The sequence below is a fragment of the Rhinolophus sinicus genome, chromosome 8, assembly GCF_057876585.1.
Source record: "Rhinolophus sinicus isolate RSI-liver-muscle chromosome 8, RSI-T2T, whole genome shotgun sequence".
In the NCBI taxonomy this organism is placed as follows: domain Eukaryota; kingdom Metazoa; phylum Chordata; class Mammalia; order Chiroptera; family Rhinolophidae; genus Rhinolophus; species Rhinolophus sinicus.
The window spans coordinates 33,198,007-33,342,185 of NC_142508.1; the positions used below are offsets into that span (position 1 = coordinate 33,198,007).

General features: G+C 42.4%; 5 protein-coding genes across 19 annotated transcripts; 1 reads left to right on the forward strand and 4 right to left on the reverse strand.

Moving 5' to 3' along the window:
• Positions 1-10,024: 10,024 nt before the first annotated feature.
• On the forward strand, positions 10,025-14,703 carry LOC148757478 (uncharacterized). Its single transcript, XM_088800719.1, has 3 exons — positions 10,025-10,321; positions 13,438-13,617; positions 14,005-14,703. The coding sequence occupies exons 1-3, from the start codon at positions 10,025-10,027 to the stop codon at positions 14,692-14,694; spliced, it is 1,167 nt and encodes a 388-aa protein (XP_088656845.1). The 3' UTR covers positions 14,695-14,703.
• A 7,498-nt stretch (positions 14,704-22,201) lies between these two features.
• Positions 22,202-49,596, reverse strand: ZNF71 (zinc finger protein 71). Of its 9 annotated transcripts, XM_019716877.3 has the most exons (5): positions 37,699-37,776; positions 36,663-36,717; positions 34,625-34,693; positions 31,242-31,368; positions 22,202-24,750 (listed from the first exon to the last, which is right to left on the reverse strand). In XM_019716877.3, exons 3-5 carry the CDS (start codon positions 34,655-34,657, stop codon positions 23,282-23,284), a joined length of 1,629 nt encoding a protein of 542 aa, XP_019572436.2. In that variant the 5' UTR covers positions 34,658-34,693; positions 36,663-36,717; positions 37,699-37,776; the 3' UTR covers positions 22,202-23,281. The 9 variants fall into 9 exon arrangements, with proteins under 9 accessions (XP_019572436.2, XP_088656588.1, XP_019572435.2 ...); XM_088800462.1 differs by lacking the exons at positions 36,663-36,717; positions 37,699-37,776 and adding an exon at positions 49,576-49,596; XM_019716876.3 differs by lacking the exon at positions 36,663-36,717 and having other exon boundaries at positions 37,699-37,835.
• ZNF470 (zinc finger protein 470) lies at positions 45,092-60,561 on the reverse strand. Of its 2 annotated transcripts, none has more exons than XM_088800446.1 (5): positions 60,034-60,561; positions 59,592-59,705; positions 53,040-53,166; positions 52,773-52,868; positions 45,092-49,739 (listed from the first exon to the last, which is right to left on the reverse strand). In XM_088800446.1, exons 1-5 carry the CDS (start codon positions 60,049-60,051, stop codon positions 47,866-47,868), a joined length of 2,229 nt encoding a protein of 742 aa, XP_088656572.1. In that variant the 5' UTR covers positions 60,052-60,561; the 3' UTR covers positions 45,092-47,865. The 2 variants fall into 2 exon arrangements, with proteins under 2 accessions (XP_088656572.1, XP_074171468.1); XM_074315367.2 differs by lacking the exon at positions 60,034-60,561 and adding an exon at positions 58,127-58,214.
• Positions 59,592-91,955, reverse strand: ZFP28 (ZFP28 zinc finger protein). 6 transcript variants are annotated; one of them, XM_074315363.2, is made up of 9 exons: positions 91,420-91,955; positions 90,850-90,941; positions 84,581-84,707; positions 84,312-84,407; positions 81,866-82,026; positions 80,986-81,097; positions 80,493-80,588; positions 60,585-60,970; positions 59,592-59,705 (listed from the first exon to the last, which is right to left on the reverse strand). In XM_074315363.2, exons 1-8 carry the CDS (start codon positions 91,637-91,639, stop codon positions 60,915-60,917), a joined length of 960 nt encoding a protein of 319 aa, XP_074171464.2. In that variant the 5' UTR covers positions 91,640-91,955; the 3' UTR covers positions 59,592-59,705; positions 60,585-60,914. The 6 variants fall into 6 exon arrangements, with proteins under 6 accessions (XP_074171464.2, XP_074171462.2, XP_074171463.2 ...); XM_074315361.2 differs by lacking the exons at positions 59,592-59,705; positions 60,585-60,970 and adding an exon at positions 72,586-76,981; XM_074315364.2 differs by lacking the exons at positions 59,592-59,705; positions 60,585-60,970 and adding an exon at positions 77,394-79,299.
• Positions 91,956-98,202: 6,247 nt separating this feature from the next.
• On the reverse strand, positions 98,203-117,794 carry LOC109437594 (zinc finger protein 471-like). The gene is given in 6 exon segments (XM_019716931.3): positions 98,203-100,317; positions 100,319-100,841; positions 102,472-102,567; positions 104,052-104,178; positions 111,345-111,436; positions 117,569-117,794. Coding segments are annotated over 5 exon segments (1,008 nt in total). The 5' UTR covers positions 111,378-111,436; positions 117,569-117,794; the 3' UTR covers positions 98,203-100,088.
• Between the last annotated feature and the right edge of the window lie 26,385 nt (positions 117,795-144,179).

The following is a 144,179-nucleotide window of genomic DNA, read 5'->3' on the forward strand; positions in this document are numbered from 1 at the left end:
TATATTAAACTCTTTCTTAACATTTCTTTTTTTTCTCTCAAATTTTTACATTAGTTTCAGGTGTACAAAGCAACATAATAGTTAGACATTTAAACCCCTCATAAAGTGCTAACCACCCCCAAGTTCTACCTCTCTGACGTCTTACATAGTTGTTACAATACCATCGACTATCTTCCCTATGTTGCACTTCACATCCCGTGACTACATATACTCATATATTTAGTTATAGTTGACATTCAGTATTATTCTACTTCAACTTCAGATGCATAGCGCATTGGACACAGTCCATGAAGTGATCCCCCTGATAAGTCTAGTGCTCATACGGCACCTTACATGATCTTTACAACATTGTTGGTTATATTCCTCATACTGCATTAACTACCAATTTGTATTTCTTACTACCTTCACCTTTTTCACCCTGCCCCCAACCCCATTCCTATCTATCACCCTGATAGCTCTAATACCTATCTGGCCCCCTACCTTGTTATTACAATATTGTTGACTACATTCCTTATGCTATAACCTACATCACCATGACTACTGTGTAACAACAAATTCATACTGCTTAATCCCTTCCCCTTTCACCCATCCTTAACCCCCCTACCATCTTAAAGAAGTCCTTCTAAGATTCCTTGTAATACTGCTTTGGTGGTGATGAACTCCTTCAGCTTTTTCATGTCTGGGAAGCTCCTTAGCTGTCCTTCAATTCTAAATGATAGCTTTGCTGGGTAGAGTAATCTTGGTTGTATGTCATTGCTTTTCATCACTTTGAATATTTCCTGCCACTCCCTTGTTGCCTGCAAAGTTTCTGTTGAGAAATCAGATGACAATCTTATGGGGGCTCCCTTGTAGGTAACTAACTGCTTTTCTCTTGCTTCTTTAAAGATTCTCTCTTTCTCTTTAACCATTGGCATTTTAATTAAGATGTGTCTTGGTGTTGGCCACTTTGGGTTTATCTTGTTTGGGACTCTCTGAGCTTTCTGGGCTTGTATGTCCATTTTCTTCACCAGGTTAGGGAAGTTTTCTGTCATCATTTCTTCAAATAGGTTTTCATATTTTTACTCTCTCTCTTCTCCTTCTGGTACCCCTACAATGTGAATGTTGGTACGCTTGATATTGTCTCAAAAGCCCCTTGAACTCTCCTCAAATTTTGAATTCTTTTTTCTTTTTGCTGTTTTGATTGGGTGTTTTCTGCTACCTTATCTTCTACATCTCTGGTTGGATCCTCTGCTTCATCTAATCTACTGCTGACTCCTTATAATATATTCTTTGTTTCCATTATTGTATGCTTTATTTCTGACTGGTTCTTTTTCATGGTTTCCATCCCCATTTTCATGCTTCCTGTCTCTCTATTGAAGTTCTCCCTAAGACCATTGAGCATTCTTACAACAAGTGTTTGGAACTCTGCATCTGATAGATTGCTTATCTCCACTTTGTCTAGTTCTTTTTCTAGAGCTATGCTCTGTTCTTTTATTTGGGACGTGTTTCTTTGTCTCCCCACTTTGGCTGCCTCCCTTTATTTGTTCCTATGTATTAGGTAGGGCTGTCTTCCAGTCTTAGTAGAGTGGCCTTATGTAGTAGGTGTGCTGTGGGGTTCAGTGGCGCAGTTTTTCTGGTCACCTGAGCCACACACTCCAGGTGTGTCCCTTATGTGGGTTGTGTGTGCCCTCCTCTTGTAGTTGAGCCTTGGTTGATAATTGCACATCAATGGGAGGGACTTGGGCTCACTGGTTGTGAGGACTGGCCTTGACTACAGTGGAAGAGTTGTGCAGGGGCTGACCCTACAGAGCTGGATCTGCCTCAGCAGGACTCTGGTGTCTGCCCAATCTGCCCCTTGGGTGTGTCATACTTGGACACGGGTGGGTAATGTTCCAGCTCATTTTAAAAAAAGTAAATGTTTTTTTATTGGGGAATATTGGGGAACACTATGTTTTTCCAGGGCCCATCAACTCCAAGTCAAGTCATTGGCCTTCATTCTAGTTGTGGAGGGCACAGCTCAGCTCCAAGTCCAGTTGTCGTTTTCAATCTTAGTTGCAGGGGGGCACAGCCCACCATCCCATGTGGGAATTGAACCGGCATCCTTGTTGTTAAGAGTTTGCACTTTAACTAATTGAGCCATCTGGCCACCCCGCCAGCTCATTTTGAAGCTGGCCACTAAGGGTGCCAGCCCCAGGACTACGCTGGAGGGGATCTGCTGTAGGTCAAGTAGAGCCACAGCCTATGCCCCACCTGGGGCCACCCGGCAGGAGCCACAAAGAAATCCGCAGATGGCTGCTGCTGTGCTTTCTGTGCTTGGAAGCACCTTGAGTGGCCAAGCCGTGAACCAATGCTGGCTGCCATTTGCCGCACTTAGTGTTGCTCAGCCAGAAGTAGTGGACATGCCCAAGCCAGATGCTGCTTGTCTGGGTTCCGTGAACTTTTGAGAGACCCTAGGAGAGTCTGCAGCTCGAGCCAAGGCAGGTGGTCTGCATGAAAAAGCCACAGGAAGCGGCCTGGGTGAGCCCGAAAGTTGGGTGTGGCCAGGTCTCCAACTGACAGGGCATGGCGAACAAACAGCAGAGATTCAGATATGGAGGCCATCTGTGTTCACACGCTGAGAAGGGGGAGGGCTCAACAAAGAAACAATGGATTCTGTCAGCTCCTCCATCCAGGAGAAAGCCACCTCTCCAGCCCCCATCCCAAGCCAGACAACTCAGTTCCCCACCATCTGTCCCTGCTGCCTCTCCAGCCACTGCCCCAGTGCTGAAGCTCAACGTGACTGATTCTGTTGGTGGGTAAGTCTGCACATAAGGAGCGCCTGGGAATGCAGTGGCCCTCAGTCTCACTCAGTCACAATCTCTGCTAGTTTTCACAATCAGAAATTATGGGGACTTCTCTCCCTGGCAGTAGAACCCTGGGCTGGGACCTCTCACTCCTCTGGGGGGTGGGGAGACCCCCACAGGCAAAATATCCCTCCCGATCTTTAATGGTCACATGTGGGTATAGGACCAGCCCATTCTGCACTTCTGATCTTCCTACTAGTCTGAAGGTAGCTTCTTCTATGCATCCTTAGTTGAAAGGCTTCTGTTCAGCTTGATTTTAGGTGATTCTTAATAATGGTTGTTTTGTCCATTAGTTGTAATTTTGATGTGATTGTGAGAGAAGGTAAGCACAGTGTTTATCTACTGTGCCATCTTGGTTGTCCCACTCTTCCTTACCACTTTTTACCAGATGAATCCTAACTTTTAGCCAACCTTCTAAGGACAGATCTGTGGGTGTTGCCAATTTTTCTTCTCTTCTAAGCAAGGTTCCATAAGCCCTGGATTGAGAGGACAATGTCCTTCTTCCCCGATATCCATACAGCTGTCTTCTCTTTGCTAGCTGGAGCTCTGCTCCAATGTCACTTGCTTAGAGAGGTCCTCTCTGACTGCCAAAGCTGAGATAGCCTCTCCTTTCACTCTCTACCTCATTGCCTTTGATCATGCTCAGAAGTTATTAATAGCAGTGGGAGCTCCATGACACGAGGGGCTTTGGTTCACTCACTGCTGGCTCTTCAACACCTGGAACAGTGTCTGGCACAGAGGATGCACTCACATATTTATTGAATGAATGATTCCCTATTCACCCTGAAGCCTCTTGTCTCTTGAGATTCCTGCTTCTCAAAGGATGCAGAAATTCTAGGTGTTCACATATGAGGCATCCACTTTCTTATTTCTTAGGACAGCCTCTCCCCACCACTGAGGGGGAAGAAAAGAAACAACTCAGGCTCCTTCTTGACCGAATTCCCTCTTCCCTCTTTCCACACATCTGTCACATCAACCTCCCTGTGCCATGCTGAATGCAGCAGTGAAAAAAACACCAAGTTCACACCTGTCTCCCTGTCTTGCGGGGGACCCTGCTCTCTGTGCCATTTGTCGTACGGGGCGTCATGCGGGGTCTCTGCTCCCGCTCCCCACATAAGAACGCAGGACACGGTGAGGCCAAAAAGGAACACCCACGGAGCCATAGGTAAGGAAGCCATACTACTATACTCTCACTGGCAGCTGGGTTGGAGACGCAGGAACCAGGAGCAACACAATCCGAAACCCACCGCCCACTTGTCCCTGCCAACCTCACTTGCTAGCTGCAATCCGCCATGCTAACTGTAATCCGCTCTTGCCAGCTTAGCCACCATCTTCTTGCTAGCTCCCATTTTCTGTTAATGTAGCCACAGCAGTTATATTAGTGGCCAATGGCTTACTGGTTATAGCTGACGGCCAACTAGCCACAGCTGATGGCCATCCAGTCACAGTTGATGGTCATTTACTACCTGAGCCAGCACCTTTCCATCTGAGGCCAAGAGCCTGGAAACTGCACTCCTGGCTCTGTCCCCACACTCCCCTTCTCCTCCACTTCTTTCCACCTCTCTGGAAAGCAGATGACCGCCTATAAATAAGCATTCTCTCTATCTAGGCAGCTCTTTACAGAAACTTAGGCAAAAAGAAAATTCTGCCTATGAATTTTCATGCCTTGGAAAATGTTTATTGGGCTAATGAGTATCAATGATGAAGATGGAAAATCTATTGAGACTCCTGGTGGGCTGGTGGGGTGGGGTTAGGGGGAGATGGATGGATATAATTTCCTGCTAATATTTCTCCCTGGTCTTGGGAGACCAACAAGCCCCAGGGAAATTTGTTCTGATCACAGGCCTGGAGGATGGTTGTATTTAAACCTCACATCAATCTTAGGAAGTGATTATAAAATTATTATAATGATGACACATAGTAGAACCTCCTATGTGCCAAGAACTGTTTTAAATGCTTCCGTGTATTATTAGTTCGTGTGTTCTTCACAACAACACTATAAGGAAGATATTGTCCTTATCCCCATTACACAGATTAGGAAACTGAGGTGCAGAGAACATAAGTCACGTTCCCAAGATTCCTTAAGATGGGAATGGCCAAAGCAGAATTTGGATGTGGCAGTCCACCCCTGAAAGCTATCACCTGGTGCTGCCATTTGCGCCTTGTTGGTCAGGACCTAGTCACATGGCAAAACCAGGCTGCAAGGGCAACTGGGAAATGCAGCTGAACTTAGGGGTTCTAGAGCTATGGAAGAAGAGCAGGCAAGTTTGGGGGAACGATGAGCCCTCTTCATATAGCTAAAATCCTCAAACTCAGTAGTGCACAGACACTCCCCATGATGGGCCAGGTAGCAGTTAAGACAGGCTCTTATACATTGGTAGTGGTAACGCCAGTAGGAAGGTCATCAGGGAAGGTGTATTGGTTAGCTGTTGCTAATAACTGATGCTATTTCCGGGTAGGTAGTGTCTCCACCACCCAGCTGGTGTCGAAGGATTGCTTAGTGGAATTGGCATCAGAATCAGAAGATTTAACCTCCAAAATCCTACAACATCAGTGCTGCCATATTCTTCTATTCGTCAACACAAGCCACAAGGACAACACAGATTCAAGGACTGGGAATACAGAGTGCAGCTCCGGAGAGCAGGAGCTGCAAAAAACGCGTGATCATTTTTAATATCCAAAATGAGAAAAAATTGTAAAGTGAAAGGAAAGTGGGCAGGGGAAAGGAAGAGAGAGGAGTGACAAAGAAAAACAGAACAAAACCAGCTTATACATCGGTGGTGCGGCCCAGGGGGTGGCTGCAGCCTCAGGATAGCACATTCTGCTCTGGCCATCCCTTTTCCACAAGCTGCAGGATTTTCTAGCTCAGATCCAAGTAGAGACAAAAATGCATCCACGTGCTACCCCATGGTACTGACCCTGTCCTGTGGCCTTTCTCTCCTCCTGAAGTTAAATGACATAGTATGTGAGTCAAGAGTTTCTCAGGGGGCATGGCACATAGTGCATGCTCAATAAATGCTAGTAACAGTAAGCATTGTTACGTACAGTGAGAGGGCATGCCGGCCGAGTATTCACAGAGCTAATCCACGCCAAGTACTTGGGACAGCCCTGGCACTTAAAAAAGACCCAATAAGTACTGCTAGTGCTATTATTGTTGCTGTGGCTTTTAAGAGGATGCATCACACAGTTAGAAAATACAATGGAAGCTTAGTATATAAAGTAAATAGCTAAGGCTTTAGAGATGCACCATCCAATGCAGCAGCCAGTAGCCACAGGTAACCATGAATTTTTAAATTAATTAAAATTAAACAGAAGTAAAAATTCAGTTCCGTGGCCACACTAGCCACATGTCAGTGCTCAACAGCCACGCATAGCCAGTGGCCACCATATTGGACAGTGCTCCTTTAGAGGGTCCCAACTCCTGTTGTAAGAACTTTATGTGAATTAACTCATGTAATCCACACAACAACTCTATGGGACCGGTTTCCTTGCAATCTCTTTACAGATGAGGAAACCAAGGTTCAGAAAATTACCACATTCGTCCAAGGACACAGAGCTGGGATTGGAACGACGGAAGAACTGGCGGCAGAGTTTCTGCTCTCAAAGCAGTTCTAACCAATCACCTTCTACTTATTGACCTTCTCAGTACTGTTGAGGTGATTCCCCTTCTTCATCCGCTCATCTTCCCCCTATTCCTCTTTTCCCCTCTCCTCCCTCCTCTTCCCTCCTTGCTTCACCCTCCCCTCTCTCTTCTTTTTCATCCCTCTCCTCTACCCTATCCTTTCTTGCTTCCCCTTCTCCTTCCTTCTCTCTCCTAGCTTTTCTCACCCCTTACCCCCTCTTCTCTCTTTATTTTCCTCCTCGCGTCTTTCTTTCCTCCCACTCCTCTCTCCAAGCTCCTCCCGCCTCCCCTTCCCTCCTCCCCACTCACCCCCTTCCCTCCTCCCCATTCTTCCCCTTCCCTCCTCCCCACTCTTCCCCTGTTCTCCCTAGGTTCCCACCCCCTTTAACACCGCCCCCCCCCCGTGCGCAGAGGCTTCTGGGAGCACTGAGGTGGGCGTGGCCTCCGAGGCGAGGGTACGGGGCGGGAGCCTCCGGGCTGCGCAGACGCAGACTGTGCTCTCTCCGGGACCGACCACGGACTGACCACGGTCCGAATCAAGCTGCAGTTGCATGGCCGCCGGTGAGTCCGCCGCGCACGCCGGGTTCACTGGCCTGTGGAGTGTTCGTCGTGGGGGAGGACCACGCATCCCAGATCGCGGAGAGGGCACCCAGAGGGCGCTGAAGCCCCGCCCTTTCCCTCCGTGCCTCAGTTTCCCTGTCGGGACAGTGGGTCCGCGGGACTCCACCTTCGGAGCTGCGTTTGCTCTTGCTGTGTTTTAGGTAACAGTAACGGCAGTAACAGCCGTTCGGAGCGTGTATCTCCTCTGCGGGGGCTGGACAGGAGCCCGGGTCACTGTGTCCACCCCGCGCCCACATTGCCAGCGTCGCCCGAGCTCGTCACATGCAGATTCCCGGGCTGCCCCGGAAAGACTGCTCAGATTCACAGGCTGGGCCGGGTGGTGCTGAAGTTGCAGAGACCCCACTCCCACCCCTTCGTTAAACCCTTGCAGGAGCCCCATCCGGTACGCGCTACGATCGCCCCCCCACCCCGTTTTTGCAGATGAGGAAACTGAGGCACCAAAAAGAAAAGGCCCCACACCTGTGGGAGAGTTAGTGCAACTTAGTAAGACTTCACAACAACCCCACAAGCTCACCTTACAGATGAGGAAACCAAGAGGTATAGTGACCTGCTCAGGGACACGCAGCTGGGGAGTGGCAGAGCCGGGATTCAAACCCAGGCAATAGGGATCCACGGTCTGGGCGCTGACAGAACAGTGGTCACCAAGGCCATGCAATGAGGGGGAACCAGGGAATGTTAGCGCTTGTGATTCTGGGTCTGAACTGAAAGAGCTGTGATTCAACTTTACTCCTTAATTCTGAGATGCATTTCTTTCACAGTTTAACATCTCCGAAATTAGGATGTGTCTTACCACTAATGGTATGTTGTGGTTTAATTGGCAGATTATTTTTTCCTTAGTGAGCTAAAATCATGGTTTCTTTCAATCGTTGGTCTCTTGGAGTCAATGAAACAAAGTATTTAGTAGAGGACTGGTATATATCAGTTCTTGGTGTCGTTACGTGTATTAGTGTAATTATGGCACTTAATATGAGTGTATACATACACCTTATATACAGGTATATATAGTATTTAGTATATGTTCATATATATACTTTATTTACAAGGGTACACGGTATTTACTGATTACACACCTCATATACATTTATAGATGGTATTTGTCATGTGTAAAGTTTGTATGCCCATGTATATAATATCCAGAATGTTAATTTATGTATAATCTGTTTACGTATATCTTTCATGCATGTGTATATATATAGTATTATATTTAGGGTTCAAGGCTACACTTTACATATTTAGGGTTCAAGACTACACTGTGTTTAGTACCATAGCACACAGATACAAGATCACATATATCTTATATACACATATATGTGGTATTTAGTGTGTGGTTGGGCATGATATTTAGTGTGTGTACATCTTATATACAGTGATGTATATAAGTTCACATGTATCTTATATGTACAAGTATGTATATACGTTTAGTGTGTGATTACATCTCATATACACATATATATGGCATTTAGCGTGTGTGTACTTGTAAACATGTTATACTGTGTGTGTGTGTGTGCACGCACATGTGCGCCTTATATACCTGTATATTCGGTATTTAGTATCTAGTACATGCATATGGGGTACACACATTTTATACATAGATATGTTCTCTATTTTATATCATGAGCATATGGTGTTTTCTACTGTGGTACTTGTATATCACTTAGAAATAAACACCCAGAAGTTGCCACTGGGCTCCATTTTCTTTTTTTAAATTGGGGTGTGTGATCACAAGAGTTTGACGGGGACCTGGAGCCATATCAGGGTCCCTGGCGGGAAGGGGTATAGTTAAAAATGAAGGTTCTCAGACCCCAAATCTGACTGGGATGGGGCAGGTACCCTAAAAGTTCCTGTCCCCCTCGACTTTTGTATTTCCAGTTTCTTTTTGTAACTTAAAAGGGCCTTTTGTCTCTATGGAAACTCAGTTTGGCATTTCCTTACTAAGTTGACACAGAATTACCACAGGACCCAGAAATTCCACCCAGAGGTCTAGAACCCAAACAACTGGAAAGGAACTCAAATAAGTGCTTCAACACACATATTCATTGCAGCGTTCTTCACAGTAGCCAAAAGGAGGAAACAACCCACACATCCGGCAGCTGATGAATAGACAATAAAATGTGGCCTGTTCACACAGTGGAATATTATTCAGCCATGAAAAGGAAGGAAGCCCTGATATGCTACCACACAGATAAACTTCAAAAATGTGCTCAGTGAGAGAAGCCAGACACAGAAGACCACATGTATATGATTCCATTTGTATGAAATGTCCAGAACAGGCAAACCCATGCAGACAGAAAGCAGACTGGTGGTTGCCAGGGAATGTGGGGGATGGGGAATGGAGAAGGTCTGTGTTTAATGGGTATGGGGTTTCCTTTTGGGGTGATCAGAAAGTTTTGGATCTAGATAGAGGTGGTTATCCAACACTGTGACTGTGCTAAATGCCACTGGATTGCACACTTCAAAATGGTTACAATGCTAAATTTTATGTTATGTGTATTTGACCATAATAGAAAAGAGGGGGGCTTGTCATGGGCCAAATCCCATGCAGAATCTTGAGATAAAGGCTAAAAAAAGGGAACCGGAGTTTAGTGGGGGGAAACATCAAAATACAGAGGCTGTCAGTAAAAAATAACAGTAATAATAAAACCTTACCATATGGCAGGTGTGGTTTTAAGTGTTTTACTTATACTTACTTGTTGAAACCTTATAACATCCCCATGAGGTGGGTACCTTATCCGCATTTTCCAGGTGTGAAAACGGCACAGAGAGGTTAAGTCAATTGTCCAAAGCCACACAGCATTTAAGTGGCAGAGCTGTGATTAGAACCCAGGTATCTGGCTCCTGCAGCCTCACAGTTCACCAGCCCAGGGTGAAAAGTGTCAAAGGATGGTCACAGGCAAGCCCCAGGTCAGCACAGAGGAAAGAGGACTTTGTTCTGTCCAGAGCCCCAAAAGCTGGGTCAGGGATGACGGTCACCCCACATCTCGACCAGAAAGCTGAGGCATCATGGAGTGGATTCCCCAGCTGGGAATTGGTTTTCCTGTTGCTGGACCTTTGTCTGCAGGGAACTTTTCATCTGGTAGTGGAGCTGGACCCCAAGTGTAAGCTGGGCCCTGGGGCAGTGGCAGGGACTCAGCCACTTGGTCCTGGGGATGGATCCTGTTTCCAGGCCTGGTGGGTGTGTCTATGTAGGCAGAGTGGGCCTGGGTCTGGTCCCACCTGGGAGAGGCACCCCACTCCCCACTTCCTCAGCCACACCGGGGTAAGTAGGTGGTGTGAGCCCATGTGGTATGTCTGCTGGTCTCTGTATTTCTGTGGATGAGAACGGTGGGGTGTGGGGGAGGTTGTGTGTGTGTGTGTGTGTGTGTGTGTGCGTGTGTGTCTGTGCAAACATCCAGAGGCAGGGCTAGGCCTGGTCCCTCACTGTCCTTTCTTTCTGTATCTCTCTTCCCTCCTCAGCCGTATTGCCCCCCCCAGGCTCGGCCACTGTCTCCCAGTCACCATGGGCAGTGGAAGGATGGCAGTCTAGCTGCTGGCTGATGAGGCTCTGGTGAGTAGTGTCATACCCTGGTCCTTGTGGGTGGCTCAGGCTGGAGGCCAGAGAGTAGAATGAGCCTCTTCCTGCCCGAGTTCCCTCCAGGCCCTGTCACCTGGAGTGTGTGTGTGTGTGTGTGTGTGTGTGTATGTGTGTGTGTGTGTGTGTGTTGGTTGTGGTGGGGTTCAGTACAAGACAGCAAAGCCTAAACTTAGAGACAGACAAACATTGGTAAATGTTGATCCAATTGCTGGACACTTCAAGTGTTTTCAGCCTAAAAGTAGAGGAATATCACAAAATCAAATCACAAGCAGCAGGTTTATAATTCTGAAACCTACTGACTTGAAACAGAAGGTCCCCTCAAAATGGAAAAAATTTATCCACAACCAGTGAGGCTGGGTTAACCTCCACCATACACACAAATTTATAAAAATGGACATGAAAAGTGGAGAGCACCAAGAGGTCAGTGGGGGAAAGGGCATGGACATGCTGAAAACTCGAATCACATTTGAAAAGAATTTCTTTTACTTCTAATCAACAAAACATAAGGAAACAAACCGGTGTGACCCATTTCCCACTCTCCCATTAGCCAAGATCTCTGAGAAGGAGATCTGGGGATAATGGAGTCAAAAGGTCACTTTCACACTCCATGTGTCAGAAACCCTACTGGCTTTGCATAGCACTGGAGGGACCTGGGAGAAGGGTACACAGGATCTCTCTGTAATATTTCTAAAAACAGTGATCTCAAAATACACATTTAAACAACAATCTTAACAGCCATTGTCTGTTCTAACCTATAATTTCCCTTCTAAGACCTGATGGAAGGAAACCAAAATGCAGACGAATGTACCAATTAATATCCTAGTTGTGAAAAGTCATCCTCAGACAGGATTCAAGGTCCAAACACAGATCTGTCCTCAGGCAATTTCTCATTTATAGAAATGAGAACTGGGAAATGGTCCAGAAGTAAAAAAATCCGGCCTGGTAAAGCAATGGTGAAGCTGCCTACAGCAGCTTCCACAGGCACAGAGCAGAGGCATGCTGTTCACTCCGTCATCACGTATGGAACTCTGGGCTCAGCCTCCCCTTTTGGGAGAAGAGTGCCATAGAAAACCATAGGACTGGACTTATCTGCTATTTGCTTTCTTATTTCCTCTCCTTCCTTTCTTACTTACAAATATGATTGTTTAATACTATGCCTGGTTACCCGTTTGTTTAGCTCTGTGCTTCTTTCTTAGCTTTATTTACTTATCCATTGGTTTAATGTGCATGGACTCTATACACACAGTGTATGCATATGCCTTTATTTATTTATTTTTGGATTAAGAAGCTTGAATTTGATACACATGCACCACATTTATTAAAGCATTAGAATAATTGAAATTTGCTGCTGCAGCTGTCCAATCTGTTTAAATAATTATATGGGTGTCTTGTTGTGATAAAAGATTATCTAGAATTCTATTAAAGGCTGCATATGCCTTTAAATGTCTACAATTTATCTGCTGTGTTTCAAAGTATGGGACATGCCAGCTGCAGTGGGTACTGTTATCCCCACTGAACAGATGAAGAAATTGAGGCCCAAAGAGGCTGGTAGGTATGTCTCCCTGGAGGCTGATGTGCACCTGCTACCTCTGTTATGGGAGGGCTCATAGAAATCACGCAGCCGCTCACCAAGAGCAGAAAGAATGTATGAACAAACGCGTGGTGGTCTTTTCACACAACGGAGCGACCCATAGCAATGAGGACCAACAAGCCACATACTCAGTGATGTGGATGGGTATCAAAAACATCCTATAGAGGGAAGGACATACCACTGCATCTGGGAGCCTGCGGATAACCCTTTGTTGGACCGTCTGCAGAGAAGTTAGGTCACTAGATTTAGACCCAGGCAGCCTGGCCCCAGAGCTGGTGTTCTCAGCTCCTACATGTCACCGTCTTTGTGTGTTTAAAAACAAAAAAGAAAGAAAGAAAGAAAGAAAGAAAGAGAGAGAGAGAGAGAGAGAGAGAGAGAGAGAGAGAGAGAAAGAAAGAAAAGAAAATGTGGGGAGGGGCCTCAGGATGGGCTGCTTTAGCCCACAGGTATTTACTCCACAGAGAAGCATTGTAGTGTAGGGGTTCAGAGCATGACTCCACCCAGACCAGCTGCCTGCCTTTGAATGTCAATGCCACCACCTTCCTGCTGTGGGACTCTGTGCAAGTTAAGCCACTTCTCTGGGTCTCATCTGTACAATGGGGAAATTCATAGGGCCCACCTGATAGGGTTGTTGGGAGAATACAATGTGTGAATGTGTACCTGTGGCCTGGAATGGCACCCAGTGTGGCGGAAGTGTTCAGTCAGTGGTAGCTGCTATTCGCAACATTCATTATTACTTTTCTTGTGCCCTGGTGGGGTTTGGCCCTTGTGCAGAAGATGGTTGATGCCTAGACCTGAGACTGCTTGTCCTTGAGAGGCTGACCCTTGGCTGGCATCTGGGGACCTGGATTTCGGGAGAGTTCCCACTGTTCCATTGGGAGAGGATTCTGGTGGCTTTGCCCCGCACTTTGTCCCTTTGCTAATGGTTCTTTGTATCCCTTCCCTGTAATAAGTCACAGCTGTGAGTAGACTTTATCCTGCAATCCTCATTGAGAATCACTGAACCTGGGGTGTCTTTGGGGGCCCCGATATAGCCCTTAAACCCCGAACCAAATCAGACTCAGTCCTGTAAAGTGACGGTCATCATAATCACAGCCAATGTTCCTTGAGCACCTACTATGTGCCGGGAGCTGTGCTGGGGATGGGTGGGGGTTCTTCCCTGGGGTGACCCCCTGAAGCTGGCTCCCTGACCCCTCCCCTGCTCCTTCAGTCCAGGACCTGGGTAAACCAGGCATCTTTGTGGTGGCAGGAGTTGGTAACATTCAGAGATGTGGCGGTGGACTTCACCCAGCAGGAGTGGCAGCAGCTGGCGCCGGCTCAGAGGGCCCTGTACCAGGAAGTGATGCTGGAGAACTTAGAGAACTTAAGGAACCTGAGTTCCCGGGGTAAGGTGGGGCTCTGGGAGGTCCCTTTCCTGGTTCACAGCCCTAGCCTTCTCCTCTGTCCTCACATGGGGGAAAGGGCAAGGAAGCTTTCTGGGGTCCCTTTTATAAGAGTACCGATTCCCGTCATGATGGCTCCACCCTAATGACCTCCCCAAGGCTCCACCTCCAGATACATTACCTGGGGGTTAGGAGTTCAACACATGAATTTGGGGTGACGGAAGTCTGTAGCACCAGGCCTTAGTCTAGAGCCCTCGGGAAGTGCTTGAGGGGCTTCTCTGCATTCTCAACCTCCAGCCCTCATCTCTCCCAGCTCCGAGAGCAGGCGACGAGGGTTGAGTCCTGTTTTTTGTCTCTTTCAGATTTGGAGTCCAGGCCTGAGTGGGACCACCTAGCGGAATCTGTTCCTGCAGGAGCTCCCCGTGGGCTGGCCCTGGAAGAGCCCCGAGGTGGCTCCCCCTTGCGCTCTGCGTCCGGAAAGGCCGGAAGGCGGTCAGGAAGGGTCCCTAGAGCCCCCCCAGTCAGGAACTGCAGAAGGGAGGAGACCCCACAAGTGTGACCCGCAGAATCCCGATGGGGAGAGCCCCGGGAGAGCCTCCGGGGGCGGCAAGGAGCCCTGCGTGTGCGGCGAGTGTGGGGATACCTCCGCGCGGGGCGCCGCGCTGGCGCAGCACCACGGCGAACATGCCCAGGACAAGCCGTTTGCGTGTGCGGAGTGCGGGAGGCGCTTCGGGTGGAATGCCACGCTAGCTTTGCACCGGTGCGTCCACACCCGCGAGAAGCCGTTCGCGTGTGCCGAGTGCAGCAAGGCTTTCAGCCAGCGCGCCAACCTCACGGTGCACCGGCGCATCCACACAGGCGAGTGGCCCTTCAGCTGCGCGGAGTGCGGCCGCTCCTTCGTGCAAAACATGCAGCTGGTTGGGCACCACTGCACGCACACCGGCGAGCGGCCCTTCAAGTGCTACGACTGCGGCAAGGCCTTGGCGCAGAGCAAGACGCTGGTGGAGCACCAGAAGACGCACCCGGGGAGAGGGCGTTCGCGTACGACCATTGCGGGAAGCGCTTCCCAAAGTCATCCGCGCTGATCCTGCAGGAGAGGATCCACACCGGCGAGAGGCAAGGCCTTCCACCAGAACGTGCAGCTGGTCGTGCACCGGCGCCCCCACACGGGCGAGAAGCCCTCCCGGCGTGGCACCTGGGGGAAGTCCTACAGCCAGAAGGGCTACCTGACCGTGCACCAGCGCACCCACACCAGGGAGAGGCCCTTCGAGTGCCACGAGTGTGGCAAGACCTTCCGCCAGAAGGCGCACCTCTCCATCCATCTGCGGATCCACAAGGGCGAGAAGCCGTACCACTGCAGCGAGTGTGGGAGAACCTTCCGGAAGGTGTCCTTTTTGCTCCAGCATCAGGCATTCACAGTGACGAGAGGCCCTTCCAGTGTGGCGTGTGCGGCAAGGCCTTCGTGCGCAAGTCGACGCTTGTCCAGCACAGCCGAATACACACCGGGAGAAGCCCTACGTGTGCGCAGTGCGGGAAGGCCTTCGGACACCAGCCCACGCTGACAGCGCACCGGAGGATCCACACGGGAGAAGCCCTACGAGTGCAAGGCATGTGGCAAGGTCTTCAGGCGCATGGGGAATCTCACCTGCCACCAGAAGACCCACGTGGCTGAGGAGGTGCCCCCCCCCCCCCGGGGCACAGTGCGGGGAGACTGCCTTACCCCCACCCACATAACCCCCCAGATAACTGCCAACGGAGCCGTGGATAATGGGCCTGAGGTCGTGGTCAAGTTTCAGCCTTTACTTTCCTGAGAGGTACTTAGGGACATCATGAGATGCCCACAGGCTGGTGCCATGTTCCTCAGAATTCGGTGTGGACAGACAGCAGCACAGACAGCTTCAAGGCTGGACAACCATACAGGGCCCACTCACTTTCATGCTCTGCTGTCACCCTCTTGAAATTAATCTCTGAACCAAGGGCCCCATATTTTCGTTTTTCATCAGGCCCCTAAAATTGTTGTGGGTTCCAGTGGTAGAGATTGAATCAGGTGCGGGCAAACCACAGCCCACAGGGCCAGACCTGCTTTTGCGTGGCCTGAAAGGTAAGGGTGTTTTTACATTTTGGAAGGGTTATAAAATAAACTGAAAAGAATGTGAGACAGGTGGTGTGACCTGCAAAGCATAAAATATTTACGATTTGGCCCTTCTCAGAAAAAGCTTGCCAACCCTAGCCATCAACAAGCCGTTATTTGTGGGAATTCCATTCTTCTTGGAGAGCGCTGGCAAAGTCCCTGTGTGGTCTCATGATCCCTCTGTGCTTCCATCAAGGTAGGCTCCTCTGTGCTAAGTGGAGGGATTCTGGGATAGAAAGGCTCCATGTTTCTTCATCTCCAGGTGGCGCAGACAGACCAGCCACTGTCCTTGGTCCTGAATCCCACCTGCTTCAGGGCCACCGGGATCTGTGTGTCTGGCATTTATGGAGAATGAAATAAACGTGATTCTCTGTTCAGTGGCTGCTTGTTCACTACACGACCTGGGCGTCTCGTGCCAGGAAGGTTTGCCCATCGGGACCTTTTTGTAGCTTACTCTGTTCACTGTATTTGTTCACTCGGGCTGCCATGGCAAAATACCACAGACTGGGTGGCTTAAACAACAGACATATTTTTCTCACTGTTCTGGAGGCTGGAATTCTGAGGTCAGGGTGTCAGGAGGGTTGCTTTCTCCTGAGGCCTCTCTCCTTGGTTTGCAGATGGCCACCCTCTCACTGCCTTTTCACGCATTTGTCTAGTGCCCAGTGCACCCCTGGGGTCTCTCTTCTTATAAGGACACCAGTCACTGGATTAGGGCCCACGTATATGACCTCCTTTAACCTTAATTACCCCTTTTAAAAGCCCTATATCCAAATGCAGTCACATGTTGAAGTTACTGAGTGTTAAGATTTCAAGGTGTGAATTTGTGGGGAACACGTTCAATCTATGACATCCCCAAATGTCTAGAAATTTGACCTTTTATAACTGTAGCGATGTCTATGTGGTTTGGCAAGCATAAACTGAGCTCCCACTATGCATTTTGTTTCAGTGGCAGGGAGGGCCAGCGCCCCCCAAACGCCTCACTGTCCTACCTTCCTGGTGTGGTTGGTCCTGGGACGCAGCCATCCTGCCAGAGACCACATTTCCCACTTCCATCTAGGAGGGGGTGTAGACCGTACAGAAAGTGAGGGGAGGGATGATCCAGAAATGGTTGAGCCTTTGCCACTGCCCTTCTCGACCCCCCAGGCATCTCCAGAAGTGGTGGGTTGAAGCTGGCAGGGTTAGCTTGGATTCCTGAGTCACCCCATGGAGTAGACACTCCTGCTGATTGGCTGGAATAAAGCGCCAGGTCTGTGGGGTTTGTTACCGCATTCGGTCTGTGCTGACCCAGGTCTGTGACCTGACCCATCGTCTCCACCCCTGGCTGGAGGACAGGCATCATCCCCATGTAACAGACAAGGAGGTGCCGAGGAGCTCAGTCGATCACCACCTGGGAAGTGGCAGAACCACTGACTGAACCCAGGACCCACTGATCCCAGAGCCTGTGATTCTGCAGACTGCAGACCAGGTGTCGAATCAAATCTGTTTCTTCATGCAACTGTAGTTTGTGTGGCCTCACTGGGCCCACCCCAAATAACATTTCTTTAATAAATATGGGAATTTGGTGCTGTTTAGAAAACAGAGACATTGCACATAAGAAGTCTGGCCATCCACCTCCATGATCTCAAGCAAAATGCTCTAAGCCTTGATTTCCTCAGATGAAAATCTGGCTAATAGTGCTCTGAGTAATGATTAATTAGTTATTTATTAATTAACATTTTATGTATTATTTTATTATTCACAATAATAGAGCACCATCATTATATTTATTTGCTATTCATTATTGATAATAGAGCTCTATTATACTATCAATAGTAAAATAATAAGAAAAATATTACTAAGGGTGTGGTGAGGCATAATTGGATAATGTGCCTGCTTGACTGAAGCAGTTTATTTTCACAAGAATTCCACCTAGCATGGGGGGGAGGTACAGTGATTGGTCTGTGATCTAAGGCAGTATTGTTCTCCTGTAATTCTTCTTCTTTTTTTAACAGTCTTTTATTTATTTTTGTTTTTTCAGGACTTTATTGGGGAACAGTGTGTACTTCCAGGACTTTTTGCCAAGTCAAGTTGTTGTCCTTTCAATCTTAGTTGTGGAGGGTGCCGTTCAGCTTCAAATTGTTTTCTTTTCAGTCTTAGTTGTGGAGGGCACAGCTCAGCTCCAGGTCCAGTTGCCATTGCTAGTTGCAGGGGGTGCAGCCCACCATCCCTTGCGGGAGTCGAACCAGCAACCTTGTGGTTGAGAGGACGCGCTCCAACCAACTGAGCCATCTGGGAGGCAGCTCAGCTAAAGGTGCCATGTTCAATCTTAGTTGCAAGGGGCAGAGCCCACCATCCCTTGCAGGAGTTGAACTGGCAACCTTGTGGTTGAGAGCCCACTGGCCCATGTGGGAATCGAACCAGCAGCCTTCGAGAGTTAGGAGCTAGGAGCTCCAAGCACCAAAGCCACCGGGCCAGCCCCTTCTCCTGTAATTCTTAAACAGCCCTGCCTGAGAGGCTCCTGCTGTCTTACTGAGTTTCTGCAGGAGGGGCCTTCTCCCCATCCCTGAGGCTGTGGGTTGGGGCCCAGCCTCCTGGTGTAACCATTTCCAGGCCAGGAATCTGGGGCTGTGAGGGGCAGGTAGCCTGATATTCTGGGGCCGGTGCACTGAGTTCCTGGGGTTCCCACGGTTCCCATGGGTGGGACAGCAGCCAAATAGGAGTGTCCTGGGGCTGCTGCTTGGCCAAACGCTGGTGGGGAGCCTTCTCCAGGCACCCACAGAGGCCAGTGGGGAAGACAGGCTCAGGCTGGGACAATGGTGTGTTAACAGTGGCTTTTACTTTCTGATGCTTTGGCATTTTGGGGCCTTGCTGATCCTGGAGAGACTTCCCCTCCCAGGGCCGGCTAATTCCTAGAGATAGGAATCCACACAACTGTCTGTAAGCACACTTTTCAGATGCAAACCAAACCATCCAGAACCCACAGCCCACCCACCTCCTCTGTCTCACATTCCAGCCACTGTCCCCCTCCACCCACCCATCCTCCCTGGGCAGGTACCAGACAATTGTGGGCAGTCCCTATGTCCCAGAGCCCTGAGATCTGCCAATCTTAAGCCTGCTCACCCTGCCTCCCCATTCCCGGGGGCTGTGGGTAGGGGGCTGAGGGATCCAAGTGAGATCCAGGTCACCATGGAATATGTTCGGTCTGGAATGTAACGGGCTGGTGCCTGGGAAAGCCCACTGGCTTATTCATAATCCAGGCAGCTAGCATTTATGGAGTCCCTGCTGCTGATCCATTAATTCAAAAACACGTACAGAGCACTACTGTGCTCTTGTAAGTCCTCGGGAAACCAAGTGAGCCAAACTGACACGGTCCAAAGGTCGGTTCTCATTCTAATGAAGGAAACAGGTGACAAAGAAAGATCAGTATTCAGACAGCCTGCAGTCTGCACATTGGCGAAATATGAAGTGTGTGTGTGTGTGTGTGTGTGTGTGTGTGTGTGGTGGGGGGGAGGCTGCAATTTCAGAGTGTGATCGGAGAAGGAAATGTTTAAATACAAACCTTAAACAGACTGTCAGGGTGCTCCAGAGAAACAAGCTATATCTTCCTTTACACATATATCCTAATATATATCTTGTATAAATATCTTATTTATACATATATGTCCTATGTGTCTATATATATATGTATGTGTATATGTGTATATATATATATATATATATATATATACACACACACATATAAGTACATCTATTCAAGTATACTTATGTACTAGTATAAGTCCTAGAGATTTTGTTTATTTAAATTAGCTCCTGCAATTGTGGGTCTGGCAAGTCCGAAATCCATAGGGCAGGCCAGTAACCAGGAAACCAAGGTGGGAGTTGATGCTGTAATCCTAAACTAGAATTTTTTTCTTCTCTGGGAAACCTCAGTTCTTTACTCTTATGTCCTGCAACTGATTGAGTGAGGCCCACCCACATTAACGAAAATAATCTTTATAGTCAGCTGTTGGTAGATATTAGCTTCACAGCCAGCCCTGGACTCTGGTGTGATTAAATTACTGAGCACTAGAGCCCAGCCAAATTGACATGTAAAACTCACCATCACAGACCCTGAGGCTCAGAGAGGTTAGGAAACTTGCCCAAAGTCACACAGCAAGTACGGTCAGAGTCTGGGTCTGAACACAGTCTGGCTCCAGAGCCTCTGTTCTTACTGGCTCCATATCCTGCCCCTTTTTCTTTATTTATCGAATGAGGGCATCGTCCTTGGTTGTAGTAGTAAGAGTAAAGGCACGTACTCACTATGATCGATTATTGAGTATAGGTGACCCTTGAACAACACTGGTTTGAACTGCACAGCTCCACTTACATGCGGGGTTTTTTCAATAAATACAGTAAATGTATTTTTCTTATGATTTTCTTAATAACGTTAAGATGCAGCCCCACACTCCAATCCCAGCCCCCATCGCTGTGTGACCTTGCTCAGGTCTCTGAGCCTCTCTGAACCTCAGTTTCCCCATCCCTGATACGGATGGTGGGAAGAAAACACAACTGTCCTTGCACGCCTAGGCACTCAGTAACTGCTGTGATAAGGTTTTCCTTCCAACCCCCTTATGAAGAATGGCTTTGAACTTCCCACCAACCCTCCTGGTGCCTTTGGGGTGAATCCCACCCACCCGCCCAGTCGTGAACTGTCCCCCTCACTTCTTTCTGCCTCTGTCCACACGTCTGCTCCTGCCAGGCCTTCCTGACCACCCAACCTCAGAGTCTCAGGCCACACCTGGCTCGATGGCCCATATGTTATACTCACTTGCCTCATTTTGCCTGTCCCCTGGCACTAGAATGTAAGCTCCACCACAGAGGACCCTCACTTGCTTCTGTTTGGCACTGAGCCCCCACCACCAGCTTCTGGAACTGTTTCCAGGTACTTGGTAAATGCTGCTGGATGACTGGTCACTGGAGCCTCTGGGCACTCCCCCGGGCATGTTTCTGCCCGGTCTCAGTTACCCCCATCCTGTCCCAGCTTCCTAGGGATCAGGTGGCAATGAGTGACACAGGAGCTGACGTCCCTTCCCATCTCACCCCTTCTCTCCCTGTCCATTCCGAATTGAGGAGAGAGACCTGGGCAGGACGTGGAAGGTGCAGCAGAGAGTGTCACCTCAGGAGTAAGGCTGAAGATGCCAGCAGAAGGTGCACGCAGGACATGACTCAGGCGACAAGAAAAGGGAGCACAGGCAGGTGGAGACTGGCTGCTGGACAGGCCGTCGGAGATGTGGACCCTTAGCTCTCAGAAGTGCTTGGAAGGTTACAAACTTCCACGTGCTTATCTTATCGAATGACCCATGTCTCCTGCCCCTTCTCGAGAGAATGGGAGAGAGAAGGGAAGAGGGGTTTAGTTCTGTAGGTTTTTGTGTCACTGGGTCCACTTGTGACAGCAGCTTAGCTTTCACTGAGTAACCTATCCATAAACTCTCATTGTCCCCATTTTAAAGGTAAGGAAACCACAGCACACACAGGGGTTAGATGAAACATGCTCAGGGTCACAGCTGGGGCTCACCTTCTGTCCAACCTTTCACACGTGTCATCACTTACCATGAAGTCCTCGCATGTGCTGCTGTGGATTTCAGTCACTACCAAAGTTTATCATCTCTCCAGCCACCCCCCAGCAGGCAGCCCGGCTGACATGTTTTGATGACAGGAATGGACTGTGAAGATGAAGGCACAGTAGCCATGTCGGTACAACCAGACATGAGGTGGGACCTCTCAGCAAGTCTGGGCACCCTCTGGCCAGCCCCAGGGAACCCTGGCCTGTGGCCCTTTGCTGTCCCCACCCCATGGTTGGGTTGAGGGAGTACAGAAGACACAGGGGATGACCACAACAATGACGGGACTTCCCAAAGATAATGTCACATGCAGCAAGACCTCACTTTCAGGATGAAATCCAAGCAGCCATCTCATTTTAAATCATGTTAACCCCTCAGTGCTGCTTTCTCCATCTCCTCCCACCTCTCCCCGATTGCCATCTGGGTAGAATCAACTCCATACCCCGTCAAGGGTGTACAGCAGCTCTGGGCTGAGCTGGGGAGTCATTGCCCTTCCCTTTCCACAGCTGCTGTTTCAGGGACAAGGGCAGGACCCAGCCCTAAGCACATGGTACTTATGGGGTCCTGGAGATCAGTTCGTGGGTGAGCCAACAGAATGAAGCTTGGGGCTTTTTGTCAATGAGTGGAGGATGTGACAGAAATCGTGCCATCGAGAGGAGATTCTGGAGCCCACCCTGTAAAGATGAGGGAGGCCAGCTGAGGCAGAGACTGGCACACGAAAGGGAGCAGAGAGCCAGAGCTATGGTGCTGACGCCATGCCTGGATCAAACCCACCCTGATTCCCACACGGCTGCCAGACACGGGAAAATCTACCTGTCCTGTCCATGCGTGCCCAAGCGATGTTGTCCCCACTTACAACACAGGTGTGTTTACCGACATATATGATTTTGAAAACAATTTATTCTTTGTGCATACCCGTGTCAGCATTCAGGAACACCAGGGCCTTAGCAATGAGGAGCATCAAGTGTTACAATAAAAAGGGTGGCGTAAAAAGCCCCAGAGAAAGGAGAGTCTGGGGGAAACTATGTGGAAACAAAGCTTCAGGTTGGCCTTAGGAAACTCAGCTGGAGCTACCTTCCGGTTTCACAGCAAAAGTAAAACAAAGCAGACGCTCCGTGCTCAGATGTGCACACTTACCAAATCCAGGAAGTATTCAAACCTGGATATCAAACCTGCTGTATTTGTACACCCTCCCCTTCTCTCCCTCGCCCCACAAGTGTTGACACTGATTTTGACAGGACAACTGGCACCTGACAACTGTTTAAAAGGACACTGGTTTCCCTTAATTAAGTTGCATTAAAAAAAAAAGTTTCATTTAAAAAATTAACAGATCACTACGAGACACTTTGGCATCTGAAGTGATTACTGTCATGTGCTAACTCTGAAAAAGAACTATTTTTCCCACGAACAACTTGCCAACTCCTACCACTTATTAGCTTGGGGGCTTCCAGCAGGTGTTGTAGGGAGACTGGGGGCTGGATGTGGGACGGTTGGAAACTCACAGATGGTGACAACCTGACCTCTGGACTAGATCCAGGATACGTGTGACAAAGGGAGAATGTCCCCATGTTCACTTGAGTCTTCTCCCACTCCTCCATTTTACAATTGAGGAAACAGAGACCCAGAGACAGTGAATCTGTTGTCCAAGCTCTTAAGACAATTTTTGCAGAGCTCGGTCTGGAGCCCTGACGTCCGAGGTGCCTGGAGCCACAGTGAACCTCACCGTGTCCCCAGATACGAAACTTGTAGGGGCTTGCTCTCTACTGTGGCTGCGCAGACGCTGCAGAAAGGAGCTCCTGGGAACAGCGAGGCCTGTCCCCAACGCCCACATTCCCAAGACCCGTCTGGGCAGGACTTGTCTTGACACTGCGTTACCAGGTCCCCAGTATCAGAACTTCTTGGGCTGTCACAGGCGCTCAGGGTCCCGCGCGCCTGGTGTGGATTCTGAGGTCCCACGCCCCGCTACGTGTGGATCCTCAGGTGTCGCGTGAGGTTGGTATTGCGGCTGAAGGTCTTCCCGCACTCGCCGCACTTGTACGGTTTCTCTCCCGTGTGGATCCGCTGGTGGACGGTGAGCGAGGAGTTCTTGATGAAGGCCTTGCCACACTGGGCGCACTTGTAGGGCTTCTCCCCGGTGTGGATGCGCTGGTGCTCGATGAGGTAGGCGCTCTGGCTGAAGGCCTTGCCGCACTGGCCGCAGGCGTAGGGCCGCTCCCCCGTGTGGCCGAGCTGGTGCACCACCAGGGACGAGCGCCCAGTGAAGTGCTTCCTGCAGACGGAGCACTCGTACGGCTTCTCCCCGGTGTGGATGCGCTGGTGCTGGGTGAGCGAGGAGTTCTTGCTGAAGGCCTTGCCGCAGGCGCTGCACTCGAAGGGCTTCACCCCGATGTGGAAGCGCTGGTGCTGGATGAGGTAGGCGCTCTGACTGAAGGCCTTGCCGCACTGGCCGCAGGCGTACGGCCGCTCCCCGGTGTGGTTCCTCAGGTGCAGCGTGAGGGACGAGCTCTTGTTGAACGCCTTGCCGCACTCCTTGCACGCGTACGGCCGCTCGCCCGTGTGCGTCCGCTGGTGCTCCGTCAGGTGCATGTTCTGGCTGAAGGCGCGCCCGCACTGGCCGCACACGTACGGCTTCTCCCCGGTGTGCGTGCGCTGGTGCACGACGAGGTGCATGTTCTGGCTGAAGGCCTTGCCGCAGTCCCCGCACGCGTAGGGCTTCTCCCCCGTGTGGATCCTCTCGTGCTGCGCCAGGGACGACGTCTTCCGGAAGGCCTTCCCGCACGCGTCGCACGCGTAGGGCTTCTCTCCGGTGTGCGTCCTCTGATGCACGACCAGGTTCATGCGCTGGCTGAAGGCCTTGCCGCAGTCCCCGCACCCATAGGGCTTCTCCCCGGTGTGCACGCGCTGGTGGATGGTGAGGGAAGACCGCTCGATGAAGTGCTTCCCGCACACGTCGCACGCGAAGGGCTTCTCCCCGGTGTGGATCCGCTGGTGCTTCATCAGGGAGGAGCTCCGGCCGAACGCCTTGCCACACTCCCTGCAGTGGTAGGGCTTCTTCTCCGCGCAGACCTTAGCCGGTGGGCTGAGGTCTGCAGTACCTGAGAGGTTCTTCCCACGCATGGCAAACGGGTGGGTCCCCTCTGTTCTCGGCCCTTCTGATCTCGGTGGGATCGGCCTGGAGCTTTGGTGGACGAAAGCCTTAAATGCACAACGTTCAGAGGCTAACTCCTGGGAAATCTCCAAGCGCTCCAGGCAGGTCCCTGCCTCCCCCTGCGGCCTCCCCACCCAGTCACCCTGTGTCCCCGCTTCTTCAAAGGCAGAACGCCAGGCACCATTCCTCGTGGGTCCTTCCACGACCACTCCAGCGGATGGTCTGCTTTCTGAAATGCCCTCCTTTAGGTCCGATTCTTTCACGTCAGGTTTAGTCTCCAAGTCTGGGTGGGGAGGGGAAAGAGAAGACCAAACACACGTAGTTAACAAGGGGAGGGAGGAACTTCCCAAGACTGGACAAAGCACAGACTGAGGAGAGAGTGGCAGCCTGTCGCTGGGACAGGAGGGAGAAGGGAAGCAGTGAGCTGACACAAGCGTGGATTAAGGAGGTGAGCAGAGGACAAGATAGGTCCCTTCGGGAGGGGGTGCAAAAGGTGGCCAGCAGCCGGAGCTCAGAGGACAGACCCCTGAAAAGGCACAACAGGAGGATGGCAGGCTGAGAGGATCGGATTGGAGGTGGATTGAAGTCTCTCACAAACCCGAGTAAGGGATTACTGCAACGGGCTCCTCCCTTCCAGGGCTCCTTCTGTATACCCTCATCCAGCTATGCTTCTCGCAGCACTGATTTTTATCAGAAACGATCAAATAAGAGCTGACATTCATGTGGTGTGTGCTGGCTGTCCTCCATCTCCCCAGTGGCCAGCCGAGCTCCCTCCTTTCCCACCTCTCCCAGTGGGCGCCCCTCACTGACCTTTTTTCACTGTCTAGTCCTGGAGCGGCGCTGTCCCTTGCAGCTGACTGCAGACCCCCTTCTCTTTGCACACCCATCCCTCCCTGATCACAGTCATATGGCAGCTCGAATCCCTTTCTACGTGTGTCCTGTGAATTTCTCAATCTCTATTTCCAGTCTAGGGGGCTCGCCTGAGTTTAGACTCTGTATCATGGACCTAATGGCTTTATCCCAAATATTTAAAAATTGTGAGATCTTACACAAAAATTTCATTAAAAAATGTGAAAATCCAGCCCTTCTTCCTATGAGGCAACAAAAAGCAGTAGAGGAACAGCTGTTCTCCCTTCTGCATTTAAGCTCCCACCATCTCCTCTGACCCCTCAGTTTGAGACTGCTCCCCTAAGCCATGCCAGCTCCCACTGCCAGCGTACAAGAGCCTGGATTTCAGTCTCTTCTCTATGCTGGTGCCCCTAAATTGAAGACCCCAGCCCAGACCTCCTCTCTGTGCTCTGCTGAGGAATGTTCAAAAGTCTATTGGGTGTCCCTCTTGGTATTGCAGACCTAACACATTTGATGTGAAACTTGTGATTTTGGAACCCCTGCCACCCCAAAAAATGATAGAAAGAAAGGCTCATCAGAGAAACTTAGCAAAATAAGTCAGACACAGAAGGACTGATACTGTATGATTCCACTCATATGAGGTTCCTAGAGTCATCAAATTCATGGGGACAGAAAGTAGGACAGTGGGGGAGGAAGGAATGGAGAGCTGTTTAATGGGGACAGAGTTCCAGTTTGGGATGATGAAAAGACTTCTGGAGACGGATGAAGTGACGGTCGCATGACAATATGAATGTAGTTAATACCACAGAACTATACACTTAAAAATGGTTAAAACAGTAAATTTTGTTATGTATATTTTATAATTTTTTAAAAATAAATTTTTTATTGAAAAAAAATGATTCAGCAGTCATCTATGACTCACCCCTTCCCTCCCACTGTCCAGCCTATTAACAAGTGCCACTGGATGTGCAAAACCGCTTGAACTGGCCCAAATCTCTCCATCACCACTGCCAACAATCCAGCCGCACCCTGGATTTCGTGCCCGAAGTGCCACAACAGCCTCCACCCTCACTATTCCACAACGCACCCGCCATTCAGCGGGAAAAGGGACTCAAGAGTCAGAGCAAACCCTCCAGGGGCTTCCCCATGTCCTGGGGTAAGAGCCCATGCCTTCCCAGTCTGTGGGCGGCCTCTCCGGACTCCTCTCCACCATCCACCCACACTCGCCCTTTTGTTCCCTTGTCTGTGCCAAGTTCTTCCTGCCCCAGGGCCTTTGCATCTGCTATCCCATACCTTACCATGGGCATTCATCCTTCAGGCCTCAGCATTTACCCCTCACAGGAGGCTGTCACCCTACAGTGGAAAGGAAGAGCCATCCCATGGTTCTCTCGCCTGCTTCATTGTGAGTGCGCATTACCAGCTCCCCCAGTGGAAAGTGAGCTCCATGAAGCCAAGGGCCTCGCTGGTCCCCAGTTCCTTCAGCCGTGCCTGGCACACAGAAGGTACCCGACAGCATCTGCTACGTGCCCGGCATGGTGCCAAGCAGCCTGCATGGGTCATTTCATGCAACCCTGGCGCCCAAACGTGAGTAGGTGCTGTTAAGGTTGCACCCATTTTACAGTCGGGGAAACCAAGGCTCTGAGAATGAAGTCACACCCTCAAGGTCACACAGCACATTCGATTAGGCCGTCTGGTCCCTGAGTCACTATTTGGCTGTCTCGCTGTCCCATTCCAGAGGAAAGGATTTGAGAACTACGCAAGGTGAGAGAATGACCCTAGTATGGGCGTGACACTCAAATGTCAGGGCAGCTGGTGGTGTGGGGTGTGAAGGCCCTGGGGCAGGTGAGGGTAACTTCTCGGGGAGGAGGGAAGCAAAGGTAATGGTAGATTTGGTTTGGGGCCACATTAGGGACATAAACCGGCACGTGGTTACAGACGTCAGAGGGGGCACAGTCTGGGTTGTGAATATGGTTGGAAGTCTTTTGGAATAAACTAACCCCAAAAGTCAGGAGAACTGGAGGCAGAATGCCAGCAGAACCCGTAATTAAGGGGTGGGGGAAAGGAGGCAGCCTCCTTTTCATGGATTAAAATCCTTCATCTGCAGAAAAAGCAAACACCAGCTCTTCACCCTGAAAAGCTGTGGAAACACAGCTCCGCATCAGCCAAGTTAAAGTGACCCCGCCACGCAGCTTTTCACCAATCAGATCAGCAAGGAGCAAAGCATCTAATGACATACTTGGCATTCTTGCCCAAGGTCCAGGGAAATGTCAACAGTACAAGGTCCAGAAAGGCCATTTTGGCAAAAAACTATGAATGTGCAAAATGGTATTCATTCTTTTTGGTCCAAATGTGGATGAGGCTTGTTTTCATGGTGCTAGATTTCTTGTGTTTCTTTCTCCATATTGTACCAATTTCTATGATTGTTTCTTTTTTTAATTTTTATAAGAGTTTATTTGAGCCAAACTGACCACATAGGCCAGGGGGCAAGATCTCAAATGCTCCTACAATTGTTTCTAATCACAAAGTAATTCAAGCTTGTTATTAAAACATCCAACATCAAAAAATAATTTATAAAATGGAAGTCTCCTGCAATCTCTCCCATTTGAGTTAACAGTTTGTTGTATATTTTTAGAATATTTTCCACAGTGCATACCTTTTTAAAAAATGTCTGTATGCACCCACACATGAACACACACCTTTTCCTCCCTAAAATGAGGCTTCTGCCCAAGACACAGCATCAGGGATAACATTTCCCTGTAACCTAAAGCAGTGTGGGGGGCGGGGACAAAATATATAGAATAAAGGTTTTCAAGACACTGGACATCAGGCAACGAAGGGCACTAATTTCTAGAGGTGGGATTCAAAAGAGGCCCTACAACCTGGGAAGTTTGCAGGCCGTGGCCCAGAGGGGAAGCTGAGGCAAAGCCCAGCAGACTCTGGGTTGAGGAGATGGGACCGAGTGAGCAGGGCAGGCAGAGTTCACCAGACAGAGCCAGAGCGCTGGAGAGGGAAGCCCTTCACAGAATGTGCTGGGGGTCGGTAAGATCCTGCCTCCAGTTTCCAGATAAGAGTTATGTGAAATTGGGGAAACCTCCTGAAAGGACCTGGAAAAGGTCCCCTGAGCTGACGCAGGGCCGGAAACGGTACCTTCTTACACTGGCCAGCCATTTAACTTGCACCAGGTAAACTCAGGTCATTGGACAGAATACCCAGGGGGTCTTGTGGAAAGTAAGTCATCCTACACTGAGCGTGGGTCAAAAGGCAAAGCCTGAGAGCAGATCGAATGACATGATGCTGGTGTCAAGACACACAAATGGATGGATGGACACAACAGAGCCCAGAACCAGAGCCACACATACATGGACAACTAACTGATTTTTGACAAAAGCTCAAAGGCAATTCAATGGAGAAAATTCCGGGGGAATTTTTTGATGGAAAAATTTAGTCTTTTCAACAAATGATGGAATAACATTTGATTTTAAAAAATGGACTTGAATGAACACTCTGCATCATTATTCTGAAGGGGTCAGAACAAAAATATAAAACCTAAAACTCTATAGCTTATACTAGAAGAAAATCTTTGTGGCCTTGAGCTATGCAAAGATTTCCTAGATGTGACACCAAAAGTACAATCCCCAAAGACAATAACTGATAAACTGGACTTCATCAAATTGAAAACATCCACTCTTCAGCAAATGGTGTTGGCACCTGGGTATCCACATTCAAGAGTGACATTAGCCCCCTTTCTTTACATCGTTTACAAAAAAAAACAAAAAAAAACTCAAAATGGACCAAAGACCGGAACAAAAAGCTAAAAGTATAAAACTCTTAGAAGAAAACACAGGAGTAACTCTTTGTGGCCTCAGGTCAGGCAATGGTTTCTCAGATATGACACCAAAAGCACAAGCAACAACAACAAAATAAATAAACTGGACCACGTCAAAACTAAAAACATTTGTGTTTCAAATGCTGCTGTCAAGAAATAGAAAAGACTACCCACAGAATGGGAGAAAATAGTTGCAAAGCATCTATACGATAAAGGACTTTGGTCTAGAACTTAAAAAAAAAAAGACTATATACAGAACTTTCAAAACTCGACAATAAGGAAACAAACAACCCAATGTAAAACACAGGCAAAAGACTTGAACAGATATCTCACTGAAGAAAATAAACAGGTGGCAAATACACACATGAAAAGAGTCTCAATGTCAAATGAAAACTGCCATGTGATAAGACTGCAACCAACGAGAATGGCTAAAATATTCTGTTCTGAGAAGCCCACAGACCAACTGGGACCGCTGGTGGAAATGTAAAATGTGACAACCTCTCTGAAAAAAGTTTGGCAGTTTCTTAAAAAGTTAAATAGACACCTACCCTATGACCCAACCACTGTGCTTCTTGGTGTTCACTCAAGAGAAAGGAAAGCACACGCCTGCAGAAAAACTTGCACACGCATGCTCATGGCAGCTTTATCTGTAATAGTTCAGACTGGGAACAACTCAAATATTCGTCAACAAGTGAATGCATGAACAAACTGTGGTCTATCCATGAAGTAGACTATTACTCAGCAATAAAAAGAAGTGAACTATCAATACCCAGGGGCAACATGGGTGAACCAGGAAAATGATGCTGAGTGTAAGAAGTCAGATCCCCAAAAAAGAGTACATGCTGTATGACTGCATGTATATAAAATCCTACAATATGGAAACTAAAGCACAGGGATATAAGGAGTAGAGGATGGGTGTGGGGGGGGGGAGGTATTAAGAAGGGGCACAAGAAACTTTCTGGGCTAATGGGTATGCTCATTATCTGGATCATGGTGATGGTTTCCCAGGTGCACTCATACACAGATGTCAAAATGCATCGAACTTTAAATATGGGCTTAACTGTAGGTCAATTACACCTCCACAAAAGCTGTTAAACAAGTGGGACCTTACTCTGGTTTGGAAGTTACGTGCTTTTACTGAACAGTATTGTCCAGGGACATCGTTTCATGTCAGTGCCTTCAAAGAGTGCTCATCTTTGCAGAGCTGCACTGCATCCATCATACTGTTACACCTTGACGTGCTCAGTCCAGCTTGCAGAGGTGGGCATCTAGGTTGTTTCTCTTTATTTTTCATCCTGTGAAAAACTTTGCACACTTACAGGAAGATTTCTAAAGGACAGATCCCGCAAAATGCAATTGTTCGAAATTTGGTTGATGATACCAAACCATCTTCCAAAGGAGATGTCCCAACTTTATGCTCCTAAAATGAGAGTCCCTTTCCCTACACCCTCATAATACAGGCAATTATTATCCTTTTTCATCTCTGTGTGTCTCATGGGCAAGAACTGTATTTCTTTGCCTCAATTTGTATTTCTTTGACTATTAGTAAGGTTTAAAAGTCTTTTATAGGGGCGGCTGGTTGGCTCAGTTGGTTAAAGCACAGTGCTCATAACACCCAGATCGCTTGTTAGATTCCCACATGGGCCAGTGAGCTACGGTCTCCACAACTAGATTGAAAAAAAACAATGACTTGACTTAGAGCTGATAGGTCCTGGAAAAACACACTGTTCCCCAATTTAAAAAAAGGAAAAAAATTTTTTAAAAAAGTAAAATCTTTTATAAAGTGGAACTCCATGTATTTCTGCATCTATGAATTCCCAGCTCATAAGTTTGGTCCATCTTTCTATCATTCGCTTTTTTTTACTTATTCCTAGGAGCTCTTTATACAGTTATAATCCTTTGACTGTTACACATGTGCTAATACTGTTCCCATTTCATCACCTACCATCACCTATCATCTACTTGAAGCTGCTTTATTTTTAGCTTCAAGTAGAGTAATTTAAACTTTCTACATAGTCAGATCTGTCCATCTTTTTTCTTATTTCTTTGCAGTCCTCAAGTGACAACCTGATGGTAACTCAGCAAAGCTGCCCCCTTACCCAGCGAGACCAGGTTCCTGTAGGTCTCCAACATCACATCTCTGTACAGGTCCTTCTGGGCAGGCTCCAGCTGCTGCCACTCCTCCTGGGTGAAGTCCACAGTCACATCCCTGAATGTCACTGACTCCTGAAAGAGGAAACCCACAACCACTCACTGCAGGGCCCTTCTCACAGAGGTCTGCAGAAATGGCCAGAAGGGCTGAGGGGATTAGGGAAGGTGGACGGGATGTATCTGAAGTGATTTCAACACAGTGCGGATTCTGAAGGGCCTGACCACTCACAGTGTTCTTGGTGACTAAGTATACCAAGGACATACTTAGGCACCAAGGGTGGTCCTCTGGCAGAGAAATAAAACAAATATGAGACTGTTTAGCGCAGAAATTCACAGATTTGAGAAACAGAGGGCAGTGCTTAAGAGTGTGGGCTTGGGAGCCTGGCAGCCTGCGACAAAATCCTGGCTTTGCCACTCCCCGCAATGTTCCCTTGAGCAACTGTCTTAACCTTTCTGAGCCTGTTTGTTCTATGGACTTCACAATAACAATGTCTCCCTCTGTAGCCACTGTGGAGTTAAATGAGGTAATACATATATGAGTCCAGCACTATAAGGCATGGCTGGAGTAAAGTCTCAATAAATATCAACTATTGCTATCATCATTGATTAATTTGACATTTCATACATATCATATCTATTTATTAATAATACTTATTACATTATATTATTACTATTATTTGAGTGTCTGGCCCCATACATCCTTTGGCCAGTCCAGCTAATGATTTCTGTTTTTTTAAACCACTTTATTGAGGTATGACAGGCATACAAAATGTTGCCCACATTTAATGGATACAACTTAGAAAATGTGAAAGTAAGTACAAATCTTTGAAACCATCACCACAATTGAGGCCACAAACTCACCCATCATCTGCTAAAGTTTCCCTCTGACACCCTTTTGTTTTAATTTTTTAAATATAATTCTTCTGAAAGTCTCCCCTGAGTTTGTCCCACTGCAGTGAAATACTCACTGAGCAGGCTCCATGGGCTGGCATGGGGATGGACTGAAACCAAAACAGGTGGTCCTGGAAGTCTTCGAGCCCACCCTGTACAGCAAGGATGTGGCAGGGCAGACGCAGAGGTGTGGAGACACCAGAGAGGGAGAGACTGCCAGCTTTGATTGTAAGGGTCGGGGAGAGTCCAGGGAGAGTCCCGTAAGAGTGGGGCTTCACCCCCAGTAAGCTGCACCTGAGGTCTCTGTGTGCATGTGTCTGAGGCCATTCACCCTAGGGCTTCATCTATTCTGGTTTCCTGTCTAATGGCACACAAACCACTTTGCCACAAGGAAAACCTCACCCACTTCCAAAGAGCTGAAATCAGATAGGCTCTGTTTTTTAAAAAATCACAATGTAATTACACTGGAAGTGATTAAGGAAAAAATGACCCTCAAATCCCAACCATATTGAAACAACAACTGACAAATCCTGCTGAGTAATGTCGGTAAAAGAAGTAATCAAGGCAATAATCACAGAAGTTAAAAATCAAGACATCCAGGGGCAGACAAGTTGGAAAATAAACCTTAAATGGTTAAACAGAGAGTTATCAAAGGACAAGCAATTCCACACTTACACTCAAGAGAAATGAGAACACAAGCTCAAACAAAACACTTGTACACTAATGTTAACAGCAGTATTACTAATAACCAAAAAGTGGAATTAGCCCAAATGTTTGCCACCTGGTGAATGGATAAACAAAACGCACTCTATCCACACAATGGAATATTATTCATCCATGAAAACGAATGAAGCACCAATACTTATTACAATGGAGGTGAATGTCAAAAATATGATGGTCAATGAAAGAAGCCAGACATAAAAGACCACATATTGTCTGATTCCATTTATACAAAATGTCCAGAATAGGCCAATCCAGAGACAAAGAGTAAATTAGTGGTTGCCAGGAGCTGGAAGTTATTGGGGGAGAAATGGGGGTGAGTGGTGAAAGGTATACGATTCCTTTTTGGGGTAAAGAAAATATTTTCAAATTGACCGTGGTCATGGTGGCATAACTCTGTGACTATACCAAAAATGAATGCGGCGTACGCTTTGTGACGTGGGGTGCATCGCAATACAGGTGTTAATGAGGACACGACAAACCAAATCTCATGGGTAAGTGAACTGACACGTTTACACAGCAAGACAAATTCTACGTGGATACGAAAGATTCAAAAGTTGACTCTTAACACCCAAATGGTAAGTGGAATAAAGGAAGACACATCGGTGACGTGCGACCTGTGGATGGAGAAACCCTTTTACAGATTGAAGACAATGGGAAGCACCAGAATGGGAGAGAATGAAAGACTGGATTTTAAAAACATGCAATGCTTTTGTACTTACAAAATACAAATAAAATAAATTGAGAAACAAAAAACAAACCGGGAAGAATATTTGCCACAAATATGTACACACACACACACACACACACACACACACACACACTCTTCTTTAAAACCTTCGAGAATGTTAAGATTTCTGCAGACTGGCAAAGCACAGGATAATTTATCCACCTGCATAAATGGCTAAGAAACATTTTCTCAAAATCAAACCTCAGTAATAATACAAAGGGTGCTACTCAGAAAGAGGTCACGCGATGCCAGTTGTCACGTACTCCAGGTTTATACCATTTGTCACTCAGAGCCAGTGAGCAGAAGAAACATCCGACAACGGCCGCAGTGTAAACCAGTGCTAGCCTCTCCTGCACCCTGGTGGGAGTATAAACTGCCCCACCTACTGGGAAAGAACTGTGAAGACTCACGAATCACTCCTAAAGAACTCATATAAAATGCAGGGCAAGATTTATGCCCAGCCATGTATAGATTTTTTATTACGAAATATTTCTTGTATCAAAGAAAGTTTAGAGAAAAATACCACAAATAGACACATATATACCACCCACTAAAACATCATAAAATACAGCGAAAGCTGGGGACGCGCACGTGCCCCTCCCCACAGGCATCCTCCTCCTTCTCCTGGGACATTAGTGCTGTCTGTCACTTCTGAAGGTCACGCATCCCGCACTGTGCTATCTGGGCCCCTCTGCATGGGCCTTTTCCACACTTGATGTAACGTGTTTAAGCCACCACTTCCCGGGTGCCAATATGTGTCTCTTGACAGCCCCGGGGCAGGACAAGTCACTCCTGAGCTGCCCTGTCCCCCTTGCTTGACTGAGCCAGTGTCAGGGCACTACCCTCCTTCCTCAGGGCAGACACAGTCCACAGGAGACTGGGTCGGGGGCCCTGTCGGGGGCTTGGATGGGCAGTGGGTCATCCCTGGGCAGAAGCTCGATCCTTTGGGTCTGAGCCTCAGGAAGGGAGTGAGAGAGTGACATGACTCACCAGGGCCTTGTCGGTCAGCGGCTGGGCGGCCATCCCTCAAGGGCCAACAGTGACCGGGGGACGGGAGGGCTGTGGGGTGGGGGGAGAAAGAGGAAGGCACAGTGAGAGACCAGGCCTAGGCCTGCCTCACAATGCGGGCAGGACAGACAGACACAACCCCACTAAGAGAGGCAGAGAGGGTAATGCAGACACGTTAGTAGCAAACACATAAGGGGCCTATCAGGGGTTTATCGCATGCCAAGCACTGGACAAACGTCTCACTGAATTCTCCTAACACCCTACAGAGTGGGTGCTATTTCCAACCACCCCATTTCACAGATGAGGAAATGGAGGCCCAAAGAGATAAGCCGTTCCCCAAGGTTACAGAGCTGGGATTGGAGATGGGCTGAGAACATCCAGGTTCGCGTTTGCTGTCTCTCCAAGGCACGCCCAGACTCCCATGGCACTGATACTACCCCAACACACACATGCACGCACACACTGCCAGTCCCACAGGCTGGAGGGAGCAACAGGACCCTGTGCCCACTCCCTGGATCTGAGTACTGGCCCAAGGCCCCACCAGATGCCCCAACGCTGTCCCCACCCCTCCCCAGATCTCATGGGGTCACTGCGAGGTTCAACTAACAGATACACATGAGGAGCACACGGAAAGAACTCAATACATAGCCACTGTTATTATGACTGTTGTTGTTAGTGGAGTGTGTTCGCGTGGGATGCAGTCACCTGGGGGGCTCACAGGAGCAGAACTGAGATGATCATTTTGGATTGTGTCCCCTGCATCTAGGACAATGTCCAGCACACCGGATATTCCCACACATTGAATAAATGAATAAATTATGAATAAATGAGCCAATTTCTAGCGCTGGCAAAGGAACAAAATGAAGGAACAACTGCCTCTCAACCTTTCCAGATAGTGAGCTGGCAAAGGACAGACCCGTCACCCATCGACCCTGGTGCCGGGACTCTGCCTGTGGCAACAACAGCTCCACGTGAAAGGTTACGCAGGGACCAGAGACGTTTACTGTAGCACTGCTCCTCGGGGCAAAGCACAAACCAATCCACCAACAGAAAAAACCCTGGAGACAAAATCAGTACTCATCAGATAAATGGCAGGGCATCCAGTCTTAAATGCCAGGTCACCTCTAGGGGGCAGGAGTTAGTTGTGCACCTGCGGGCGTGTCTGTGACGTCATTAAATGAGGACAGCAAGTTGCACAGTTGTGTACATAACTCTAATGCCTCTTAAGTGAAAACAATTAACATGCGTGGCTGTGTGTGCTTGTGAGCAGTGTTTCCAAGCCTGAAGAAGGCTGTGGAATGACAAACACCGGGTGGTGTCCCGAGGGAACGAAGTGGGACTGCAAAGGGGCTGTAAATTTTCTTCCCTTTGTATTCGTGTCCCTGGGTGCAGTGACTTCACATTATTTCATAATTTTTAAACACAATTTAATTTTTAAAAACGTATTCTTTTTGGACTAGCAGTCTCTGACTCTTATCCCTGCAGCCTAAGGTCAACAACACCCACTCCTTTTGCCCTACCTATGTGGAAGCGACCACAGCTGACTCGCCCAGGAGGCACAGCGGCCCCGGGCCCCTGATACCTGTAGTGGCCCCATGAGAAAGTCTTCATTTCTTTTAAAATTATAAGAAAAAATGGTGAATCTAATCCAGGCTGGCTTATATTTGCCTTTATAGCAATGTAATCGCTAACTATAATTTTTAATTTTCTTTATTTTTTAATTTTTATTTTTTAAGAAAAGAGGCCAGGAAGCACAGTGGCCCTGGAAGTGACATGTGCATGGGACTGGTGACCACTGAACTCAGTGTGGCCCGAGATTTGTGTGGCTGAAAAGTCAGGAGCTCCCTCATTCCTCTTCTTCCTCCATTGGAGCTTTCTGGCATTTGCTTCCTTCCATTGTCTCTAAGGGGAAATCCCAACAGGGAAAAATCCTACAGCTTTGTATCAGAGGAGCCCAAAGGAAACAAGGATTTCCCATCTGTCAGGGTGGTTAGGTGTGGGGGCTCTGGAACCTGGATACCTGGGTGTAGAGTTGGGTGATTCACTTCAAAGTCTCTGAGCCTCAGTTTTCCCATCTGCAAAATGGGGATAATGAGAGTCACTGCCTCAGAGTTACTGGGAGGTCTATAAATGAGGTAGTCTGTGAGTGTCCAACACACATGCCTTCAACAAATCAACCCCTGGTCAGGACGGGATAAAGGTCTCTGGCTTTCCTTCCCCCGTTAAGAAGGCCCTGTGGGAAGCCCCATACCCTGTCACCAGACAGGGCTCTGAAGAGCAGGAAGGAGCTGGGGGATTTGGGGGCAAGAAGAAAGGCCCACCTGTCCACGTGTGCACAGTCTTTTGCACATGCTTTTGGGAGAGCATACCCAGATGCACCCATATGCTTACACCCACCCCAACAGTCACACACGAACACTCAGCAACAGCCAGAGACAGAGACACAGGTGGACACATAGAGACAGGTAGACACAGACAGGAGAGACACACCTCCATGCTCACAGACACACTCACACCCAGAGACACATACAGAGGAAAAGACTAGACACAGGTGGACACCTGAATGGCACCTCACACTGAGACACAATGGACAGAAATAAAGGCACATACACACACACGCACACACGTGTACCAACAGACATGGACACTGGGCAGTCACCCAGAGAGACCTCCCAGAGACAGGCAAACACAACCTATTGGTGGACACCTTCCACAGACAGACCCCCAGGGACCAAGACAGGTGGCATCCACACACACGCAAACGCCAGGGTACAGGAGGCCACCCAGACACACACACACACTCACAGTAGAGACAGACCTGGAGCATCAGCCCAACACAAACACACAGTCCCAGGCACACACACATTCACCATCTTCCCCACCCAGTCAGATTCGGTCTGTAAACAGCTTTCCTCTCCGCAGCCCTTAAACTCTCTCCCTGAGGCGCACACCTTCCCCTCAGTCCGCACGCCCCTTACTTGGGCCCGCACACCCCACCCCTCAGCCCGCCCCTTCCCCCTCTCCTCCCGTTCAGCCCCGCCCGCAGCCGGACTCACCGCACGCTTCTGTCAGGACAAGGACCGGTGCCGCTAGGCCCACCCGGCAACACTGCGCCCGCGCGACTGGCCGACTACACTTCCCAGAATCCCGCGCGCCGCAGCCTCCAACCGAGCGGACCCGAACCCGCGCCTCCATCTCCCAGAGGCCCCCGAGGCACTGCGGCCCAGGGGGCGGGGAAGTGTGCGCAAGAGGATGGGGGAGAGAGGAGAGGAAGAGAGAGGGGCAGGAACAGGGAGGGTGATAAGAAGGAGGGAGAGAGAGGTCCGGGAAGGGGACAGGAAGGGGAGGGAGGAGCTGAGAAGAAAGGGAGGGGAGGGAAGATGGAGAGGGAGTAAAGGAAAAGAATGGAAGGGGGACGAGAGGGGGAGGACAGGGGAAGAGGGATGAGAAGGGAAGAGGGGAGAAGGGACAGGGAGGGAGGGTGGGAGGAGGAAGGGGGCTGGAAGAAATAACAAGTGGGAAGAGGGATGAGGAGGAAGGAAGAACTGTAAGAAGAAAAGGGTCAGAGGAGGAAGAGAGTAGAAATAGGGTTGGGGTGGGAGGAGGGGCAGGAAGGAGGGGAGGGAGGACTACTTAGGGAGGAAGGAGGGGAGGAGGGAAAATTCCAGAAAAGGAGGGGGCTGCTGGTGGAGGTGGAGAAAAGAAGCTATAGCTCGTCTCCAGACATTCTACAGTCCAGCCAAGGCAACCGGGCAACTTGCTTGAATCTGATAATCATGCTGATTTGTAGAAAACTGGCAAAGCATACAGACATGCCAAGAAGCGAATGATCATTATAAGAAAAAAATAACCCCTCGTATTATGAGTTGCCTACATGCCAACTCCTGTTCTTGGCATCTTATGGTGTACAAACTCCTTTAATCCTCGTAACCAACCAAGCTACTTTCCAGCTGAGGAAAGTGGTGCAGACAAGAGAGGTCACAAGACAGGAAAGTGGGCGGTCAGGGAGCCTTCTTACACCATAAACCACAAAGCCGAGTTCAAAAGCATCTGCTGCATGAGTGACCACAAAAAACACAAACAGCAGCTTGCCTCAGGTGGTGATTAATGATTTTTAAATTATTTTGAGACAAATGTAAATTCACATGCCGTTGTAAGAAATAATAGACACTATACAGAGCGACCCCATGTGCCACTGAGCGAGTTCCCCCGAAAAATGGCATCTTACAATACCACAAATAGCATGTTAACATTGATATTGTCAACATACAGAACAGTTCCATCACCACCAGGCTTTCTCATGTGGCCCTTTCACAGCTACACCCACTTTCCCCCAGACCCCATCCTTCCTCAATCCCCAATTGTCACCAATTTGTCCTCCACACCTATAATTTTGTCATTTCAAAAATGTTATACTATAGACATTTTATTCACTGAACACAATTCTCAAAATTTCCCCAAGATGTTTCATGTGTCAATGGTCCAGTACTTTATTGCTAAGGGCTATTTCACAGTATTAATGTACCACAATTTGGGTACCTCATCTAGGATGTTTCCAGTTTAGGGCTATTCCAGGTTTCTTTTCATTTCATTGTAGTGAAAGCACTGAACATGAGATCTACCCTCCTAACAAATTTTTAAGTGTACAATACTGTATTAAGTGTAGGCACGATGTTGTACAGATTTCTAGAACTTACTCATCTTGCATAGCAGAAAGTTTATACCTATTGAACAATCACTCTCCACTTACCCTCTCCCCCCAGACACTGCCAACCAGTACTCTTTATTTCTGTGTTTGACTATTTTAGATACCTCATATAAATGCAGTATTTGTCTTTCTGTGTCTGGTTTCTTTCACTTAGCACAGTGTCCTCAAGGTTTACTCATGTTGCTGCATGTAGCAGGATTTCCTTCTTTTTTAAGGCTGGAAAATATTGCATTGTATGTGTGAACCACATTTTCTTTATCCAGGTTCCGTTGATGGACACTTGGGTTGCTTCCACGTCTTGGCTGTGAATAATGCTGCAATGAACCATGCAGTGGAAATATCTATTTGAGATCCTGATTTCAGTCCTTTTGGGTAAATACCCAGAAGTGAGATTGCTGGATAATATGGTAGTTCTATTTTTAATTTTTTGGAGGAACCTTGTACTGTCTTCCATAGTGGCTGCATTCCCTCCTACACTCAAATTTTACATTCCCACCTGCAGTGTATAAAGATTCCAATTTCTCTACATCCTGTATAACACTTGTTTTTTTTTATATAATAACCATTCTAACAGGTTAGAAGTGACATTTCACTGTGGTTTGATTTGCATTTCCCTGATGATGAGTGACATTGAGCATCTTGTCACATACCTACCGGTTGGTCACCTATATGTCTTCTTTGGAAAAGTGTCTATTCAATTCAAGTCCTTTGCTTATTTATTTATTTGTTTGTTTGTTTGTTTGTTTGTTTGAAGGAGTTCCTTACATGTTTTGGATGTTAACCCCTTATTAGATATTTGGTTTGTAAATATTTCCTCCCATTCCATAGGTTGCCCTTTCACTGTTGTTTCCTTTTCACAGATTTTTTTGTGTGAACACAAACCTTATTTTTCTGGGACAAATGCTCAGAGATGCAGTTTACAGGTGGGATGGCATTTACTTCTTCTTCTTTTTTTTTTTTTAGTTTTTGTTTCTTTAAAATGAACTTCCAAACTGTTTGACAGTGACAGTACCATTTTACATTCCTACAGCCCTTATGAGATATCCAGTTTCTCTAAATCCTTAACAATATTTGATGTTATTATATATACTTTTATTCTATCCTCTCTGACTATGTAGTGATATCTCATTGTTAGTTTTTTGTTTTGTTTTCATTTTTACTAGCAGACTTTATTTTTTTAGAACAGTTTTACGTTTGCAGAAAAATTGAACAGGTAGTGCAAAGAGAGCTCACAGACCCACCTCCCTGCACACAATTTCCCCTATTATTAAACATTTGCATGAGTGTGTTACATTTGTTACAATTAATGAACTGACATTGATACATCATTACTAATTAAACAACACAGTTTACACTAAGGTTACTCTTTGCATTGTTAACTTCTGTAGGTTTTGATAAATGCATAATAATCTGTACCCACCACCACAGTGGCACACAGAATAGTTTCACTGCCCTGAAAATGCTCTGGGCTCCATCTGCTCAACCCCCTCCATCTTCATCAACCCTTTCAGCCACTTTCTGCTCCCATAGTTTTGCCTTTTTCAGCATGTCCCATGGTTAGAATCAGACAATACATAGCCTTTTCAGACTGGCTTCTTTCACTTAACATTCAATATGCATTTATGTTTCCTCCTTTTTTTTTACTTGATAGCTCATTTCATTTTATCACTGAATAATAATAACAATAATAATAAATGTTCCACAGCCTGTTTATCCATTCATCTATTAAAGGACATCTAGGTGGTTGTATAAAACTGCTATAAACATCCATGTGCAGCTTTCTGTGTGTGGACAAAAGTCTTCAACTCATGTGAGTAAATACCTCACATGGAGCGTGATTGCTGGACAGTATGGTAAGATTAGCCCTGTAAGAAACAGCCAAACTGTCACCCAAAGTGGCTGCATCATTTTGCATTCCCACCAGGAACAAATGAGAACCTCCTTGCCTCACATCCTCTCCAGCATTTGGTGTTGTCAGTTTCTTCTGGATTTTTGCCATTTTAATAGGTGTGTAGTTTGCAGTTCTCTAATGACATGGGATGGGAAGCATCTTCTATGCTTATTTGCCATCTGTGTATCTTCTTTGGTGAGGTGTCTGTTCGGATCCTTTGCCCATTTTTCAATTGGGTTTTCTTATTGTTGAGTTTTTAGAGTTCATTGTATATTTTGTATAAACGTCCTTTATCAGACACATGTTGTCTCTGCCTACAAAATGTGGAGGATTCAAGTGAGAATCCCTAGTCCCAGGAGAGTGATGGATGGGTCCTGCATCCCTGACAGAGTGAGTGAAGCAGAGTCCCCAGCCCTTGTTGGCTGTGATCAACTTTTACTGGGATCTTAACTTGTATCCAAGACATCTCAGAGACCTTGAAATCTGGTGTTAAGGGCTGATTTGCATCCCACCCCCCAATTTATATATTGAAGCCCTAACCCTCAGGACCTCAGAATGTAACCCTGTTTGCACATAAAGTCTTCGAAAAGGTGACTGAGTTAAAATGAGGCCATTTGGATGGGTCCTAATCCAATCTGAGGTGTCCTCTTAAGAGATTAGGACACAGACATGCACAGAGGATGACCATGTAAGGACACAGGGAGAAGACGGCTGTCTAAAAGCCAAGAAGAGGTCTCAGGAGGAACCAACCTGCCCACATCTTGATCCTGCCTCCAGAACCACGAGAAGACAGATCTGTGTTTAAGCCACCCATGCTGTGGGATTTTGTGATGGCAGACCAGTGCCTCTCAGGCTGGTGCACCTGGAGAGGTGGGACCAGGGGCCTTCCAGAGCTGCCCAACCCCTGAGGCCCATGGGACTGAAGTTCCTGTTCTGGGCAAAGTCGCCACCCCAACTTCACCCAGCAGCTTCCAGCTGGGCTTTCACTCTTTGCCACTCCTCTGGAAACCAGGTGGTAGCGAGGTAAGTACCTGGTTCCTCCCACATAGAGGCCCACTGCTGTGTCTGTCTGGCCCAAGGGAGAGTGGACAGGGAGGGGCTACAGGGGTTTCAGGCTTGTTTCTCCCAGAGCACCTGGCTCAGGACCCAAAATTGCAGCCGGCGGTGTGGGAGTTGGGTGGCACCGGAGGCAGGTCTGTGTGTCCAGGTGTCCTGCATCTCCACGCATCCCCCAAGATGTCTTGACTGGTCCAAGCCCAGCACATGAGTACTGGTTCCGTGATGGGCCTCATTTTTATTTGAATGATCCACTGGCCACAAATGACCCAGCCCCCAAAGCGCAGGAGGACACCCAGAACCAATTTGCCTGCTGGGGGACCCCCAAGCATCAGGGATGCCCAGATGGGGGATATGGGGACATACTACTTTCAGGGAGACAGAAAGAGGACCTACTGCCATGTAGCATTACCAATATGATGGGCTTTCAGTGCATGTCCCAGATATGCAGTTGGTTTCAGGGAGGGTACAAGGCATGGAGTATGGCCCCCACTTTGTGGGCTGGACTGGTATCCATGAGGGCTCTCCACCTCCCAGACCCCACCTTCTAATGCCGTCACTTTGGGGATTAGGGTTCAACATATAAATCTGGGGGCGACACACCCAGTCCACAGCACTGTCCCTGTGGCCCCAGGTCCTCACCTTGCTCAGCGGTCTGGTTTCTTTGTCACCTGCAGCCCATCTGATCTACACCCGATAAGCAGACCCTTCCCCTCCCTAGGACTCTTTCTAGCCTTCCAAATCTCAGAGCTAGGACCTGTGTGCCTGCATCCAGTAACCAACTGCCCCTCTGTGACCTCTCCTGAGGCAGAGACTCGGCAAGGCACAGTGTAGGAGCCAGGCTGAACCTCATCCCCCACCCTCAGGCCCAGGAGCCCAGTTGGGACCCTATTTTTACACACACTTCTCTCTTTCTTTCTTTTTCTTCTTTCTAAATTAAGTTCTGATCATTTCTTTTCCTTTGTCACTTTCTGGAAGTCTGGAATGATTGGCAACTTTTTATGCATTTAGCTATTTACAAAATATTCATGCATTTTAAAAGATCATTTCGTCACTTCATCTTGAGTCTTGCTCTCAAGACCCTTGTTCTACATATTGAAGCAACGGTTTCAGGATACCTATATTTTTGTTCCCTCAAAAAGGAAATACTCAGAGCAGCTTTTAAAAAATAAATAGTTTCAACTGATACGTTTACATAGTTGATTGATTTTATGGACGCCCCCCCCCCCACCAAGAAAACCTTACATGTTTCACGTTTTCAAAACAATGTGTTCTTTCTACATTATTTTGATTTTTCGACATTAACATTCACTTTAAGCCACTATGTCTATGGTATTTAACTTGTTGAGTCAATTTTCTCTCTTTTGATCACCTTTCCATTAACATTATTTGCAATTTGATTAAAGTCTCTTATTTCTCTTATTTAAAAAACACCACATTTTAAAATGCCAATAATGATATTAATTAAAAACTCAGGGGATGGTGCCCGTCCCGATATGAATTACTCTGTATCATTTGTCAATCAGATTGTCTCCTTTTGGGAATCATATTCATAGTGTTTAGTGGCAAGAAGAGCAGTCCCCAGAGACCACTTACTGCCCTTATGAGGAGTGTTCCAGAACATTCCGTGAGGTACATGCCTTCTGAGTTCCAGGTTCCTTGGCTACAGGGAACACAAACACTCATGTGAAGGCTGCATCTGCAGCGGGCAATGGGCATTCTTCCTGCTGTGACCTAGAAATGCTGACTCCCTCAACTTATCCCACGTCTCCAGACCAACTTTCTGTAAAGGACAGTCCTTCTGGGAAAAATCGCCAGACACATTTCTCAGTTGTCACAACTTCTCTCAGTAGGTCTAGTGTCTCTTCCCCTTCTTATAAGGACACCAGTCCTATCAGATTAGGACCTCACCCATATCACATCATTTAACCTTAATTTCCTCTCTAAAGACCCCATCTCCAAATACAGTCACATTGGGGTATAGGGCTTTAACATATGAATTTGAGAGGAGGGTACAATTCAGCCCACAACAACCAATTCCATGATAAAATATGGAATTTAACAAGCACCCTATTTTATTAGCAACCCATAAAAGGAGTCTCTCAATTTGATTTTGAGCAATCTTAACCCCACGACTTTCAACAGTATAAGACATCCCTCAACAATACAAAGACCTTTAGTTTAAATTTTTTGCCTTGATGCTAGAAGTTCATGATTAGAATTTTAAATTACCCAAAGCAGTTAGATACCAGCATCATATACTCTCTTTGGACTTGGCATTCCTCTTCCTCTTAAAACTGTCATTATCCAGGACCCTCAGGTGACTCCAGCTAATAACTCACTTGTTCGTTTGCCCAGTATACACGAGTTGTTTCTTTCCTCAGGAAAGAAACAGGAGTCTTACTTGCCCCATCTCACCCCAAACCAATCCCTACTACCTCAGATTTTCCCAAGATTGTATTGCCTATCACCCAATCTTCACACCTATTTCTGTACTGGCTAAGTTTCTTTAATTGCTGGCAAATAAGCAACATAAGCCCAAAATGAAGAACTGGAAGGATAACGGGCAGTTTGAGGAAAGCACAAAATCTAGGGAGGGTCCAAAGATCACAACCACGACAACACCAGCGTCATCCCTTTCAGGGAGCTGTCCCTGGATGACACAGACCCACTGCCTTTCAAATTCCAGAGAATTTGACTGGCCAGGTCCATCAAAACCATACGCCAGTTACTCAATGGAAAAGAAGAGATGGTGTCCTCAAAAGGAAGAGGCAAGGAAAACTGGACAGGGAAAAACAGAAAAATATACTTTAGGTTTTATTTTTGATATTACAATTATGAATTTAAACTAGAATACAGGTCTGAAAAATTTTTAATTTATTATAGCACAGTCATCTCTCTATGGCTATACACACATTTATAATTTTTTTCAACAACTATGTATAATTCTATGAAGTGAATACATCATAATTAACTTACCACTGACCCATTACCCCTAATAGTTTACCATTAGAAAAAAAAAAATTTTTGCCATTATACATTTACCTACCTTTGTATACTTTGGATTCTGAGGAATATTGATTCAAATGGTATATACATAAGGCAAGTTATATAAATGACAATGGAATAAATTGTCTCATTTTTCACATATTCATCAAAACTGGATATTATCACTCTTCTATGATTTAAAACCAAGTTATTGGGGGGGGGGGTAGAAATAGATATATCATCACTTTATTTTGCATTTTCCTGATTACTGGTGATGTTCAGTAATTTTCATTAGCTGTTTTTATTTCATCTTTGAACTGCCTGTTAGCTTTGTCCAATTTTCTACTGAGTTGCAGATGTTACTATTACTGATTTGTAATAGTACTTTGAATATCAGGGATTATCCTTTATTTGTTGCAAACATTTTGTTTTAGTCTCTCGTTGTCTATTAACTTTGACTCTGATGTTTTCCACACATAAATGTTATTTAGTTTAATGTCAGCTCCTTGGTTATGTGTAATGCTTCAGAAGGTCTGCCTCAAGCCAGGGTTATAAAAACATTCGGAGTTTTTCTTGTACCTTAACATCTTACGTTTAGATCTTTAATCTGTCAGAGCTTCCTCAGTGTGCCAGGGATCGAGCCAGAGCTTTCCTAATGCCATTTGATCACTCCATCTTTCCCCAATGCAATGAAGAATGCTTTTTGTCATATATAAGGAGAGTCTAGAAGCTCCACATACTCTGAATAAGACTGCCCGTCTCCTAGCTTCTATGCCAAAGGAAAGATGGAGCCCCAAAGCTCCACTGTCTAGCAGTCGTGTCCTCTGGTCAAGAGACCCTCTCATGTGGTCCTCTATACTGCCACCGGAGCGGTCATGAGAAGAACCCAAGAGCTCTGGTGCTTCAGGTTAGAGTACTCCTCCAGGGGTAGGGGCTGCTAAAAGACATGGGATTTCCTTTTGGGTGATGAAAATGTAAAATTAACCGTAGTGATGGTTGCACAACTCTGAACATAAAAGTCATCGACTCGTATACTATAAATGGGTGAATTGTATGATATGTGAATTATACCTCAAATAAGGCTGTTATATAAAAAAAAAGATACCCTCCACCAGCCTCTAGATCACTATTGATAAACAGTGAACAGAAGTCTCATGACCCTTGTTAAACCATCAGTTCTCTCTTTCTGCCACACTGAAAGCGTCATAACTACCGACCTTGGGACTTCTCCTACCAGCACTTGTCCTCACACCCTGCTTACCTCTTGTTCTTCCCGCATTTCCATTGCCCACGTATCCTGGGGGTGGTAAGGCACTCTCCCAGAACTCCCTGGCTCCATTTTGAAATCATTTCTCGTCATGATACATATCATGTACTTACCACACAGCATGGATTTCCCCGTTTTTGTCTTCTCCCACTAGATCTGTGAGAGCAAAATTTTTTGCACGTTTTGCACCCTGTTGTCTCTCTGATACCTAAAACGGTGCCTGGCACATTAGTAAATGCTCAACTAATGTTAATTGAATGAGTGCTACCTTCCCAATGGCATGCTGTATCACAATTCTACAGATGCTCAGAATGAGACTGTCAACTTGGAAATACACTGGGATTTTTATGGAATATTAGTGAATTTACATATTTAATGTGGGGAGAAATACCTTTGCCAGACAGAGTCCTTCTATACAAAGACATGTCTACCTTCCATTTACTCTATTTTTTAATAGTTAAAAAATAAGTTTAAGTATGTTTTAACATGTCCATTCGTAAGCTAACTGCAGTACTTATGGTTTTGTTTTGGTATCAGCCTTCAGTTTCTGAACAAGAAGGGAAGCTTTACTGTATTTCATGCTCTGGAACAATACAAATATCACAGGAATTGTCTGTGGTGTGTGTCTACAGAAGAAAGTACTGAAGTACCTTTTTCAGTTGATTTCATGGCTATTATTAAAGTAAACAAGCTAGGAAGCGCTACTAGATTTTGTTTTTAATACTGTCCTCTGGCTAGTCCTACATCCTGCCAAACTCTTTTGTTCTAATTGGCCAATTCTCACTTCTAGGTGCTAGGTAGAGGGAGAGTTCCTCATCAACAGTGCTCTGTGTCCTTATATTTATTCACAGAGGGATTTGTAAGCCACCATGTTACCCTGCATATCATACACCTTCAACTCTGAATGTATCTGTCTGTCCTACTTACTGGGAGAGTAGAGTCCTCTGTCTGCTCTAAAATCTGTATGTTTCTTAGTCTTGACCTCTACTGGTTCACTGTACTTACAGGTGAACAACTGTGAGGAAAACTTTACCTAATGGCACTAATGATATGCCAAGGATTATGTGCTAAGCCCCTTAAATGGATTATCTAACATGTTCTTCAACCTATGTGCTTTGAATGGAAAAGTTACATGAATATAAATTTTTAAGACATTAAGCTGCTACCGTGTAAAAAAGGAACTGGAGGGGAGCCAGAGGGAAAATGGCTGTGATATTACTGCAGAAATTCAAGCGATATGGTTGCATCTTGGATGATGGCAGTGGGACATGGGAAAAAGTGGATGGGTTCTAGAGGTATTTAGAAGATTGAATCTAGAGGACTTGGTGGTACAGTGCTGAGGAGGAAGGAAGAATTGAGGACGACTCTCCACTATGAACTCGCTGATGATGAGTGAGATGTACACTCTGCCTGAAGGCTTTTCCACATTCCTTACATTCATAGGGCCTTTCTCCAGTATGGATTCTCTTATGTAGCGTAAGATGGGCAATCTGGCTGAAGGCTTTGCTACATTCCTGACACTCATAAGGTTTCTCTCCAGTATGAATTCTTTGATGTAGAGTAAGGGATTTACGGTGGCTAAAGGCTTTCCCACACACATTACATTCATAAGGTTTCTCACCCGTATGACACCTTTGATGACAAATCAGGGAGGCCCTCTGTCTGAATGCCTTCCCACATTCACGACACTCATACGGTCTTTTGCCCGTGTGGAGCCGCTGATGTTGAACAAGATAGGAGCCATCACTGAAGGCCTTCCCACACTCAACACATTCGTAAGGCTTCTCACCAGTGTGGACCCTCTGGTGTTGAACAAGGTGTGCCGTCTGGCTGAAGGCCTTACCGCACTCCTTACACTCATAAGGTTTCTCTCCTGTGTGTATTTTCTGATGTTGTGCAAGGTGTGCATTCTGGCTGAAGGCTTTGCTGCACTCCTTACATTCATAAGGTTTCTCTCCAGTATGAATTCTCTGATGATGAGCGAGGTGTGTGCTCTGCCGAAAAGCTTTCCCACATTCCTTACACTCGTAGGGTTTCTCTCCAGTATGAACTCTTTGATGAAGAGTAAGTGAGCCACGATGGCTAAAGGCTTTCCCACAGAGCATACATTCATAAGGTCTCTCTCCTGTGTGAATTCTCTGATGTACAGTCAGTGATGAGCCATGGCTAAAAGCCTTCCCACACACATTACATTTGTAGGGTCTCTCTCCAGTATGAATTCTCTTATGCTGAATAAGTCCTATGTGATCTGTGAAAGCCTTTCCACAATCGATACAGTCAAAGGGCTTCTCTCCAGTGTGATAATATCTCCGATGACGTATGAGAGAAGCATTCTGCCTGAAGGCTTTCCCACAGTCAACACATTCATAGGGTCTTTTTCCAGTATGAATCCTTCGATGATGAGCTAGGGAAGAACAATCACTAAAGGCCTTCCCACATTCAATACATTCATAGGGCTTCTCTCCAGTATGGACTCTCTGATGCTGCGTGAGGTGTGCGAGCTGGCTGAAGGCTTTCATGCACTGCTTACACTGATAAGGTTTCTCTCCAGTATGAACTCTCTGATGTTGAATTAGATGAGCATTCTGGCTGAAGGCTTTTCCACATTCAGTACATCCAAAAGGTTTTTCCCCTGTGTGAACTCTCTGATGTTGAGCAAGGTGGGCACTCTGGCTGAAGGCTTTCCCACACTCAATACACTCATAGGGTTTCTCTCCAGTATGAATTCTTTGATGAAGAGTAAGGGTTGAGATTTTGCTGAAAGTTTTCTCACAGTCGTTACATTTTAAAAGTTTCTTTGCTCCACAGACTTGCTTCTGCTTTTTTACAAATGAATGTGTTTTTAAGCTTTTCTCATCTATGGCAAAATTATACATTCTCTCTTCAATGGGAAATAACTGCTTTATATAAGATAATGTATTCAGATGAAAAATTGTCCCAGACTTGTTAGAGTGGTCTCTTTTCTCAATAAGTGCATCTATATGAGTGACTGTCGCTTGACTAAAATGTGGCTTTGGACTTACCGGCTCTCTCTCACACAGGTCTTCACATTTCCAGTTTCTCCCTAATGTGGAACATTCAAGGTCATAGGTAGTAAGTCTTTTCATTATCATTGCCTGGGATAATTTTTCTTCATAAATGTCAAGGTTTGGAGATAATTCCTTGGTCATCCACACATACTCCATGTCTGTAAGATATTAAGAAGGCAAATGTCTCCTTTATTTAATGCCAGAATAATGGATACTTCCAAAAGAAAACCATGGGACTCAAACATTTACTGAAGGCCACAGAGGTTAACGTTTTTTACAGTTTTCAGACAAAGGTAGGCAATGCAACTACCTTTGTATTTCTGGAATAAACCCTCTTGGCTATGGTATGTTATTTCAACATGATTTTTTAATTTAAGATTTTACACCAACATTCATAATTGAGATTTGTCTGTAATTTCCTTTTTTTGGTGCTGTTTTGGTAAGACTTTGGTATCAAGTGTTATGCTGTCTTGATAAACACATTTTTAAAATTCTCTGTCACAAAACATCTTAAACAATGCTGACAACATTTTTCCTTAAAAGTTTTACAGAATTTATTTGTGAAATATTTGGTATTGCTACTTTTCTAGAGGGAGAGAATTCTTAGGTAACTTTCTATATTCCTTCAATGGTAATGGGTCTGTTGAAATTTTCTTTCTCTCTTCTGGTGTCAGTTGTGGTAATTTACATTCTCCTAAAATATCACTCATTTCATACAAGTTTTCAAATTATTTACAGAAAGTTGATAAAAACAGACTCTGATGATTCTTTCAAGTACTTATGCATCAGAGGTTATTTACTATCCTTTTACTTCTTGTTTTCTCTCATTTGTCCTGACAATTTATATATTTTATTGATTTTTTAAAGAAGCACCTATTTGATTTAATTAAGTACCTATTTTCTAATTCATGTATTCCTATTTTTTTCTCTAACAGTATAAATCACTATACATGACTTACTTGGGTTTTCTTTAAGATTCATTTTGGTCTTTTCCTAATATCTTGAATTGGATACTGATTTCATTTATTTTTTATTTCTTATTTATTAATGTACATCGTTAGGGCTTTCAGTGACCTACCAACAATCCTCTTCTTGAAAATATGAGAACTAAGAGTAGGCCACACTGCAGTCACAGAACAAACTCCAACCATCTCACGTGAGGCTCATTTCCCTGCAACATACTGTTAACTTGTTTCCTAAACTAGAAAAACAGCTCTCAAGCAAGGCAGGGAAAAAAAAATTATATTTGAAAAAAATAAACTGGGCCAAAAATCTTAATGACTGCAATAAAAGTGGAGAGATTATAAATGATAAGAGGAAGGAGGTAACATCAGTGAGCTAATTTCTTCATCTTTCATATGGGTGTCAAAAGATGATGTTTTGCATCAACAAAATAAAGAGGCAACCAACTGAATGGGAGAAGATTTTTGCACACAGTGCCTCCGATAAGAGGCTAATATCCAAAATATACAAGGAACTCATGAAACTCAACAACAAAAAAAAAACAACCCAATTGAAAAATGGGCAGAGGACCTGGAGAGACATTTCTCCAAAGAGGACATACAAATGGCAAATAGACATAAGAAAAACTGCTCAACATCACTGATCATCAGAGAAATGCAAAGAAAAACCACAATGAGATATCACCTCACCCCAGTCAGAATGGCTATCATCAACAAGACAAATAGTAACAAGTGTTGGAGAGGCTGTGGAGAAAAAGGAACCCTCATACACTGTTGGCGGGAATGCAGACTGGTGCAGCCACATGGAAGGCAGTGTGGAGGTTCTTCAAAAAATTATGAATAGAATTACCATATGACCCAGCAATCCCTCTCTTGGGTATCTACCCAAAAAATCTGAAAACATTTATAAATAAAGACACGTGTGCTCCAATGTTCATTGCAGCTTTGTTTATGGTGGCCAAGACATGGAAACAACCAAAATGTCCTTCAATAGATGAATGGATAAAGAAGTTGTGATATATATACACAATGGAGTACTATTCGGCGGTAAGAAAAGATGATATAGGAACATTTGTGACAACATGGCTGGATCTTGAGAGTATAATGCTAAGCGAAGTAAGTTAGACAGAAAAAACAAAGAACCATATGATTTCACTGATATGTGGTATATAAACCAAAAACAACAAAAGAACAAGACAAACAATTGAGAAACAAAAACTCATAGACACAGACAATAGTTTAGTGGTTACCAGAGGGTAAGGGGATGGAGGGCGGGAGTTGAGGGTAAGGGCGATCAAATATATGGTGATGGAAATAGAACTGACTCTGGGTGATGAACACACAATGGGATTTATAGATGATGTAATACAGAATTGTACACCTGAAATCTATGTAATTTTACTAACAATTGTCACCCCAATAAATTTAAAAAGATAAAAAAAAAAAAAGATGATGCTTTGAAACTCAAGCAGATAAACTTCAAAATACGAAGTTTTAAATATGTAAAGACGTAAAGGTAAAAACTTGTGGGACTAACAACCTTTCCAATTCAAGGGGTGGGATGATGTGAGGGGGGAAAAACAGGCATAAACAACAAAGCAAGAATACGTAACAACAACAGAAAGCACTAAAGAGAACAATAATGAAAAGCAGAGGGAAGAATATAGCTATAAAACTTGTTAATCCAATAAACTCACATTTTAAAGAAAGGAAAATATTTAAACCAGTTCAAAAAATTAAACACAAATTTGTCTAAAGAATTTAGAAATGTTGAAAATCAGGAATGATTAAAACAGTATGGTACTTGAGCAAAACTAGGTAAATATCAATGGACAATAACAGAGTTCAGAAACGTTCCATGGGATTTGTAGGAAATCAATAAAGGTAAAGGTGGTAGGTCATACCAGTGGGGAAGAGAAGGTCCATTTAAAAATGATGTTAGAACAAGACGGTTCAATTTGGGAAAGATTTTTCATAAATCAAGAGAAAGAAACAAATTGTTTCTACCGTCTGAGTCATAGGGATCATGTTGAGAGAACTAAGTCATTTGCTAAACAGTGCCAATCTCATCATGCATGGGCAGGCCCACATGCTCAGAAAGCCCAATATTTAAAAAAAAAAAAAAAAAAAAAATGGGGGGAGGGATTTTGAGAGGTGTTTTCCAATAAGTCTTAAAGAGAAGAAACATCTTGAAAATAGTCTTCCCAGCTCCAGTAATCCTGTACTTACCTGGGCACAGGACTCCTTTCATCTCTTCATTCGTTACCCAGGGCTCTTTACCTTGCTCCAATAAGGAGATCACATCTGGTTTTAAAATGCAAAGACCTGTAATTAAGATAAGAAAATTGGCTATGCTGTGGCAATTCCAGAGCTACGACCCAGTCCAAATGTTATTGAGAGAAGAGGGATATTGTAGGAAAATGCTGGTACAGGCAGGAACAATGGCTGAGGTGGAAAAACTCCTATGGGGAGGTGGAAGGAGAAAGATGCTCTTACCCACTGACACTAGGTTTCTGTAGTTTTCCAACATCACCTTCTTGTACAAAGTCCTCTGAGCAAGATTCAGCCATTGCCACTCATCTTGGGAGAAGTCTATGGCCACATCTGTGAAAGTCACTGAATCCTGAAATGACACAAATATAATTTTGCTCAAACAGTGTTTATGCCCCCATTTAGCTGGACCTAGAGTAAAGGATTATGCTATTCACACTTTGGGGAAAAAAACAAACATTGTGCGCAAGTAATTGTACTGGGGGTCTAAATGATCCAGGTGAGGTAGTTACTGGACAACTTTTCTGCCTAGTTATACATACATATTAAGAAAAAAGATATGACAGATGCTCTCTGCTCTTGGAGTATTTACAATTCTATGAAATTTATGAGCATTTATGAAAAAATGTTGACTGCATTCAAAACAGTATCAAGTACTAAATTATTTTATCTATGTTAGGAGCTATGTCACTTTTCCACATGGAGAAATTAAAGAGCTTTGGTACTGTGAAGGAAAGTTTCAAGGAAGGACGCTGACCTGATGAACATGATTTCAATCTCCACAATATATTCTACAAAATCTTAGTGTTTTTGAGATGTTAAGAGGTGTACCTAACACAGGACAGTTAAGAGGAATGGCATCAGAATTCTTCAAAATTGAGAAAAAGGCCAAAAAAATAGGAAGTTGGGCAAAAGAATAAAGAGAAAATTCACAAAAGAGATGAAAAGGTAACCCTGAATCATAGGAATATTATGTATGGCAAGTCATTCAATTAGTTGTTTATCGAGATGGGTTTAGATATTCTATATTTTTTGCATTTTGATAGTATTGTTAGAATAAGCTTGCCAAATTCAAAAATGGCTAAAAACAATGACAATACCAGCAGGATGGGATCATGATTAAGATTTGTCAACTGTCTGCTTATAGATCAACTAGGGGCGTGTGTTAAAGGGTACATGGGATAAAGGGTACATGGGAAAGGGTACATGGGAAATCTCTATGCCTTCCTCTCAATTTTGCTGTCAAACTAAAACTGCTCTAAAAAATAAAATTGGTGAACACACAATGTGATATATAGATGATGTATTACAGAATTGTACACTTGAAACCTATGTAACTTTACTAACCATTGTCACCCCAATAAACTTTAATTAAAAAAAGGTGTGCCTAGAAAAATGAGAGAAAAATGTCTAACAACATTCTTTTCTTTTGAAATAAAAATATATTTGGATTAGGAGAGAACACCTTTGGATAGTTGGTTTTTGATGATCTGCTAAAAACTATTCGGAGAGATCATATGAGCTAAGCACATGTCAAGCAACCTGTGTTTTGTTACATGGGCTGAATTTCCTAACCAACCAGCAAGTGGTATATCAGGCATCCATTCTGAGGTTGCTGGCAGATTTTCCATTTCTTATTTTGTGATTTCACTTATATCAACATCGAAGGAAGAGTTTCAAATAAGTACTAGAGAAAAAGGTCAGATTACTCTAAAGAATTCAGACTCTGGTGCCGACCAGCTGGGTGATCTTGGCCAAGTTAATTAACTCCCTCGTGCCTCAGTTTACCCACCTGAAAATGGGAATGATTTTAGTACCCACCTTGTAGCAGCATTGTGAGAATTAAATGAATTAACAGGCACAGTACCCACCTAAGTGCTCAAGAATTGTTACCTATGATAATGATGAAGGAGGGATGGAAAAGAAGAGAAAAAGGGGGAGGCTGAGATGGGTGAAACATTTCATTGGGTTAATACTTCAATATGTTTCACTTATATTTTATCTAATTCCAGTATACTATAGTAGTTAAGAACATGGTCTCTGAAGCCAGACCACCTATGCTCAAATCCTGTTCTGTTCAGGAAACCTAAGTTATAAGTTTTGTTTTCAACTGTTGAAGATATTTTAAATAACTCAAAAGAACAGTCTCTTGTATTTACATATACACAGTTACCATTTCTGCTGCACTTCTTCCTTCATTCCTGATGTTTCAAGTTCCCTTCTGGTATAATTTCTATGTGAAAAAATTCCTTTAGCAATTCTTTCAGAAATCTGTCAATGAAAATTCTTAGTTTTCCTTCATATGAGCAACTATTTCACCTTCATTTTTGAAAGCTATTTTTACTGGACATAGAATTCTAAGTTGACAGTTCTTTTCTTTGAGTGCTTTAAAAAAGTATTTCTACTTCCTTCTGATTTTTATGGTTTCTGATGAGAAATCCAGTTATTCAAATCCTGTTGCTCTTTATGTTAAGCATTATTTTTCTCTGGCTGCTTTGGAGAATTTCTTTTTCCTTGTCTTTAGTTTTCAGCAGTCTGATTACAAAGTTTTCAGGAGGGGATTTCTTTGAGTTTATCACACTGGAGTTTGCAGAGCTTCATGCATCCACAAGTTTATGTCTCACTAAAGTTGGAAATTTTTTAGCCATTATTTTTTCAAATATTTTTTCTACACTCCACTTTTTCCTCTTTTTTGGGACTCAATGTTATGAATGTTAAACATCTTGGTATTGTCCCACAGGGCCCTGAGGCTCTATTTAATATTTTTTCTGTTATTCAGATTAGTTTCTATCTGTCTTCAAGTTCACTATTTCCTTTGTCATGTCCACTGACATGACAATAAGCTCCCATCCAGTAAGCTTATTTTGGCTGTTATAGTTATCATTTCTTGATCTTTTCTATTTCTTGACTGAGATTATCTTTCCATTTGTTTCAAGAGTGTTCACCCTTACTTGTTGGAGCATTTTTCTAATAGTTGCTTCAAAGTCATTATCAGATAATGCCAATATCTGTGTCTCATCAATGTTAGTGTTTGGTGATTGTCTTTTCCCTTGTGAATTGAAATTTCCCTAGTTTTTCATTAGCTAAGTAAGTTTGGATTGTATCCTTGACATTTTGGATGTTATAAGACTCTATGTCTTATTTAAATTCTATGGAGAATGTTGATGTGTTCAGGGTACACATTCTAAATAGCCTTCTGTGAGCTGTGTTTCAAAAGCAGTTGCATTTTCAAAGACTTTGCAATGATATTAACCTGTGCTACTGTGTACCACTCATGAACAGTGGTCTAATCCTTAGTTTTAGGGTCAGATACATGCATGAGCAGCTCAGAGTAAGCCTCGGAGTTCATAAACAACTTCATGTGGTTGATTTCCAAAACTCCACCCTCTCTGTGATCTCTCCAGTATTTTCCATTTCCCATGAGCTCCCCTTTTTAGTCTTCTGGCCAGGTAACTGGGAGCTTATTTATTCCATTCCACTGTGTACTTGCCATGACTGTACCCAGCCCCTGGGGCCAAGCAGGGTGAGGACAGAAGCAGAAAAAAAGCAGTGAGGGTTTCTCCCACCCTCTGGGGAACACAGGTTCTCCAACCACAGAGAAAACTTCTCCTCCCTCCGAGTTTTAGACTCCTGAAGACCCCCACTGCCACTGTCAGGGCACAAAAAACAGAGAAAAATCTTTTTAAAGGGACACCCCCACTGCCACTCTCTGAGCATTAGATCCCTTATCCAGCTCCTGAGCCTGAAATTAGAATGTTTCTCTTGTAGTTCTTTCTATCCATGCCAATACCACTTCTATGTTTTATGCTTGCTGAATCCATGCTATGAGCTATTGGGAGGGGAAAATGCGAACACACCATATGTTTGGCGGCATTCCACATTTTGGGCTTCTTCGCCAATCTGCCTGCTACTATTCACCTTTTAGAGGCCTCTAACTGCTTCTCCAGGGATGTTGTGGTTTTACAGAAGCTTCATTGGGGAAGACAGAGTGGAGTGTGCTCAGCCCATCTTACCCAGAACCAGGACTCTCCCAAATTCAGTGTAAATTATTATTGTTTTTAAAATTAATACTTCATTGGAAATAAAAAGCGTCCTGGTATTCAGTGCTGCTTGTACATTAAACATCATATTGCATTCTTCAACCTGTACGTGTGTGTGTGTTTAACTACATGGGCACATAGGCAAACAGTAGCTACACAGGCAGATAGTGGCATATATAGTTGATGCTTATGTGATCCCTATTATGTGCCAGGTACTCTAAACACTTAAAATAGATTAACATAATTCCTCACAAAAATCCTATAAATTAGTATTATTCTCATTTTATGGCTGAGGAAACTGAGATTAAGATGCTTTATCTAGCATACAGTAGTATAGAATTTGTACCCAGGCAATCTGGTTCAAGAGTCCATGTTACTAACCTTTATGCCATATTCTGCCACTCTTTCCTCTGACAACAATAATGCTTTTGTAGCAAATGTTTAAATGCTCAAAGGAACACATTCTACTGGTAGACCATGTTTTATGGCATTATATCTTGCTAAGAAAAGGTGTTTGGTTTTGATATAAACTGCTCATTGTGTTTTTGATATAAAATAAAAACAATTTTACTATTTAAAATTATTTTTGATTCCCTGCACTTCCTTCAAGATGCAACTCAGAAATCACTTCCTCTGTGATTCAATTGCTCCCACCACCCACCCCCCTCCAACAGTGAGTATGACTGTGCAGCCTACATCCTGTACAAGGATCTCTCGCCAAGGAGGCAAAAAGGAGCTCAAATAAAGATTTCCTCTTGCCACACTGTGGCCTGTCACAGAGCTTCAGTCAACAGGAAGAGGCACCTTTTCCTAATTCACCCAAAGGCGCTCATATGAGCTATTAATGGCCCTCCCCCACCACTCCACAGGAAGCCTACTCTCCACATGCAGCACTGATCACAGACTGCAAGCTTTCTGAGAGCCAGGAGGGGGACTTAGGGACCAGGCAAATCATGGCTCTCAAATTTACTATAAGGACTGCATTTCTGCATAGTTTGATGATTATGAAAAGACTGAGCAGAGGGAAAGGCTTGTGTGGATCATTTCTTGCATGAAGAGTAAACACCAAACAGGAAGAAGCACAAGCTCTGATAGATCACTGAGCCGTTTGAGTCTCTCCCTGTGACCCCACCACTTATCAGAAAGGGAAGAAATAGGACTCAGGTCACAGGGTAGAACTCGTAAGCAGACAGTTCTCAGAAGGAAACAAACATTACCAAACCTTGAAAAGCAAAATGTATTGTGAGGAGGAGAGAGGGACTACTAACTCACCAGGGACATAGCTTTGAAGAGTTCGATCCCCATCACCTCCTCCTCTTCCTGGCCCCTCATTTGAAGGCTTTACCCTGAGAGGGCAGAGCTGGGGGAGGAGAAAGGAGTAGTGACATGAGCATCACGACCTGGGAACTCTTTCTTCCCTTCAGCTCCCTGTTCACTCCCCCACTCCCACCTACCCAACCACCCCTCACAGTCCAGGCACTTGCTGTAAGACCCACAATTTATAGCTGGGGTTCTGCTCTGTTCTGGGTGTTCAGGCTGAGCACACCCCTCTCCATCAAAGCCACCACTCATTAACTAGAGATGAACCAGGTATGCTACAGATATCATTACTACTCTGACTTAACCTTCACAATCTTCAGTGAAAATAGGAACTACTATTAACATTTCATACATGAAAGCTCTGGGAAGTGAAGCCTTTGTATAAGTCATACTGCTTGCAAATAACGGAGCCCAGTCACCGCCCTAGGTCTGCCTGACTCCAGTACCCAAGTTATTTGCTCAAGCAGACACCAGAATATAACAGGAAATATGTCCCCTAACTCGCCAGGATTCATACAGATTCAATAAGATTCGGAAAAAGCCATCTTCCCTAAAGAGAGTCCACGTGACTTGCAGATAACTGAACCAAAAAACCATTAGGAGACCCAGTTTCTCATTTTGCTTTGTGACAAACGACAGTTCTGAAGAAGTCCCTTGCCCCCCAAGCCAAGTTTCTTCTATTTGGAAGAGGATACAAGTATTTGACTTAATTCTGGTTTCTTTCCTATAAACTCCACTGCTTTCTGAAAGTATTATTATAATGATCATGATAATGATAAGAATGAACACTTAGTATGTGGCAGGGACTACACCAACTACTTTATAGGTATGAGTTCATTTAATCCTTGTAACAACCCTATGAGGTATATGTTACTCCATTTTACATAAGAGAAATTAGGTCAGAAAATTAAAAAAAAAAAACTTGCTCAGTGGAGGTTTTGTGATATGTACTCTTGAAGTTATTTAACGCTTTCAGAGTTGGTTTCTTCAACAGTAAAAAGTGGGTACGAATACCTATCTGAAGCCTTTGCTGAGGGGATTACATGACAGCCAGTAGAGAGGGACTCTGCAGTCAGCCTGTCCCGGATCTGAATCCTGACTCCTCTACTTCCTGGCAATTACTCCTCCTCTCTATGCCTCAGGGTCCTCATCTTTGAAAAGGAGGTAAGATAGTTTCCATTTCATAACGTTGTGAGGCTTCATGTTGATATGCCCCAAAGGTCTTAGAACTGCTTCTGGCCCACAATAAGCAGGCAGGAAACATTAGCTATTGCTATGGCATGCAGTGAAACAAGCCAGGAACACTATGTACTACAGCACTGCTTCCCATCCCTTACCCACTGCGCGCGGGGGAGGGGGTTAGGGCGTAAAGAGAGAGAACTGTGAGGGAGGTACCGGAACGTTTTGGTTTACTTACTAGAAGGTAGGTGACTAAGCCATAAAAGCTGGGATCTCTCAGCACTGCCAGATGAAGCTGTGAATCTCGCCTTCCTCCCAAGTCCCATTCCACAGTGATATGCAGGACACGACTCTGACACGTAAAACCATAAACACCGAGGTCCTTCTTGAAGAGCAGCAGAGCACCCAGGGGTGATGTTCTAATGGGTAAGGGAATGCTCTCTCCCCTGGGTTCTTGGAGATACCCACGAAGACTGGGAAGGGCAGTGTCTCATAAGATCCCTCCCTGAATTCAGCTCTATACTCTAGCCCAAGGTGACCTTCCAATCCTTTGGACTCCTGGGTCCGCCAGTCTCTGAGGCCAGGGACATCCTCCTCAAACACTTGGGCCCCGAGGCACAGCACCCCCAAATCTTAATTTCCACTCTTGCAGCCGCACACCTGCCACCTGTCACTCTTACCTCCGTACTCAGTCCCATGGATGTTTGGACATGTGCGGAGTTCTGCTCCCTCCAGGTGGGGCAGCAAGACGTGTTGGCCGCCCCGCCCCAATCGGGCACTTGTCCAAGACTCTAGACTTTGGCCCACGCTAACTTCTTGGTGGTTGGGTCTGTGTGTGGGTTGGTGCGGGGTGATATCCTCCGGGAGGGTTCCAGCTCTCAGCCCCCTAAACCCCTCATTCATTTCAATGCACACCGTCTCTCACATGCTCCTGGGATGGGCACAGACGCACCGAAACGCGCGCAAGTCTTAGGGGCCGCGCCCTCCCTACCAGTCACACCCTACACTTGCACACGCTCCCCATCACACACGCACCCGCCTCCTCCACGCAGCCACGTCCTCTTATACACACATATACCACGCACCCTCGTACCCTTGGTCACAGTCGCCAAGTCACGCGCACACGTTCACGTTCTGCCCCGCATTTTCCCAGGCTGCCCAGCCAAGCCCCACGCCCCTCGCGGCTTCCTCCTCAGAACCCGCCCCACTCGCCCGCACTTCAAAGCCTCACCGGAAGTGGGCGTGTCCTGCCGCAACGGCCTCTGTGAAATGTAGTTCCTACAGGGGCAGCAATGGCGTCCTGAAATCAGGCGGTGAGACTGCCAGGCACAGCTCCTTTCCCCGACGGGTGATCACTGTCCTCTGTCCCTTATAGGTGCCACCTGGTCGGGAACACAGCAGCCTAGAAGCCTCTCAGGCCTGGCTCTGGGTCCCAGAAATACAGACCACCTCCAAGCCAGCCCACCCCGGGGGCTTCTGAGAGCCCTCGCCAGGTTCCCAGTGCGCAGACGCAGCTGTCCGGCTTGACAATCGGAGCAAGCTCGGCAAACTGGAAGCGGGCTCAGGGGACTACTCCGCTGGGGTCCAGGAGGCCATCAGTGCCCTGGGGCATTGTGCCTGCAGGTAAAAGGCAATGGGCAGGGCTTAGTGAGGCGGAGATTTTAGGATTGGAGTGATTTAGAATTCGCCTGTTTTGTGCCTGTGTGGTTTGTGACTTTCTAAATCTGTGTGTGTGGGGTAACTGCCTTATTTTATACCTACTACTTCTCCCTCTTTAATACTATCTACTCCCCTAACCCATTTTATCGCTCCTTGATGGAACCAGGGTCCCAGAAAGACACAGTTTCTTAATCCTGACTAGGGTTGTATACCCATTCAGTGAAAAAGTGTTTGGCATATACAGTCATGCGTAGCTTTACGACAGGGATACATTCTCAGAAATGTGTTGTTAGGCAATTTCGTCGTTGTCGGAACATGATGGTGCACTTACACAAATCTAGACGGTCTAGCCTTCCCCACACCTGGGCTGTATGGTACAGCCTATTGCTCCTGGGCTAAAAGCCTGTACAGTGTGTTACAGTACTGAATATGTAGGCAACTATAACACAATGGTAAGTATCTGTGTATCTAAATATATCCAAACATAGAAAAGGTACAGTAAAAGTATGGTATAAAAAATAAAAAATGACAGACTTGTATAAAGCACTTACCATTGATCTTGCAAGACTGGAAGTTGCTCTGGGTGAGTCATGAGTGGTGAGTGAATGTGAGAGTCTAGGACATGACTGTACATTACTGTAGGCTTTATAAACACTGTACACTTAGACTACACTAAATTTATTTAAAAAATTTATCTTTCTTCAATGATAAATTAACCTTAGCTTACTGTAACATTTTTACAACTTTTCCACTTTTGTAATACACTTATCTTAAAACAAACACATTGTACAACTGTACAAAAATGTTTTCTTTATATATTGTATAAATCAGTTTTCTATTAGATTTTTTTTTTTTTTTACTTTTTAAACTTTTTTGTTAAAAACTAAGACACAAACACACACATTAGCCTAGGCCTACACAGGGTCAGGTTGATCAGCATCACTGACTTCCACCTCCACATCTTGTCCCACTGGAAGGTCTTCGGGGGCAATAACGTGTGGAGCTGTTGTCTGTGGTAACAATGCTTTCTTCTGGAACGCCTCCTGAAGGACTTGCCTGAGGCTCTTCTTGAGGTGTCCCTCTTTTCTGCAATATGCCCACGGTGGTTTGCTTGATTTATTTCATCATAGATTTGCTTGTAAGCAGATAATGCACCATGAACATCCCTCTCTATTAATGAAAACCTTTCAGTGTTGGGGGTCCATGTTTTCAAACTTTTTAAGGAGCTTGCTGAGGTCTGCAAAAGCTTCTGCTAAACCCTTCACTGTGAATTTTCTTGGGGGTTCTTCTTTTGTTCTTGCCTCCTCTTCAGCCATGCATTCCTGTCCAGTTCCAACAACTCATTAGTCAATCCCTCAGGAACCATCTCTAGGAGCTCCCCAATGTCACCTTCTTCCACATCCAGGTTAAAGTCCTGCGTTTGCCATCTCAACCACAGCCTGGTTGATTTTTGCAACCTCCTCACCCTTGGCAAATCCTTTGAAGTCATGGACAAACCTCTTGAGTGTCTTTTTCCAGATGCTGTTCATACCCTCCTTGGTGACATCACCCCAAGCCCAAGCAAGGTTCTTGCTGCAATCATAAATACTTCCAGAACTGCATCAGTGTCTTCCTCAATTGCAGCAATAGCCTGGGCAAAGGTCCTCCTCAGGTAGTGGGCCTTCAAAGCTGCTATAACTCCTTGATCCATTGGTTGAATCAAAGAGGTGGTGTTTGGAGGGAAAAACATCACTTTGATATTGGGATGAAGGTCACATATAAAAGGAGTGTGTCCGGGAGCATTATCAACAATAAGCAAAATCTTGAAAGGTATGTTATTCTCCAAACAGTACTTTTCCATTTCGTGGGCATAGCAATTCAAGAGGGCATCTAGGAAGATGAGTTGTGTCATCCATAACTTCCTATTGCTCCTGTAGCACACTGGCAATGTACACTTACTGACATATTTGAAGGCCCTGGGGTTCTCACTGTGCCAGATCACAAAGGGTTTCAATTTGTAGCCTGCAACATTGCCCCCAAGTAAGACTGTTACCCTGTCCCTAAAAACCTTGAAACCTGGCATTGACTTGGCCTCCTTATGGATACAAGTCCTTTCAGGCATTTGTTTCCAGAATAGGGAGGTTTCATTTATATTGAATATTTGCTCTGGCAAGTAATTTTCCTCCACAATCAGCTTATCTAGAGTTTCCAAGAATTGTTCAGCTGCTTTCACATCAGCAGACTCACGACTTACTTTCAAGTTATGTAATGAATAACGATTCTTGAATCGTTTAAACCACCCAGAGCTAGCAGTAAATTCAACATTGTAGTTGGGTACAACCTTTTCTTTCAACATTGCAAACAAACTTTTTGCTTTGGCCGTGATCAGCATGGTGCTGAGAGGGATACGCTTCTGTGCCTGGTCTTCAATCCAGGTTATTAGAAGTTTCTCCATGTCTGATATAGGCCCTTCTCGAATTTTTGTTAGTCTCATTGTCTTCAATGAAGCAGGTCCTTTAACAGCTTCCGTCACTTTGTTCTTGTTCTTCAAGATTGTTGCTATGATGGAGTGGGACATACCTGACGGGCGAGCTAATTACCATCACTGATTTTCTACCTCATAGTCCTTACTCACATTTAATTTCATTTTTAGGTAAATTGCTCGACATGGCCTCTTACTGGCAACATTGGCAGACTTTGTATACTTAGAGGCTATGATGAACAAAACACACCAGATTAAATCAAGCACAAGAGAAAATGATGCAATCAAGAGATGCAATAAACACAAGATATATGAAACTGCCGGCATAACATGGCATACTGTTTTATAGCAAATGTTTTTTTTTATATATAAGTAGAAAGAGTACACTCTAAAATAACAAAATTATAGTAAATACATCAACTAGTAACAGTCATTTATTATCATTCTCAAGTATAATGTACTATATGTAATTATAGGTGCTATACTTTTAGACGACTGGCAGCACAGGTTTACACCAGCATCACTACTAACATATGAGTAACGCACTGTGCTATAATGTCACTAGGTGATAGGAATTTTACACCTCCATTATAATCTTATGGGACTGTTGTATATGGGGGTCCATCGCTGACTGAAATGTCATTACGTGGCACATGACTATACTAAGTGCTCAGTAAAAAAAAAAAATTACTTACTTTAGCATTAGCAGTCTCATTGTGACACAGCTACAGAAACTGGTCTACTATTTGTCACCTAAAAATTAAGTCACTCAGACATAACCAATCAAAGCCACAAAGTCACCTCTGGACTCTGCCTTCCCAGGACCCAATTTCTCAGACTTCATGTACTCCATAATCAAGCTAATTGTAGCTGTGAAGATGCTGTCTCACGGAATTGAAAATGAAATCTTAAGTGTTTGTTAACATTTTGTGGTTGGTTATTTGGGTCAGATAAAAACAATACTGGTACTTTCCGTTTTATAACATGTAAAGAGCTTAGAGACTTTCACTCGCATCTTCACAATAAGAAAAACATTCGACCAGCTGACAATCAAAAACTTTAAAAGAAATCCATCAGGGAATTGAGGTTACAAAGGAAATACCACCACAATGTTTGGAGAATCACGGGAATACAGAAAGTCATAGCAAATATCAGCTTACCTGAAGCAGAAGCTGCGAGAGCCATAAACTGATACAAATTCTTAATTGGTAATTTTGGTGAAGTGTTGGTGGCTTAGTGTAGACTAGCTCGTGAGTTAAAAATTCTTGAGGGCCCCCCCACATGCATGAATTTACCTCCAGGAACTCCGAGTTCTCACACTAAAGATCAGGGTGTGTGTAGGGGGGGGGACCTCCTCCTGTTTTTGGGCAGAGGGAGGGTTAAAGTAAACATTTTGAACTACACTCAGAGCACTGTCCATAACAAACTCCTGCATTCCAAGGAAAACTACATACTAGAGCCTTTTTGGACCTGGAGGAGGGCCAGTTGGGCAGCTCTAGTTTCTCTAGCCTTCCTATCTTAGTAAGGGCTAAGGACTTCTGAAGGTCACAGCCCAAGCCCACTGCAAACCAAGACTTAATAAGATTTCAGACTGCTTATTCTTCTGAATTCTTTACTACCACCACATCAGTATAACAGGGCTTCAGTATAACAACAGCAGATTACAACAAGCAGCAGGACACATTCTATTGAAGGAGGTCTCAGGGAGACCCAAAGATAACAGAGGAAGGAAAAAAGCAAGGGATCTAGAGGAAACCAAAGCCTCTGGCAGCTCCAGCTACAGTAAACATTAAACCTAGCTGGAGCCTAGCCAGATTAACATAAGACCTCACCTAAAAACCTAATTACGTTAGTTTCTATTACCTAGTATATCATGTCCAGCTTTCAACAAAAAAATTACAAGACACGCACAAGAAAAAACAGTCTGAAGAGACAAAGCGAGCATCAAAAAACAGGCCCAGCTACAGCACAGATTTTAGAGTTTTCATACTAGGAATTTAAAATAACTATAGTTGTTATGTTAAGGTCACTAATGGGAAAAGCAGACAACGTGCAAAAATGGAGGGGTAATGTAAGCAGAAAGATGGAAGTCCTTAAGAAAGAACCAAAAGAAAATGCTAGAAATTTAAAAGCGCTCTAACAGAAATAACGTCTTTGATGGGCTTATCAATAGATGACACAGGTGAACAAAGAATGAGTTTGAAGATACACGTCAACAGAAACTTCCCAAATTATGCAGAGAAAAACAAACACACACACACACAAAAGCCTCAGAATATGCGAGAATTGTGGGACAATTAAAAGTGTTAACCGGGGCTGGCCCGGTGGCTCAGGCGGTTAGAGCTCCATGCTCCTAACTCCGAAGGCTGCCAGTTCGATTCTCACATGGGCCAGTGGGCTCCCAACCACAAGGTTGCCAGTTGAATTCCTCGAGTCCCGCATGGGATGGTGAGAGGTGCCCCCTGCAACTAACAACGGCAATTGGACCTGGAGCTGAGCTGCGCCCTCCACAACTAAGACTAAAAGGACAACAACTTGAAGCTGAACGGCACCCTCCACAACTAAGATTGAAAGGACAACAACTTGACTTGGAAAAAAAAAAAAAAGTCCTAGAAGTACACACTGTTCCCCAATAAAGTCCTGTTCCCCTTCCCCAATAAAATCTTTTTTTTTTTTAAAGCGTTAACTTATGCACAACTGGAATATCAGAAAAAGAGAGAAAGCAAAAGAAATATTTGAAGTATTAATGGCTGAAAATTTTCCAAGGTTAATGACAGACACCAAACCAAAGATCCAGGAAGTAGAGAATACCAAACAGGACAAATATAAATATACAAATATAAACCTAGGTATATTATCTTCAGGATGGAGAAAATCAAACACAAAGAAAATCTTGAAGAAGTCTGGGGGTATAGATGGAGGGGAGAGAGAGGGAACCTAAGAGAGAAAAAAAATAAACCAAACCCAGAATATAAAATTCTCAATTAAAATCAGAGATGGCATAGAGGGAGAAACAAAATATTACGTAAATTGACTGGCAATCTGGCAATCTTGCTCTTACAGGTTCTAGCTGGTTTTTATAGGTAAGTGTTCATACGATCTACCAATAATGACAGTTATATTTACTCTCTTCCTATCATTATATCTTAATTCCTTTTCTTTCCAGAGGGTAGTGGACCTCCAGCACTATGTCAAATAGTAACAACACTGGATTATTCTTAGTATCAAAGTGAAAGCGTGGAGAACCACTGTACTTAATGCACATTGTATTATTAAGTATAATGTTTTCTTGTAGTTTACCTGGTGCTTTTCTACATTAAGGTAATCATGATTTTTCTCTTTTATTCTATTAATGTGGTGATGGACTGATAGATTTACTGTTAAGTCGTCCCTACCTTTTCTGAAAAAGCACTATATGTTAATTTTTAAGAAACTGGTGAACATATAGTTAGCTAATACTTTATTTAAAAATTTAGCATTTATGTTCATAAGTGAAATGGACCTTTTCATTATCTTATATTGTTCTTGTCTTATTTTGGAATCAAGATTATAGATTCTTATAAAATGAACTGGGCAACTTTTACTTTTTTGGGGGGGGGTGTTATAACCTCTATAAGATAGAAATAAACCATTTCTTGGTAGTTTCGTAGAGCTCGCCTTTAAAGCATTCTGAATGGTATTCTTCTAGGATAAGAGGTCTCTGACATTTTGCCTCATTTATTCTCTATATTCCTTGTGCAATTACACATTTTCAATGAATTTATCCCCTACATTTAGATATATAGTTGGTTAATTCTGTTGTGTCCAAAGTTGTTGCCTTTTCTTTTCTGCATTTTTGTTTATCTCTTGTTGTTCAGTTAGTTAAAAAAAAATTTCCCCTCTTGTAGTCTCTTATCAGAAAATTTGATATATTATGAACCTTTCCAAAGATAGAACTTCAGGTACTGTTAATCTTCTATGACCTGCATTTCATTCATTTTCTCTCTTCTTGTCTCTGTGTATGTCCAATTGCTCTTTACTTGAATACACACCTTGTTCTTAACCTGTTTTCTAATTTCATGATAAACGTAGTTAAAACTTCATTTTCCCACAATTTCAGCCATGTAGTGTTTAAGTCTAATTCTCACCCTTTTTATCCATTTTTTAAAAAAAGATTTTATTGGGGAAGGGGAACAGGACTTTATTGGGGAACAGTGTATACTTCCGGGACTTTTCCAAGTCAAGTTGTTGTCCTTTCAATCTTAGTTGTGGAGGGTGCAGCTCAGCTCCAGGTCCAGTTGCCGTTGTTAGTTGCAGGGGATGCAGCCCACCATCCCTTGCGGGAGTTGAACCGGCAACCTTGTGGTTGAGAGCCTGCACTCCAACCAACTGAACCATCTGGCACTGGCCCATGTGGGAATCGAACCGGCAACCTTCAGCTTTAGGAGCATGGAGCTCCAACCGCCTGAGCCCCTTTAGCATTTCTTGTCATGTAGATTTGCTAGCAACAAATTCATAGCTTTTGTTTATCTAAAAAGGTCTATTTCACCTTCATTTTTGAAGGACTTTTTCTCTGGATATGGAATTCTAAGTTGAAAGGTTTTCTGTTTTCTCCCAGCACTTAAAAAAGTGTCATCCCACTGTCCTGTTTTTGATTATGAAAAGCCAGCCATCATTCATATCATTGTTCCTACCTGTAATGCATCATTTTGTTTGGATACTTTCCAGGTGATTTTTTTTAATCTTTGGGTTTCAGCATATCATAATGATGTGCCCAGGTGAGGTTTCCTTTGTATTTATCCTGCTTGGGGTTTTATGACACTCTTGAATGTGGAAATATGTATCTTTCACCATTTTGGGAAATTTCTGGACATTATTCAAACAGGTTTTCTATTTCATCCCTTTTCCTCCCTTTTTGTAATTCTAATTACATTTGCTAGACCTTTTGATATTCTCATACGTCACTGAAACACTATCCATTCTCTTTTAAGACTTTCTTCTCTGTATTTTAACATATCTATATTCACCTTCATTGACTCTTCTTCTACCTCCAATTTGTTGTTAAACCTATCCAGTTAATTTTTACTTCCAAATATTGTATTTCTAATTTTTACAACTCCCATTTCCAAATTGTTTTTATTCTTTGGCTGAAATTCCCATCTGCTCATTCATTAATTCCATTTTCCTTTATATCCTTCAGAATAATTATAATAGCTGCTTTAAGTTTCTTGTTTGCTAACATCAATATCTGGGTTATCTCAGGACTTGTCCAAGTTGCTTTTTCTCTTGAATGTAGCTTATGTTTTCTTGTTTTTCATATATCTAATAACTTTTATTGCATTATATATGTTGTGAATACATTGTAGAGAGACTGTTAACATTCCTGTGAAGAATACTGACTTTTGTTTTAGTAGGCTATTCTTTTGGTTGAACTCAATCTCCAAAGTGTCTCTCCTGAGACAGGTAGAAGTTGAAGCCTTTACTGTTCTTTCAGTCTTAGCTGGAAAGCTTGGAGTTTGTCCAATACTTGCATATATACAGGATTAGTCAGAAATTTTGGACTTTAAGTGCTGGCGTAGGCTTAAAGAAAAGTGAGAAAAACCTTATCAGAAATTGGAGGAAAGGGACTCTTGTTAAGTAGTGGCAGAAAGTTTAGCACCCTATTATTTGTAGTTAGTGTTGCAAATAGAACTGGGTGATCTAGCTAAGGAAACTTTCACCATTTCTTTTTTAATTGCTTACAGAAACAGGCAAAAGGAGAAATAAAAATTGAGGGAAAGACTTAACGAGTAAGAACTTGATGGTTTTGAAAATCCGTAGCCTCCACTGATGGCAGATGATACTAAAATCAATAAAAGCCTTCTAGACAAAGACAAAATCCAGGGTACTGCTAAGAAACTGGTCTAGAGAGAAAACTAAGGGTATAACTGTAAAATATTTTGTTAGAACCTTAGAAAAATCAAAGCTCCTGTCTCAGAGTATGATTTAATCAGAAAAAGGCTTTGGTACGAGATTAAAGAGGACACTCACAGATACTTTGATTTACATGACAAGACGTCTAAGAAGCTTACCTTCATGAGATTCATGGCTGTGGCTTTTATCTAATGAGATTCACACAAAGTCCACAAAATTTTCAAGAGAATTAGCTCAGTGGAAAACTGCCAACTTGGAGTGACAGGGACAGAGACTACAAAATGAAGAGACCAATGGATCCCCAAAATTCGAATGCCAGTCAGCAAGATTAGAAAACTACTGGAGTGCAAACACACAGCAGAACCAAGCGTTCAGAGGGTGGAGAATTATTTCCGGGCCTTGGGACCTAATCAAGGAATTTTAAAATATTTTTCTGGCCAGATTTCAGAATTGCTGTGCACCAGTGACTTCACTCTGCTTGCTGTGGGGGTTGGGGTAGATAATTTCTTCTCTATTTCCAAAGTTCTACAAATCAAGAGGAACTGTATTTAAGAAACTACAGCTTATGAGTCTCATCAGCGTCCAGACCTGATTTAATTGATAATATTCTTGACTTTGAGCTAATGCTATGAGACGAGACTTTGGGAGGACCTATGGGTAAGTGTATGTTGCACGTGGAAGGGACACGAATCATTAAGGAACACAGGGCAGACTGTAATAGGCAGTCATTAAGATGGTTTCCCCAATGATTCCTGCTTGCTCTAACTCATCCCTTTCATAATCCTCTCCACTTAGAAGTGAGCTGGGTCTACTGATCCATTTCTAATGAACCAAAGATCAGGGGATGTCACTTGTAATATTAGGTTACAAAAAGACTCTGACTTCCATCTTGGGTACCCTCTCTTGCCTGCTCACTTTCAAGAAAGCCAGCTGCCATGAGGTGAGCTGCCCACGTGGAAAGGAATTAACATGTCCAGCCAAGTCAGTGAGGGCCTGAGATGAGTCAGTTTAAATGAGTTTGGAAGACGATTCTCCAACAAAGACTTCAGGTGACTACAGCCTAGTGAGAAACCCTGGGAACCAGAGGCACACAGCTAAGCCATGCCTGGATTCCTTACAAAAAGAAACTGTGAGATAATAAATGCATGTTTGTTTTAAACCACTAAGCTTTAGGGTAACTTGTTATACAATAGCTAGCTAACACACCATCACAGCTCTTACTCCAAGATCAGGGAGTTAAAATAGGTATTCTATCAGTAGTCAAAGATACCACATTGACTAGAATTGCAATAGCTACTATTAAGGTTAAAACCTAAGTGTTATTACCTTCATATATATGTTTATTTTTCACTCATATAACACTCCGTTGTTGGTGTTCCTGGGTGACTGATGGCTTTTTTCCAAGTAGTGGTTTAGGACCCAGAGTTCTTCCATCTTGCAGCTTTGCCATTCCATACAATTAAGAGTCTTCTTTTCCCCACTGGAGAGTATAACCTCTTTTCATAACTGAGCCTTGAGTGATATGTCACCCCTATTCAAACCACACTGAAGAAAATGAACCTAATAGCCACAACTAGAAGCAGTAGTGGTTGAGTAATGTAGGCTGTCTGGACAGTCACGTTCCAGGATCATTTCCAGACAACAGAAAGGAAAGCACAAATGTTTGGTGGTCATCTAGCTATATTATACATAGAATTAACAAATACATACTCAGGACCTTGGAAAATAACCACAGTGTGGGTTTGTGGTCGCTGGACCTGCTATATGCTACACTATGTAAGAATTTCCCCATAAGCTCTCACTCCACATAAAGTCAAGTCTTTTAGGAATTCCAGTGGAACTGTTCACAGTGATTTTAATTACAATCATTCAAGAGTACTCAGTCCCCTTTCTATGGACTCAAGTCAATGTGGGACTTGGATACCATGCCATGGCGTGTTGTCAATTAAAACAAAACCCAGGTGTAGTTTCAACCATGAGGATCAATCACTAAGTACAGTGGAAATATTATCAGAACATTCTTGGAGTTCTGAGGTTTATTATGGCCATTTCAGTTTCTCATGGTTAACTATTGCCCCATAATTCAGCTACTACACATCCCATAGTTCAATACCTTTCCAAATGCAACCGCTCTCATAATTCCCAGTACCTAGAGGATAAGACATTTTAAGATGCTGGTGTGTTTTTCATGTAAAAAAAAAAAGTGGAAAGGCTACTGGACCCTGACAGGGGACCTTGCAAAAGATGAGTCAGGGGCATGGACTTAACTCATCCAATCTGCCATCATGAACTTTTGTCCTTCTATATTGCGCATAGTAATTCCTAACTCTCAAAACACATTTGCAAAAGCATTCTCTAGATTTTTGATGGTATAATTAGTAAAGGATATTACATATTTCTGGATGAGATTAATCTCTTCCCTATCTTTTTGCCTTTCAAACTATAGGTCATATTGAATTCAGATTTTCATTACTAAGTAATATCGGTGGGACTATAAGAGCTGACTCAAAATTTAAGAGTCACAAGAGGTATGGAAAAAATTAGTAGGGAGGTTTCTTAAGGTCTGAGAGTTAAAAGTTTTCTGAGATGCTCAAATCCTTCGTGACAGCCTCATCCCAGTAATGTGGATTCAAATCTTCCCCAAGACTTCAATTTCATTTAAGAGAAGTAGTAATGCTGGAAACTCAGTGAAGCTTCATACCTCAGCAACTAACTGGATCTACTGTTGCATCTGGCTTCCAGGAATGGCAACCCCATGATCAGAAGCAGTAACATGATTCCCAACACACTAATAAAAATGCCCTGGTTTCAATTTCTTGCTTAAGGTCAGAATTTCAAGTGGACTTTTACTTGTAATTATCTAGTTTCATTACAAAGAAGCATCACATATACTTTTGGAACTAGCATTCCTCATCACCTCTAGTTTTTGGTAAGAGGACTTAGCCCCTAATGCAAAAGAGGCTTACCCTGGTACACGATGAACACTCTCTTCTGGTACAAGCCAGGATGACAAGTTTCTCTGTCTTTTGATCTATCTCATTCAAAAATCAATCCTTAACACTCTGCTTCTCTACAGTCCGACAATCACTCTAGTGTGAATTCCTATATGGGCTAGCTTTCTTTGGTTGACAGATGATGACTCTTACTTAAAATTAGAAGTTAAATATTGGAATAATACCAGGTGCCTTGCAGATTTAAAGAACGGAACAAAACTAGGATGTGAGAAAGCAGAAATTATTTTAATGGATCAGAGTGATAGGTAGAGAGACAGAAATGTTTAGGCTGCTGCCAACGTATGACTCAATTCCAACTACTTCCAGTCCAGGAGTGACATTCCACATACTTAACAGCTGGTACAATGAGGACCCCAACCAATCAAAATGAATACTGACTGAAAGAAAACACCCATTAGGGCCATATATAAAGCCGAATATCAGCCCTGCTCCTGTCCCTGTACAGCCAAAAAACTTTGCAAAGAATAAAAAATCTGATTGACTTAATTGGAGCTACGTGTAACTGGCAGTACACCATAACAATATCGAGTGAAGAAAGTGAAAGTGCCATTAAAGAACTAGGAAAGTATGTGTGTTCAAGATGAACAGATTTCTACAAACTGAAAAAAATATATATATGTATATATATGCACATATACATGCAAAGATATATAAATATATTCAATATTAATTTTGACTGACTACAAGATTATTTTACAGATAGGTTCTGCAAATCACGTATTTCATTTATTATACTGTGGATGGACAACTCTCCACAGAAGCATATGTATAGAGCTTAACTTCTTTCTACTGATTGGACAACACAGTATTGAACAATCACAATTTAATTAATCTGCTTGGCAGGAAACTGAATTCTACTTATCATAATTAAAACAACTCTGCAATAATTATTATTTACGTCTACCTATTTATTCCAACAGGATAAGATTCCTAGATCTAGAACTACTGCTTCAAAAGAAATGCACGTTGATAATGTTGATAGGTCATGCCATATTGCCTTTCAAAACGGTACAAGACAAATTTACACTGCTAATGATGAACAAGTATCTTTTGTCCCACACTGATACCAGTGATGGGTGTTATCCCAATTTTAGATTTTAATCCATGTAGGAGCCAAGAAAACTTGTTTTAATTTGTAATTTTCTGGTTAGCAAGGTCAAGAATGTCACAAAATTTTCTTCATTCATTTGAATTCAACTGTGACAGGCCCATTGTTATGCACTGAGTTTTTCCCCACTGCTTTCTATGTGGAATAGAACTTTGTTCCTAAATGACTATTTTTTCATATGTTATATATTTTTTCTGTCAATTGTCTTTTACATCTTTTTAGTGCTTTTTACCATGCCAAAGTTTTAAATCTTTATATAGGTCAAATTATTCTCTTCCTTATCTCTTCTAGGACTCCCAATCCAACTTAGTAAATCCAACTGTAGTATACACAGTTATATTAAATTTCTCTGGAAGGTGTAAATGTGTTTTTTTGGAGAGTAGACAACCAACTGTTAAAACATCATTCCCCCAAAATAAAAAGCCAGTGTTTTTATTTACCAAAATCTCAACTACAAAGAAACCTATTTCAAAAATGTCCCTCTATGCTTGCCAAATTATCCTTCATGCTGTTTAAAACTGTCAAAGTAAACATACCCTACTCGGAGTCTGTTGTGAAAGACAATTTACAAACATTTTAGTAGTATTTCACCTAGAAAAATATCTTATTTCTCCTTTTACTGACATATTTTTTATTGTTTAAAATGGTTTGATAATTTCCTTTCACCTCTAGTTATAAAGCACTTGACAGTTTTTCTCGTTGATATTGAGAGTTGTATTACCCTCGTAGAAATAATCGGAATCTTTGTATATGCTTCTGTGCACTAGAGCAGGGGTGGGCAAACTTTTTCTGTAAAAGGATAGTAAACATTCAAGGTTGTGCAGGCTACATTGTCTGTTGCAGCTACTCAACTCTGATCTTGTGGAGTGAAAGCAGCCACAGGCAATATGTAAAACAAATGTGTGGCTGTGTTCTAACAAAACTATTAACGGCCACTGAAATTTAAATTTCATGTAATATTCATGTTGTCATAAAATATTCTCTTCACTTATTCAACCATTTAAACATTTTTTAAAAATTGAGATCATGGGCTATACAAAAACAGTCTGTGAGACCGGCCATGAGTCAGTTTGCTGACCCCTACTCTCACTTGATGAGTATACCTCCAGTTAATGGTTCCTTGGAAATTTAACAGAATTCATTCATAAGTCCAGGTGACTTTTGATAGATCAAATCTTGTCAAGTTTTCTAATTCTTGAGTAACATGTCTATAGTTTTAAGTTTATGCATATAAATCTTGCATTTTCCTTTGTTTCAGTTCTTTTATTCCAGGTGGCCTACTCATTCATGTTCTCTACACAATTTCTAAGACTGTTGTCAGAGGTACAGTTGAATTTTCTCACCAACAAGGTCACATCACCTTATATTATGCAGATAAGGTGGAAAGCCACAACACTAACTGAACATGATGGAATCAAGTTTCAAACCAACACAAGCACAGCTTCATTGACTACCTTGAAATTCCTGTCCCTGATCTAAATCCTGGTTTCTCCTGGTCTCGCTCTAGATACCATTTTTATTCAGAGCTAACTATGGTAATGCTTCAATGTCCCCAAAAAGCTAAAGTTACTCAACACTTAGTGTGGGCAAGGCATTGTTTTAAGAGCATCGGAGGCAGTAACCAGTTTAAGGATGTCAATGCAAGTTTTTACATGACTGAATTACATTTACACTTAAAAAAAGTCCTACTGACTGCCACGTGAAGAACTTGTAAATGACAAAAACAAAAGAACAGAGAGAGACCAGTTTTTAAACTATTGTAGTAGTCTAACTGAAATAATAATGAGACTATGGTGATGGGAGTGAGGATGGATTCCAGAGAAATTTGGGAAACAGATCCACAGGACTTGATGTGGAAGGTAAAGAGGGACGTGTTGATGACTCTCCAGTATGAATCCGCTGATGAGCAAAGTGTGTACTCTGCCTGAAGACTCTCCTGCTTTTCTTGTAGTTATAGGAGCGCTCTCCAGTATGCACTCTTTTATGTTGATTAAGGTGTCCAATTTGTATGAAGGTTTTCCTACACTCCTTGCATTCATATGGTTTCTTTCCAGAATGAATTCTCTGATGAACACTAAGGGATTGACGATGGCTGAAAGCTTTGCCACATGCACTACACTCATAAGGTTTCTCCCCAGTGTGACTCCTGCGATGACAAATAAGGGATGACTTTGTCTTGAATGCCTTCCCACATTCAATACATTCATAAGGCCTTTGGCCCGTGTGAAGCCTCTGATGTTGAGTACAGGAGGAGTTATCACCAAAGGCCTTTCCACATTCAATACATTTATAGGGCTTCTCTCCAGTATGAACTCTCTGATGTTGAATTAGATGTGTGGTCTGGCTGAAGGCTTTCCCACATTCTTTACACTCATAAGGTTTCTCTCCAGTATGAGTTTTCTGATGCTGTGCAAGGTGAGCCTTTTGGGTAAAGGCTTTACTACAAACCTTACATTCATAAGGTTTCTCTCCAGTATGAATTCTCTGATGAGTGGCCAGCTGTGAACTGATGCTGAAGGATTTGCCACATTCCCCACATTCAAAGGGTTTCTCTCCAGTATGAATTCTCAAATGACTAGCAAGGTGTATATTCTGCCTAAAAGCTTTCCCACATTCTTTGCACTTAAAAGGTTTCTCTCCAGAATGTACTCTTTGATGTTGAGTTAGTGATGCGTGATGGCTGAAGGCTTTCCTACAAACATCACATTCATATGGTTTCTCTCCAGTATGAATCCTTTGATGGACAGTCAGGGATGAGCCGTACCTAAAGGATTTGTCACATACATCACATTTGTAGGGTTTCTCTCCAGTGTGGATTCTCCTATGTTGATTAAGTCCTATGTGATCACTGAAGGCTTTCCCACAGTCAATGCAATCAAAGGGTTTCTCCCCAGTGTGATAATATCTCCAGTGACGAATAAGGGATGTGTTCTGTATGAAGGCTTTCCCACACTCAATACATTCATAGGGCTTCTTGCCAGTGTGACATCTCTGATGTCGAGCAAAGGATGAGCCATCGCTGAAGGCCTTTCCACAATCATTACATTTATAGGGCTTCTCCCCAGTATGAATTCTCTGGTGAACAGTAAGGGAGGAGCTCTGAGTAAAAGTTTTCTTACATTCATTACATTTGAAAAGTTTTTTTCCTGCATAGAGTCCTGTATGTTTTATAACCAGTGAATTTTTGGGGAAACTTTTCTTAACTGAATCACGACTATGAACTCTCTCTTCTGAAACGTCCAAAGGGAACCATCTTCCAGATTTGTTATACATACGCTCTCTTTCATTAGAGAAGGTTTTGTTATTAATGATTGTCTCTTGCCTGAATTGTGTCTCCTGACCTACCAGCTTCCTTTCAAACATACCCTCAGAATCCCAATTTTCTCTGAAAGTGGAACACTCCAAATTAGTGTTTAAAGTTCTGTCTGTTACCACTTCAGCAAATAAATCCTGCTTTGGAAATAATTCCTGGGTCTCATGTACAGATTGTTGGCCTGAAACATATCAAGAAAACAAATATGTCTTTTATCATATACTAGAAAAAAAGGAATCTGCTACAAGGAAAATTGTGAATGAATTCACTAAATGGCAAATTAAACCACATAAATTATACATTTCTAAAAGCTATTGCATTTAAACATGCAGCCTACGATGTCTGTAAAAAGACCCCAGACTGAATTCACACATGAACCTTAGGAGACAGGAGTAGAAAAAAATACATATGTGGAATCAGTTACACATCAGAAGAGTAAGGAGTTCGAAAAACGTTCTACACTCACACCACCTAAAAATACAGGCTATGACATCCATTGACTTAACTTCACTCTGTCCACCCTGCTTTGGATGCCAGAGTTGTCATCACGTCACAAAAGTTGTTACAACAAATATGCCAAAGCACAAAAAAGACACTGTAGTCTACAGTATTTATTAGAATTGTCTAAAAGCCCAGTCATTCCCCTACAACCAGAAAATGGTGTTTCTGTAAACCATATTTTATTTGAGAAATTTCAACAAAAGTTACATTGCCAATTGATAGCCAAAGCTCAGTAGTCACATAAAATCAATTTTACGTTTACCTGCTTGCTTCCACAAGCCTGACAAAATCGTTACTTTTCTGGCCATTTATTAAGGATAGGGCCTTGCAATTTAACTTGTCATTTTGAAACGAATGTTGTTATAATAATGGCAATTACTAATATTATGTTTAATATGTTCACATACACTACTAAACAAGAACATACCTTATCTCAAACTTTAAGCTTATTAGGAGGAGTGAATATGCCTGGATCCTTTTGCTAAATCACTTTGCATATACCAAAAATCATGCATGTATAGTTATATCTCAATAAACATACATAGATAAAATTGGAATTGGGGAAATGATGCAGGGAGACAAATGTCTGGAAAATGATGATCTTAAATAAAGGAAAAGGAGGAACTCTTCTTTTTTAAAATGACAACACTGAAAGCTTTCCTTCTTAGATCAGTAACAAGACGAGGATGCCTGCTTTCACAAATTCTATTCTACACTGTTCTAGAAATACTAGCCAGAGAAATTAGAAATATAAATAAAAGGCATCCAATTTAGAAAGGAAGAAGTAAAACTATATTTGAAGGTGACATGATCCCACATATAGAAAACCCTAAAGACTCCACAAGTAAAGTATTAGCGCTAATAAGTTAGTTCATCAAAATGACGAGATACAAGATCAACACAGAAAACTCAGTTGTATTTATATACAGTGGGAATGAAAAATCTAAACAGGAAATTATGAAAACAATTCCATGAAAAATAGCATTAAAAGAAATTATTGAGGAATAATTGTACCCAAGGATGTGCAAGATTGTATGCTGAAAACTACCAAACATTGCTGAATGAAATTAAGAAAAGCTAAATAAATGGAAAGACATCCTATGTTCATGGATAGGAAGACTTATCAGTGTGTTCACGGATAGGAAGACAGCAAGAAAGAAATAACAGAAACAAAACCAAACAAATTTGTTATGTGGTACAAATGGGAATAATACATCTATTAATAAAAAGAAAAAAGTATGAGTGAAACAAAAAGTCAACAAAAATAAATGCTTCACCCAATTTAAACTACTATATAGCGAGAAACACTGTGCAAACTTACAGGCCATATGAAACTGGGAAAAAATGTGTCACATTCACGAAACAGGATTTATATTCATACTACATAAAGGCAACAAAATTGGGTGATGAATATAAGGAAACCATTAACAGAATATGAACTCTAACTGGATTTAAATGCATACATCCTCAATATTATAAGTATCTGGGAAATTAAAATTAAACAAAACTCAAAAATAAAACAAAAGCTTGGCAAAAAATAAAACAAATGATATTGGTAAAGATGTCTAGAAAACAGGTTTCTTATATATTATTCACCAAGGATATAGCACTATATCCATAAAACTTTAAAAATATGTATATTTTGATCATGCAAAGAGGTATATACAAACAGGACCACTGTTTATTATAGGTAAAAACTGGAAAAGACCTAAATGTTTAAATGTCCTCAATACTAGTAAATTAGTTAGTTAAGTAAATTATGATATATCCATATATTGTAATACTAGACAGTCATTTACAAAATAAAATAGAACTATATGTATTAAGTTTCTAAGGACACAAATAAAGGGAGAAATTGTAAAAGAAATAATGTATCAGACTACATAAAAATTTTCGAGTTTTTACATATGACAATTTGAAAAGGTCTAATTAAAACAAAAACTCTTATTACCATATGTGAAAAACAGTTTGAGACAATACATCAGTCAGTCACTGGGACTATTAAGAAAACATTTAAGACATGGACAGAGAAATGGGTATAAATGAGAAATATTTTACAAAAGGATAAAGAGAATAACCATACTTAGGAAAAGTATTCAACCAAGTTCAATTTAATAAAAAATATAACTAGGCTGTAATCTTTCGCCAAATAATAAGCAAACATCTTCATCAAAATACCTAATGCTATGAGGATGAAATTAAACCCATACATTTAGTCATCGCTGGAGTTGCTGAAAGCAAAGAAAACTTTCAGAGCCTAACAGATGTTCGTATTCAGGGATACGGCAATCCCCAAAATGCATAGTTTTCACTTACATAAAGATATTTATTCTAAATGTATTTTTCATACCAATAAATGTGAACTAACCTAACTGAATATGTACAACATGGAATGCATGCAATAAACATCTGCATGCATGACTGACTGTACACTATAATTCCTACTATGTTAAAAATGTGTTTGTCGTGACTTGAAAGGGGTCTAAAATTGTCTTGTTAACATACTGTGCTTATGGAGTCATCTACTCTTCTTCCAGACAGGTGACAGCATTACAGTTTCCACAAACCATTATTTTTAAAAGAAATTTCTTCTTCTTCCCTTGTATATCAAAGGAGGAAGAGACCCTCTACTTCTTGTGATCCAACCTCTGCCCACTCTGCCCAACTGTAACCAGGACACTACTGGGAACCCTGCCCTTTGCCTCAGTAATGCCCCACTGGAAACTACCTCACACACACATCTTCCCCTGTTAAGAGGATTACTGGACAGTTTATAACATGTGCGCAAATTCCTCTACTCTGCCAAGCAGAGCAGCGCCCTAATGACTTTCAATTTATGGTTCTTACAGGAATGGGCGCACAGTGAAGCGAATGGGCTGTTTGATCACAGAAGGGGAAACCTTTGGAAGACAGCAAAGGGTTGCACCGGGTCAGGAAAGGTCACTTAAGGAAACAAGTGGCTGATAAACATCGAGTGCAGAAACAGGGGCAGCAGTACCCAGAGTAACTAATGCCAGAGACAAAGGAGCCCAGGAGCAGGGAAGAGGAATTCTGAAAGCCCTGATCTCAATTTTGCCTCCAGACTTAGAGGACTTGGCAAAGTTTTCTCCTGGACATTAGCAAGGACTTGGTCTCGGGAAAAGCTATGCCCTGACCTGCGGTCATTTCCACACCAGGCCTCCCACGCTCACCTGTAAACAGGACTCCCATCAGCTCTCTCTTCACCAGCCAGGGCTCCTTCCCTTGTTCCAGTAAAGAAACCAAACCTGGCTCAGACACACAGCATCCTACGTGTGGGAAAGACATGGGGTTCTGTCATGCTCCCGGTACTCTGAACCAAGAACCAGTTCCTTGGCTTTCAGAGAAGAGTGTTATTACAGGAAAGAGCGGAAAGAAAAGTGAGGAGAATCCGAAAGACAGAAAAGGAAATGCTTCAAGCCTAATGAAGATACCAACTTCCAACTCTACAAATGGCAAGCTCTTATCTTAGGATGCAGGAGCAAAACTTCAGCCCAATATTCGAGAAGAACCCTAGACAGACAGAAACACACACACACACACACGACACATATACACACACAGATACACTCACACGCACAGAAACACACTGACACTGACACACACACACACACACTTCATAACTGAGGAAAGATAAATTCAGATTTGGGACAGGGACATTCTTACCTACTGACCCAAGATCGTGGTTCTCCCACATCACATTCTTACAGAAATTCTTCCGAGCTGGGTCTAGCTGCTGGGAGAGATCTATGGCCACATTCGCAACGGTCACCAAGCCCTGAAATGGCACAAACACGTTTTTTGGTTAACACCATGCTTCTGAACCTGCAATGGCTCTGACGGGGTGGGCTGTGTCAACACACTGTGAAGGAGGCACTCTGTATCAAGAATTGTCATGTAGGTTCCGAGTGATGCAGGTCACATAATGACTGGGCCTAGTTATAACATATATGTTTGGGGGAACAAAGAGAAAAATAAGAGGGCCTATTTCTGTCATGAAGAATCTAATTCTGTAGAGGAGAATGGCCTCACGCACAGTATGAATTATCTAATGCTGACTGAAGGCTTCCCCACATTCATATGCGTTATTCAATCTGTAGGATTTTCCTCTCATATGAAATGTCTGATGAAAAGAAAGGGTTGAGAGCCTGCTCGAGGGTTTCTCACATTCATTACATGTCAAACGTTTCTGATTTAAACAGACCTGTGATTCATTACAACGGAATTTCCCCCACTTTCCGTGTGTGTGTATCATGACTGCACAGTCTTACCTCTGGTGGGCGTGTTGACAGGAAGCACTGCGTGCGAAGGGGAACCTCTCTCACACTTACTGTACCCATGGTCTCTTCCCTCAAGAAGAGTTTCTTAATAAAGGTCACTGCATCTTGCAATCCGACTCGTGCCACCCTGTCTACTGAAACCAGGAGCCATTATCGGGGATCATGCCCTTGGCCTCGGAAACACCCTACTGGAAATCTTGCACACACTACCTCATGCAAGTTACCCATGCACGGGTCCTCTCTCCTCCATTTCTCTCCTGACTTACCGGCTGCCTCCCAAACAGAGCTTCATAATCCCAGGATTCCCCTAACACGGAGCGTTCCATACTGCAACTAGTGCGTGTCCCCACTAGCACTGCCTGGGACAACGTTCCTTCATAGAAGTTCTGTGGAGGTGCCTCCTTGGTCTCTGGCACAGCTTTCCAGCCTGTAAGGTATTAAGAAAGTAAATACTGGGCCCGCCCGGTAGCTCAGGTGGTTGGAGCGCCGTGCTCCGATGAGGTCGCCTGTTCAATTCCCACATAGGCCAGTGAGCTGCGCCCTCTACAGCTAAGACTGTGCACAGCTCTCCCTGGAGCTGGGCGGCCGTGAACAGCCGGAGGTTGGCGTGAGCTGCCGTGGGCTGCTGTGTGCTGCCATGGGCTGCCTCCAGCGTGAGCTGCCGTGGGCTGCTGTGTGCTGCCAGGAGCGGCCGGTGGCCAGTGTGAGTGGTCGGCAGCCAGCGTGAACGGGCCGAGGGCTCCTGTGTGCTGCTGTGGGATACCGTGAGCTGCTGTGAGCGGCCGACTGCCTGGGGTGGGGGAAAGCGGCCAGAGTGGGCATAAGGCTCATAATACCAGCATGGGTCAGGGAGCTGTGTCCTATACAACTAGACTGAGAAACAATGGCTTGAACTGGAGTGGGGGGCGGGGGGGGGAGGAGGAAGTAAATATCGCTTTTGTTATGTATTAGTAGGAAGCAAACTTCCAACATGTAATCAGGTGAACTAAAATCCTCAGAAAAGCATATAATTTTCAGAAAGCTCCTTCATGACTGACCAACCTTCCACTCCCTAATTTACGCAGCTTTAACTGTCAACGATATGAGCTTTCTCACCTAAATGTTGGCCAAGCAGTGCACATTATGCTTTTAGCAGGAGACTGAAAAAGGAAATCGAAAATGAGATGAGAGAGCTCACTCAGATGTAAATCTAAGATAAAATGTGACTAACATAGACCAAGAGGGAGAGGAAGCTACAGAAGAAAATGCTACCTGATCCTTATTTCAGCTTATTCAGTAAAATCTGCTTTGACTCTTTCTCCATTTTATGCAGCAAAACTTTCTTCTCTAGAGCATTATACTTCCTTTTTTATTACAAGGCTAACTAACAACAATATGATTTAACAGGATGTCAAATGGCAAACGTTCACAGAAACACCATTCTAGTTCTCCTGTGCCATGTGATGACCCACGTGCACTGTTGTGCTTTGTAACTGAGTAACCTGCCCTGTTCTGTCAATACGAACTTTTCCTTTGAAGTATGATTTGAACAAAGAGGTCTTACAAAATTCTCAAGTCTTTAGAAATTCTTGACATTCCCTATTACGGTAACCTCTAACAGAAATCTGTAATTATGATTCCGTCTTACTTGATTAATTTGTTGTTCTAGAAATAATGCTGTGGTTGAAAGCTCTGTATTCCCAGTGGTATAAACATCGTCACAACATCTGTAAGAATATTCCATCAGATCAGAATCAGTGTTCTTTTCTTCTGAAAGCCAATCACCACTGGAAAGTCCACTTGAACCCCAAATCAGTTATGGCTGAACCCAAACTCGTCTCCTAACCTCTTTTTTCGAATTCGAAAGTTTCTGCTCAAGGCTCTTTTCCTTGGCTTGAAACTGAGAATGAATTTTCTTTTTCCTCTTAAGTCCCTATTTACACTTATCACACATAGAATAGCAGTTTATTTCATTTATGTACAGGTATGTCTTACTCCCCTATAAGATGGTTAATTCTTTTTTTTAAAATTTTTAAATTTTTTTCAATTACAGTTGACATTATTATTTTATATTGGTTTCAGGGGAGATGATTAGTTCTTTAATGGTTTCCACTCATCGTATCAACCAGCACCTGATGGCCTCACTCAACGCTGACACTCAGTAAAAATGAGTTAAAAGAAGCCTGCAAATGTTACAATACAGTCACAGAATGTGAAGTACAGCACAGGGATTACAGTCAATAATATGGTGATATCTGTATGGTGCCAGGTGGAGACTAATCGGGGGATCACCCTGTAAGGTATACAAATGTCTCACCACTACACTGTACACCTGAAACTAGTGTAACTCTGAATGTTACTCTGAAACAGAAAACTGTGGTTGAAAAACAAAAATTAGGAAAAAGATGTTCATAAATCAGTCAACTAATCAAAGACAGTAAAAACGACATCAGAATTAGCCAAAGAGTTTTTTAAAAACGAGATGATTATGTAAGTCTGAGGGGCAAAGGGCCTGAGAAGGAGCTTGGGAAAAATGGGGTCCAAAGCAGAGGTACTGAACTTATGTTTAGGGGGAGGGGAGCCAAGTTAGAGAGATGACAGCTTGGGAGTCCGTTCTCAAGAGGACTGAACTCGCCCGCCAGGCCCACAGCTTAGAAGTGTCTGCTGATGATTTTACAGCTCTGAGGCAGTTGAGCCGGGACCAGCAGTGTCTTCACCCCCCTGGGTGCTCACCTGGGCACTGGCCTCTCATCAACTTTCTCTTCGGCATCCAGGGCTCTTTCCTTTGTTCCAATGAGGAGATCATATCGGGCTTAGAGAAGCAAAGTCCTAAGTACATAAAAAGAAACAGGAGGTGGTTATGCTGTGGGTCTGTCCAGACTTGGGATGCAGGCCTCCTGGCTCAATGAGAGAGGGCTAGTTTGGGGCACAGCGCTGAAGGAGCGAGACTTCTGGGTTATGGCAGTGCACAAGGTGTGAGAAGGGGCGGGAAACAGCCTCACCTAGCGAGACCAGGCTCCGGTAGTTCTCCAGCATCACATCTCTGTACAGACCCCTCTGAGCAGAGTTCAGCTGCTCCCACTCCTCCTGGGAGAAATCCACGGCCACGTCCCCAAATGTCACCAAGCTCTGAAAGGACAAAACCAAGTTCTTGCTCAACCAGTGCTCATGCCTCCTCACGATTGGGGAGTTGTTCTGGACTGAACTGTGTCCCTCAAATTCATATGTTGAAGTCCTAACACCCGGTACCTCTGAATGTGACTGTATGTGCAGACAGGGCCTTGAAAGAGGTAATAAAAAGTTAAATGAAGTCATGTGGGTGAGCCCTAATCCAATCTGACTGGTGTCCTTATAGAAGAGGAAGAAACACCAGGAATGACGGAGCACAGTGAGAAGGTGAGGAGAGACCTCATGAGAAACCAAACCTGCTGACACTTTGATCTTAAACTTCTAGCCACCAGCACTGTGAGAAAAGAAATCTCTGTTTTTTAGGCCCCCCTGCCTGTGGTATGTTATGGAAGCCCTCAGAAACTAACACAGGGGTCTAGGATTATCTTCTCTTCATTTGGGGTAAGGGAATATATCCAGTGAATTGGAAATCTCGTTCATTACTGGACAGCTGGCCTCATTATGTCATCAACGCCAGAGAGAAGAAAAAAGTATGGGGACAGTCCCTGCCTTTAGGGACTTGGCAATTCCGTGCGGCTAAAAGGAGGGACACACAACAAAAATATTTCACATCAATTCAAAATAAATGACAAAGGTAAATTGTTCCACACACAATAGGTAGCAGAGCATTTTTTTTTACCACAAGGACACTCAAGAATGGGGAAATAAACACGAACACGACTGATCCCCAAAGGGGCTCTAAGGATTTCTATTTGACTTGTAGTCTTCACCAGAATTTGAGTTTATTAAAAACAAACAAACAAACAAAAACATTTGGTAATATTTGCAGGAAGAGCCAAGAACCGCTTAGCGAGCCTCGAGCCAAAGATCTGCTCCTGTGCTACTACCTGAGCAAGCTACCATGTTTCCCCCAAAATAAGACCTAACCAGGCCATCAGCTCTAATGCATCTTTTGGAGCAAAAATTAATAGAAGACCCGGTCTTATATTATATAAGACCCGGTATTATATTATATTATACCCAGTATTATATTATAGTAAAACAAGACCGGGTCTTATATTAATTTTTGCTCCAAAAGACGCATTAGAGCTGGTCCAGCTAGGCCTTATTTTTGGGGAAACAAAGTAGTTAAAGCAAATGCAGTCAGCTCGCAACAGTAACATTGCAAGCTGTGGCATCTGGTCCTGACAGCAGAGGAATTGCTCTGCTGGCTTAGGACCTGGCGGAGAGTTCATCTTGCAGGAAAGAATCGACCCCAACTCTCTGGCTGTTCATACTGAATGACCTGTTATAGATCCGCATGTTACACCAGCAATTTGCTAAATGCCTTTGATTTTGAAAACTGCAAGATTCAGCAGTGGAAATCTTCAAGTATCCTAAAACTAACATTCCAGTGCGTAAGCTCAGTGACATGAGCCAGACACAAACACTGTATCATCTCACACAGGAAATCTAAAGTAGTCACTCATAGAAGAGAAGATAGAATGGTGGTTGCCAGGGGCAGGGGAGGGGTGGTGGGAGGTGGGAGGTATGGTCACAGGGCACAAACCTCCAGTTACAAGATGAATTAAGTTCTGGAGATCTTTACAGCACAGTGCTTATATAAGAGCAGACAACAGCGCACTGTATGCTTACAATTTGCAAGGGGGGAGATCTTACTAGAAAAGTATAACAACAGGTGGGAGGGAACTTTGGGAGATGACGGATAAGTTTATGGTCTTGATGGCTTCACAGGGTAACATCCTTAAACTCATGTAGTACACATTAAACAGTGCAGCTTTTTGCATGTCGATCTACCTCAATAAAGTGGTTTAAAAACGAAATAAACAGAAAACATTTTAATGCAACTATTTAGTGTTCAAAGATACAGGTTGGTCAGACACATGCTACTCCCATGCTTCTGACCCAGTCACAGAAGACGGGCTCTCACACGCTCCAGTCTTACCATTCTAACTGCATGCTCTTTGGTTAGCAAGCCTCACACTTATTTTTTTTTTAATATTCCAAACATTTTTCAGATATTCTTTACCAATTACAATGTCTTGTAAAACTCTTTACACTATCTTCACAATAACTTTGTAAGTCTATTGATGCAAGAGAAAGTGACGTCCATTTTTTTAGCATTTGTAAATACTGTCATTGGTAGGAAAACTAAAATGTGGGGGCTCCTAAAGAGAATACCAGTTCAAATGTTTTCTTACACTTGGCAACTGGGCTCTTGCGGTTTTGATTATTTTTTCTTAATAAGAAATGTGCCCTTCTCCACCTCTCTAACCCTACACTCACGAGAGACCTATTATTAACTGTGTGTATCCTTCTCATTGTCAGTTCATGCAGACTGCCCTTCATGCAAAGAGCCACTGACTTGTTTGCAAATATCTTTTACTGTAAATATGTTATAGCTCACGCACTTACAATATTCCAGACACACTTCTATATACTGACATACAAGCTTATTTCATCCTGCAACAACCCCAACAGTCAATACTATTACTGTCTCGTTTTATAGATGAAGACACAGCTGTAACCTGCGTTAAGATCACACAGCCCACTGTGGAGCCAGAACTTGAACCTGGCAGCCTGGCTCCACGGTCCACACTCTTCACCTCTACATCAAACATCAGCAGGGGCTTTCTGTGAAGGGCCAGAAAGTAACTATTAATATTTCAGGCTGTGTGAACCACACAGCCTATCACGACTGCTCTGCTCTACCAGTGAAGCAGGAACGCAGCCACAGACGACATGTAAGCGAAGGAGTGGGCTGTGCTCAAGCAGACTTGACTCACGAACACTAAAATGAGAATTTCATGTAATTTCCACGTCATAAAATACCGTTCTCCTTTTGAAGATTGTCAACCACTGAAAAACGTAAAAACCATTTGCAGCTTGTGAGCTATACAAAAAGAGCTGGTGGGCCAGATGTGGCCCAAAGGCCAGTGAGCCCACTCCCGCCCTACGTCACATATTGTTTTGTAATGTGTATCACCTAAACAATAATGCTGATCTGAGATGCTGATAGCTACCGTGTTTCCCAAAAATAAGACCTAACCAGCAAATAAGCCCTAGAATGATTTTTCAGGATGACATCCCCTGAACATAAGCCCTAATGCATCTTTAGGAGCAAAAATTAATATAAGACATGGTCTTATTTTGGGGGAAACGTGGTAACAATGAGTTCTTACCACATGCCAGGTACCTAACATGTATTAGCTTAATTAACCCCTACAAGAACCATGAGGGAGGTAGTGTTGTTATCCTTATTTTTGAAGATAAAGAAAATGTGGTCATTTAAGTCACCCTCAGGTTGCACAGTGATTAAATGCTAGGGTGAGCATCTGAACCCAGGTAATCTAGCTCACAGTCCATGCCTGTGACCATTATGCTACCAGGTTCCACTCTAACTGATAACACTTAGTATCCATTCTCCCTGATGGAGAAATAAGACCCACTAGACAACACAGCTTTCAGAGAAAACAAACTTTCTCTAACTGATGTCTAATCAGCCTGCTTCATTAAAGAGTCACAAAACGCTTTCGAATGTGTAGGTCCTGGTCTTACTCCTTTGGCTCCCACGGAGATGTGGAGCTTTCCAGATGGGTTTCGCAGCATCACACTACACCACAGAGAAAACATGCAGGTACAGAATCTGTTCCAGATGGAAGAATTCCATTTGGTGCTTCCACTCAATCTTAATAGAGACAGACATTAAAAACAAACCAACAAAAAACAAAAGCAACTCTATCCTTAGAGAAATACACTTTGTATTAATATTTTAGAGGAAGAAATGAATAAAAAGCATTTTATAGAAAAACATGCATGAAAGAGGGTTTTTTTGGTTCAATTTAATTTAGTTCATTTGAAAGCACAGAATGAAAAATTGGTAATAAATTTTGGGGGTTTTTTTGGGTGAAGTTTATTTTTTTTAAAAGCATGAATTCTAGCTTTTGAGACCCTACTGCTGTTGTGTTCAAATATAATTTTAGAAGTATTCTGATTTCATGGAAGTTTGGTTAACTTTAACCCACAAAATAAGAACTTCTACAAATATATTAATAGGAAATAATTGGGGTAAATCACACTTTCAGATATGATTATTGTAATATTATATTAAAGCAAACATTGACTATAAGAGAACTACAAGAGAACTTTCATCCAACAAATATTTTCTCTATTAGGCACTGGGGCAAAACTGGTCAAAGTCCCTGCCGTGTGAGGTGTACTTCACAGGAAGGGACTCGGACGAAAAAAACCAGATAAACAAAGTAAGACATACAAGATGCTGGACAGTGCTGAGTTTAAAAAAGTAAAGGAGGGACGAGTGATGTAAGGATCTGGGCGAAAGGCTTGGAATTTCAGGCAGAGTGATCAGGAAAAGGAGAAGGCAACTTTAGAGAAAACAAAGTGAGTGACAGGAGAGTGTAGCAATGTCAAAGCCACAGGGGCCAGGTCACTTCAGGCCTGTCGGGACAGAGGTCTGGCCTCCTTCACGGCAGCCACTGGAGGGTTTTGAGCAATGTGACAGAGCAGGTAGAACAGACCCCTCTGGCTGCTGTGTTGGGAAGTGACCTCAGAAGCATGAGTAGAAGCAGCTCACAAAGGAGTCGCCAAGGGGCAAAGCGGTCGGCATGGTGCTGTGCCTCAGATTCTGAATCCAATTTCCAATAGTGCTGACAGGACTTGCACACAGACCACATACAGGAGGCGAGAGGAGGACAGGAGATAGGATGGCACCGAGGTTTACGGCCAGAGTAACTGAGGGAAGGAACCTGCCAGGGTCTGAGACAGAGACAATTGTGAGAGGGGCCAGTTTTGGAGGGAATCTCAGGAATCTGAGTCTGGACATGGTAGGTTTCAATGACTTATTCCACATTCAAGCGGAGGAGTCAAGTTGGACACATAGGCCTGGACCTCGGAGAGGTTTGGGCCAGAAAAGAATTTGGGAGGAGCCAGACAAGAACAAAGGAAGGTATGCTGCAGACAAGAAGAGAGCCAAGAATGGAGCCCTGAAGCAAGCCTACAGTTATGGGTCAGAGAAGAGGAGGAACTAGCTTCGAGAACTGAGAGGAAAGCCAGAGGGGTGTGGCATCCTAGAAGCAGAGGAAAAAAAGGGTCCCACGGGAGGGCCAGGCATGATGCAGTTCAGAGGCTGGCAACCACCTGTTTGTGTAAATAAAGTTTTATTGGAACACAACTCCACCATTCATTTACCTATCAGCTGTGGCAGCTTTAGGACTGGGGACAGAGTGGAGTAGCTGCAGAGACCTTATGGCCCACAAAGCTAAAAACATTTACTACCTAACATGATACTGTGAAAGCCTGCCAACCCCTGAGCTATTTCAAGTGCGAAAAAGACTGAGAATTGAGCACTGCATTTGGTAATGTGGGATGACTGATGACCTCCTTAAAAGCAGTTTGGATGGGACAACTGGAACCTGGTTCATATATATATGAAACACAGTTGACAGAAACAGACAAAACTATTTATTAGCATTTTAAGAAGCCACACAATCAAGTGGGAAAAAGACACCCTTTCACACTGCACTAAAAATGCTGCCCTTCTCGTTCTGTCTGCTAAACATCACCTCTCCCTTAAAAACATGGCTCAAAAATCATTTTATGGTCAAACTCCATAACCTACCCCCACGACAGACAGAAGCCAAGGGCTCCTTCTAGCATAGTCACAGTACTCAGCCCAACACTCACATCTAGAACCATTTTGTTCCATGTTTCCCCACAACGGGCTGTAAACTCCTTGAGAGCAGGGAATGGGGCTGAGCCATCTGCTTCTGCAGGGGCTGGCAGGACATGGATACCGAATAAACCAGGGACAGCACAAGGGGCCGTCATGGTTTCCCCAAGGAGTACTGATCCTCTCCATCACAGTCCCTCGAAGAAAAGTGGCACAGGGAGGAGCTGAATCACTTCACCTATGAAGAAGGAACACTGCACAGGATAAAGAGGAAGCAGGGAGGGAGGCCCTGGCTATCCACAAGCCCATCACTCACTAGAACATGAGGAAATGGGAACCACCTCCCAGAATAGGTCTTTTAAACTAAAAACTTTTGTAAGAAAATAAATATTATATATTGAGTCCTGAAAGGCAAGAGTGCATTTTAGAGAGGAGACAAGAAATGCTACTCACCTGGGACATGGGTTGGGATTCATTTTCTGTCCCTGCTGCTTCCTGCTTGTGCCTCCTCTCCTGGGGAAGGGCAGTGTCCCTGAAAGGCAAGGCTGGAGGTGGGGTGGAGGGAGAAAGGAGCAGTTAGAGATCAGGTCTACATCGCACTCCAGAATCACCAGCCTTGAAATGCTCCCTTCCTGCTGAGTCTTACTACAGCCATAAATCAGAAAGGGTTTCCACAGGTTAAGAATATAATACTCCGACATGAGCAGAAAGAGGCCAGTTTTGAAGAGGGGCTGCCACCGGAGGGGAGGGGTTTTCCTCTCCCTGGGACCATGGAAATGGGGACTGTCTGGTTAGGGTGACCCTGGGCAAGTCCAGGTCCTTCTCTGTACCGCTGCTTGATGCTCTGATTCAAGTTCTACTTTCAGATCTTTGCATGCTCCCGACCCACCAGTCTGGGAGCCTGGGGACACCATTCACAGACACCTGGGACCCTAGAGGGCCCCTGCCCCAAGGCCTTCCCCCTTCACCCTGAGTGGGATGAATTCGTCCCTGGCGACCCGCAAGGCCACCTGTCACCCTCACCTCTGTTCTCAAGCCCTGTGGTCACTGCTCTTCCCTGGCCCTTGGAGGTGAGGCCATTCTTTGAGCGCGGCCTTCCCGGACCACGGCGGACGAAAGCGGCCTGGGTCGCTGCAGTCCGGCATCGGCCCGCTCCGGGATTCGTGCGGAGGGCGCCTCGCCGCGCCGGAGACCCCAGCTCACGGGGCACCGCGCTCCCGGCAGCACTTGCCGCTCCCCGCATGTCCCCGCTATCGCGCGGACACACCTGCCCACCACGGGCACGCCCAGCTTCCAGCGCTCCCGTCCCCACTCCCACCGTGGCCGCCGAGCTCACCACTGTACTGTGCCCACAAGAGCCAAGCAAAGCACCGCCCCCGGAAGTGGGCGTGCCCTCCGCAGCAGCTCCTTCTGGGAAACGTAGTCCCGGCCGGGGTCGCGAAGGTGTCGGGCGGAGCGCGGACTGTGAGGAGGCGGGCCCAACCCGGGCCCACAATGGGGGGTCGGCGATGCCCCTGGCGGGTAGGTCAGGGTCTGACCGGAAGTACAGGTCGCCTCGATCGACAAAGCCGCGCCCCATGGGCTTCTGGGAGTCGGTGCCACGGTTGGAGTGCGCAGGCGCGGTTGCCAGGCGAGGCGGGATTTACGGCAAGGGGCGGGGCCGCAGGGAAGGTAGCGGACACTGAGCCGGGGCAGGCAGTGTGGTCAAGTGGTCGTCTAGCGGGTTGTCACAGCGTAGGGAAGGGGGTACGCGCCGGGGGCGGTAACGCAGGGCCTTGCGAGGGACCAGCTTGTAACTCTGATGGGGGGGCGGGGGCGCGTGTGTGAGCGAGTGTGCCTTAGTGTTTACGAATCGCACCTTTGACCCTTCTCCCTGGATACTGAGGCCTCCCACGTCTGCAATACCCATCCTCCAGTGCTGCTCCTGTACTTGCAGACGTTCCTCCTGCGCAATCTTTTTTTTTAAATGATAATGTGGAATTATTAATACTTATTGACGTCTAAATAACTCGTAACTTGGTACTTTTAAAAAACAAATATCCACAACTAAAATTGAAAGGACAATGACTTGGAAAAAAGTCCTGGAAGTACACACTTCCCCAATAAAGTCCTGTTCCCCTTCCCCAATAAAATCTTAAAAAAACACACAAATAAAATAATATAGTATTTCATTTTAATAAAGATAGCTATGTGTACAGATACATTGATCAAAAGAACAGTGGTAAGAGTATGGATGATTTTATTTTCTTTGCAACTCTATAGTATCTGAATTTAAAAAATATTTATTTGTCCCCAACTTTTTCTGTCCGGGCTGGCTCCTTTGTGTCATCCACTGGTCATATCAGAAGAGTGGCCCATCCTCCCAGTCACAAATGCCACCCTTCCTGACCTTGTAAAGTCCCCTGAATAACATTCATCATTATCTGAAATTAGCTGACATTTTATTCATTTGCAAGAATATATCTGTCGTGTGGATGTCTGAGTGGGTGGTGTCCTGGGGGTAAGGTGTCTGCGACTCTGGAAGCTGGAAGAAGATGCGTGGAGCCGAAGGCAGAGCAGACATTTTTATTCACAGGCTTTCTGGAGACAGCCAGAGTTTCTCACTGCTGCACACAGCTGGACATTCTCAGGTTACAACCCATAGCCAGCAGCAGTCTCATAACTCAGCAGCATGTTTCTCAGCAGCTCCATTGCTGGTCACAGCCAGCAGCACAACACGGTACAGCACAGCGCACAGCAGTCCCATTTCTCAGCAGCCCCTCATTTCTTGGCAGCCCTCAGGACAGCCCAGTATAATGGCCGGCCCCTTTCTTTACCGTACAGAGACAAAAAGGGCTTATATAAGAGTATTTACAGTACCATCTTCAGGGTGGACGGTGCATCTGCAACATTCCATCTTACTGGACCGGCAGGCCACCAGTCAGGGTCACCAGCTGGCCAGGGGAGGGAAGCCTGACCGACTCTATTTTTCCTACAATATCACAGGAGTGCCAGGGTGGGAAATCTGTTAATGAAAGTCACTACCATTAATAAAGTTGAAAAAAATCCTCTAGTCATCTCAATACATGAGGAAAAAGCATCTGATAAAATCTAATACACATCTGTGACTTAAGAAAAAAATGCTTAGTAAACTAGAAATGGTCAGGAACTTATCTGAATAAAAATTTAGAATAAAATTGTTCTAAACCTCAAATACTTTTATTCTGCTTTGGTTAAAATTATGCCTTTTCAGGTTCAGGGTAGAAAGAGAAGGTTGCCATAGGTAGTTATATGAATGGAAACAAAATAAACTTTGTCTTTTATTGTAAAGAATATTTACTCATCACTTACCATAAATGCAAAAGGGGGGGGGAGGCTTACCCCAAGTCTTGCGTGGGTTAAATTTTGATGAACCTACCTGAAAGGCAGTAGTGATAAATTTGACTTCATCAAACTTAAATACTCAGTACATGAAATAAGTATTTTTAAAAATCACTGAAGCCATAATATTGACAGGCTAAATGGGAAACTGGTTAACTTTCATCCACGGCCATTTCAGTCAAGAAAGTATTAGTTGGCATGATTTCTTAACGTGTTTTAGGGGCTCAGAGTTGTAAAACCCCAAATTCTTCCACAAATCCTCATTCCAATAGCCATGATACCAACTGCTCCTAATTAATGTCAAATATTTTACTTAAGAAATATGCCCAAACTGTGATATTTAGCAACCACAGCTATATGGCTATGAGTTCTTTTGACTATGTGATAAAAACGGCTTGTGTTGTAGACCATGCGTTCAAGCAAAAATTTTAAGATACAAGTCATTCTTTTTCTTGCATTATATTATTCAATTCTATTATGAACAGACATCATACATATGTCTTGGACTGGCACTTCTCACCATCTCTCGGTCTAAGGCAACAGCTGGTTGTTGCCATCAATGCATGCTTTTGTGGCACAAAATAAGTTGGGGAGCCTAACAATCCTTTGCTCCATTTCACCCAATAATGAAACTTTAATAATCCACATTTTCTGAGGATCTTTTGCCTGAAATCTAATGCCACCAATTTCTGTATGGGTTAGGTTTCTTTGGTTGATAGCAAAAGAACTTAATCTAATTTTAAAAGGAAAACAAACTACTGGTGGGATACCTGGGAAGAACATGAATCAGATTGGCTCTAGCTAGGGTTTCCGGGCGGGAATTCTTTCCCGCCAGTTCTTGGAAATGTTTTCACACGACACCAGAATCAGATATCCCATGACCAGCTAATTTTAGCTCTTGTAAATCGAGCACATTTGATCATGGAGAACAGAAAACAGTTTGCATTTACACAGAGAAATATTTATTTTCACAACCCAGGATTTGACTGCAAAGTCATCTTCAGGTGAACTAACTCAGGAAATCTAACGTAGTTTACCTTAATTATGACATTGTAGTCAAATCCTGGGTTGTGAAAATAAATGTTTCTCTGTGTAAATACAAACTGTTTTCTGTTCTCCACGATGAACTGTTCCCACAAAGTGATCGCTGATACTACCAACCGCACTCGATCACTTATGGAAAGAAGAATATTATGAAATATTGAGATGTATGTTGAATTGCTTACAACCTGTAAGATTAGCAGTTGAAGCCTTAAGCGATAGAGAAGCTAATATTCTCACAAGTGAAGGAATTTTTAAGTTCCTGTTCAGTAATTTAGAAAAACAGAATTCTTCAATCAGCCAAATGCTTTTAAAGGAAATAAAATTTGAATTGGTTAAACGTAGAAACAGAGATCTTGTGTCTCTCAAAAGTACTTAAGCAATGTTAGTTGTCTATGTGAGATGGACGAGGATGAATTTTTTTGCCTTGTCAAGTAAGAATGAAATTGCATGACTGGTGAAGTCATTAATGGAAGGACTTTTTAAAGGAACATTTACAGCAGAAGAACTTCCAAGAGAAGAAATAAAGGATGTCCTTACAGAGAGTTCTGCCATTAAATCAGAATCTGATCTGAAGTGTGAATTGACTAAAGCAATACCAATTTTGACATCAAAGCCTAGCCCTATGCATGCAGACAAAATATTTGCTTCTCTAAGGAAGGAAATGAGCTTACATATGAAGTAACACATTCTCACTCCCAACTTGAAGATCCTTTTAGATGCACTCATAACAATTCGACCATCTACAGAAAATGAAAGAAATTTTTACACATCAAGTATATTTGTTACAAAGCGAAGATCACGATTGTCTGATCGGGCAATTAATGCTCTATGTTTCTTAAAGTTTTATTTTAAAAATGACAAATAAAATCTATTTGAAGTATTTTTAAAATTTTCAAACGAATGTTTGCATTTGTTTTTTATTAATGTTTAATTTAATAAAATATTTAAATGAGATTGGGAATGTTAATACATTGTGTGATATATGTAAAAACTCACTGTATACTATAAGGTTTGGTTAAATAAACTTTGTATTAATTACATTGTTTATATTTTGAGAAAACCTGATATATAACAGAAACCTAGCCAAAATGATACCATAGTGACCCCTGTTTAGCGCTCAGGGCAAGAGATGCACTAGTCATGAAATTCTGGTCGACCTCCATTTAGGAAATTTTATTTACTCAAGTTTTGCCTCGACCTTTTACATATAGGAGTGTCTTGAAACCTCAGAAAGACTGCGCTGGGGCCACGAACCCCAGTTGCCCCACCTTCTCTATGGCTTTTCTGTTTATTAACATTTACTGTTACAGCCATTGTTACAGATTATCAATGAAAATTAAATTTAAAAAGATTATTTCGGGAATTCTCAAGAACTCTTGGGAAATACGATTTCCTGTTCTCAATTCCAAAAGGTTCCAAAATGTCGGGAATTTGGAAACCCTAGCTCTAGGAATCAGAGCAGCAGAAACTGATGGCCAAAGACTCATACTCATGTCCTGCCTGTGTCCCAAGGAGAAGTTATCTAAATGGATTAAGGTGAACCATATTCAATTGGCAACACAAACAGAACCTCAAGAAGTGACACCAGAGCAGTTCCTCAAATCAACTCAGGGAAGGAGTTTGTGTGTGTAAGGTTTCTATTTGTATTGCAGAGAAAAACAACATCATCTGATATGTATGCATTTTTGTACTTTTAACTTTATAAAGTTTATGTATTTAAAACTAAGTGATCACATTATATGGTTATGAAAATTACATTTTCAATTAATAAATGACAAACATTTTCCATGAGTATAGAGATCCACCTCATTGTTTTCAATGACTGCATACTAATCTCCTGAGCTGATTTTTCGTAATTTAATTCATTGATTTACCAGGGCTGGATGTTAGCTCTTCCAAATTTTTTATTATTCTTTAATAAATGTGCTTATGTATATATTTTTGCACTTGTACTTTTCGAGAAGGTAAGTACCTAGATGTAGAATTGTGGCAAAGAGTGATGAATTACATTTAAAATGTTGACAGGTAACACCACCTTGCCTTCTAAAGTGCCTTTCCACCAATACACCCTCTCAATGTATGAAAATATGGTTTCTCACATCTGCAACAATACTGGGTATTAGTCAACCTTCACAATGACGTAAAATATGTGCTGGTTTGTGTTGGAAGTGAGTTTTAAAATTTACATTTATCTGGTAATTATTACCATTAAGTACTGCCTCTATTTTGATTGTTTTAAGTTCTTCATGGAAGAGTTGCTTATTGGTACATTTTTTCAGACTGTATTTTATCTTGTCCTTGCTGGTTTCCAACAGCACTTCCTGTAAGAGCTACATCCTTTGTAATGTTTGCAATGTCTCTCAGCCTCTCATATACCTGTTAACATTGCATAGTGTCTTATACCATGCAGAAGGTTTAAATCTTTCACATGGTCTTACCTGTCACTCTTTTTTTTATGGCTCTTGGACTCTATGTACTCCTTACCAAAGTCTTCTTCAACCTAAAAGGATATAAATATTCTATATTCTGCTCTAGAATCTTCATACTGTGTTTCCTATTACATCTTTCATCCATATTGATCTCACTTTATTTCCAGTTGGAGAACTAACTGTCAAACACCGTTTAAATAATCCATTCCTCCCAGTGACACATCAAAAATACCACTTTTGCAATATACTGAATTTATGGGTATATGACATTTTCAAAAATGTCCTTGAGATGCTCACTCACTTACCATTCTACATGCATTTCAGAAGAAAATGGTCAATGTAAAAATATCCTACAAGGAATGTGACTGGAATTGAGTGAATATACAGACACCTTTAAAATGTTGAAACTTCCATCTAGAAACCTGTGTGGATCTCCATTTACTCAGAGCCTCTGTTCTCTTTCAACAGAGTAACTTCCTTTCTCTATTATAACCATGAGTAAATTCATCTGTAATTTCATTGTTTTCCTGGGGTTGATATCAGAGTTGAATTAGCCTCATGAAAAGAATGGAATATTCCTAAAAAAATTTTTCCTGTACTCTATAACAGCTCAATTAGTGGTTCCTTGAAAGCTAAGAATTAATCTATGAAACCAGGTGACTTTAAATAGGGATAGACTATTCAAGTTCTCTATTACTTCACTCTTAGATATTAGTACCATGTTTCCCCGAAAATAATACCTAGCTGGATAATCAGCTCTAATGCATCTTTTGGAGCAAAAATTATATCATATCATATTAAACCTGGTATTATATCATATCATATTAAACCTGGTCTTATAGTAAAATAAGGTCCAGTATTATATTATACTACATTTATATTACATTGTATTGTATTATATTATATTATATTATATTATATTATATTATATTATATTATATTATATTATTATATTATATTATACCTGGTTTTATAGTAAAATAAGACTGGATCTTACATTAATTTTTGCTCCAAAAGGTGCATTAGAGCTGATTTTCCAGCTAGGTCTTATTTTCAGAGAAACACAGTAATGTTTATTTTTTTTCCTTGACTAAATAGCATCTTACATTCTTCTCAGCAAGTTCGAATTCATTTTTTCTAGTCCTATTGAGAGTTCCAGACACAACCAAAAACATATTCTATGCATCAAGTCATACTGAATTTCCTTACCAACAAAGGAACACGGTGTCAGAGTCATGAGAAAGCTACTATATTACTTTGTTATAACGTTAAGCTTTAAACATACTAATGCTAATCCTCATCATCCCCCGTAAGATTTTTCAGTTCCAAAATTATGCTGTCCTAGCACTGATATACTGCTTTCCAGAGTTTACTATTCAAAAATAATGTTTAAAAAGACTGAAGAATACTGACCTAACATTAAACAAGCACTTAGAGTCAGGCACTATGCTAAGTACTTATGTGCATCAACTAGTTTAACATTTCATAACAGGGTTTAAGAGGAGAGTAATATAGTTACTTTTTTTTTAAAGACCACTGTGGCAGCAGTGTGAAGAATGAACTTGAAAGGGACAAAAGATGGTGCAAGGGAACCGATTCTTACACAATTGGAATAGTCCAGGTGAAAGGAATGTGCTGTGAGTGAGGGCAATGAGAATTGAAAGGGGATGAATTCCAAAAATACTCAGCAGATATATCCACAGGCCTTGGTGAAACAGGGGGTGAGGAAGAGCTGGGTGCTCGAGCTGACTCTGCAGCATGAATTTTTTGATGATGAGCAAGGTGTGCACTTTGTCTGAACACATTGCCACACTCCTTACATTCAGAAGACCTCTCTCCAGTATGAATTCTTCTATGTAGATTAAGGTGCCCAATCTGGCTAAAGGTTTTTCTACATTCCTTACATTCACATGGTTTTCCCCCAGAATGGATTCTCTGACGAACAGTAAGGGATTGACGATGGCTAAAGGCTTTGTCACATGCACTACACTCATAAGGTTTCTCCCCAGTGTGACATCTTTGATGACAAATAAGGGATGCTTTTGTCCTAAATGCCTTCTCACAGTCAACACATTCATAAGGCCTTTGGCCTGTGTGAAGTCTCCAGTGCTGAGCACGGGATGAACTATCACCAAAGGCCTTCCCACATTCAGCACATTTATGAGGTTTCTCTCCAGTATGAACTCTGTGATGTTGAATGATGCAGGTTGCCTGGCTGAAGGCTTTCCCACATTCCTTACACTCATAAGGTTTCTCTCCAGTATGAATTTTATGATGTTGTGCAAGGTGTGCACTCTGGTTGAAGGATTTACTGCATTCCCTGCATTCATAAGGTTTCTTTCCAGCTTGAATTATCTGATGAGTGGCCAGCTGTGAACTGATGCTAAAAGCTCTCCCACACTCCCTACACTCATAGGGTTTCTTGCCAGTATGAATTCTCAGATGATTAGCAAGGTGTGTACTCTGCCTGAAGCCTTTCCCACACTCCTTACATTCATAAGGTTTCTCTCCAGAATGCACTCATTGATGTTGAATGAGTGAAGCATGATGGCTAAAGGCTTTTCCACAGATATCACATTCATAAAGCTTCTCTCCTGTGTGAATTCTCAGATGTACAACAAGGGATGAGCCGTAGCTGGTTTTTCCACACATGCTACATTTGTAGGGTTTCTCTCCAGTATGGATTCTCCTATGTTGATTAAGTCCTATGTGATCACTGAAGGCTTTCCCACATTCGGTGCAATCAAAGGGTTTCTCTCCAGTATGATAATATCTCCAGTGACGAATAAGAGATGTGTTCTGCCTGAAGGCTTTCTCACACTCAATACATTCATAGGGTCTTTTGCCAGTGTGACATCTTTAATGTCGAGCAAAGGACGAGCCATTGCTGAAGGCCTTTCTACATTCCTTACATTCATAGGGCTTTTCTCCAGTATGAATTCTCTGATGCTGAGCAAGGTGTGCAGGTTGGCTGAAGGCTTTTATACATTCCTTACATTTATATGGTTTTTCTCCAGTATGAATTCTTTGATGTTGAATAAGGTGTACGTTTTGGCTGAAGGCTTTCCCACAGTCTTTACATTCATAGTTTCTCTCCAGTATGTATTCGGTGATGTGGAGCTAGGTGCTGACTCTGGTTGAAGGTTTTCCCACATTCTTTACATTCATACGGCTTTTCACCAGTATGAATTCTCTGATGAACAGTAAGAGATGACCTTTGGGTGAAGGTTTTCTCACATTCATTACATTTAAAAAGTTTATTTCCTCCATAGATTCTCCTGTGTTTTCTCACCACAGAATTTTTGGAAAAGCTCATTTTATCAGGCTTGTGATTATAGACATTCTCTCCTGCATTGTCTAGATAGACAAATTTCCCAGATTTGTTATTTTTGTGGTCTATTTCTTTAGTAAGGGTTTCTTTATGAGTGAGTGTTTCTTGCCTGATAAATGTCTCTTGACTTACCAGCTGCCTTTCACAAAGATCTTCACGTTTCCAATTTTCTCTGAAAGTGGAACGCTCAAGTCCATAGCTTGTAATTTTCTCCATTAACATATCATCATATATAAATGGCTTCAGAGATAATTTTTGTGTATCATTTCTAGATTCCCAGTCTGAAAGATATCAAAAAAGCAAATGTTTCCTTTCTTGGGCTATAACAAAAGAAACATTTAACATGGAAAAGGGGATTAAAAAATAATGAATCCCCATAAAATCTATTATGTATAGGCATGTCAACTGAAGAACTGTAACAAGACTCCCGAAGAATGAGAACTCATACAGTAAGATGGAATAGGTGACTAAGAAAATTAAAACAGGAGCTGCTGGAGGGCTCAGTTGGTTAGAGCATGAGCTCTCAACAACAAGGTTGCTAGTTCAATTCCTGCATGGGGTGGTGGGTTGCACCCCCTGCAACTAAGATTGAAAACAGCGACTGGACTCGGAACTGAGCTACACCCTCCACAACCAGATTGAAGGACAACGACTTGACTTGGAGCTGATGGGTCCTGGAAAAACACACTGTTCCCCAACATTCCCCAATAAATAAATAAATAAAAGAAAATTAAAACATAGAATCCTAGAGAAGTAGTCTGCAAGGAAATATATTATGCCTGTATTAACTAACTATAAATTAAGCTTAACTATAAATTAAGCTCCCTTCCTCTATTCTGTCCCACTTCTAATTGATTTGCGTAACAGTTCAGTTAACTGTTTAAATACCAATATTATCACAGCAATAGCATCCATACTGCTGCTCAAAGATCTCTACAGATTCCCAGCAACTACAATTCTTTATGCTTTGTGACTTCCCTTGGAGGTTAGGTGAGATCTTAGATTTCTCTTTTCATAGTCAGAAAATAGTATCTCTGTGAACCATCTCCATGTGCTTCCATATAGTGAACTCTACATTTATCAAAGATCTCAGAACTTGAGGCTGCATATAAGGAACTTTTTCCTTCATCATCTTACTTTCACCAGCCCAGGAAAGTATCACTTCTCAGGGCAGATCTTAAGGGGATTTTGCCATGTGTGCTTTTGAAGAAACTACTTTTATAGTAATATGAGGGTTGGCATCACTATTATTAACCTCGTTTTTATTTCCTGCCCCATAAGTACCTTTCTTGCCTTATGAGCCACACTATAAATCTTGAAAAAGGAATAAATGTGCCTGCCATGAACACTGGACCCATTTGGTCTCCACGGCTAACAGACTCATATCTTAACATACCTGTAACATACTTGAAGCATACCTGAGTACCTTGCATAGTTTAGAAAACTCTAGACTAAACTATAGTGAAAAAGCTAAAAAGTGAATAAGGATACGGCTGGAGAAGTAGAAAGTCATGGATCACAGAGGGACTGGTAGAATTTGGATTTTTCTTATTTGTAACAGGAAACCAAAGATTTAAAACAGCAGAGTATATTAAAATTGCAAGCAGCACCTAATGTTTTATTAAGAAAGAGTTAAGAAACCAAGAAGCTTATATAAGTCTGTATGGCAAAAGGAAAGAGGGGATGGAACGGAGCTGGATAAAGATTTTTGCAAAGTGAGTTATTTGTTGAGGGTTAAGTAGAAGAGAAGATACTTGGAAAGCCCAAGGTAAGCAGCAGCATTTCAGCTTTCCCCCCAGGCATGGAAGGCTTGAGGAGACGTCTAAGAGGTGTAAGTGAGGAGGATCACCTTTGAAAATGGCTGAGCTATTACCTGGAAAGGATCCCCTTACCTGGTTCTACTACACTCACCTGAGAATATGCTTCCTGTCATCTCACTCTTCATCTCCCAAGGCTCCTTCCCTTGCTCCAATAAGGAGATCACACATGGCTTAGAGATGCAAAGTCCTGCACGCAAAACAAAAAAATAAACAAACAATAACAACAACAACAACAAAACCATGAAAATTGGCCATGTTTTGGGTATTTCACACTCTAAGCCAGTCCCTTAACTCTGATGGAATAATGTAACAGGAATGATTAGATCAAGGGGTACAGAACATTTTAAGGACATCTGACAAAACTTCTGACATAATTTAGTGGGACTGCCATCAGTTAACTCTAAAAGTTAGACAATTTTCTAAGGGTCCAGGGGTAGAAATTTAGCCCAGCATCTTCAGAGGATCATCTGATAGCAGTAAATGACTATCATACTGGGTCCCTGGAGACAGAATTTGGAATTTGAGTCAAGTTAATTAACTGCTTTAAAAAAAAAGTCAATACTATCCAGATGAATGTAACAGAATCCAGAGTCTCTACAATGTATTATTTATAGTATCCAGGATAAAATCCAAATTAGTAACTATCAGAAGAGGAAAAAGTGAATCATACTCAGAAGAAAAGGCAATCAATAGAAAGCCAACCTGTGATAAAACAGATGTTAGAATTAGTAAACCAGGATTTTAAAACAGCTATTGTAGCTATATTGAATAATGTAAAAAATATGTACTTGTAATATCTCAGCAGAAAAATAGAAATTACGAAAGGGCAAAGTGAAATGTCTAGAGTTGAAACTTACAGTATCTGCAATTTGAAAATTTACTAGATGGACTTAACAAGACATTGAAGAAGACAAGGAAAAAATGACGTTGAATATAAATCAATAGAAGTTATATAATCTGAAAAACAGAGAAAAAAGATTTTGAAAAGTAAACAGATCCTTAGTTACCTAGGGTACAATATCACAGGTTTTAACATATTTGTAATTGAGGTCCCAGAAGGAGAAAAGAGAGAACACAAAAAATATTTGAAAAAATAATGGCCAAAAAGTTCTGAAATTTAATGATAGCTATAAATTTAGTTTCAGAAGCTCAGTGAACCATAAGCAGGATAAAAGGATCCTCTGGAGAACAGAAAGCTAGTCTACCCAGTGAAATGGTCCTACATCAGACAAGGGTCCATGTTAGTTTCCCTAATAACATCTGAAGCCATTTTCATCGTTTGTACTTCAACAGTTCACTTATTGCATGTTAATAAAAAGATACAAATTTTGAAAGTGATATTCTGAATTTATAATCATCCAGCTATATCTTTGGTGAACCTTCTTACTGCCTCCTGGTCATAACAATACTGTAGGGAAGCACAACGGACCAGTAAGAGTCACTTCATGGCCTGTGTTCCCAACTGCCTAAAAAGCACACCGTGGAATATTTGATACATGTCAAATTTATTGAATAAATCTGTAATTTCCATCAATCCCTAAATATCCATTTTGTTTCCTGATTCTATTCTGACTTACACACACACACACAAAAAAAGTTTTCAGAATAAATAGAAAAGTAAAGAGTCCCTAAGGGTAGATTCTGAATTTGCGGAGGAGAAAAGATCCTCACCAACCGATACCAGACTCTGACAGTTCTCCAGCATCACACTCCTGTATAGACTCCTCTGAGCAGGGTTCAGCCAGTCCCATTCCTCCTGGGAAAAGTCTATTGCCACATCCTTGAATGTCACGAAGTCCTGAAATGCCACAAATACATTGTTGATTAACTAATGTTCATGTCTACACAAGTCCAAGCTGAAGTGTTATATTGTCCCTACATTATGTTAGAAATAGCCCTTGGAGAAGAGAAACCTTAAACACAAGCTCCAACCTAACATGGTACTTACTGAAGTGTTAAATTGTATTGTATACAGTTGTACTAATCCATTTCTCATTATGGGGAAATATGGACAGGTGGCCACAGGGCAGTAAACCAGGGCTTCAAGGCAGGACCTATACCTATGGTTGAATCCTCAAAACAACAAAAAAGAATATCTAAATTGATATTTTGCAAATGGTACACTACGGGATTTAGTGTTCAGGTGGGACAAGCACTAAACTGATATAAGTGGTTCTTTTTCTTACACAACAAATAATGAATATATTTAGAATGCAATTTCTTATGCCCTGCCATTAAGAACTAGCATGCCCAGCTATACCAGAGTAAACTGGAAAGCAACATGAGGAATCACCCAGCATCAGACTATCACCCATCCAGCCCTCACACGCTGCTGCTAAGAATGTAAAATGGCACAGCCACTTTGAGAAACAGTCTGGCGGTTTCTTAAAAGAGTTAAATGTGAATTTAGCATATGACCCAGCAATTCTACTCCTAGGTTAATCTGCCCATGAGAAATGAAAATATGTCCAAATAAAGATTTACATTAAATGTAGACAGTGGCATTATTCATGATTGCCAAAAAGTGCAATCAACCCAAATGTCCATCAACTGATGAAGAGATAAACAAAATATGGTACACCTTTCAATGAAATACAATTAGCAATAAAAAGGAATGAAATGTTAATACATGTTGCAACATGGATGCAACATGTAAACTCAAAAATGTAAAACTAAGTGAAAAAAGCCAGATGCAAAGGACTACATACTGTATGATTCCATTTGTATAAAATATCCAGGAAAGTCAAATCTAAGACAGAAAGTAGTTAGTGGTGGCCTAGGGGTAGAGATGGGAACAGGAATTAACTGTAAATGGGCACGAGGAATGTTACTAAGGTGATGAAAATGATCTAAAATTGCATTATAATGATGGTTACACAACTCAGTAAATTTACTAAAATCATGGAATTGTACACTTCAAATGTTAAACTTTATGGTATGTAAATGATACCTCAATAAAGTTGTTTTTTAAGAAGAAACCTACTATTACAAATTATCTAGAAAGTGATGAATAGGAGGCATTACTATTCAACAGCCAAGTGTATTTAATATTGTTTTAGACTCCCTACACTCTAGAGAAATCCACAAAACAAAAATAATAACATATAATCCATTAAATATTAGAAAAATATTAGTTAACTATCTCTTTCCTGCAATCATATGAACAGAGAGCTAAAACAGGGTCATCGAGTCCCACAATTCCAGAGAGTATTCACATTGAAGTCTATGTGACTATTATGCCCTGACACTGTCTAACAAGTGTTCCCTACCCAAGGAAACTAGTTAAAATACAAATATAAGCTATTCAAACAAAAAACTTTACTCAAAAAAAATTTTTTAAGGAAATATTTAAATTTAAAAATTTTAAATTTTAAAAGTAAATTTTTAGAAAGGTACCTGGGTGTAAGAGACACATTAATAATTTTTTTTCCTTTTCTAACAACATGCACTAGAGAGGAAAATGGGAAAATATCCCATTTTGAATATGATGTATCTCTTTAAAACACTTATATTTAATAGAAAAAGTATCAAATCTGTGATAAGACAACTGTAGAATTTTCTTAAAGGCAGTAAAACAAGACAAAGACAGGTGGAAAACACACTATTTAGCAACACATAGATTTGAATAAATGTAAATACATACTCGTTTTTTATTCTAATGTAAGAAGATTCAAGCTTTCAATTCTTACATTAATCTATAAATTTAATGGATTCCATCCTGACCCATCATTACCTCTTATGTGGATTATTACAACATGTCTTCCTACTTCTTTCCTTGCTTCCCTAATAGTCTATTTTCAACACAGCAGCCAGAGGAATCCTCATGTTTCATTTCTGCTTGAAATCTCCCCAACTCACACAATAGCCCACATCTTTATAATGGCCTTGAGATTCAAAATATCGGCCACTCATGACTTCTACTATCTCTCCTACTGGCTCTGTCCTTGCTCTTCCTGAACACAGAAGAGACATTCATGATTGACCCTGCACATCCTGTTTCCACTTTTACAACAAGTTTCTTGCCGATATTCATGTACTCGCTATCTTATTTTCTTTAGATCTCTGCTCAAATGTCAGACAGGCCTTCCATAATCACCCTATAAACAATAAAATCCAAACCTCCCCTTACCCAGCACTCCCTCTCCCACTTACCCTATTTTATCTCTTTCCACTTCACTTTTCACAATTTGATGTAAACCAATTAATTTCTTTATGTCTATTTCCCCTCTAGAAGGTAAGCTCCACAAGGGCAGGCCCTTTCCTTTGTTCTTCACTGCAGCCTCAGAATCTAAAAAACACCTGGCACGGACCAGGCCCTTAAAAAGTATTTGCTGAATACATAAATCCCAGTTTAAAATAATTAATGGGGCTTAAAAACTGCCTGATTCTAAAGTTTGCCGGAAAAGGAAATTTATAAGAAAAGACAGGAGACTCCTGGAAAGATGAGTAATGACAGTGTGGGGACAGAGCCCCAGAAAGTAGTTTACAGGCTCTCAGCCTCATGTGGAAAGGTGCTGGCTCTGGTAGTAGATGGCCATCAGCTGTAGCCAGTTAGCCAATTAGCCGCTGATATAACTGCTGCAGCTGCGGAGGAGAGCGGAGGAGAGCGGAGGAGAGCGGAGGAGAGCGGAGGAGAGCGGAGGAGAGCGGAGGAGAGCGGAGGAGAGCGGAGGAGAGCGGAGGAGAGCGGAGGAGAGCGGAGGAGAGCGGAGGAGCAGAGTCGAGGAGAGTGGAGGATAGTCGTCGGTCGGTTGGCAGAAAAACGGACAGCAGGTCGCACGTCTGGTGAACCCAGCCTCCAGTGAGACCCTAGTGGTATGACTCCCCTACCTATGGCTCCGTGGGTGTTCCTTTTTGGCCTCACCATATCCTGCGTTCTTATGTGGGGAGCGGGACCAGAGATCCCGCAGGCCACCCCGCACGACAAATGGCACAGCGAGCAGGGTCTCCCACACGACAGAGAGAGTATTAGGTGTCGGTTCTTCCACATTATAAAATATCACTAGTACCCAGATACGAGGCAGAGATTTCCCCAAATGTGTTTTATACCGTGGATTATTTCCAAGGTCTCCCATGCTGGAAGAAAGCCAGGGTTCATAGCACAAGTAGATGGAACTCTCACAGCTGACTAATTGAGGTCTTTTGAGGAAGGACAGCAGCAATAAATGTTAATCTAGAGTGTTTACAAATTCTATAATCTGACAAAGGTAGATCCTGTTAAATATCCCAGGCTTTTGGTTGAGAACCCAAAGGAAGGACTAAACCCCTGAGTTAATGGTGAACCAGAAATAAGCCAGCCTTTACAAGGAGGGAGGCCCAGCCTCTAATCATTTCAGCTCTTGATTGCCTTAAGATTTGTTCTACCATAGCTGTCTGCCTGCAGCAAAAGTTAACCCTCTCCACTGTAGAGAGATGGCTGAGTAACGCTGAGTTATAACCTGAGGTATAAATAAATGTGCATCCGTCCATATGATACACATAAATAACAGAATAAATAAATGGGGGAAAGAGATAAATCTCTCATACAGAAGAATTTCAAATGAGTTAGTTAGAAACTCCACCCTTGAGGTAGAACATAACTTCCCACTCCTTAGGTGTGGCTTGTGTGTAGTGACTTTCTTCCAAAGGGTACAGTATGGAAAGGTAAAAGAAAAAAGAAGTAACCTTATTGTAGGGAGCGGGCTGTAAGTTGACAAGGGCCTTGGAGCTGCAAGGTCATTCCCATGGGAAGCCTCGCCTCAGCAATCTTCCCAGAAAGTACAAGATAACACTAATGCAGTCACAGACATACAAACTGGCCAATACACAGAACAAAACATTGTAATAATACCTGCTTGTTCTGCTAATACTTGTTTGTATAGATAACTATTCTAAGACTGTATAAAAATTGTGTGTGAAATAAAGACTGCGCCACTGCTCCGCCATCTGTGGACGGTGGACCTCCCGATCCCAGCTTTCCTGTGTCTTGTGTCTTTTTTCTATCTCCTCGCCCTTCCCCCTCAGGCCGAGCCCTCCTGCCTGCGCAGGCCGTGGCACCTTACAGTGGAGAAACCTGACAAACACTATCTCAATCAGTAAAAAGTCATGTTGATGGTATGTACTTTTGATAGGATATGATAAAAAGGCAACTTTACCTCCGTGATCATCCTTCCAAAAACACATTACTCCAGTCTAATCATGAAGAAAACATCAGATTTGAGAAATGTTCTACAAAATATTTGAGAACTATTCTACAAAATACATGAGTAACCCTCAAAACTGATCTGATCACCAAAAGGGAGGAAAGTATGCGATGCTGTCATAGCCAAGAGGAGCCTTGCGAGACAAAATTATTAAATGCCATATGATATCCTGGATAGGACTCTGGAACAGGAAAATGACATTAAATAAAAACTAAGGAAATCTGAACAGCATGGACTTTAGTTAATAATAAGGAATCAATGTTGGTTCATTAATTGTAACAAATGTCCCATACTAATGTAAGATGTTAATAATGGGAAGCTATGTGTGGTGTATATGGGTGCTCTCTATACTACCTTTGAAATTTTACTGTCAATATAAAACTGTTATACAAAATAAAGTTTATTTTTAAAAATTTATTTTAAAAAAGTAAACCCTATCAAGAGGAAGAGGCCGGTTAGCTCAGTTGTTTAGAGCATGGTGCTGGTAGCACCAAGGTTGCCAGTTCAATCCCTGCATGGGCCACTGTGAGCTGCGCCCTCCTTAAAAACAAACAAACAACAACAACAACAAAAAGAAAACAAAAAGAGGACGACATCACAGCTTCATATTATCTCTAAGATTTTTTAATATGGAAAGTCTAGCACTTAACCCAAAGTAATGAAGCACATAAGACAAAATGAAGAGGAAAAAAATGAGAAAATAAAAAGAAACTCACCGGAGATCCAGATAATGGAATTATCTGACAACATGTCAAAATAATTACGATGAATATTTTTAAGGAATTAAAAGGAAAGATGGTGACTTTAGGCAGAAAATGGGAATTGTATAAAATAATTAAATACACATTCTAGAACTAAAAATGCAACCATGGAAGTTTAGAATTCAATGATGGATTTAACAGCAGATTAGAGAGTTGAAGAAAACTAAAGCATAAGTAACACATAAAACAGAGTGGAAAAGATCTAGCATTTATATAATTATAATTTTGAAGGAGAGAAGAGAAAGGGTCAGAGCTAATATTTAAAAATATTAGTGATTGAGCAATTCCCCAAACTGATGAAAAACACCAACCTATCCTGAACATTGACTTAAAAGAGTAATAAAATAACGTTTGAAGGTTGACAAGAGTGTGTGTGTGTGTGTGTGTATTTGGGGTTGTTAATGGACCACATCTTTATCATCCATATTAGTAGGTGCATAAATAATATTGAAAACTAAATCAAGGACTAATGTTCCAAACATATTATTCAGGTGTATGAAGTTAAATAACAGCTGAGACAGTTAAGTGATAATAATATTATAGAGATCCCTGACTTATTCCTATAGAACAAATGAGGAGAAAATATCCTAATGGTATGCTAATTGGTGCTTGTGATTTCTAATACAATGTCAATAACAACATCATACATCCAAACTCTCAAAGTTCTGTATTTCTGGAAAATGATTCATAAAGAGGTTCTGACGCTGAGAAAGGCAGATGCCCAAAATGCACGTAAATCTTTTTGATACCTAATTAACTGACAGATGAAGCAAAAAGCAGTGTTTTAAAATTAATTTACTATGTGATTTTAATATAAAGTAATTAAAATAAATAATAAGTGGGCATTGATGATCCTCATTTTAAAGAAAGTGGAAATGTTCTACAAAATACCTGAAACTTCCCAAAACTTCTCATTGGGAAAATTCAGGGCTCCTTTTATATTCAAGGTTCTGCAAATGATATATTTTTCTATTACAAGGTTAAGAACAAGTAAAATGTACGTAGCCCAGCAACAAAATCAAATATACGCATATGCAGGAATTCAGTGTAAGATATAGCTGCCAATCCAAACCAGTGAGAAAGAGGTGGATTATTCGGTAAATACTACTGAGTCAACTGGACAGGCAACTGGAAAAAAAGTGAGCGTCTGTCTCCCTTATCATAACAGGGTAAACATTTAATAATAATTAAATTAAAATTAATTTAATTATTAATTTTTAAATAATTTAAATTAAAATTAATGCAAAAATTTAATGTAATTTTGAGCCTTACCCTCATAGAAAAAAAAAATCACAAAAGTCAACTCTAAATTTATCAGAAACCTAACTGCTAGGTGAAAAATAGAATATCTACATACCCTAGATGTAGACAAAGATTTCTTAAAAGGGACACAAAAAACACCGACTACGAAGGGACAAGAGTATCTATCTATATACAGAATAGCCCTGAATAAAATAGAAGCAGCTAAGACTATTTACTGTCTATTAAGAGAAGAAATGGGAGACAAGAGGGAGAACTTCAGACTTAAATTTTGTACTATGTGCACATATCACTTATTTCAAATTTGTAAAAATTAAGTAGGATATTTTAGGTAAACAAATGAGGCTGGGAATTCATACACAGAACATTAAGAAAAATGTTTCAGAATTTAAGAAAATAAAGACTGGGACAAAATCCACCTAGAGGGATGGTTCTGATGCACTCTATAAATAGGAGAGGGCTATATGATGCGTACTTAACTTGGAACCCAGCTCACTGGCACTGAGGTACCTCCATTCAGTACAACAGAAACTTTTCGCAAGTGTCAACACTGAATTAAAACGTATGAGGTGGACAGAATAGGGGCTCTATGCTTCATTATACTCAGTTTTACTTATCCATTACGGGGCCCTCTGGGAGAAGTGGTCACCAGGCCCTTGGACAAGACTGTTCATCAGGGAATTTTCAAAAGAAAAGAAGCATTACCAAGTTCTAAACAGTGAAACTGCCTTTCATGGAGGAGAAAGGAAACTACAACTAACCTCTGCTATGGTTTTCACTAGTTCAACAGTCATGTTCACCTTCTTTTCCTGGTTTCTTTCTTAGAGAACAGCAGGGTCCTGGGAGGGCAAAGCTGGAAGAAGAGAAAGGATAGTGAGCCATGAGGCCTTCCCTACACTCCCAGGCACCAGTCTAAAACGTATCTTCCCCTTCTTCCTCCCAGCTTTCTTTGCTCCCCCTGCACACTAACTGGGAGATTACAGGCAACCTATGGCTGTTGAGGGGGTCTAATTCATAACAGTTTCTCTTATGTTTGAGGTCCAAAATTTAATGTCCCCCCCCCCCAGAAGTTGCCTTCCCATTCTTTGGTTTTACTACAAATAAAAATAATAAGAGATGTTCTAGATACTCTGCATAGATTATAATCTTTATTTTTGAAATAATCCTATGAAACAGTTATTATGATTTCCTCTAATATGCAGGTCGAGATGGTGTGGGGAGCCATGGTTTCTTGCAACCCTGAACCTTGCAGACTGGCTCGGTTTCTGCCCCCATAACATTGTCTCTGCCTTATCTGAGAGGCGCCTAACGGCTGCTGAGGAATGTGGTGGAAACGGCCAGTTCCCAGACACAGAAGACTAAGGGCTTTCTGGACAATTGGTAGGTTCTGTCTCCTTGAGATATTTACTTTTGTGAGTTTCAGTGACCTTGTATCTTCTATGTCAAAGTAAAGCTGAGGCTGGAAAGATTTACTTTCGCTGAGATAATGCATATCTTCTTCGTTTAACTGCACGTACTCAAACTGTATATATTGGTTAGAGATAATAAACTCAGGGCTTCAGCATGACTGAAGACCGGCCGCATTAGCATTTGTGTGTGTCTTTTATTTCATTCCCACTCCCCCATTCAGGTACTGATCGACTCGTGGCGGCTGGCCCGTCACACTTGGCGCCCGAACAGGGACCTGAATACGGGGGATAACAGTGAGGAACACCGCGTGGCAAGGGCCCAGCTCGTAGAGAGCTAATTTCAGTGGATGCGCGGTGAGTAAGGCACAATACCCCTCGGTCGAATGAATGTGTGAGTGAGTGATAGTTCCACGACTTCTTGTCACGGAGCTTGCTTGGGCCCTAATCTGCGGTTCCGGTTCTGTCATACGGCATAACGGCGACTGGACTTCTGTCCACCTGTTCGGGGGATTATACCGAAGCGCCTTAGCCAAGACAGATTTAGCTCCGCGAGGGGCACGGCCAGACGGGCATCAGAGTGTTTTCCTTGTTGATTGAAGGGCCGAGTTAGGGTGAAGGATGGGTCACGCTAGCAGCAAGGACCTGTATGTTAGAGGACTTAAGAAATTGCTTGCCGCCCGTGGCAGTCGGGTGAGCAGAGAACAGTTAGATAAGTTTTTAGAATTTGTAAAAGAAGTTTGTCCATGGTTTCCAGAAAAAGGCACTGTCAGTCTGGAAACTTGGGAGAAAGTGGGAGAGCAGCTACAAGATTATTATGCTGCCCACGGACCTCAGCAGATCCCTGTAGAAACATTCGGGTTGTGGACCTTGATTAGAGATTGTTTAGATCTCAGGCGTAAGAGCTGTAAACTAGAGAAAGTGAAACAAGCTGGCAATAAAGAAATTCTTTCATCTGCCGCTTCTCTGGCAGAGAGAGAAAAGGGGGAGGAAGCCAAACCCACAGAAGAACTTTTTAAAGATACAGAGCCTATTTATCAGGAACCTCCGGTCGAGGACTGGAAAGATTTAGACCCTCAGGATCAGGAAGACTTAGAGGATGAAGCAGCCAAATATAATAGGGACAAATACCCTCCTTTGGTGGCTATGGCTCAAGAAGGCAGACAACCTGCAGGCACTACACTTTCTTTTGCAGATCAGCTAAAAAAAGATTCAGGGACAGCTGATTGAGCTTAAAGTTGCTGTGGATGGAGGAAATTGTCCTCGGAGTCCCCAGATTCCTTTTAGAAATCAATGGAATCCTCGGGGTAAAGATCCCCCTTGGAAGCAGAGGTGCAAAGATTACAAGCTGCACTCACTTCCCTCTCTGTTCAAATGCAATTAGTCCAGGCTCAACAGACTGGGCCTTTATTAAAATCTCAATCAAAATAGAAGCCTAGGTTACAATTAAGCTCTCCTCCAAGTGTAGTTGCAGGGCTAGATCCACAGCCTGAGGCCCCTGTTGTAGCCCCTGTGACAATGAGACAATTATCAGGTGTAAAAGATCAAAGGTCCCCCCTACAAAAGATTTTACAAGCTGCTAGTACAGGACCAACTTTAAAAGGGACACATTGCTTCCTCCAATTCTCCCGGGAATTCTCCCATATTTGTTATTAAAAAAAAAAAAAAAAAAAAATCTGGTAAGTGGAGATTATTACAAGATTTACAAAAAGTTAATAAAACCATGGAATTAATGGGAGCCTTACAGCCAGGCTTGCCCTGTCCTGCAGCCATACCAAAAAACACATATAAAATTGTTTTGGACTTGAAAGATTGTTTTTATACTCTACCTTTAAATCCTGATGACTGCCCTAGGTTTGCTTTCAGTGTTCCTTCTGTTAATTTACAAAAACCTTTTAAGAGATATCATTGGCTAGTGCTACCTCAAGAAATGGCTAGTAGCCCTACATTATGTCAAAAATTTGTGTCAGCTGCAATAAAACCTACCTAAAGGACATTTTCAGATATTTACATCATCCACTACATGGATGACATACTTCATGCCCACTCTTGTGAACCAAAGTTGCTTGCTGCTTTTGCTCATTTAAAAAAAAAAAAAAAAAAAAAAAAAAAAAGAAAAAGCTCCACAATTATGGGCTGGTTATAGCCCCCCCAAAAAAAAATTCAACAAGTGCCTCCTTACTCTTATCTGGGATATTGTTTAATGCCTCAGGCCATTGTGCCTCAAAAAATACAAATCCGGCGAGATTGTTTAAAAACATTAAATGATTTCCAAAAGCTACTGGGAGACATTAACTGGATTAGACCTCAGTTGTGGTTGACAACCGGTGAATTACAACCTTTGTTTAAAATATTACGTGGGGAAGCTGATCCTACTTCTCCCCGCGAGATAACACGGGGAAGAGGCTTTGCTTGTATTTCTCCAGGTCCGGAAAAAAAACCTTTGTAAATTCCTGGTCGGTGTTAAACCATACCATAAACAACAGCCCACAAAAAAAAAAAAAAAGACATCTATAGATACCCATCCACGTCCCTAGGGTGTGAAAAAGCTCTCACTTTCCGCAGCTGCAAAAGGACTTTCCACTTCAGACCCTGTTAAATGGATAAAGACTTTGGGTAGAGGGTTTGCTGGGGATATTGCTATTCTGTTTATTGTTCTGTTTATTTTACATAGTCCTCAGATGTGGACAAATAGCCCTCCGACAGGCTGTAAATGAAATAACTACACGTTCTGTGTTTCTCATGCTTCAAAAACAAAAAAGGGGGAGATGCAGTCACACAACAGCCTAGCCGACTGTCCCCCCATGTCTTTCCTTAAGGAAAGAAGAGCCTGTAAGACTGTGCCTTTTTAGGAACTTTGCTTATCTCTATATTTTACACCTTATGTCTCTCTGTCTGGTCCCCAAAAGATGGTTTACAGCCAAAGACGGGTAAGATATCTCACGGGAGATACAACCTAAGCCAGACAAAACCGAGTGGGGACCCCCAATGAGCTGCCTTAAAAGATCCAAAAAGGAGCCTTGCCTCCCCTTCCCCCTGCCTGGGAAAAGCCACTGCTGTCTCTGGCTTTCCTCAAAGGAGATCGGTAGCCAATGACGGGTAATGATCAGTAAGCGTTTTTACAACCTAAGACAGGAGTCGATCGCTTTGATGATTGATATCCAATGACGGGTAAGTGAAAATGTCTGTACTGACTACCTAAGCCAGACACGATCTAAAAAATAAAAAAAATAAAAATAAAAATAAAAAAGGGGGATATGTAGGGAATTGGAGCATTAAGGGTTAAGAAAATGTAACTTCAAGCAGAGTTTGGGAGGATCGCTAAGGGGAACTCCGATAAGCATAAAGAACAAACAGACACCTGCTATTCTGGGAATGGGACAATATCAAAAGGTCTAAAGACAGTCAGTGTCAAACTTTGAGAAAACGTAACTAATCTGTACTTGCTGCCTCAGCCGCTTTATGTAACCTTCTTGTTTCTGTGTGTATAAAAGAAAGCTGGCTTCATGATAAAATTCAAAGTATGAGAGAAGCTGAACCTTTAAAATTTGATGCAGCTCAGGCTGCCTCTGAGTTTGTTGATGTTCTTAGGAGTGTTTTGCCCTCTATGCCTTATATTACCCATTCTGTTATAATATTTCTTACATTGAGCATCTGTGTCTGCTTGGTTCTGTGCCTACTCCCCATCCTCATCAGATGTTTCATCAACAAAATGTTAGACTTACGAGCTGACATCCATCAGCTTGAGCTTAAGGCGAAGCCTTAAGTCTTTCTCCCCCATGCATTTAGAGGGGCGGGTTAGCCAAAGACGGGTAAGTACTTGGGAGCCACTTCAACACCTAAGACAGGGCTTATATAATAAAATATGAGTACCAAAGACGGGTAAGTTGAGGCTGGCGTCCTGAGACACCTAAGTCAGGCACCGTCACCTCGCCATCCTGGCTGGATGGACTTTGCTTTTATAAAATAAAAAAGGGGGAGATGTGGGGAGCCATGGTTTCTTGCAACCCTGAACCTTGCAGACTGGCTCGGTTTCTGCCCCCATAACATTGTCTCTGCCTTATCTGAGAGGCGCCTAACGGCTGCTGAGGAATGTGGTGGAAACGGCCAGTTCCCAGACACAGAAGACTAAGGGCTTTCTGGACAATTGGTAGGTTCTGTCTCCTTGAGATATTTACTTTTGTGAGTTTCAGTGACCTTGTATCTTCTATGTCAAAGTAAAGTTGAGGCTGGAAAGATTTACTTTCGCTGAGATAATGCATATCTTCTTCGTTTAACTGCACGTACTCAAACTGTATATATTGGTTAGAGATAATAAACTCAGGGCTTCAGCATGACTGAAGACCGGCCGCATTAGCATTTGTGTGTGTCTTTTATTTCATTCCCACTCCCCCATTCAGATACTGATCGACTCGTGGCGGCTGGCCCGTCACAAGATGGATGCTCTCCCGAGGTGGATGCATCTCTGCTTCATGCTTTGACACAATCTGTTCGAAAATCTGACTCCCAAATTCCACCAGACAGACGCCAGAGTTATTGTCCTTCTACCCAAACTCCACAGGCTTTGCCTTCCTCTTGCCCTGGGACAGTGAATCCTTTAGCACCCAACTCTGCCACCTTCACTCTCACCTCTGTCCTCAGTCCTTTGGTTTCCCTTCCTTTCTGTCACCCAGAACTGAGGGTATGTCCTGCAGTCAGGAGCTCTAGTTACCCCACGTCTTGCTTCTTACTGGAACTCCTGGACTGAGGGCAGGGAATTCTGTAGGATTCTTATTCCCGCCACACACAATTCCAAAGCAGCATGCAGAAAGTGCCAAAGCTATCAATCTTCCAAGTGGTCTCCCCACACACACTACCCACACAAGGCCAGTTACAAGCATACACAGTGACACACAAACACTAATGCAAGATCCCATATATTTCCTGATCACACAGAGGACATGATCGCAAGCACCCAAAGGAAGGCACATCACAGGCAGTCACCTACACCACGGTCTCTGAGAGGCCATGGATACAAACACGGCGACACACAAATATCACACACACCCACGCGGCTCACCGCCTCTTATCCGGGTGTCACTCACAAATGCACAGTCCAAAACCTCAAAGAGGCTGTATTGACAAGCCTACATCTGTTACACACTTTGATGTCACACACACAACCATGTCGTTAGTGTTGCCCCCTTTCTCACACACAGACAGGATAGTCTCACATTTCAGTCTCTCTCACACACAATGAATGGTTTTCAGAGACACGGATTTCGCTCACACTCTAGAGTGTCACACACACACATTCTGGTATCTCACATTCTAAATGCTCTTTCTCGCACACAAAGTACATACTGGTCTCTCTCACCCTCAGGCACACACACACTCACAAAACCTCACGTGCCGGACACACACGTACCGGTCTCACACACTCCGTGGTCTCTCATTACACACTCATCTAAACACACTCAGGTCTCTCCCTGTCACACACACCACGCTCTCTCCCACTCACTCCCGGGTCCCTCCTACACACCACGCTCCGGCTGCCCCACAGTACGGAACCCTGTGGAGCCCGGCCTCAGTATACCCACCCTGCAGACGCAGGGAAACGCGCCGCGCGGGCCTCTGCAAATGCAGTAGGCTGAGGGAAGAGCTCCCCGCCCGGATCAGGGCGGCCCACCTCTCCTGCCCAATCCGACCCTCGGGCTCCGACTCGCGATCACGTAAACGAACCACGGGCTCCGCCCCGAAGCCAGCGGCTCTCACTCTAAGGACTCCCGCAGTCGACGCCCGAGTTCTGAAAGCGCGGGCGCCCCATTTCCCGTGGTAGGCGGAGCCCGAGGCGGGGGGCGGGGGATTGGGCGTGGCTTAGGTGAGAGAGGCGTGTTCTTAGTTGCGAGAGGGAGGAAAAAGCATAGCTTCAGAGCGTGCGTGTGTGCACCTATGCGTCATAATGTTCGAAGGGCGTGGTCCGGGATGCAGGGGCTGGGCGCGAGTGTGCGCAAGCGCGTAGAATGCGAACTCCCCTTCCCTTCCTCTCCCCTCCCTTGGAGACCAGAAGAGTCTCTAGTTACTGGATCCAAAGACCTCAGGGCGGAGCTTGGAGGCTCAGCCCTTGGAGTGATTCTGGTGTGGCTTTGTGACTTGTGTCCGTGTGACCACGCCATCATGAGCACCCAGCCTTCTGAGCCTATCTTTCTGACACTAAGAACAGCGACTGGGAACCGAACCCCGACTATATTTGATCAATTCTGTGACTACAGCAAACTAGTAAATTTCCCACCTGCATAATGGGAATGCTATTATTAGTGTTCAGAGGCAGTGAACGAGAGGGCGTCTTTGGAAGCACAACGCTAGGATGGAACCCCGTTCTGCCCCTTACCAGCGTGGAAATGGTCCCTGGTGTGGGGGACTAAGAAAAGTGTGGAATACCTGCATTGGAAGTTGAAGCAAATGAAAAAGACAACCAAAAAAAGCCTTTCAGGGGATCCAGCAAGGGGAAAAAAACATAAAATTCCCCGCCCTTTTAGATCTTACTTTCAAGTGGATGGAGACAAACCACAGTGAATAAGTAAAATAAATAGTATATCAAACGGTGAAAATGGCTATGGAGAAACATAAAGCAGGGACGAGGAATAGAGAGTAGAGAAAATTAGAATGTTTAGTGTTGAAAAAATGAGTAAAGGAATCAAAAGGAATAGTGGAAACCATCCAGAATCCCAGAACTTAAAACTGCTGCTAACACTATTAACATTTTTAGCTTCTAAGTTAATACATATTTTTCTTTCACACCCAGGTCGAGATTTCTATACATACATAAATAATTTAGACAATGTGATAATATAGTACATGATTTTTGAAACGTTTTTCTCTATTGAATATCAGGAACATCTTTTCATATCATCAAGTATTCTTTATCTCAATGTTTAATGATTATAACTTGATTGCCACAAGTTATATAAAAATTGATTGCCACAAGTGATTTAAATAAACTGCTATTGTTGGGTTCAAAATCCTGCACACTGAGCAAATTTTCAATAAGCTTCTGTATTTCATGTCTTAGCCAACGTCCCATCCTGATGATGCAGTGTGGATGCCTGGTGAGTAAGTATCATTCATTTCTGGGGTCAGAGATACTCAGATTTGTGGGGATGTAAGAACTAAAGAGGACTGTGACCGGTTGTTTTTTTCTGGAGAACCACAGAAAGCATTTGGGTTGCACAGAGTTACATTCTGGTACTCCAGCATCTACCCTCTAGAGTCTCTAGCATCTTCCATAGGGCTATTTGGGCCAATTTTCCTGCAGGTAAGAAATACAAACTGTGCACAGTTCCCTGAAAGCACCAGAGAATGAACAAAGGAGAAAAACATTGAAGAAATAATGATCAAAGTTTTCTCTATTTGGTAAAAGCATAAAATTGCAGATTCAAAAAGCTCAGGGAGGGGCAACCGGATGGCTCAGTTGGTTAGACCTCGAGCTCTGAACAACAGGATTGCTGGTTTGATTCCAACATGGGCCAGTGAGCTGCGCCCTCCACAACTAAACTGGACAACTAGACTGAAGACAATGAGTTGCCACTGAGCTGCCAGAGGGGTGGCCGGAAATTGGCGTCTGGACTTGCACCCTCCACAACTAGATTAAAGGACAATGACTTGGAGCTGATGGGCCCTGGAGAAACACACTGTTCCCCAATGTTCCCCAATAAAATTAAAAAATAAAAATAAAAAAAGCTCAGGGAAATCCAAGCAGGATATTGAGGAACATTATAAGCAAACTGCTGAAAATCAAAGATAAAGAGGAAATTTTTAAAAAGCTTTTATTTACTGTAAGTGTGTTTTTCCAGGACACATCAGCTCCAAATCAAGTAGTTGTTTCAATCTAGTTGTGGAGGGTGCAGCTCACGATGACCCATGTGGGGATTGAACAAGCAACCTTGTTATTAAGAGCATCGAGCTCTAACCAACTGAGTTAACTGGCCGCCCCCTAAAGAGGAAATTTGGTAGCAGACAGAGAAAAATGATATGTTAACTACAAGGGAAGCACTATGTGAATATTGTTGACTTCTCATCAGAAATTATGGAGGTCAGTAGAATGACATCTTTAAAGCACTGAAAGAAAGGAAAAACCAACGATCAAACCAGAATTCTATATCCAATGAAGTGACATTTTCAGATAAAAGGCAACTAAAAGAATTCCTCATTAGCACACCTGTCCCCCCAAAATATGCTAAGGTAGTTCCTTAGGCAGAAGGGTAACAATAGGTGAAAACGTCAGGAAAGAATGATGATGATCTGAAATAGTATATATGTGGGTAACAGTGAAAATTGTTTCGTCTTATTTTTCCTGTTCAGGCCCCATAGCGGGAGGAAGTGCTTGGTGGTGGGAGAGCTGGGGGGGAAAAGCCTCATTGTTGCCCCCACCATCCAGACTCCACTCCTTCCCCTTCACTCCCTGCATTTTTTCAACCTCTCAGCCAAAGGACAGCTAATCCCCCACCATGCTTGTGTTAAACTCCTTAATAATGGCTATGTCCTATGTCTGTCTTGTAAATACCTACCAAGATCAGAGGAGCTTGTTTCATTTCGAGATTGCCACATATAGAGGTGATCGCTGTCCTCTCCCAGTTGATCTAATGAAAACACTATGAAATCCCAGGATGAAAGGAGGTGGGGAGTAACGCTTTAGGTGGAAGCATAACGGTTGCTCAGAGGTTGTTTCGCAGTACAGCAGCTCCACCTTGCGGACAGAGGCACCAAGTACAACAGTTCTGTCTTGGAAGCTGCGATTTTTCCCGTGGAAGCCTGATTCTCCCTCTTGACATCCCCATTCAAGGACAAGTTAACTTAGACTGAATAATTAGAAAGCAAGGGACCCAAAAGGCTTTGATGGCCAAGTGAAAATAGTATACTCGGGTGTAGCTGGCCTGGCCCTAGCGTCATCAGTTTTACATGAACAAATGGCCGCTACCCTTTCAGGAAAATTTTATCCCTCTGCCCACTAGCTCAAGTGGGGCTTTTTCAGGTTCCCTTGAAACTCTGGGGCCTGATTCATCGATGTTTCGGCTAAGATGAAAGCTGATGGTGTCTACCGATGGCGGCAGCTACCCAGACTGGTGCAGTGAGGGTCAGGTAGCAGAACAGGCTGCATGAAATGCTATCAGCTTTCCTCAGACAATACACTAAGAACCAGACCTTACAACACACTAGAACTCTGGAGGAGCAATGGTCTATTTATTACCCAGGCAGGACAGATAAGAAAGAGCAACTGATTTTATTGAAATTGTATGTACTTTAAAAATCACAGCACTTTTCTAAGGGAGGGAGAAATTGGTCATATTAACTTGTCTCAAATTTTAAGAGATAGGATGTGCAAATCAATAGAAAACTAGCATGTTACTTATAAAATAATACTGGGATCTTAGGTAAGGCCTTCCCTCCCCACCCCCAACAACCAGAAACATAATTCATATAAAACAATAATTCCTTATTGCTCAGCCATAAAACAGAATGAAATCTTACCATGTGCAGTAACATGGATGGACTTAGAGAGTATTACGCTGAGTGAGTAAGTCAGACAGAGGAAGACAAATACCGTATGATCTCACTTATACATAGAATCTAAAGAATGAAATAAATGAATGAACAAAACAGACTCATAGATACAGAAAACAAACTGATGGTTGCCAGATGGGAGGGGAGTGGGGGGATGCTAGATGAAAAAGGTGAAGGGATTAGAAAGTACAAATTGCCAGTTACAAAGTAGTCATGAGGATGCAAAGTACAGCATAGGGAATATAGTCAATAATGTTGTAATAACTATATATAGTGTCAGGTGGGTACTAGACTTATGGGGGGGATCACTTCATAAAGTATATAAATGTTTAACCTCTATGCTGTACACCTGAAACCAATATATTATTGTATGACAACTGTAATTGAAAAAAATCTTTTAAAAGATTAGTTTTAAAAAATTAGTGTATTTCTGGTTAAGATGGTAGGGTAGCTTTATAACCCAGGAATATCTTAAGCAACCTGGGAATCGTCTCTTTGAAATGTAAACATCACGGGAGATATCACCCCATCTCCCAGTTCCTGAGGAAGACTAGGACCCTAACCTCAGTGGGCACGGTGCTCCAATTTGCCAAACTCCCTCCTGTCGTAAAAATATGAGAAGTTTGTTTTTCCTCTGGATGAAGCCAATAAACTAATAGATAGTGTCTATGTGTTGTGTGTGTATTAGCATGGATACAGGTGGGAATGCACACCTATTATATTATTACTGTTCATCCTTTTGGGTATTGAGAACGCAAATATGTGCAAGGAGATTGTACACACAAAAAAGGGTTCTACAGAGAGTAACCTGACAGCGTGATCTGATCATAAATCCTTAACTGGGCAGGTCATCATGGTGGGTAGTCATGCCCTAGGCCTGCAATTTCTTTAGTAAAAGGCTTATCTTTGCCTTAAGCAGCCCTGTCCATGGTTTCTGTGCAACTTGGTAAACACACCTTTGAAATAAGCATAACCACCTTCAAGAGAACACAATCTCATTACCTATCCTGAAATCTGACCCTTGCCATGCTTTCTGCCACCTTTATGTAATCTTCCTTACATTCCCTCCTTAATCTCAAATGCATGAAAAAAGGTGCAAATCTGTCATTTTCAGGAGCATTTGAAATCCTGCTTCCCAGAAATTGTTTTGGCTCGAATAAACTCTTAAAAAATTCTTTACAGGTTTGGATGTCTTATACCGACAAGATTATTATTTTTTTCTCTTTACAGCATGTCACCAGATATTTGATAAATATCATATTCTCTAACTAGTCATCATCACCCAATCCAATCATTTCAAGAATGAAACATTCATAAAATGGCACAGGACTGGTATGGATAACGAGTGATACAGTTTCAGACACTGAATAGACAAATATTTGGAAGTAGGGCCTTTAAAGAGGTAAAATGAGGTGACTGGGCTGGGCCCTAATCCAGTATGATTGGGGCCCTTATAAGAAGAGATTAGGACACAGAGGGAGGACCATGTGAGGACACAGAGATGGCCATCTACTCGTCAAAAGGAGAGACGTCAGAAGAAACCAACCCTGTCGACATCTTTTTTTTTTCCATCAAATTATTTTTTTTCTTTTTTACATATTTATCTAAATAAAAGATGGAAAATTGGAATGAAGAAACTGGGGTGTTGTTATTAACATTGATCAGGTTTTTCTTTCTTCTTTTTGTTTTGTTTTTATAAATTTATTGGGGTGACAATTGTTAGTAAAATTACATAGATTTCAGGTATACAATTCTGTATTACATCATCTATAAATCCCATTGTGTATTCACCACCCAGAGTCAGTTCTCCTTCCATCACCATCTATTTGATCTCCTTTACCCTCATCTCCCACCCCCCACCCCCCTTACCCTCTGGTAACCACTAAACTATTGTCTGTGTGTATGAGCTTTTGTTTCTCATTTGTTTGTCTTGTTCTTTTGTTGTTTTTGGTTTATATACCACATATCAGTGAAATCATATGGTTCTCTGCTTTTTCTGTCTGGCTTATTTCACATAGCGTTATACTCTCAAGATCCATCCATGTCGTCACAAATGTTCCTATATCATCTTTTCTTACCGCCGAATAGTACTCCATTGTGTATATATACCACAACTTCTTTATCCATTCATCTATCGAAGGACATTTTGGCTGTTTCCATATCTTGGCCACTGTAAACAAAACTGCAATGAACATTGGAGCACACTTGTCTTTATGGATAAATATTTTCAGATTTTTTGGGTAGATACCCAGGAGAGGGATTGCTGGGTCATATGGTAATTCTATTCATAATTTTTTGAGGAACATCCACACTGCCTTCCATAATGGCTGCACCAGTCTGCATTCCCACCAACAGTGTATGAAGGTTCCTTTTTCTCCACAGCCTCTCCAACACTTGTTACTATTTGTCTTGTTGATGACAGCCATTCTGCCTGGGGTGAGGTGATATCTCATTGTGGTTTTGATTTGCATTTCTCTGATGATTAGTGATGTTGAGCATTTTTTCATATGTCTATTTGCCATTTGTATGTCCTCTTTGGAGAAATGTCTCTTTAGGTCCTCTGCCCATTTTTCAATTGGGTTGTTTGTTTTTTTGTTGTTGAGTTGCATGAGTTCCTTGTATATTTTGGATATTAGCCCCTTATCGGAGGCACTGTTTGCAAAAATCTACTCCCATTCAGTTGGTTGCCTCTTGATTTTGTCGATGGTTTCTTTTGCTGTGCAGAAGCTTTTAAGTTTCATATAGTCCCATTCGTTTATTTTAGCTTTTACTTCCCTTGCCTTTGGAGTCAAATTCATAAAATGTTCTTTGAACCCAAGGTCCATAAGTTTAGTACCTATGTTTTCTTCTATGCAGTTTATTGTGTCAGGTCTTATGCTTAAGTCTTTGATCCATTTTGAATTAATTTTGGTACATGGTGACAGATAGCAGTCCAGTTTCATTCTTTTGCACATGGCTAACCAATTCTCCCAACACCATTTATTGAAGAGGCTGTCTGTTCTCCATTGTATGTTTTTTGCTCCTTGTCAAAAATTATCTGTCCGTATTTATGTGGTTTTATTTCTGGGTTTTCAATTCTATTCCATTGGTCTGTGTGTCTGTTTTTCTGCCAGTACCATGCTGTTTTGATTATTGTAGCCCTGTAGTACAAGCTAAAGTCAGGGAGTGTGATACCTCCCGTATTGTTCTTTTTTCTTAAGATTGCTTTGGCTATTCGGGGTCTTTTGTGGTTCCAAACAAATCTGATGATTTTTTGTTCTATTTCTTTAAAAAATGCCATTGGGATTTTGATGGGGATTGCATTAAATCTGTATATTGCTTTGGGTAATATGGCCATTTTAACTATGTTGATTCTTCCAATCCATGAGCTCGGAATGTCTTTCCATTTCTTTGTGTCTTCAATTTCTTTCAAAAATGTCTTATAGTTTTCAGCATATAGGTCTTTCACATCCTTTGTTAAATTTATTCCTAGGTATTTTATTCTTTTTGCTGCAATTGCAAAAGGAATTGCTTTTGTATTTCTTTTTCTGAGATTTCATTGTTAGTATATAGGAATGCAATGGACTTTTGTATGTTGGCTTTGTAGCCAGCAACTTTACTGTATTCGTTGATTGTTTCTAATAGCTTTTTGGTGGAGTCTTTAGGGTTTTCTATATATAGCATCATGTCATCTGCAAAGACTGATAATTTAACTTCTTCATTCCCAATTTGGATGCCTTTTATTTCTTTCTCTTGCCTGATTGCTCTGGCGAGGACTTCCAACACTATGTTGAAAAGCAGAGGTGATAGGGGACAGCCCTGTCGTGTTCCTGAATGTAAAGGGCTTCAGTTTTTCACCGTTAATTATGAGATTAGCTGAGGGTTTGTCATATATGGCTTTTATTATGCTAAGGTATTTTCCTTCTATACCTATTTTATTAAGTATTTTAATCATAAATGGATGTTGTATCTTGTCAAATGCTTTTTCTGCATCAATTGATATAATCATATGATTTTTGTTCTTTATTTCGTTTATGTGATGTATCACATTGATGGATTTGCAGATGTTGAACCATCTTTGTGCCCTGGGGATGAACCCCACTTGGTCGTGATGAATAATCTTTCTAATGCATTATTGCATTCGATTTTCTAGAATTTTATTTAGGATTTTTGCATCGGTATTCATCAGAGAGATTGGTCTGTAGTTTTCTTTTTTTGTGCTGTCCTTACCAGGTTTTGGTATCAGGGTAATGTTGGCTTCATAAAATGAGTTAGGGAGTACTGTCTCTTCTTCAATTTTTTGGAAGAGTTTGAGCAGGATTCGTATTAGATCCTCTTTGATGGTTTGGTAGAATTCACTAGTGAAGCCATCTGGTCCCGGACCTTTGCTTTTGGGAAGGTTTTGGATGACTGATTCAATTTCGTTACTGGTGATCGGTCTGTTTAGATTTTCCAGTTCTTCATGGTTCAGCCTTGGAAGGCTATATGTTTCTAAGAACTTGTCCATTTCTTCTAGGTTATTGAATTTGGTGACATATAGTCCTTCATAGTATTCTTGGATGATCCTTTGTATTTCTGTGGCATCCGTGATAACTTCCCCTTTTTCATTTCTGATTTTGTCAATTAGTGTTTTCACTCTTTTTATTTTAGTGAGTCTAGCCAAGGGTTTGTCAATTTTGTTAATCTTTTCAAAGAACAAGCTCTTTGTCACATTAATTTTTTCTATTGTCTTTTTGTTCTTTAGTTCATTTAGTTCTGCTCTGATTTTTGTTATTTCCTTTCTTCTGCTGACCTTGGGTTTCACTGGTTCTTCTTTTTCTAGTTCTTTAAGGTGTAACATGAGGTTATTTATTTGGGATTTTTCTTGTTTCTTGAGATAGGCCTGTAATGATATAAATTTCCCTCTTAAAACTGCTTTCGCTGCATCCCAAAAATTTTGGTAGGAAGTATTTTCATTGTCATTTGTTTCTATGTATCTTTTTATCTCTCCTCTAATTTCTTCTTTGACCCAGTCATTCTTGAAAAGTATGTTGCTTAATGTCCATGTATTTGTGTTTTTTCCTGCTTTCTTTTTGCAGTTCATATCCAATTTCAAAGCCTTGTGATCAGAGAATATGCTTGGCATGATTTCAATCTTCTTAAATTTGCTGAGGCTGATTTTATGTCCCAATATGTGGTCTATCCTTGAGAATGTTCCGTGTACACTAGAAAAGAATGTATAGTCTGATGTTTTAGGATGAAGTGCTCTATATGTGTCAATTATGTCCATTTCATCTAATGTGTCATTTAGGGCTGCTATTTCGTTATTTATTTTCTTTGGATGATCTATCCATAGCTGTCAATGATGTATGTAAGTTCCCTAGTATAATTGTGTTTTGGTCAATTTCTCCCTTTAGTTCTGTTAGTAGTTGCTTGGTATATTTCGGTGCTCCCTGATTGGGGGCATAAATATTGATGACTGTTATGTCTTCTTGTTGTATAGTCCCCTTTACCATTATGAAATGTCCATCTTTGTCTCTTGTTACCTTTTTCACCCTGAAGTCTGTTTCATCCGATATTGATATGGCTACACCTGATTTTCTCTGGGTACCATTTGCTTGGAGTGTCAATTTCCACCCTTTCACTTTGAGTCTATGCTTGTCCTTGTCGCTGAGATGTGTCTCTTGGAGACAGCATATGGTTGGGTTTAGTTTTTTGATCCAATCTGCTACTCTGTGCCTTTTTATTGGTGAGTTCAGTCCATTTACATTTAGGGTGATTATTGATATGTGAGGATTTCCTGTCATTCTATCTTTAGTTTTCTGGTAAGGCTGTGTCTCCATTGTTTCTTTGCCTTTTTGTTGTTGTCTATTATTTCTGTGTGGTGGTCTTCTATGATGTTTCCCTCTGTTTCTTCTTTTATTCCTGCCGACATCTTGATCTCAGACTTCCAGCCTCCAGGACTGTGAGGAAATAAATTTCTGTGTTTATGCTGCCCAGTCTGTGGCACTTTGTTATGGCTGTCCGAGCAGACTCATATAAGGGTCTTGGTCCAGCACAAAAGTTCCTTCTTGAACTCTCTGTCACAGCGCTATCTGAAGACTCTGGACTACCTGCTCATTCTGCAGAATTTCACATTGGTCCACTCTATTGATGACATCATGTTCATGAGACCTGGACAACTAGAGCTGGCCAGTAGCCCAGATGTTGTGGTAAGACACATGTGCTGCAGAAGGTAGGAGACAAACTCTATGAAGATTCAGGGACCTGGCACACAGGGAAGATTTTAGGGACCTGTGGTCCAGGGCCCTCTGCCATCCCTGTCAGAGTAAGTGAAAGACACATGTTTGCACATTGTACCTCTTATAACCAAGAAATAAACACACTGCTTGAGAGGAGGGAGCATCTTCCATCCTTGGAAATAATGCTCTAATCCACTTATATGGTTATGTGGAAAGTACTAGTTTTGAGTGAGACCCAGAACAAGGTTTGGGTTGTCACAAGCAGCCTTGATGTCTGGGATGTTGCTGGGTAAACCCCATGGGACTAGAGGTGTCTTTGGTAGGAAAAGTTGCCATGTGGGACCACAACAGAAGAACTGTAGCTCAGAGCCCTAGATTTATGTCATCTGCATATCACAACCGTATGCAATTTAAAAAGAGCTCTTGACATAATACTTGGTACCAGGAGAGACCCACTGCCTGAGGGACACTGTTATGGACTGAATGTCTCTGTCCCCCTAAATTTGCATGTTGAAATTATAACCCCCAATGGGATGGTGTTCAGAGGTGGGGCATTTGAGAGGTGATTAGGTCATGAGGGTAGCGCACTCATGAATGCAATTAGTGCCCTTATGAGAGATACCCCACAGAGCTCCCTCACCCCTTCACCATGTGAGAACACAGGGAGAAGACGGCTGTCTATGAATCAGGATGTGGGTTCTCCTTTCTCACCAAAGTGAATCTGCTGGTGCCTTTATCCTGCACTTTCCAGCCTCCAAAACTGTGAGAAATGTCTGCTGTTTAAGCCACCCTGCCCTCATCTACGGCATTTTTGTTATAGTGTCCCAAATGGAGTAAGACATACACCAAGTTCTTATGTGGCCCAAATTGCCAACACGAGCTGGGTCCTGTCCAAACCACTAGCTCTCAGGTGGGATGGACCCAGCAACAATCTCTAGGAAGATGTAAGACATGCGTCCTGGATTGGGCTTGAACAGGTCTAGAGTACAGGTAAGCTGCACACACAAGTGGCCAGGCCCTCACACTATCCACCACCAATGTGCCGATCCCTGACCCCTCTGATGCTTGTGTAGTAGTCACCCTGCTTCACATTCTCTAATCTTGACTCCTGCTTGCCAAAGGTATTTAAGAACATCTCTTAGTTCCTCTTAATAAACAGCAAATCCCTTCATGGGGTATATTCTCTTAGAAAATCCCAATTGTTGGCCAGAATTAAAGACTGAATATGTGTGTTAATGGATGGATATATTTATCCAATCAATCAGAGGACAGAATGAATACTTTTTGTATAAAGAAAACAGAAGTGTGGAGGGATATTTTTGAAAAAAACAGCCTTATGAAGGAAGGAAGGAAGCTAAGCTGATGAAAAACGGAGAGTAAAGATAAACAGCTGACCATAAGCAAGGGGGAAGGGCACACTTACATTTGGAGGCTGGAGGTAATGGTTAAAAAAGATAGGAGTAGTGTGACCAGTGAGGATGAAAAGCGGATCCCTTGGGGAGCGCTGACGTGAGCTGTCCTCAAAGCTGCTGGAGCCCCGGGAACAGTTGGCCTTCTGCATGAATCGCCTTCCTTCTCCTTCGCTCCCAACTGCCCTGTGGGTGATTTTGCCTCTCGCTCATCGCCCAGGGCTGTTCATCTTGCTCACATAGGAAAGTGACATCCGGCTGGAACAGAAATGCCTGCGGAAAGAAAAGAAATGGCAAATTGGTCATGCCAGCAATATCCAATAATTCAGCCCCCCACTGCAGGAATCAGGATCCAAGACCCTCCAAGAACGGCCAGACAAAGTTTGAAGGTTTTCTGAAGGACAGGAAAGAGGAAGTGGGCCACTTCTAACTGTTCTTCATGGGACATGGAACAATAAAAAATGAAATGAAATGAAATAAAAACAAAACAAAACAAAATGAATAAAATAAAAGAAACAAATAAAATAATAAAACACAAATTAAAACAAAATAAATACAACAAAACAAATATAAGAAAACAAAATAAATAATAAAACAAAACAAAGCAAATAAAATAAAATAAAACAAAATTTAAAATAAATACAACAAAACAAAGTAAATAAAATAAAATAAAATAAAATAAAATAAAATAAAATAAAATAAAATAAAATAAAATACTGAGAAGGTCCCTCAGAGATTTCCAGCAGGAAAAGGAAGATACACCAGGAAACAGATGCTGAATAAAAGAGTCGTTACCCTTATCCAGTCAGACCAGGTTCTGATAAGTTTCTGAGCTCACAGCTTTGTACAGTTCTGTCTAAGGGTTCAGGAACCCCCACTCTTCTTAGAAGAAGTTGGTGGCCACATCTCAGAATGTCACTGATGGCTGAAATGGCACTTTCTTACTCACAAGGCCCTGGGGGGAAGGGCAAAGACTTCCCTGAAAGAAAGCATGCACTGTATAGGTTCTGTGGTGTGTACTGCAGGACCCAGGGCTTTGGGCCAAGCATACGCGCGTGTGTAGACAGTGCAAACCAGCTCTTTGGAGAGAAGATGTATACTACATGATGCACCAAAATCTTAGAACTGGCTGTGAAATTCTGGATTTCTCTTTCTGTGAATACATTTCATAATTTTCTAGAATATTAAAAAACATATTTGTATAAATTTGTATGTGTGCAATGGAAGTTGTTCAACTAGTAAGGGAAAAAAGAAAAATCTCACTTGTTTTAACCTTTCTCTTTGGACATGGGATTAAAGCTCAGGCACTTTAAAATCTGCAGTATTCACAAGGGTCTCCGTTTGACTAAATGACTTTGTTCCTCCCATTTCCTGACATCTTCACTAGCTCTGTCTACTCCGTAGTATGTAGCTGAGTTAGTTGAACCTAAAACACATGAACACAAGTCAGCTTGACTGTAGTGCACATATCTTGGTAATGGTTTCATTGCAGGACAAAAAATTGAAGTTGTGACTCACCTGTGATTTCTAGAAGTCCAGTGGTTATTCCCCACTTCACAGGGCCTCTCTTTGGAAGAACAGAGTCCTGTGAATGCAGAGCTGAGAAGGAATAATACAAAGAAAAAAAGCCTCGAATGTCTTGCATTCCCTCTTATCTACTATTGTGTGAAAAATCAAAATAGAGTCCAGTGTTGTTTCGTGAAATGGCTGTGTATGCAAAGTGGCTGCCACGTGCCAAGGGAAACGAGAGGCCAAAGACCAACGTGTATAAGTCCATTTTGTTGACTTAAAGTTTGAATAGGGAATTTATAGAAACACATTCCTGGCTGTGAGGTTACTGTAGGGACAATCAAGTTTGTTAGGCTCCCTCCCCAGCCATCTGGTGACCCTAACCTGGCGACCTGCCGGGCACATGAGATAAAATGTTGCACAAGCGCCATCTATCCGGAAGATGTTATTGTTTGTATATGCTTATGTAAGCACCTTGGCTGTGCGCCACTTTTGTCTTTGTGTGGTATAAAAGGGTCCGGCCATCTTACGGGGCTGGCTGTGTGGGGCTATGTGGGCCGTGCCCAAAGTGCTGAGAAATGGGGCTGTGGGGGCTGTGCCCAAGGGCTACTGCTGTGGGCTCCTGAGACATGAGGCTGCTGCTGGCTGAGCGTTGTAACCTGAGAATGTCCAGCTGTGTGCAGCAGTGAGAAACCCTGGCTGTGCCCAAGAAGCCTGTGAATAAAGCACGTCTGCTCTGCCTTCGGCTCCATGCATCTTCTTCCAGCTCCCAGAGTCACAGACAAGTTACCCCTGGGATACCACCCACTTGGACACCGACATGACAATTACTTTCCATAGAACCCCTTTTTCATCCTCAATGGAAAAATAAAAGTAAAAAAGGTATGAATGAGACAGTGATCCAACTAGGTATTAAAAAAAAAAGTTTCTCATAGTAACCTTCCTTACAGAAATTAGGTACACAAAGCATTTCCAAATAACAAATAAGCTATCAATTTGGTTTGCTGAACAGACTTTTCTAAAGTTATAATGAACATGGTAGTGGTTCAGAATGAGGCATCCTAACATGTGCCTCAGTGGTATCAACCAAGACCCTGCAGGCTCAAGAGAAACTTCTGCCTCTCCCTTAATCACCTAGAACTTGAATTAGAAGCCTTGCCCATATTAAGAGATTATCGGAGATGACCAACTTACATGGCAGGGCATCTACTAATTACTGAACGTGTGCTCTGCCTGCAATGACCTTCTGAAGCCGTCATCCCTAGCACAGAATTTTTCTATATACCCATGGTCCCTCCCTTTCCATCTCTAACTTTCTCATATATGCAGGGTTCCCATACATATGTATGCATTAAATTTGATTATTTTCTTTTGTTAATCTTATGTCTATTTGATTATTACACTGGCCAAAGGGACCTTGAGAGTACAGGAAGACTTCTTCCCCCCCTCACTGGTGAAGGGCACCCAGCCCTTAATTCAGCACTGGGTCTTGAGTGTGTCGTCTTTTCCTATTGGGAACCCTTGGTGAGGCTCCGAATGTCCATGGAATATGAAAACTGAAATGAGCACCTTCTTTGATCCCATCTGCCAGATATTCTTCTGATTTTTTTTTTTTTTTTATTGATGACCTCTATCCTGATTCCTGCATGGCCATGTCAGAACACGCCAGTCATCTCAGTATGGGCAGTTCTGTTTATTTTCACAGGCCTAAGTCTGGTGTAATTTTGCTACTGTAACCCAGGAAAGTGCCACGGGGTGATGTCAAGGGGTGATAGGTGGGTACAAGGAACCAAGCAGGGGGAAAAGCCATGCATATCCTAGTCCAGCTGGGTCTAGAAGGCATTCGCGCCTTAAGATGCAACAGACCTGCCTTGAAGTGTTTCACGCATATGACAAATTGAGGCTGCTTGAGTCTGAGCTCCTATGGGGATGCTAACTTGCTGCTGTGATCACCCAACATTTACGCCTTTTATAAATGTCTGCAGCCTCAGAAATGGCATGTGTTTCTCTCCTCTGTATCTAGGCTTAAGTTCCTTTAAATTCCTGATTCTATTTCTCACCAGCACATCTTTCTTTTTTTGTGCGTTCTTGTATAAGGCTATTTTTACAAAACACTCCCCTTTGATGCTGCTGTTTCTTTATTGTAAAACAACCTATATAGTTGTCTGATTTCATGGATGTACTTGTTGACCATGCATTCACTAACAAACATTTATTCCTTTTTAAAAACTGGCCAAGGTCAGATTACAGAGGAGCCTTGGGGTTTGGGCTAAGGGAAGACTGGCCGCTGGCTTTGGTCCAGGGAAGAGGCTGAGAAGAGTGTGGTTTGCCCTGGACTAGGAGACAGAAGACTCATCCACCCCCAGATACCACCGTTTCTGGCCTGTGGGTGGGGTGTGACACAGCTGGGCTGGGAAAGAGAAGACCCCTCTTTCCATCCCCAGCCCCCACCCTTTCTGGCCTGCCTAGGGCGTGGCAATTACATCGGCGGAGGCACTCCCAGGGATCAGCAGTAAGTGGCATATACAGCACTCAGCTTTCAGCAGCTGAGGAATTCCCTGCCGGCCACACACACACACAGGGAAGAGGTGCCCTAAGACTCAGGAGAGCTGGACACAGGGCTGGTGGTGCTATTCTCGGTGTGCATATGTGCCGGCAAGGGCAGAAACTGCACTGACTTTGTAAAACCTACTGTCCAGACCCCTCAGCCCCACGCATCTAAAGCTGCAGCCTCAGAGTCATTCTGGGCATCAGGTGACCGGCTCTACCTGCACAATACGCAGGGGATTACTTGGTGGGCTTAAGCCACAACTGGCGCTGCCTTTTTTTTTTTTTTTTTTTTTTTTTCTTTCTTTTCTTTCTGTTTTGATTTGTCTTTATATTTTTGACATCTTTGCCTGTGTCGAGTGGGGATTCTGTGCTACAGCAGAGAACAACTTGGAGATTACTTGGTGGGCTTAAGCCACAACTGGCGCTGTGTTTTTTGTTTGTTTGTTTGTTTTTTGTTTGTTTGTTTTTTGTTCGTTTGTTTGTTTTTGTTCTGTGTTGATTTGTCTTTATATTTTTGACATCTTTGCCTGTGTCGAGTGGGGATTCTGTGCTACAGCAGAGAACAACTTGGAGATTACTTGGTGGGCTTAAGCCACAACTGGCGCTGTGTTTTTTGTTTGTTTGTTTGTTTTTTGTTTGTTTGTTTTTTGTTTGTTTGTTTGTTTTTTGTTCTGTGCTGATTTGTCTTTATATTTTTGACAACTTTGCCTGTGTCGAGTGGGGACTCTATGCTATAGCAGAGAACAACCTGGAGATCACTTGGTGGGCTTAAGCCACAACTGGCGCTGTGGTTTTTGTTTGTTTGTTTGTTTGTTTGCTTGTTTTGTTCTGTTTTGATTTGTCTTTATATTTTTGACATCTTTGCCTGTGTCGAGTGGGGACTCTGTGCTATAGCAGAGAACAACCTGGAGATTACTTGGTGGGCTTAAGCCACAACTGGCGCTGTTTTTTTTTTGTTCTGTTTTGATTTGTCTTTATATTTCTGACATCTTTGCCTATGTCGAGTGGGGGTTGTCGATTGTTTTTTTACATGTGAATGTATTTGACTTTTTCCTTGTTGTTATTGTTGTGCTTGGTGATTTGCTTTGTTCTGTAATTGCCCTACCAGTGCCCAGCTTAAGAGGCACAAGATTCAACATACCCAGCGGCCAACTCCAGACCAAGCCAGAGTACTACCGGGTTTGACCTACAAGTGACACACTCAGAGGGGATTCTTTACAGGCACATAGAGGCCAAAGGGCAAACCACATCTAAGCGGTCAATCCTCACGCAGCAGAATACCCTGCGTGGGCAAAGCCAAGTCTCACAACTAGTCAGCCTAGGAGTTAACTCCACCTACTCACAAGCGAAAAGCAATTAAGGATCTTCTTTAACAGGACAATATACACAACACAAGAGTCACTTTTAGAGCACACGCAGGGGAGAAGAACGAAGTAGTGCAAGTCAAATATAAAGGACATTTATTATATACTAATCCAGCAAGAACTAAGAACTCCAGGGCACCTATCTAATACATCGAAGCAAACACAGAGAGTCAGCCAGAATGAGGAAACAAAGAAACATATCCCAAATAAAAGAACAGAAGAAACCTTCAGAAATGGAACTAAATGAAGCAGAGGTAACCAAACTGTCAGAGACAGAGTTCAGAATACTGATGATAAGAATGTTTAAGGAACTTAGAGAGGACATCAAGAAGGATGTAGAAATCATAACGAACAACCAGTTAGAACTAAAGAACACAGTTACCGAAATAAAGAACTCACTTGAAGGAATTAACAGCAGGTTAGATGAAGCAGAGGATCGAATCAGCGACTTAGAAGACAAGTTAGCAGAGATCACCCAAACAGAACAACAGAAAGAAAAAAGAATAAAAAACAATGAAGATGGTTTAAGAGACCTATGGGATAACATCAAGCGCAACAACATGCGCATCATAGGAATACCAGAAGGTGAAGAGAAGAAACAAGGGATTGAGAACATATTTGAAGTGATAATGTCTGAAAATTTCCCTAACCTGATGAAGGAAACCAACATACAAGTCCAGGAAGTGCAGAGAGTTCCAACCAGGATAAACCCAAACAGGTCCACTCCAAGACACATTATAGCTAAAATGGCAAAGATTAAAGACAAAGAGAGAATCCTAAAAGCAGCAAGAGAAAGACAGAGGGTTACATACAAGGGAACTCCCATAAGACTATCAAATGACTTTTCTGCAGAAACATTGAAGGCCAGGAGGGAGTGGCAGGAGATACTCAAAGTGATGGAAAACAAAGGCCTACAACCTAGGTTGCTTTATCCAGCAAGGCTATCATTTAAAATTGACGGGGAGATAAAGAGCTTCCCAGAAAAGAATAAGCTAAAGGAATTCATTACCACCAAGCCAGCATTGCAAGAAATACTAAAAGGACTTCTGTAAATAGAAGAAAGACGAAAACAATTTATCCACAAATTTAAAAATGGCAATAACTATGTACTTATCAATAATCACTTTAAATGTAAATGGTTTAAATGCTCCAATCAAGAGACATAGGGTGGCTGAATGGATAAGAAAGCAAGACCCTTGTATATGCTGTATACAAGAGACTCACCTCAGATCAAAAGACACACACAGGCTAAAAGTGAAGGGTTGGAGTAAGATATTCCATGCAAATGGAAATGAGAAAAAAGCTGGAGTTGCAATACTTATCTCTGACAAAATAGACTTTAAAATGAAGAAAATATTAAAAGACAAAGATGGACACTATATAATAATAAAGGGATCAATTCGACAAGAGGATATAACCCTAGTAAACATCTATGCACCCAACATAGGAGCACCTAAATATATAAAACAGATATTGACTGACATAAAGATGGAGATCAACAGTAACACTATCATAGTAGGGGACTTCAACACACCTCTGACAACAAGGGACAGGTCTTCCAGACAGAAAATCAATACGGAAACAACAGCCTTAAATGACACATTGGACCACTTGGATTTAACCGATATTTTCAGAGCATTCCACCCCAATGCTGCAGAATACACGTTCTTCTCAAGCGCACATGGAACATTCTCCAAGATAGACCATATGTTAGGCCACAAAGCAAGTCTGGATAAATTTAAGAAAATTGAAATCATACCAATTGTCTTCTCTGACCACAGTGCTATGAAATTAGAAATGAACTACAGGAAAAAGACTGGAAGACACACAAATTCATGGAGGCTGAATAATATGTTACTAAACAATGAATGGGTCAAACAGGAGATCAAGGAAGAAATCAAAAGATATCTCGAGACAAACGAAAATGAAAATACAACGACCCAAAATCTATGGGATGCAGCGAAAGCAGTCCTAAGAGGGAAGTTCATAGCACTGCAGGCCTACCTAAAGAAACAAGAAACATCACTAATCAACAGTTTATCTTCACACTTAAGGGATCTGGAAAAAGAACAACAAAATAAGCCCAAAGGGAGTACAAGGAAGGAGATAATAAAGATCAGAGCGGAAATAAATGAAATAGAAACCAGAAAAACAATACAAAAGATCAATGAATCCAAGAGTTGGTTCTTAGAGAAGATAAACAAAATTGACAAACCTTTAGCCAGACTCATTAAAAAAAAGAGAGAGAGGACCCAAATTAATAAAATCAGTAATGAAAGAGGAGAAGTGACAACAGACACCACAGAGATACAAAAAATCCTAAGAAATTTCTATGAGCAACTGTATGCCAACAAATTTGACAACCTGGAAGAAATGGACAATTTCCTAGATGCATACAACCTCCCAAGGCTAACTCAAGAGGAGACAGAAAACCTGAATAGACTGATTACCACCAAGGAAATTGAATCAGTAATCAACAATCTCCCAACAAACAAAAGCCCTGGACCAGATGGCTTTACAGGTGAATTTTACAGAGCGTTCCAAAAAGAATTGTCACCTATTCTCCTCAAACTCTTCCAAAAAATCCAGAGGGAGGGAAGACTCCCAAACACTTTTTACGAAGCCACTATCACCCTGATCCCAAAATCAGACAAAGACACCACAAAAAAAGAAAACTACAGGCCGATATCGCTAATGAACATAGATGCAAAAATCCTCAACAAAATACTAGCAAACAGAATTCAGCAATATATTAAAAAGATTATACACCATGATCAAGTGGGATTCATCCCTGGTATGCAAGGGTGGTTCAACATCCGCAAATCAATTAATGTGATACACCACATTAACAAAATGAAAAATAAAAATCATATGATCATATCAATTGACGCAGAAAAAGCATTTGATAAAATTCAGCAGCCATTCATGATAAAAACCCTTAAGAAAGTGGGAATAGAGGGACCATATCTCAACATAATAAAGGCCATATATGATAGACCCACAGCTAACATCATACTCAATGGGGAAAAACTAAAACCATTCCCCTTAAAATCAGGAACAAGGCAAGGCTGCCCACTTTCTCCACTTCTATTCAACATAGTGCTGGAAGTTCTAGCCACAGCAATCAGACAAGAAAAAGAAATAAAAGGCATCCAAATCGGTAAGGAGGAAGTAAAACTGTCATTATATGCAGATGATATGATACTATATTTAGAGAACCCTAAAGACTCCACCAAGAAACTATTAGAGCTGATAGATGAATTTAGTAAAGTAGCAGGATACAAAATTAATATTCAGAAATCAGTTGCATTTGTATATACCAATAATAAAACATCAGAAGGAGAAATTAAAAAAGCAATTCCATTTACAATTGCTCCAAAGACTATAAAATACCTGGGAATAAATTTAACCAAAGAAGTAAAAGATCTGTACTCAGAAAATTATAAGACACTGAAGAAAGAAATGAAAGAAGATACAAATAGATGGAAACACATACCATGTTCATGGATAGGAAGAATTAATATAGTTAAAATGTCCATACTGCCTAAGGCAATATATATATTCAACGCAATTCCTATCAAACTACCAACGACATTTTTCACAGAAATAGAACATATAATCCTAAAATTTATATGGGATAACAAAAGACCCCGGATATCTTCAACAATCTTGAGAAATAAGAACAAAGTGGGAGGTATAACAATACCTGACTTCAAATTATACTACAAGGCTACAGTAATCAAAACAGCATGGTACTGGCATAAAAACAGACCCATAGATCAATGGAACAGAATAGAGAGTCCAGAAATAAATCCATGCCTATATGGCCACTTAATCTATGACAATGGAAGCAAGAATGTACGGTGGGGTAAAGACAGTCTATTCAATAAATGGTGCTGGGAAACTTGGACAGACACATGCAAAAAGATGAAGCTGGATCACCTCCTTACACCACATACAAAAATAAATTCAAAATGGCTTAAAGATTTAAATGTAAGATCTGAAACCATAAAATTCCTAGAAGAAAATATAGGAAGAAACTTCACAGACATTACCCGGAGTAAGATTTTTACTGATATATCCCCTCGCGCGAGGGAAGTAAGAGGAAAAATAAACATGTGGGATTACATCAAACTAAAAAGCTTTTTCACAGCAAAGGAAACCATCAATAAAACAAAAAGGGATCCTACTGATTGGGAAAAGATATTTGCCAATGATATATCTGATAAGGGGTTAATATCACAAATTTATAAAAAACTCACTCAACTCAACTCCAAAAAAACAAACAACCCAATTAAAAAATGGGCAGAGGACATGAAGAGACATTTTTCTAAAAAGGACACACAGATGGCAAACAGACATATGAAGAAATGTTCAACCTCACTAACCATTAGAGAAATGCAAATAAAAACCACAATGAGATACCACCTCACCCCAGTCAGGATGGCTATCATCAATAAATCAACAAACAACAAGTGCTGGCGTGGATGCGGAGAAAAGGGAACGCTGGTGCACTGTTGGTGGGAATGCAGATTGGTGCAGCCACTATGGAAAACAGTTTGGAGATATCTCAAAAATCTGAAAATGGAACTACCTTATGATCCAGCAATCCCACTCCTAGGTATCTATCCGGAGAAATCCAAAACTCCAATTCAAAAATCTTTATGCACTCCTATGTTTATTGCAGCACTATATACAATAGCCAAGACCTGGAAACAACCGAAATGCCCATCAGTAGATGACTGGATTAAGAAACTGTGGTACATTTATACAATGGAGTATTACGCAGCCATAAAGAAGAAAGAAATCTTACCATTTGCAACAACATGGATGGACCTAGAGAACATTATGTTAAGTGAAATAAGTCAGAAAGAGAAAGACAAATACCATATGATCTCACTTATATGCGGAATCTAAAGAAAAGAATAAGTGAATGAACTAATCAGAAACAGTTTTGGAAACATGGAGGAAAAAACAGAGGGTTGCTAGAGGGGCGGGGGGGTGGGGATAAGGGGAAGGTGAGAGGTTTTGGGAACGTACAGAGGGATAGTGGATGGGGGGAGGGGGGTTCACACAGTGTGAGGGATATAAATGATAAATGTCTAAGTTTTGCTTTGTCTTGTGCACCTGAAACTAATTAATAAAAAAAAAAAAAAAAAAAAAAAAAAAAAAAAAAAAAAAAAACTGGCCAAGTGTTGTGGGCCCCTGAGATCACCTCTGGGTTCAGTGGTTCATTACAAGCAGTCACAGGACTCAGCATATAGTTGTATTCTTAGATACAAAGTTAGGGGACAGTCTACGAGGACACCCTCATTTCTGACACCAATTGCACATTCAGGGGTTCCCAAGATCACCCTCAAGTTTGATAATTCACTAGAAGGACTCACAGAACTTACTCCTCCTGGCAATGTGGGACAATATGCACAGAGTATGGCCAGCCAGGGCGGCCCACCTGACCCCAGGTGTCCATTCTTTGTTGGGGCTATCATGTAGACATGGTGGCCCCTCTGACACCGTGAAACAAAGCTCCACTGTAAGTCACATTGTTTGATTCTCTGGTATAGTCCAAGTTCCCAATGGAAACAGAGATACCCTAATTAGGCAGGACATCCCAAAGGGTCACAGATTACCTCCCAGGAGTTGAGGGTGATGGCTGGATCTGTCTTTGGGAAAGGTTCCATTCTTTACTACACAACAGCTAAGATTTATTTTAGCAAAAGGATATAAAGCCAAGTCAGCTCATGGGACAGTCTGGAGGAAACCAGTTGCAAGCGCCCAAGGGTGCTGCCCCGCAGAATCCCACAGGACGTATTTCATTCTTCCAGGCAAAGGTTGTGATGAATGTAAGATGGTGTCTGCTGGACGACATCAGAGACCTCATGCCTAGGGGTTTTATTGGAGGCTACTCACAGGTACCCTCTTGCCTAGAAGGTGCTAATATTCTGCTCGAGGACAGGTTTTCAGCATAAGCTACATCATTTGTACAAAAAGTTAAGGCACAGTGAGCCACTCTTACCAGTTCTAGGAATGGCAGGAACCCTCCCCAAAATCCAAGTTCCTAGACACCAGTGAAGGGCCAACCTTGCAATCAGGCCCTTCTAATGAGAGCAGTCTCAGGTATGCTATGTTAAAATTCTTTCCCGAGTTTGTTTAAACGTAGAGAAACTTGCGATGATTTTACATTTGAGTGGGAGAATTGGAACTTGTTTTCATGAGTCTTGTGGAAAGTAGAAACTATAATTCAAAGGGTCAAATAGGTTGTTTTGATGTGTAGGCATGAATATAGATTTAGTTTTCAATTTGGTGACATCTAAATTGATAAAAATTGAGGAAATAGAACAAATTTATGATGCATTTATCAAGGAATAATTTAGAATCAAGATATAGCTTGAACTGTAAGTTGGACATGTATAACTGGGTCTCAGTAGATGACACTCGGGATCAGAGATGAATGTGTGTGTCACGTGTACTGTGATAGCCTTAGCAATTGAAGAAACAGGCTGCCTGTGGATAGAAGAGAACTGACTAGCTGGTAGTAGGGGAAACAAGAAAATCATGTGTTGTTACTTCTAAAAAGACATTTTATTCCACGTTTTCCAAGAAAAAAAGAAACATTTAAATCCTACATTATGCATATGTTCAGATGGTTCTGAGTTCTTATTTTTTGTGTTAATTACTTTTAAGTATCACATTCTAGTTCTACATATGTCATCACACCATTTTTCATTACAAGGATCAGTGGTTTTTAAACATTTTCCTATTTTTTTAGGTAAGGTGCCTAAACTGGAATAATCAGCCTTGGAGAGGTACGTTCTTTTAAATTCCTGAAAAATAATCCTATCATTAAAAAATATTGTAATGATTATATTACTGGTTTAAAATTATTTACATTTTGAAGAGAAAAATTTAAATGCATTAATTTTCTAGAAGTTACGATTTTTTTAAATTTAAATTTGCAACATGTAGAAAAGTGCCTGGCACTCATAGGTACTCCACTTTTTTTTTTTTTTTTTTTGTAATTTGGGAGGTTGAGGACATCTGCAATCTTGGCTTCTGCTTGCATACTGAGATTATGCAGGACACAAGAGGAACTGATAAGATCTGCATCTTTTCAAACTTGAAAATTTGTATCAGATATTTTCTGTACACCTATACTTTGATAAATCTTTGCTCTTAACAGATACTAGATTTTTTAAGACTGTTGGATTCCCAATGAACTCTGCCCTTTACTAATCTTTCATCATTTCTGGAAATGTAGTTTTTTCATTTTAGGAAGTGAAGTTCACCTAAAATTTGAAATTTATCAGCATAAAAAGTATAAAGCATTCAACCTTATTTTTAAATGTCCTTTTATGTATGTTATTACAACCTCCTCATTTTTTAATAATATTGTATAGCACTTTTATAAAATTTGCTATTTTATAAAATTTTATAAAACTTTTATAACATTTTATAAAATGTTTGTATTAGCCTTTTAAAGAAAAGTTTCAAGGTTGATAAAACCTACTTCTCTGTTTAAATTTTAATGCATTTTGCCCTTAATTCTTTTTATTATTAAGTATGTTCATTTTCTGGCTTCTCAAGAGTGCTCTGGTTCACTATTTACAGTGTTATAGTTTCCTGGCTTCTAAATGCATTTAAGCTTATAGCTTTTTTGAGTATTGATATGGCCACATCCCACAGGCTTTGTCATACTCTCATTCACTTCACAGTGTTCTCATTGTTCCACTGAAGAACGTATTAGGTAACAAAAATATTTTGTTAATGTCTAATTTATTATTTTTACCTTTGTTAACAGTCCTATATAACTTGTGACAAACTTCTCCATACCTTCCTCCACTTGTGATAGTTAAATGTTTAACTGTTCTTTTAAATGCCAAAGGTTTTATTGACTATGTATTTTCTGATGCACAATAAACTGTAAGCTCTGAATGGGGATTTTTTTAACTTACATTCTTCTAAATGAATTTTCTTTCAATTTAAAAAACAATATGATTTACCCATAAGGCTAAAAAACTTCCCACATACATGGCATTCACCAGGATTACTTTCCCTTACATATTCTTTTAAGTAAATTAGTATTAGCTTACACTATAAGGCTTCCAAAATATCTCCACTCATATGGTTGCTTACCAGCATGAGTTTTCCAATAATTAATGATGAGCAGGTAGTTTGGGGAAGCTTTTCTACATTACCATATTAATATGGATTTTTAAATTAAATTTTTTGGGGGGTGACAATGGTTAGTAAAATTACATAGGTTTCAAGTGTGCATTTCTATAATATATCATCTATATGGTTTTTAGTGATAAATGTGATGATGGTGAATCTGCTGTAACATGAGTCGAACCCAAAAGCATTTTGCATTTGACAAGGTTATTGATAATTATAAATTATTTGATGTTTCTTAAGGTATGAGATCAGCGAAATCTTTCCTCTACTTATTTATGGGGATTTTCTGTAGCATGAATTCCTTAAGGCTGAGGAAGATGATGGTGCCTGAAGGTCTTCCCACATTTCTTTTACACACCAAGAATGAATTTTCTGATGTTAAGTAAGTTGTGAACAGTGCCTCAAGTTCCTCCCAAAATCTTTACATTTATAAAGTTTCTCACCAGTATGGGTTTTCTGATGTTGAGGAAGATATGAACAACAATCGAGGGCCTTTCCACATTCACTATATTTACGGGGTTTCTCACCAGTGTGAATTCTTTGATGCTGGATAAGGTATGAGATAATCATAAGGGCTTTCCCACATTCCTTACATTCATATGGCTTTTCATCAATATGAATCTTCTGATGTTGAATAATAACTAGTGTTAAGTGACTAAGAGCTTTTCCACAGTTAGTGCGTTGATATGGTTCTCACCAGTATGGGTTTTCTGATGTTGAGGAAGGTATGAATGATGGCTGAAGACCATCACATCAATTACATTTACATGGCTGTTCACTGGTATGGATTTTTTAATGTTCATTAAGTTGCACAATAGCTCTGAAGGTCTTTCCATAATCTTTATATTTGTAGGGCTTTTCTGCAGTATGAATTCTCTGACGCTGGGTAATTAGTGACATGACTAAAAGCTTTCCCACACTCAGGACATTGATAGGGTTTTCCACCAGTATGAGTTCTATGGTGAGCTGAGTAAAGGTTTTTCCACAATGCTTACATTCATAGGGTTTCTCACCAGTATGAATTCTTTGATGTCAGGTAAAGAGTGAAACAGCACTAGCGGCCTTTCCACATTCTTTACATCCATGGGGTCTTTCCCAGTATGAATTCTCTGATGTGAAGGAAGACAGCAGTGATGATGGAAAATCTTCCCACATTGCTTCTATTCATAAGATTTATCACCGGTATGAATTTTCTGATGATTAAGATTGTTTCTGCCAAAATCCTTTTCTATTAGGTTGGTGCAAAAGTAATTGCAAAAGTAATTTAAAGGTTAAAAATAATTGCAAAAACCACACTTACTTTTGCACCAACTTAATACTTTGATTACACACATAGAGTCTACTTCCAGGTGAAATTCCTGAGGCAGGTTATGGGATGTTTGTTATCTCAAAGTGGGTGTTTCTTCATGGGTGATTATAGCTTGACTGGCATTTCCTTCCTCATTT

Coding starts and splice junctions, on each gene's coding strand:
- ZNF71 (XM_074315368.2), bottom strand. CDS start 37,837: ATGGAGGCGCGGGTTCGGGTCCGCTCGGTTGGAGGCTGCGGCGCGCGG. Junction 34,694..37,698: donor TGTCCTGACAGAAGCGTGCG/GTGAGTCCGGCT, acceptor CCCACCCCACAG/CCCTCCCGTCCCCCGGTCAC. Junction 24,751..34,624: donor CGCTGACCGACAAGGCCCTG/GTGAGTCATGTC, acceptor CTCCCCACCCAG/ACTTGGAGACTAAACCTGAC.
- ZNF470 (XM_088800446.1), bottom strand. Junction 53,167..59,591: donor GCTTAGTCACCTACCTTCTA/GTAAGTAAACCA, acceptor GTGTCATTTCAG/GATTCAGTGACTTTCACAGA. Junction 49,740..52,772: donor GAAAGGAGTCCTGTGCCCAG/GTAAGTACAGGA, acceptor AATATCTTACAG/ACATGGAGTATGTGTGGATG.
- ZFP28 (XM_074315361.2), bottom strand. CDS start 91,639: ATGCGGGGAGCGGCAAGTGCTGCCGGGAGCGCGGTGCCCCGTGAGCTG. Junction 82,027..84,311: donor GATGAGAGGCCAGTGCCCAG/GTGAGCACCCAG, acceptor AATACCTTACAG/GCTGGAAAGCTGTGCCAGAG. Junction 81,098..81,865: donor CTCTGTTTGGGAGGCAGCCG/GTAAGTCAGGAG, acceptor GTGCCATTTCAG/GGCTTGGTGACCGTTGCGAA.
- LOC148757478 (XM_088800719.1), top strand. CDS start 10,025: ATGACGGTCACCCCACATCTCGACCAGAAAGCTGAGGCATCATGGAGT. Junction 10,322..13,437: donor ACTTCCTCAGCCACACCGGG/GTAAGTAGGTGG, acceptor CTGCTCCTTCAG/TCCAGGACCTGGGTAAACCA. Junction 13,618..14,004: donor ACCTGAGTTCCCGGGGTAAG/GTGGGGCTCTGG, acceptor GGGACCACCTAG/CGGAATCTGTTCCTGCAGGA.